This window comes from Hippoglossus stenolepis, chromosome 18, assembly GCF_022539355.2.
Source record: "Hippoglossus stenolepis isolate QCI-W04-F060 chromosome 18, HSTE1.2, whole genome shotgun sequence".
Lineage (NCBI taxonomy): Eukaryota > Metazoa > Chordata > Actinopteri > Pleuronectiformes > Pleuronectidae > Hippoglossus > Hippoglossus stenolepis.
This window is the reverse complement of record NC_061500.1, coordinates 16,476,772-16,619,201: the sequence shown is the minus strand read 5'-3', so window position 1 is coordinate 16,619,201 and position 142,430 is coordinate 16,476,772. Positions and strand designations below refer to the sequence as shown.

The window sequence follows — 142,430 nt, the reverse complement described above, 5'->3', positions numbered from 1 at the left end:
GGATGCAGCCCACATGTAGCACCACAGATCTCCTGCAGAAACACAAGCTGAGTGAGAAGTGAGTGAAGATATAATCTGAATGTTTACATTCTGTGAACCAAACCAAAGCCCCCTCCCCTCTGGGTAACACCCACCAACATCTGGCATGTGCATTCAGTAGGAAAACACGATTTAATAGCTGTGTCTCAAATCAGGGGCTGCATCCTTCAGAAGCTGCATTTGAAGACCCGTTGTGTCACAGCAGCACGACTAGGCTGTCCCATTTCAAAGGCTCCTTCAAATGCGTCCTTCCATCCCCAAGAAACGAAAGGTCCAACGGGTGGATCCTTCCCGGCCCAAATATATCCCAGGATTCATTTTGCTTCAGCGACGAACCAATTATCAGAACCGAAATGGTGCTGCAAGCAACAAGTGGTCTTGTCGCGCTTCAAATCATTCGAATAACTAACGGTATACTTGTCAAAAAAAACAAGGGGTATTAAAACTTCCTCGCCATCTCTAACTTCAGCTCTGTTGCTTGGAAACAACAATAGGGTGCGGGGCTGGCTGGTGACACTAATCACAGATATCCTCTGTAGACCCGACAATCTCATTTCGGTTTATGCGGCCCACTAACACTGCCTCTATTGTGGGCTACATAGACCTTCTGAAGGATGCAGCCCACAAATTGAGACACAGCTGCTGTCTCCCGCTCAGGACAGTGATGGAAACATGACACCCGGGTGGTTTTGCTTCTTTTAAGGGTGTTTAATGAGGCCAACAAACCCGTCTGAGACGTCTGTGGCTCTTTGCAAATTCCAACCACAAATTCAATCTGTCTCCATTCAAGCAGAGCTCAGACATTTTTCAGTCGGAGTTGAGTTTGAAGAGGACGAAGCAAAATAAACAAAATGTCATAGTTAGTGGCCTGCATGACCGGAAAAAAAGACAAGAGGCAAATTGATATTGGGAGAAAAGTGAATTGCCTTTGATGCGGGTTTACCCATGTTTAGAAAAACTTCCACCCCTTAAAATACTTGCTCGTCTTGGTGTTAAAAGGGGACAACTGTGTTGACTATATTACAAATTCACTTTGCAGGTGATGTTAAACCTTTGAGATTCAGCGAACGCCATAGCGGCACAGCTCGATCAGACTTTAATTCAGCGGGGCTCTGAACATTACTCTTACTGCTGCGAATTTTGAAGCTTTCAGGGGGGGGTGGGGTTGACAGTTGAAGAATAGGATTACTTTCAAGAGTGAAGTGCGAGGCAGTGTGTAGAGAGTTCTGTCAGCTTCCTCTAGTCAAAGTGCATACTGTAGTGCCTCAGGGCGATCGGTGCGGGGCTGATGGCTGCGACGTGCGGTGGCAAATGGAAGAAGATCACAGGCTCATTTGGAAAGCATCTATGTGCCCTCCAGTTATCTGCTTTTGCGCGGCGCTATGAGATTTGAACGATGTCAAAGTGAGGAAAGTTGTGTTATTAGTAGCGGGTTGTGGGAATGAGCCTGAGCTGAAAGCAGAGCAGATAAGAGGCTAGAGAGGCTTACCATGACAAGAGAACACACAAGGTGATGTGCATAATGTGATAATAGCTTATATAGAAAAAGGGTATTACCAGTATTAAACTGTGGGAGAAAAATTGCCATCAGTTGAAGACAAAGCTTATAAATATAAAACTCACAACTAACTACCCAAGGCATGGTCCTTCATTCAGAACCATTTGAACATGATTAGTCCCGAGCTGTGTTTAAGTCACTGTTGGACCTTCTGGTCTCAAAAATACACCTGAACCATAAATGCTGTTTATTGTCTTCTGGAAACTATAGGTTCTATTTCCACATGCACATTGAAACAATTACCTCAATTTGTGATGTGTTATTGAACAGGGATGCTGCTATTCCAGCTGTACAGTGCATATATTTGACAGATATTCATTAGGAATGTAACTATAATTTTGTACAATTGCCATTTTTATCACTATTTGTTAAGTAACAGTAAACAATGTGTTTTTGTCAAAGTCTTGAAGGGACTGACGTGCAGTTTTTGACCACTAGTAGCGCTATGGAGCATAATTTGTATCTAAGATTTGGTCCTGGTTTTATTTTGATCATGTACTAGGACACACATGCACATAAAGAAATTTACACAAAAGCTTTTGTTTTCATGCAATTTTGCTGGTTGACAATTGGTGCAATAGAATGAATGAACGCAACAAGCTGACATACATGGACGTAAACAATTCATGGTATAAAATATTTTTAAAATAATTTTTTGTACATGTTGAGAGAGGAAGGAGTTGCATTGATCCAGTAGGCTGCTGTTTGCTTCGTATCATGTTCTGAAGTGTGTAATAATAATGATGGTCTTAGTCAAGTAATTGGTACTCTCTTTTTTGTGCTCTGCAGTGGTACTTGTGCATGCTTCCCCTGATTATGTCGGTGTGCTAAGCAACTCATTCTTTAAACAGAGTTCATATTGTTAAGTTCTGCACATGCAACATGTTTTGAAAGCATTCTTAATGACCTATATGGCGAGCTCGGAAAATATCCAGCCTCAGTCTATACAGAGCAGTGAAAAATATTTTAAATTTGATGATGTTTGCAGTGAATTAACTAATCTGATTGCAATGAACAGATGTGGTTATTATCAGCCCAAGATCTGTGTGTACATACACAACAAATTTCCTGAGGCGATGAAATTATGAATGTGTATGAATGCGATTAAATAGTAGCTTGTATTTGTGTACATAGACAGATAATTGTAATATGTCATAAACTGTATATCACAATTCATATTTTTCGCTTGTTACATACATATTACTTATTTTTGAAAAAAAGGACAAACTGTACAGCCAGTGTGATGTTGTTGCTTGTTTGTGAATTGGGAATACAGATTTTCAGTGTGCTAATAAAAAATTTAAAATGAGCAGTTTCAAGAAAGAATTTTGTGACAATCTCTTAGAAATCATTATTCTTACATCGCAGTAATGCTACAGAGAGGTTTGTGTGTGTGTGTGTGTGTGTGTGTGTGTGCGTATTTTCAAGACTTAATAGGGTGGTGCTAGTCAAGTGGTTAAGGAGTTTATCTTATTGGCATACATGCCATAAGCAGTTGGTTGGACCATTTACTGACCATCACTCCCCTTCTCTCTACCCATGGTTCATTTCTCTCTCCACTATCACTGTCAAAAATAAAAGCAAAATGCCAAACATGAAAAAGGCTGAGTAATGTCCTAAAAAAGCTGGGCACTGTTGTGTTTGACAAATGTTTCTTAAAGAAGAGGAAACAGATCATGAGTTTCTACAGCAGCATGTCGGTGTCTCTGGGACTGGGCCTTAAAATACTGTTCTCACATTCATTGTATAGTGAACAACTTTGTCATTGATGCATTTGTGGACAACAATGAAGCTCTCCAAGCTGTAATTGGGTTTGGTTTCCCTGGCAATACCTGTTACTAGAATCAGCTCGGTTATGAATGAAATTAAGAGTAGTGGTTGTTATTCCAGAAAAGTAGCAGTTACCCAGCAGCCCTATGTTAAACTCTTGTTTTGTTTTTTTGATTTTACTGCCTGTAATGTTACTACTGTAATTTATAAACAGGAAATAAAATCGTCCAACCTGAATTGTCCCTAGAATTAGGCACAAAATTCTAAAAGTTGAAAATGCTTTCAACACAGTTGAGAGAAAACTGAAAGAGAGAAAACTGAAGTATAACCTATTCAGTGTTGAGAGCATTTTAATTAATACAAACCCATGAAAACCATTTATATCTAGATGGCAGTTATTAACACAGTTGTGATTGTACAACCTTATACGTAATTAAGAAAATTAAGCAATTTTTATTGAGTCCACTGGGGAAGAACTTGCAAATGGTTAAATATAAGTAAAATGTGACGCATGATGAGAAAATAAAAAATGACCCCACTTGTGAAATATAGAATCAAAGTTGGTGTTGACATTAGCTTATTAGCTAGCGTTGATAGCAGAGCAATAAGATCAAATGTGACCACCTGGATTACTGGGACTGGATAAATGTGGACGACACTAACTGTGTTAACTGTGTCCTGTGGGTAAAAAGAAAATGGATTGTCTTCTCAACAGATTAAAGAAACCTTCTGGACACACTAATCTCCGAAAGCCATTAGTGCGTCTACTTCAGCAATATCTCTATCTGTGGTCTTCCATTAGGTTTACGTGACATTAAATGTGGGATTTTCATCACGAACACATACGTGCCACTGGGAGAGCCCTTGCCCATTAGCTCCCCCGCACTAAGGACATTGTTAATCTCCAAACATCTGTGAGGAGCTTTTACTTCTGAGACTCTTCACACTTCATTAAACGTTAAGAAACGTATGTCAATACTGTAAATTGATTAGGTTTTGTTTTTCATGATCTTATTATACCTAGGGAACTGCAGAAAATGGACTTTGACTGAGCAAGATGATGGACACTTTATATTGAATTGGAATCACTTAGACATGTTGATGAGTGATATTCTCATGAGCCTTCTGGTGATTGATATGGGATTTGAATTGTAGATATACAGGGAACTAATGGGTTGCAATCCAGATACAAATATTGTCACCGAGGAAAACAAAGACTGTGTTATTGTTTATTTGAGTTATCGTTGTTACTTTGGCAACGACCACTCTTTCTGAGGTCCAAGCTAAAACTGAATTTGAAGACTGATTGTGTCCTGGCGGCGCGGCTAGGCTGTCCCTTTTCGGAGGCTCCTTCAAATGCTCCATCCTGAGCAATGGATTCTCCAATGGGTGAATCCTACTCAGGTCAACATTTCGCAGGATTCATTATCGCGCCAGTGACGAAGCTAATGAGCTAGCTATACAGGCAGCTGGGCTGTAGTACGTGCAGTAGCTCAAAGTTGGTAGCGATGCTGGGACAAGGTAGTGACGCAAATCTTCTGTATACTGTCTATTTCGGTTTGGCCTTTGCGTAGACTTCCAAAGGATGCAACCCTACATTAGGACATAGCTTAAGAGCCTAGATAGCCATACTACTGACCCTGTTAGACTGCACTTATTGTGCTGCAACCTAAATGCTGATATCCACATGCTAACGAAGAGTTCTAAGATGCTGACACTTAGCACTTTTCATGTTCGCTATCTAATTTTAGTGTTAGCATACTAACATTAACTAGTTAGCAGTAAAAAAAGGACAGTGAAGGAAAAGTATAGACAAAATATTTTGACCAGATGGCCCTAGTTTAAATCATCCTAAAGCCTGGTGCGCACAAGAGGATTTTCAACCCTTGTCCTGTCATGTGGGAGACCACAGACAGATTAAACCTATTTCAATTGTATAAGCTTCAGAAAGCACAAACTAGATGATTTGGCCTGAATGTAACATCTCACACTTGCTTGTTTGTAGGAAACGTTTTTGGAGCGGCGATTCCAGAGCAAACAACTTTTAGGTGCATCACCGCTACCTGCTGAACTGGAACCGGAAGGTGCAAATCGGCTCTAAAATTGGCACGATTATCTTCAAATGTGCAGCAGCATTAAGAGGAACATGACATTTTTAACAAAATTTCAGGGAAACTTATCCAACATCTGAGTCATTGCATTTAGAACCAAAAACATGAGAGAAAGTCAGGTTATCATCAGCTATTTAACATGGTTATTGATAATGTTCACTCGCTGGTGATTCAATGAATTTCATAGCATTCTGTTATCGATTGTATCCTGTGAGGACCTTGCAAAGACTTGTTGGACTTTTTGAACTCCTTTGGTTGACCTGATATGTTTCAGTTGGTTTTATTATGTATGGGACTTTTAGCTTGGTCCTCTTGTTTTTTTTCTTCTTTACTTCCTGTCATTGTGTGGTTTCCCACTTTTGCCCAATTACCTCCCCTGTGTATTTAGTCTCCGTGCTCCTCAGTCTTCGATGTCATTTCGTCTTTGTTTGGATTAGTTCTGTTTATTCCTGCCCATGTTTTGCTGGTCTACATTTTGGAGTTTTCAAAAACCAAGACTGCTTACCTCATGGTAGAGGTTAGAAAAAGAGGTTGACCAAAGTTACATTGTTGTGAGCAGGCAAAACCTTACTAGTGGTAAACTCAAGGATGCTCTGACCTCCAGACTTCAGAGTCAGCTGTCAGACAGCGCTGCAGTACTGATCAAAATGTCATCAGTAAAATCTCAGCTGTCATTTCCCCCATGTTTATCAAATCTCTGGCAGTAGACTAACACTTATTGTGTTTATTTGGGTGTCAACTTTCCTGCGTCAGTGAACTCTAGAGCGACAGGATGATATATGGTGAATCTTCCACAACAGAAGGTACTTTTTAGTCTGTATAACAAACAAATAAGCACACATATCTATTAAAGTTCATAAATAACAGAAAACTATTAGGTCTAAATACCAATTTGCAGGTTTGTATTCGTTTTTGGTGATAACACAGTGTGTACTTAAAATATATACTCTCAACACTGACCAAATCACTTTTGACGTATGTGCTGTATAAATACGTGCAAGGTTATGACTTTTGTACTGCCATTGCCCTTTACTGTTATCATGATATTCTGATAAGCATATTGTTTATAGTTTAAGTTTTATATGCTTTTAAAAGTGAATCAAATAATGCTTAGATACTGAATGTATAGCTTCAATGAGTTTCCTTTGTCAGCTGTACACATCTGTCCACCTGTCGGGGCCATAACCTTAACTTCCTATGATACATTCAGCCATAGTAATGACAAAGACTGACTTTGAACTGTACTTCAAGGACACGTACAGTACACAGCCCTGCCCACAGATGCCCTTTTCTGGTCTCTGATTACCTATACCACACTCAACTGCATTTTTCAACCCAGTCACTTCTGAAAATACAGCAGTCTGAGGCTCCTATATGACCTTTTGCTTTTCCAGCTCATATGGTTGACTCTAGATGGCTGTCCCCCCAACATAAAACTGTGGCAGGTCTCTCTCTTACATGCTCTGTAAAGGCCTTTTCTTGGGACCTTGTGAAACAAATACATCTAAAACAGTTCAAACTTTTGGAGAACAAGGCAATAATGTTGTGAGAAGAAAGTCATGTTACAGTCAGAATAGTCCCAATGAGTAAAAAACAATAACAATTAAGAAAAAAAAGAATTTGGGACGTTTAGGGAGTTTCACTCCTCCTTGATCCAAAATCTTGAACCAATCACATTATTTCTTGGGAAAACTATGGAAACTCTTTGAATATCACGCAGATGTAACCAACGATAAGCTCACAGTCGACAAAACATTTCCTCCTCCACAAAAGACACAATTTCCTCCACGTCTGTGTGGTTCTTTCTTCAGGATAGACTCAGTTCCTTTCTCAATCTTGTCAAAGTCCTGACACTTATATTAGTGTGGGGCTAAAAGATAAAGTATTTTATTATTTGTAAAACTTGATAAAACGATGACCTTACTCGTGTGTTGCCCTAACCCAGGCTTACAATACCCTAAATTGATTAGATTCCAGAGGAGGGATATGTGTCTGTGTGAGTTTAATGAGCAGCCTGAGGACGGTGTGTTTGTTTTGAAACATTGTGTCCCCTAGTGGTCAATTATACTTCCTGCTTTAAAGGAATAGTTCAACATTTGGGAAATATGCACACTGGTGAGATTTAGATGAGAAGATCATTTTGCTAAGCTGATCCTCTCCTACCCCTTCTCCCATTGTTAAATGGAAATTGACTTGTACCAAACATATATAACATTCCTTCCAGTTGGCAGTATTTGTTGTGAATAACAGATAAAATCCAATGGGACTGTGACCTTTGCGTTTCTCAGTACAAACTCTTAACTTTGCCTCTTGTAATTCATCACTAATTACTTGCAGAAAATAAGCTCACGTACTGTTGAAATAGGAGAGGAACCCTGGGATTTCATTTTGAAGTCCTCCTCAGAACACCTCCAACGTGACTTTGCTGTATGTTCTTGCAGACATGGTGTCACTTCTCCTCGAAAGCTATAGCACATGAATCTGCGAAGGCATCTGTGTTTTCAATATGTCACACAGTCAATCTATCATGATTGGATGGTCGCCATGCAGACTCGCTGACGCAAATTGAAAGCCTTCAGTATGTAGCCAGGTGGGCACAGATTGGCTGTGACATTGCCACAGATGGGCCCTTGTGTCACATGATGTAAAAAGCGATTATACGCTGGAGGCTATGATTGACACGTATGAGAGAGATGATTATCAAAATGTAGGGGTATACCCATTGTCTGTATGAGGACACACTGAGAGGTTTCTAGAACTGAGGTCTTTCATAGGCCTGTGTATAAATCCCTTTATTCAACTATATGCAAAAAGTACAAAGTACACAGTGGTCACATAATGGTGGAAATAATAATTGGTGATAACTCCATTGTCAAAACACTTGTATTTTGTCAATCATTTGTGGAAACAGTGCCTTGTGTCACAGCCCCGAATAACTATTCATCAAACTGCAAAACTAAAGACGTTTTGACTTTGGATAAAATAAAAATCCGCTTAATTCATATGCTCATTTTGTCAATAATCATAATCATAATGTATTGTTTCATTCAAGCCTCTTCTTTCTTAAAATAAAAACACATTATTTGGAGCAGTATGATTAGCCTTTTTCATTTTGTTGATATTCATCAGGGGTCTGAAGACATACAACAATCCTTTTCTATGTATCTTCATTATCTGCTGCCATTTCCTATTAATCTCTGTTTATCTATTAATACATGATAAATACTGTATGTTAGATTGACGAATTAGTTGATTCCATAATTCAGTCATGATCACTTGAGAGTTGCTGTTAAAAATTACTTTTGCACTTTTTCGTCAGTCACTTAATTGAAGTATCTCATCGTTCACCCACAGATAATTAATTATTATCATTTAGTTGGTACTTCAACACATTTTTAGGGGCACTTCTTATTTGATTAATAATTATGGACCCAGGTTTTGGTGTGATCTTTTATATATTCATGTCAAATACTTGCAGCATTAAATAAATACAGAATATAAAATAATTAAATATTTGTAATTACAACACCTGGGTTTAGATATTGATGCAAAGTAACACAGATACGAAAGCATGCGTCTCAAACACTTGTAGTGAGTAGAATTATAAGTACACAGCTCTCTTGCACCACCTATTGGCTCATTATTGAAAATACAGGCTCATAAGTGAATAATGCTGACTCTCACAGAAGCTCCTGCATGAATATAGACGTTTAGATGATTATATACGAGATTAACAAATGATATATTCAAACTAAACCTGCAAGAACACATGATTTTATTCATCATCTGATAAACACATCCACCCTTCTCTGGTTTATAAAAGTGCTGCATCAACAGTAATCACAAACCAGAGGGACTTTTTGGTAAAATTTATTTCCCAAGTGTTGAAGTGATACATGTTTGCAGGGATTGTCTTAACAACGACGTCTTCTGTCCTCCCCAACTAGGAGAGTAAATGAAAAGCAATAGAGTTTTGAATTTCTCTTCACAGACTGTACAATATGTGAATATACTGTAGCACAAGGGATACAAATGTTCAACTTGAGTACCCTTGATTAGACCCAAACTGACTCCACCGAGCATCAGAAGCAGACAAAAGGCGTACTATCAAGTCTCTTTGTCCTCATACGTCCACTGTGTGTTTATTATAATTATTTAATCAAAGATGTGTCATCTCTAATCACATTCAGAGATTTTTAAACACACTCGCAGTGTTCGTTTGTTCTCATTGTCGTTAAAAAGACCTTCCCGTGCTGCGGTTCTTCAGCGGGGGCTGCTCTGGAGGATCTCGGTTTCAGGAGAGATACAAATCATGCTCCAAGACATATGAAGGCTTTTCATACAATCAAATATACCGATTAAAAACAGTCAGTGAAACTGGTGTTTTACATAATATCTGCAGAAGCAATCACAGGGACTAAGGCAGATAAAATGGAAATCATAATTACTGTAAAATACTAGCTAAATTAAAGGAACAGCACTAAGTGCAGCAAGACTTGGTTGAGTGGCATGAGTCATCTTAATGAAAAAAGCATTATTCCACAAGTGGCTCTCTTCGAGTGGCCCCTTCGGTTTTATTTTCAAAGACCTTTATTTTGCTTAGAAAATGAGGAAACCAATGAAAAGGGATGTGGCAGTGAACAGACATGAAGAAGAATACAAAACATGGACCTTTTGAGGCCTTTCAGTTCACCCTTCATCCTTTGTGGTGTTATCCTCTAGATCCTCATCACTGTCTAAATCACTGTGGAGCCTTTTGGCCATTGTATTTCTGCTTCTCTCCTCCTTAGTGCCCTTCTTTAGCTGGACTGGTAGTGGTTTCCCTGGTGATCACAAGAGAAAACACAATTACTTTAATGCTAAACCATTACCAGTGTTTGTTGGTTTGTTTTGTAGCAAGATTACACAAAAACTACTGGACGGATTATCACAAAGAAAAGAAATTGGGGGTGTGGATCCAGATCAGGGGGCAGATGCACGATCACTAATGCACTAGTCACATTTTCGCCGACTGGTGCAGGGGTCGATCTGAATATACCTGTTTGGAATGGTCTGTTTGCTTGTCTTGTGGTGATGCTGATTGGTTAAAGTTACCTGCACTAATGGAAGCACGTCACAGAACCGGGAGAAAGAGATGTTCACCAGTTTTTTCAAAGTTCGGTGAAGCTCGACTCAGTACTTCAGAACCCAGAAGTTGTCGTCACAAACACGCTGTTGTCGAATTAAGCAACCGTCACTTATGTTGATGAGTCCCAGTCACCACTGGTCGTCTGTTTATTCAAAGTTTATTGTCCAAATCGCACCAAACTTGACACGGCACTTCCCCGGGGACTTAACAATACACGAGTGAAGCCGATAAGATGAACGCTTCTTGAGATATAAGTTCCACATGCAGGCAGAGGACACTTCCAGATATGAAATGCCTTTCACACATGCACAACCCAGAGGGAGGTCTGAAAGCATCTAGACAGACAGAATTATTTAATAGATTTCCCAGGGAATAATTGATGGATCTTGGTCTGGCATGTTCAGGAACTGATTTCTAGGAGTGGCATTCTAGTTTTCAAATGTTCCACTAATCCCAAACATCAGGTTATTAAACAATCAGTTTCAAGATTTAACAAGATAAATGTTTATCCTCATTGTCTTTTCACTTCCATTGGGTCACTAGGTGTGTTCCTCCCCCTCATGTATGTGTTTCACGTCTCACCTGCTGATGGAACAAACTGGTCTTCAGCTCTGCCGCCATTATCACTGTGACTGGTGCTAACCGTCTCTTTCTGCTCCTCGTCTGTGACAATTCTCTGTCTCGCGCTCTCGAAAACGGACTTAATAACAATTGAATCCTCATAGATCTGCAGTGGCAAACACACACACACACACACACACACACACACACACACACACACACACACACACACACACACACACAGGTAATCAGAGTCGCATCGAGATCCAAACCCTTGCACGTTAACAATAGAGCAGAATTGTTGCTTTCAAATGAAAGAATTCCTCTGGGTTCACCTGAGATCCTTCCAGGTTATAAGTCTGAGCATTGTGACACAGGAGGAAAAGATCCTTCTCCAGATCCCCCACACTTCTGTACTTGTGATTGCGCACACGTTCCTGTGAAGCAGAGGGTCAGTATCAAATCTTAACGCGGCCATTGCAACAAAGCTGCGTTGACACGCCGTTACTTACAGTGAGGTATTAGAAGGTAAAATCAAATATAATTTACATCCCAAAATACAAGCCTGGGAGAGGTTGCACACAGGTAACTCCTATGAACTGAGTGTCCCATCATCAAGGATATTTCAGGAAATATCATTGTGAGTGTAAAAGTTCAGATGAGATTTATAATGTCTTTACACGTATTAGCTTAGCTTAGCAGAAAGAATGGAAGCAGGGGTAACTGCTAGCCTGCCTCTGTCTGCGGGGGAAAAAAACTCTTCTAGCAGCAAGTCTAAAACTCAGTAATTACAATGTGTGATCGGATTTCAAATCATCTGTTCTCCGCTGAAGGAGAACAGGTTAAAGGGGACCTCGTATGCTAATATCCAGCTCTATGTTTTTATTCTGCCGGAGTAGCTTTGCATGATTCACAGTTCGGAAAAACGAATTATTTATCTCAAACTGCCTGTAATGGATCCTCTCAGCTGAACGTCTGACTGAAATGAGGCCAAACATCTGTACATGTTCGAGCACGAATCCAATCAGGAAATGAGAGTGGTCAGCACGAACATCCACAGCAGCAGCAACAGCAGGACGTCTCTGTTCGGTAAATATTACAAACATTTCCTGCTTATTGAGCGATATAACTGTGGATTCATTCTTTCAATCTTTATCTGTATACAAACATTTGTATATATATGCTCCTGTAAATAGTTGAACATTGGGGCGTGGATACCCGACCCGAGTTGGACAGGGTTCGGACAAAACTTTTGACATGATATTCAGGTTTGAGTTACATTGCATGGGCTACCTACTTGATGTTTTATGCTGCACATGCCTGTAATCGGGGGAAGATTGGGCTCAGGTGGGGTTTGGACATAAAAAACAGAATGCCTGTCTGGTTCTGGTTTGGCAAATGTTTTGTCTCGTGCACAGTCGGGCTTGGACAGAATATTGGGGCCCGAGCTGCGCTCTTTTTTACATTTGGTAATACAGAAAAAAATACAGGCCAAAGTGGAAAATGTCTGCTCAGAGCTAAAATCAGGAAATACAAAAACTAATGTTACTAATTATTCTGCGGTCGGCAAATGACTGTGTAGTAAACCTGCTGTTTGACATTTGTATGTTTCAGTACATGTAATGCCTATAAAACACTTCCAGTTAGATGGTTTGTGGAGATCGAGCTGTACGTGGATCTGAGGACCATGTTGAGAAATTCACGATGAGCTGACATCAGCTTGAAGCAGGAGCAGAAATAACTGTTTGTAAATGTTGTTTTTCAGAGCGGTGGAATGCCTGAGCGATTAACAGTCAATCATCATGTGAGACTTTGTCCACTTTGGACGTCTGACACTGTAACTGTACTGAAAATAAGGCATAACAGTCCCCTTTAAATTCCACTTATTACTTCAATTTTTGACAAGAAACCACCTCACCCACCTGTTACATTCATTATTTCACTGGTTTCCAGTAAGATGCCAGGGAGTTGATGATTTAATCTATTTTTTAATCTTCTAAAGAGTTTTTCTTTAACCCTCTGATCCCAGACGTGCATCTCAAGTTTTCTGCAGCCTGTTACATGAAGCCTCATTCGTATTTGTAACTTCGCTCTGACTGATTTAACAGGAGTAGGTTATGCCACTTACCACAAATGGGCTCCACTCCAAACCTGATATGATGCTACCAAGTACAGAGGGACAGATTCGCTTTATTTTTGTGTTTGTCATTCAAATGTGTTGGCTGGGAAGCTGCTGTTGTCTGTGTGTCATACTTTATTTTTACTCCTTCTGTCAGTAAGTGAAGCCACAGTCTTATTTTCAGCCGTACTAACAGCTCGGTTCTCGAGCCAATGTTGGTCTGAAAACTTCTCAAGTATCACATGGGTTGTTGTGAAATTTCATTATTATTACATTCATGGTTTCCTGTGGATGAAGAAGACCAAGTGATTCCAGAGGACTTTTGTGATCCCTCCACTTTTTCTGTTCCTTTTCCATGAGGTTGATGTAATGTAATATTAGCATTCTAACAAATGTCATGTGCCTCAATCCACAAAAAAAAATCTTTTTAATTTTGGACGCAAGTCTTGTAACTTGAACTTTTCACCTCTGGCACATTTTTCACTAATAGTTGTGTATAATTGTTTAAATTCAAACTGTTAATCTCAGACAACGTTAAGAGTTTGGATAAGTCAAATAAAATACGTAAAAATGAAAAATAAATCAAGGTCTCAGTGCTAACAATACTCCCAAGGTGTTTCAAACTGATACACATAAGACATGTATTTTATATATTTGGCTAGCCTGGCTGGACCAATCAGAAGGTTCACGTTTATTTGCTCTTGCAAATGTGTCTGCCCACCTTTCCCATTCAGACCAGCCACTCACAACCATATATCTATAATAATGCACATTTGAAAAGTTTGTTAACAAAGAAGATGGCTGGCCCTGATGTGAATCTGCTATCGCGACAGCATTAAACAAACTGTTATTTCAGATAATCGTCTGTTTACATGTTTCTGGCACTCTGTGCTACATCACATGTCTCATCACAGTGATTGGTTGAAGTTCGGTTCGCTCGCCGTTGATAATACTACTGGGAAATTGAAAATGAACAGAGAGGTTCTAAAGTCACCCAGTAATGTCCATTGGTTTGGCCATGCTAGGGTACTGTTTAACATCCCACTGTACCTAAGCACTATTTGTATCTTTCTATTTGTATCAACTACTCTTAACAATAAGACGCACTGGAATATCGGATACAGACATTTTGTATTTATCTGTTGGAGTTTCATCTCACAGTATTTGCGTTGAACGCAGCAGCAGAGATTATGTGAGTTCTGAGGATATTCCCCAACACGTACCCTGATCCTTCTGAAGTCCACAGGCTTCCGGATCAGCTCGTAGTACTCAGGTGCCTCCTTCCGGGAGGGAAGCTGCACAAAGCCTTTACTGATCTGCCGACCCAACCTGGAAGCACAAAGTAATACATCACTCAATCTGGTTTTATCAAGAGACTGATTTAGGGATTATGTCAGTATATATAGTTGAGATTATCCCGAAGTGGCCATGGTTGCTCACAATTTCTTTTAGGCCAAGGTCATGACTTGTCTTATTATGATTTGGAGTTTTAAAATATCCCAATGTCATGATGTATATTTTCTAGTTTTAAGGTTGTTTATATGCAGATAATGATTTAATCACATTGTTATCTGTAGTGATCAAATTCTGTTTTCACTTGAAGTGGTTTTATATATTCTTGTCCCTAGATAACTGCATAGTGTGCTGTACAAACAATATTTAAATTATGATTATGTTGGCACAGCAAAAAAAGTTAAAGTTACACTCAATCTTGAGCTCAGCACTTGAAGTGAGGTGATGTTCGAACAGCCACTGCAACAGCTAGACAATGAAATAGATGCCTGCTCTGTTTTTTGAAGATACGGTGTTTACATTATCTATAGGCACAACAAGCTAATATACATTCACCAGTAGGAGGAGGAACAGGAAGTATATGTGTGTGTGTTCAGACAGAAGATGAGGTGAGTTTCAGAGACATGACCACACAAGCTGAATCAGTTTCAACTTCAACTTGAACAAAAATGTGTGTGCAGCCACCAGCTCTATGAATGTAACATTACTTCATTGATGTGCAGAGGAAGATTGTGTAGGTTCTGTCAAATCAGTCAGAAGCAGAACTAAGCACACACACACGCACACACACACACACACACACACACACACACACACACACACACACACACACACGCACACACACACACACACACACACACACACACACACAGGTAATCAGATGTGACCATTGGTAGCTACAGCTCACAGCAAACATCTGATGTTACGGTGGACGTTTAGTTCAAATCAACCTTCCTGCTGTCACATTAGTGTGAATGACTTAAGTCAAAAATAAATGTATTTAAATTTCTTTTTTGGAAATGTCTGTGTCTTTTCTGCCCCTCTAGAGGGTCCCTCGTGTTTTAGGTGGGTGGATAAGTAGTTTTTTACCTTTTGGGGCCATTTCTTATAACTTCAACTTCTCTGTTCAGCACACCGCTGTCTTCATGATACACCAAACGGATGTCCTTATATAGAGAATTAGAGGGGGTGCAGTATGCTAATTGCAGGCAGCGGTCACGCGCCTGTCTATTAAGAATGATTCTGATTCACAAACATGCGCAACTTGCTGAGAACAGAATTGGCTGGTGTGCACGTGTCATGAATCTGTTGGGCGTTTTCTTTTTTCTGATTTAAAATGGTGAACATTATTCGTTAGATAGAAACAAAAAATTTAAGTCATAGTGTAATATAACTTGTTTTGTTGCAATTAAAGAACCCACATGAGTATTAAAACTTAAATTTTCTTCTGTGTTTTATGGCCATAAAATAGTCTAATAATAATTATTATTTGTTTGTGTGTGTATATTAGCCATATTCACACAGACATTCATACAGCGCTTCCATATGCAGCCCTTTTTCTTGGGCGTTCAGTGTCTTGCCCAAGGACACTATGGCATGTGGAGTTGAGGACAGGGATCAAACCACCAACCCTTTGGTTAGTGGATGACCTACTCTGCCTCCTGAGCCACAGCCGCCCAATGAATACATGTTTATAAGAAATAGTCTGTTGTCTCCACGTGAGATCGTTATTGACTTTGTTTGGAAATTATGAGAAACAAGGACTGAAGAATCTTTCTGTGAGCACGACTTTGTAAAGATTTCTGTAAAAGCAAAGCAGGTTCTTTCCTCAGTGAAACTGACAGTTGTTATAGTTGGGTGTTAGTGCCATGAAACACTCCACAGATTATCAATCACTCACCCGTCCTTGTAGTTGATCACCATATCGACCAGCGTGTTCAGTGTTCTGGTGAGCTCAGGTGGATTCGGAGGCAGTTTCTCTGCTGGTGGGCGCCCTCGCTTCCTTTTCACCTTCTCGCCGGTTTCCTGCGCGGCCTGCAGCACTCTCTCCCCATGGTGATCACCTTTACGCTTCTTTAGGCTGATGTCCTCTTCCATGTTCTCCAGCGAACCGTTCTCTCCTGCCTCAGGCTGCAGGAAGAGGGAGCGATGGGTGGGGGACATCTAACAAACTCAAAGAAACTTACAGAGTAAGGTGGGTGAAACGTTGTATCGGATATAGAGAAAACATGCATATAATGTACAGACAAAAGCCTGTAATGTTCTCCCTCTGTAGCTCAGGTCATACTTCAGCTTTACAAGGACAACAGTTGAGGAATGGGAGAAAAGAAGAACTGTGACGGAATTCTAATAAAACTTCTATTTCTGTTCATTTGAACTCTTTTCATGTTCCGGACACAGTGTCTGTTTTCAAAGACAGAAACCTGAAGCATCTTACACACCAAGCTTTAGGATCCAAGTTTAAAACCTCTCAAATTACAGCGTGATTATCATCAGTCAGAATTATTAAAGTGTGTGGTTCTGTATTCACATGAAAGAGGGTTTATTTATTCATTACAATTCTGTGCTGTGTCTGCAAATTTAGGACAGATTATTTTATCTGGAGGCTTTGATGTCAGATGATTATCAAGGGGAGGAACATTGTTGTTGTTTTTTAAACGCACAATGGATGTGAATAAATTTGAAAGAGCCATGTTCTGAGTCTAAAAGTGCGAACAATGCAATATGTATTAATTCCTGCACATTTTCCTCGCGTGCACTTGCCTCCGTGCACTAATATGAGAGTGGAAACATGATTTTAGGAGCGTGGATTTCAGCGAGGGTGCCCGCTGCATCCTGTGATATCTTCGACCATTTCATCATCGCTCCTTTTCAAAAAAAAAAAAATATCTGCAGCAACCACAGTGTATTCCACAAAGGCAATTAGAGGCCGGAAATATGAGTATGCATGCAGCGAGAGCAGCATCCGAGGAAAAGAGGGAGCAGATAGCGGAGGCATGCTGTCCAATCCGAACAGAATATTGATGCATCAATCACACACACACACACACACACACACACACACACACACACACACACACACACACACACACACACACACACACACACACACACACACACACACACACACACACACACACACACAGCAGCAGCAGCAGCAGCTTTCTCATCCTATAACAGAGCATGCACTTGTGAACATGCATGTCTCAAGGACAAGAGATTAAACGGATCCTGAAATTTGAGATTGTGCACACACTGAGGAAAACACATTAATCGCAAATGCCATCGCTCCAGAAACATGCGTGCCTGCACACTTCCCACCAACCAGAGAGAAGACATGGCAGAGCACAGAGTTTAGAGGACACAACACAACAACACTGGAGAGGCAACAATGGAAATCCTGCTCATCATCGCTCGGCTCAAATGGAGGCTTTGAGAGCCCCGCTGCTCCCTCTCTGAAGGGGCTGCAGAGGAATACTGGAGGGATAGAGGGTAATCCTCCAAGATGTATGACACAGCTGAGAGCTGCCTGATTGACTGTGATGTGTGTGTGTGTGAGGAAGGAAGGGTGTCACTTGTGTGTGCGTGCGTGTGTGTGTGTGTGTGCATGTGATGCTCCATGCCTGTGCTATATCTCCTATAACAAGCCTGCCTCTTCCCTGACTAATCTGGCAAAGATTCCCTCTCATCTGTTACAACACACACCTACACACTCCCTCTCGACCCCCCCCTGCTCACACACACACACACACACACACACACACACACACACACACACACACACACACACACACACACACACTAGACAACCCACTCTCTTCCCCTGCACACGCGCTCACACGCACACGCTTCATCCGTCTCTTCCCATGCGATGTAGCCCGGCTGAACGCGGAGCCCGGGCAGGAGACAGGCGGGCGGACATGGATGGAGGGAGGCGCGGATGAGGCTTTTTACCTGAGCGCGGTCTGCGGGCGGGCTCCCAGGATCGGCTGCGGCGGCGGGGGAGAGAATTAGCAAACCAGCATAGCGGCGAGCTGCGAGCCTCTTCATCAGCTGATCACTCAGGAGCGAGAGCCCAGACGGGGGGAGAATAGAAGCGCTATGTTTTCATATACAAATCAATGGGCTGGGGGGGAAACACGAGCGCCGTGCCCATCTCCTGTCTGCAGCTCCCCGACGTCTTTTTCCTGACTCTGGAAGGCCCCGAGCTGCTCTCCCTCTGCATGTTTTTAATATCGACTGTTGCCAGACGGCTTTTTTTTTTTCCTCCCCTCCTCTTCCTACCCCTTGCTGTTAAAGTTATCGGGTCCATTTTTTTTTTAATAATCTACCCTATCATGATCTTTTATTTAATTCCTGCATAGCATTTTCAAAAGCCCCCCACCACCACCCCTTCATCCCTCCACTGCATGTCAACCCATGCAGGAGGGATGTTGGAAACATGACTCCAGCCTGCAGCAGCAGCAGCAGCAGCAGCACTCACGGTTCCTCACGGAGCACGTTTGCATGTGCAGCCCCTCCACCCACCCACCCACCCAGAATTCCAGCATGGTGATTAATGCATAAATATTCACTCAGATTTCACTTGATGCTGCCAAGAAGAAACAAAAAGAATATATCCGTGCAACACTGAGCTGTAACAGTTGCTGTAAAAACAGTGGACTTTTCTTTTTTTTTTATAGTTTGGACTCATTTTCCCGACACATCTGGTTTCTGTAAATCAGTTTAAGTGGAGTTTTTTCTTTCTCCCTAGCATGTGGTGCAAAATGCTTCTGGGGGGGAAAAGCACACAATGTTAGAACTCGCACAACAGTTAAGTTAAGTGATGGCCGACACAAGAAAACAGGGTTGAAGGAAAAGTTGTTCTTCAAATGTAAGGTCAAACTCATATTGATGTAGAGGACTGTGCTTTTGTGAGATGCACAAACTTCTATAAAACCGAGGGACCTTGAGCTGCCCGGACTGGAATTGAACTACAGTGTCACAAACAGATAACTCCACTATGGCCCTATATAGTCTCCTTGAATTCAAGCAAACTGCACCAAATTGAAAACACTTTAAATCAAAAGCCTCCATCCGCTAAACATCCATCCATCATTCATTCTACTTTGAGGGTCACAGGGGCAGTTGGAGCCAATCCCAGCTGATATTGGGCGAGGTCGATGAATTACTCTTAGAAATCAGTGAAAATGCCTCTCTTGAGATGTCAAAGGAATGGACACAAAAATTATTGGATCCGCATCTACATGTAATGTGTTTAGTATGTTGCTTACAAACTGACTGGGATAAAAACATATTCCCCTCAGTGGAGGTAATCACGATACACATGGTTTTAACGGGCAATCCACAACAGTGCCATGCAGTTAAGACAATCCCCCGCTGCTGGTCAGGGCCATTTCTCATACTTAACTCAAATGAATGTATTTCTTACTCTTACAGCTTGACTGTTGCTCAACTCAGCTGCTTACAACAAACACTTTAAATACACTTTTATGAAAGAGTTTGAAGGTTACAACCTCCAAAAACATTGCTTCGAGTATTTCTCTATCCTTTTGAATATTATTATGATATTGTGGCGACCCTGTCCAGTCAGCCTAATTGTGGTGTTATCTCACTGCTGAGATATTGTGCATGTTAATAAAGTACGAGCCAGTCTACTACTATAACTAAGTCTGATCATTCATTCATATCATTGCTGGTCCCACTCTGTCAAACATTTTCTTTTTTATAAATACTCTGTGTTGTTACACCTCTCTATTTGGGTTAGACACTGACTTTTTCTGGCCTGGACAGCAGACTGCCATCCCTCACTCTCTCTGAAGTTTCTACATTCTTTTCCAGTAAAAAATATTTATTATTATTATTATTATTTTCATTTCTCTAGTTGAGGGTAAAGGACAGAGGATGTCACCACCTTGTTAATCCCTATGTGTGTGATTTGTGAATAAAGGCTTTGTAAATAACTACAATTAAAAACAAATTTAAATCAACACGATTGCCCTGATGTATGCTGTAACCAATGAATTCAGCTCTGATATTAGTTGTCGACTGTAACACAGGTGAGCTGGATAGTTGTACTGTGTAAGGCCGAGTTTTAAAGCACATGTTGCGGAGCTCAGAAATCAGGAAGCCATTGGACTCTGATGCCTTCTTTAGTGTTGATGACTCAATATGTAGAGCATTTAATCTGCATGAGATCATCATTGCTCATTTATCACACCTTCACAGGTGCATTCTTTATTTAAAAAATAAAACGAAAAACAGTTGTTCTTTTAGTGAACATGGCTTGTGAAAGTCTTTTCTGATAAGTTGTGAGGTGCAGAGGAGTTCCGGCTTCGACAACAGACTATAGATAATAGCAGTAAAACAGAGGTATCATTCCTGCGCTATTTTCTCAAGGAGCACTCGTTCAAAACCGCTGCCCGTTGCCATGGCAACAGCAAAAATGTTGATGCTGGACCTTGTATATCATTGCATTTTATTGCCGTTGCTGGGAAATGACTCACAAAGTGCTCTCAGTCGCACATGCACAGGCTCGCAGTAATGGGACACCTTGTCACATTTGGTGTGTGTGTGTGTGTGTGTGTGGGGGGGGCAAAGTACGACTGCATAATTTTATTCATCCACCCTGTCTTTTTATGGAAGCTGTACTTCTTCCTTTCTGCACACCGACATCACTTTTAAAAGCTTTGCAGATACAAATCACGTGAGCACGACGCAATGTCTTTTTCACCAATTTAAAAGAAATATTTCTAATACTGTTATTTTTGCAAAAAACTAACTTGATGTTCAAAAACATGGGCCATGTCCTATTCTGGGATTTCTTATAATTTATAGCTTGTCACATATTTATTCACCATCAGTGTTCTTATGTAAAATTAAGCAACGGCAACTCTCTTAGTTGCAGGGCTGATGCAGAATTCAATTATTGTCCCACATTCATTGCAAACAAACCCTAAGCCCAAACTACCAGGGCACAAGTCACTCTGATGTTTGACTGATTATTCAAAGCTGATATTCAGTTTTAATTTGCACTGGTCCAAAAATGGAGGGAGACGTTTGAGATTTGCATGTTGGGTCATTTATAGCAGGCTTCTGAAAACATGTGGAATATTTAAAGCCTTTTATAAAACAAAATTTAAACAGTAAAACAAAGAGAACAGAGAGCTGGGTGTCGGGGGATATAGAAAGAAGAAAAAAGGACCCACAAAAGCTTCTGCACTTATCAGAGAGTGTACCTTTTGTTTTACTTGATTTGTGGCCAGCAGTAGAGAGGAACCTTTTTGATGTAGGTTCCTTAAACATTGTCTCAAAAGCCAGAGCTGGTTGCATTAATTGTTTCATGCATTACATTACATTTAATTTAGCTGATGCTTTTATCCAAAGCGACGTCCAATAAGTGCATTCAACCATGAGGGTTTTTTTTCTTAATCCAAGGTGTAGTCGGAAGAGATGTGTCTTTAGCCTGCGGCAGAAGATGTGTAGACTTTCTGCTGTCCTGATGTCAATGGGAGCTCGTTCCCCCATTTAGGAGCCAGGACAGCAAACAATGTTCAACCCTTAATTACGCCTTTGGTGAGTCATGTGTAAACATTTTATTATCGTAATAGATAAATACTGTTAATTCATAAGTCATGAACTACTGCACAGGATTTTAAGTTTACAAATAAAAATTTAATTCAAATGGAAAGAAAGGTTACAGTCAGGTGATGAGAAGACGCGTCATTCACAGACGAGAAGAAGTTCCGCTGTCCAGCTTTCATCAAAACAGCATTTTAATGTCAACGCCATTTGAAGGAGGAGTTCAACTTTTTACTTATTATTTCAATATGTTTTTTCAGTCCCTTCCTGAGTAAGAAAAAAAGATTAATAGCTCTCTCACATCTGTTCGTTAAATATGAAGCTGCAGCCGCCAGGTAAGATCCTTAGCTTAGTATAAAAGAATGGAGGGAAAGAGCTAGCTTGACTGTGTTCAAAGCAAGTGGCAACCCATCGTGACGTTAACATTGGTTTGTGTAATCTGCAGTTTTGAAGCCTCAAGTTTGGCATTTCATTTTCATTTGGTGAGAAAGCAAATGAGAATATTTCCCAATGTGCTGAAATAATCCTTTGCACATAATCAACAATGTATTGCATGAATTTCATCAAAAGTTCCTGCTGCAGTCGCAAGTAATAACATGACATTTTTTGATTGGAAAAATATCAAAGTTTCACATGTTTAAATTATTCATAATGCATCATGAATCTTCTATTAACACAGTACAGAAATAGCAAGGCATTAGTTGATAGATACAAATAAATCTATTCCATTACAATAAAAATATGGACATACAGAGTTCCTTTACTTACTATGTAGCTATTTTTTCAAATCAACTTATTGTATCTTAAGTATCTTAAAATATTTGAAATATAAATACTATTTGCCAAAAAAAGTGTGAATTACAACGAATAAAGAATACATTTGAAGTAACGCATATAACAAAATAACTGCAGGTTCAAACATTGAATGTTATATATTATTAATACAAACCAATATACTCTGCTATGCATATATTAGCTGCTGCGGATTTGTAATATAATAACACTAAGCCACATTTTTCAAATGCTATGGAATACCGGACCCTGGAGAACGACTAGTATCCTGTCAACTGGTAAATTACGATGTTAAAGAATCTGTCTGACAGAGGTTAAAACTGACACTGTTAAAATCCTCACGTTTGTTGTGAGAGCTCTGATTCTGAATCGCCTCATGAATGTGACTCTCATGAAGAATCTGAATTTCAGCCATCGCATTATTCAAAATGATGTCTGCCACCAGGGGAGGAGAGAGACTTTCCACTGTGATGAGCGGCGGCCTGTTAAGACACAAACACACAGTAAAAAGTTCAGCAACCTGAATATATAGCCCACTTAGTTTAAGTGCTGTGAAAATGCCACATACCCCCGTCTGTCCTCTGGAGAAGTTGGCATGAGCATAAAGCAGCACTGCAATGTCATGGTGTCCGGCGTCCAGTGCGATGGACAGGGCTGTGCTTTCATCCTGAAAACATAAAATCATACAAATTACAAGAGGGTTTCCAGTTTATTGTACATTTGCAGGGGACAAGTGCATATTTTTATATTTAATGAAGCTTCTCTGTTTTCCTGACATACTTTAAATTCTTTATCAAAATGTTTACTGTCTGTGTTTGTAATTCAGAGTGAGTTGTGGCAGTGAGTCACATACACCGTCGGTCAGGGTGGCGTCGCAGTCTGCCTGGGCCAGCAGGAGTTTCACGATGTCAGCGTGGCCATGCTCGCTCGCACACATCAGCGCGGTGGAGCCCTCGTCATCCTGGAGATTGACCTCCGCCCCCTGTGCCAGGAGGGCCTGCACCACGCCCATTCTGCCGTGGCTCACAGCCAGCATGAGAGCTGTCTGACCGGCCTGGACGGCAGACGGCAGGGGTCAAACGCAGCACGCAAAGGTTAATGATGCTGAGTCGACACATCTCCAACATTTCAAATTCTAATTAATTGTCTGTGTGACCTCAGGTCTCTTTGTCAGTGGATCAGGCGAAGCTGAGAAGTTTCTACTATATAGGCAAGCATATATACATGATGAAAAATAAATTATTAATGAGTGAATGATTAGGAGCTTTTTGTAAATCGTTTGTCAGATAAAAAAAATTATACAACTAACTTCTAAAGGAATTATTAGAAAGTTATGGACCTGTAAAAGAACTTGTACAGGTCCATAACTAGTGTCACAATATGCTAATGTATTCACAGAAATGTACAAATAAACAAAAAAACTTTCGATAACCACACTTAATGGCTGCAAGATTGATTTTTCTATTACGTGAGAATAGAAATAACAGACATACTGGACATAATAGGTGAGACAAATCAAGACAGAGTGTGACACAGGGGGTGATGGGACATATATACATATTTTATACATGCATATATACATACATACACAAGCATTCAAAATTGAAATTCAAAGAAAGTAGTAAAATCAAGTAAAAGTTTTTTACTGTGATTTCCCTTATGTCTTTTTTCTCATGCAGGAACAGAGATATAACCCCATAGCTGACATACGCAGATCTGACATACACATGTAATAATCCAAAAGAAACAAACCTCCTCTTATAGTAAGAAGGAATCAGCAACAAGTTTGGTAGACATCATTTCGGTAAACAAAAGTGCAAACAGGAAGTCACATCCACCACCTGAGGACAGACTGACTCACCTGGCTGGCCCTGGCGTTGACGTCTCCCTTTGTGAAGAGCTGCTCCACAACCCTCATGTCCTCCGCAGTCTCCACAGCTGCGAGCGCCGCCAGCATGATGGGCGTGTAGCCGGCTTTGTTCTGCTGATTCACGTTGCACACCTCTGTGGGGATGGTGCCCAGTTGGTCCCAGCGGACAACACAAGAGAGGGAAGGAGAGGATTTGAAGGAATGATATCATTTGTGTGGCTCATATCCAGCGACACTGACTGTTCTGAGTTTTACTATGGTGAAAACCCCTGGTGAGAAATAACCGTTTTCTTTTTAAAAATAGAATGGATCTACATTAAAGGTCACACATAAATGAGGCGTACACGCAGACATAGAAACCATGGAAGCACTCTAGACGCTTTAAAGCAGCACTATGTAAGTTTTGCTGAGCACCAGAAGACTCCCTTCAACAGGAGCGGGAGCTGGAGGCCTCAGGTTCCCAACATTCCACCAAACCGAACCGCTCACTCAAGTCTTTAACCAAACCTCAGTGCAATCCTGGCGTCAGTGCAATCCTCTGTACATAGCCTATCACAGAATTGAAGGGAGTGCTCATAAAATTGTCATTGCCGTGGACTAACATAATCAGCTGATCTCAGGGGCCCCCTCTCAGCTTGGGGGCCCAGGCAAGTGCTCACTTTTTGCCTACCCTGTTGCAACGCCCCTGCTTAAACAAAAACATGCCGAGTGGTGTATATTACCCATCATCCCTGGTGTCCATAGCTCCATAAATAACTGAGCTTTCATTCCCGCTGTGCAATTAAAAGTTCTCAAAAGCATGTATTTCGAGAGTGCTTGAGTTTCACATAATTGCTAACACACACACTCTCAGTGCATAATCAGAAGCATCACACTTCAAACCTTCAGGGTTCTCTTTTTTTTCTTATCCTCAGACATAGACAGTTAGACAGACAGTTACTGAAATAAAAAAATACATTCTTGATACAGTATTTGAATATGTTCTTTGTTTATTTTTGATTTTATGTTATATTTCACCTGTCCTCAGTCGATCCACAGAGAGAAAACCCCCTCAAGCAGTAGCAACGCTTTTAGACAAACGACAGAGACGATATTTCCCCCATTCTTCATAATCACTGCTCTCTGAACTTCTGTCCCCTTATACTCCACTGGAGAAAATGTTCAAACACTCCATGATGATTCATCAAATGTGAATAGTGCGGAAACATGCGCTGCCGCAGCTGTCTGGGACGTATGGGGATCGATAAAGAATTTTAAGAGCTGCTTCATGAGCAAGACCACAAAGCATGTGGTTCCTTTTAAACCCTTTTGATAGAAAAAGAAAACATCTCACTTGGTTGGTTTCGCAAACGTCAATAAACTCGTTCTATTCACTCTGCTGTTATACGAGGCCAGGGTTTCATTTGAGCAATAGTTATTCATTTACCGTTTAATTGTATGTAGTGCATTATACTCTACTGCTTTCATATTGTCCTTGGAAGTTTAGTCAAAATAGTTTGACCTCATGATCCACAGAGTAACTCTTTGTTGGCCTATCTGCCTCGAAGTGGCTATTGAGAAGCATAGTAATGCTGAACCAGGATGCTTATTCATATAAACCTGTGTATCCTTGCTTCTTTCTCTGCTGTGTAATCATCATCCAGTACTTTACTCAAAAGCACAGTAGTTGTTCAAGTTTCTAAAATGCATACCAGCAGGATAAGTTTCTCTTAACCCTTCTTTGGTTATGCAAAGAGAGAAAACTGTGGAGAAACAGAATAAATTCTCACAGTGAGGAGCGACAGACAAAAACTAAAAAGTAAGGAACTTTGTTAGAATACACGATGACCCGAGTTGCACCGTACCTGCATCCAGCAGTCTCTTGACAATGCCAAAGTTGGAGTGAGACACGCTGTAGTGCAGAGCTGTGTTTCCATTGCCGTCGACCATATTAGCAATGTACTGCAATACCGCAGGCGAAATGACCCGGAACGCTGACAAGTAGTCTGCCACAGCATCGGGAGCAGCCGACTTGTGGCTGGACGCAGAGAACCACTCCTGCTGGAGCGTTTGTAGGCAGTTATGCTGCAAGGGACAGAATAAAAAACTCAAATATGGGTATACTTTTTCATGCATCCTCATAAATGCCTTGCAAGATGCAGCCATAACTCACAGTGTGTGGAGCAATTTCGACTTTGAATCGATGGGAATATCTTTTACAGGGATGAGAGCGACAGAACACAGACGAAGAGCGTCGTAAAGAAACAAATAACTGTAACGCTATAAACTCCCTTTGAAAATCTACAAAACAACATCATAAAGGAAGAGGCTTAAGAATCTGTTTTTCCTTCCACTGGCAAAAACTTTGTAACATGTTGAGTGTTTTCCATTTCAAGTTACATCATAGGATTTATCTTGACTGTTGAACTTCCTGTAGCTGAATATGAAAGTGAGGCGTCTCTTTCACTGTGAAATATCATTGTTTCTAAGTTCAAGCAAAATGCCACACATTCCTGTGCTATTTGTTTCCAATGCCGAACTCCTTTCTTTCTGAATGACAGAACTTGAACACACCCTGTCCCGGCATCTCCCCACGCACGCTCAATCTGTTATATACCATTAAATGTGGTAAACACACACACACACACACACAAATGTTTGTACTTCTATCTTCGTGAAGACACTCATTGACATAATACATTCCTTAGCCAATTACCCTAACATTAACTATCCAAACTAAATGCCTAACCCTAAACCTTACCCTAACTCTTACCTAATTATAACTCTAAAACCAAACCTTAACCCTCAAACAGCCCATTGAAAAAGTGAAGACAGGTCAAAATGTACTCATTCTGTAATAATAATAATAATTTGTATAGCGCTTTTAAAAGGTACTCGAAGGCACTTAACGTGGTAAAAACAGTGACGGTAAAAACAATAACAATAATGTATCATTATAGCAGTTAAAAGACAGTAATTTTACATTAAAAACAATTATAATACATAAATAGATCATAGATTAAAAGCAGATTTAAAAAGGTGAGTTTTGTAGGGTCTATGCTTAAAATGGTCCTCACAAAGATATAAGTACAGGAACCCCCCCCCCCACACACACACACACAAACACACACACGTACACAAACACATACACACACACACTAACACACACACACACAAACACACACACACACACACATCAATATCAATACATCTCACTCTGAATATAGAGAACAAAACATACCAATTCCCTGCTGGGTAAAGCTGTGGCATCACTCAGGTGCATCTTTAAGGCTTGACAAGCAGAAAAAATCTTTTCACTTAACTTGCACCTAAAATAAATAAAATGCCACATATTACACAGTGTCAGTTCCCACGAGAGAAGACAACCCAAATGTTACACTCACACAGTAAAATATTAAGATGCATTGAGGCTTTTTTAAAGCAGGAATCTTATTCAACTGAGAGGCTTTGGCTTTAAAGACTCTGACATTACCTCTGTTGTGTGAGCGACTTTGACGCTTTCACCCCCTTGTTGGAGCCTCCTTTGCCCTTTCTTGCTTGGGTTGCACCTTGAAAGGGTTCCCTTAACTTTTTGTTTCCTCTCTTGTCCCCTTCCTCGGAGTTTCCCTTCTCACTGACCGGGAGCTCGTAAGACGACATGGGGTCCAATCTAAGGGCAAAAAGCAAGAGTTAATACACAGAGAAAATATCTATTGTATCACATCCAAGTGTTAAGCAGTAAAATATTAGTTTAGACGTCAGATACTAACCCTGTTGTCACCCTCATGAACTTCATGCTCCTCCTGTTACTGCTACAGCCTGGTTCTCCATTCTGTTTCTTTATCACAGGCCGCTGCACGCCAGGGTTAGCTGACCTGTCTAGAAATAATGATGAAACCACTGCATCTGAAGCTTAACATAGACAACTCCTAACCCCTGCAGTTTGTTTTATTAAATGCACACATACACATATGCATACATATACAACAGATATAAAGATTTAAGGAGAACGTTTCCTGACACCAGTTCCTCCTACAAACCCATTCAATTTTAGACTCCCAGCCACAAACTGCTATGTGGAGTGAACTGCCTTCCCAAACCAGATATCATTCCAAACATTGCAAGTGTATCCCTCAGAAAGTCAAACCTGCCAAGCCAAAGGCAGCCACTTCCTTTCAACCTAACACAAGTATAAACTGGGCCTCAGGAGTGGTCTGGAAAATGAATATTTTTAACATAAACTAAAGTTTTGCAGGGAGTTTTTGTATCCTCCGAATGTTGACTGTATTTCTAATGAAGATTATCATATCACATTGCCACACACACGTGTTTACCTTGCAGGGCCGAGGATGACTGTTGCTCCAACAGCTGTATCATTCTTTTCACCTCAGACTCAGTACCGCTCTGTTGGCAGGTTTCTGGGATGGTTTTTTCACATTTAGAAGAGTGGACTGAAAGTTGAGATGGAGACTGGTACTCTCTGCTGACTGTGGAGGAAAGAGGACGTTGGTAACATTTTTCAAGAGTACCAATATGACGTTACAGCATCTTACATAAGAATAATCAAGCATCAAAGGTACCAAGTGGAGTTTTTGACAACTGTTGGTTCTATGGAGCTTTATTTTAGTTTCTATTGTATTTGCAAGCACAAAGATTTTCTAATTTGGGTTAGTGTTAAGCAAGATGACTGATGTACATTGGTTTCATGCTATTGGTGTATGAGGGAAGACATTTCTTCAGGATACACACAATGATTTTTGGTGAGATACAACACAAGTGTTTGTTCATAAGAAAACTCCACAGGGTATCTTTAGAAGCAAATCCCTGCAGGGTTACCTGGTGGCTGAGAATCTAAATGATGGACTTCTGTTTCTCCTTGTGCTGCAGCTTTGTTGTTCCCGGACCACCTGGAGCTGTCATTTCCTCGACCACTGTACTGCTTTGAACAGTCCTCTGTGAGCAGGTTCCCATGCTCCCCGAGGAGCTTCTGCATCTTTTCTATGTAGTGGTTAAGCTCAGGGTCCCACTGGGACTGCGCAGATTGCTGGAAACTCTGGGCAGGTGTACTGCGTGAAGCTGAAAAATCCCGTATCCTCCCCTCTCCTACACCGATACTTCTTGTCTTCATAGGGTCAGGCAGATGAGATGGTCCAGAGGCCATATTTCGGGTTTTCAGTCCTACCAGGAAATTCTCATTAATGTTTGTGAACCCAACACCAGTGTCTCTGGTCATTTTGAGAGCATTTCCTACCAGATTTGCAGTTCCGACACCAATGGTACGGGTCTCTGGGGTGCACTTGATGTCTGTGACCCGGTTCCCTACAGACACAGCCCTTGTAAGAGTCGGAGTGGTGTTGGTGTGCTTGTCTTGGGTACTGAGGAGAGTATTAGTGCTGGAGTCTGTGCTGAAGGTATGTCTGGTGTTGGTAAAGCGAGACACTGAGCTGGATACAGTGTTGGTACGCTGTGAAGCTGTCAGCGGTGATGCCATGATTCCCAGTTCAGCTCTTCTGATTGGATCTGTGGCCATACCTTCAGAAACCAGTTCCTTTGGTTCACAGATGATCACATCAACAGAACAGTCCCCACTAGCCACTGAACGATACTGAGTCTTTCCTTCCTTTAACCCCACAATCTCCATTGGTTTCTCTGTGTTGGTTTCTGCATCACACATCTTAATCTCCGTCAAAACTCCCTGTGTGTTTGTTAAAACCTGAATCCCTACGCCCTTTTCTTTGGTCTCAACTCGCTCTCTGACCTCCCAGTGGCTCATGGGTACATCTGGTCCTGTGCAAACATTCCTCAGCTCCGGTCCACAACATGATACCCCCACACTCTTTACCTCTGTTGCCTCCCCCGTGCTGGTGTCCCGTACCTCTGTGTGATTACCCACTCCCTGGCTTGTGGTGTGAGGCCTCGCTTCGATGCCTGTGCTCACAGTGGATGGCTTTGCAAGACATGCTTTGTCAGCTCTGCTCCTAGCTCCTGCCGCCTGAAGCTCCAGTTTCAGCCGACTCATCTCTGTCTGGAGGGCTGATTCTTTCAACTCTGCTTCCAAGTAAGAAATTCTCTCCTTCAGGGCACCAATTAATAGTTGTTGGGCATCAAGCTCTGCTTCCCTTACACTGTAAATTCCAAGATTAACTTCAGACACCTCTGTTGCAATGGATCTGGTCTCTACCTGATTTGTGTACACACATTTGTTTTCTTTTAAAGGTTTAGGCAACGTGACGTCTTCATCAATTCCAACTAGGTCTGTCTTTTCATGAGCAGAGGTATGGCCTTGTCCTAGCCTAGCTTGCACATTTCCACCCTTGAGGCTTCTTTCCAGTGCCTGCATCTCTTTAGTCAGCTTCCTGAATTCACTTAGGTTGGTTGGGTCACTCTGCACTGTGTGTCCCTCTTCTGTATGCACCTTGTTCTCAATATCAGACCTTTCCATGCTATCAGCTCTCCTCCAGATCCCATCGTTCATGTCCTCATTGTCACTCTGGTTCTTGAGCTGAGAGACGAGTTGCCTCTTTTCCTCCTGAAGGACTGATATTTTTACCTGGAGGATAGGGATGATTTTCACCTGCTCTTCCAATTCCTTCAGCCTCTGCAGAGCTACCACCATCTGGTCACGGACAAGCTGCAGGTGCATGGAGCCGGGACTCGGAACTGGAGTTGTTCTACCAGAGCTCTGTGGGCTAAATTTCAGGCTCCCTGTGCTGCCTCTGGTGCCAAGAGATGAGCTAAGGTGAACATTCACATCACTCCCTGTGCCAGTAGACTTGTTTCCACTGTTGTTCTGATTATATGCCACTAGGCCAGTGAAGGGGGAGAGTGAGCCAGGGGAGCTTACCCCTCCAAAGCTGGCCAGTCGTCGCCGAGGTTGGGGCTGAGGTGGAGGCTGAGGTGGAGGCTGGCTGGTCACCTCCTGCTCCAGGTGCTTGTGGGTCTCCATAATAGGTCTTTTTAGAGATCTTACAGTAGGTTGAGGCTTTGACTCAGTAAGTATTTGAGACTTTTCTAGTCCCTCATTCCTTGTCAGCTTATTGTCCAAGGAGGAACCATGTGGAGGAGGAAGTGGTGGTCGACCTCTCGTTGTGGCAGACAAACCCAATTGTCTTGTATTATCTGTGCTTGATGATGTGAAGGATTCTTCAGAATACCCCTGACTGGATGAAACGCCACTCTGCGTTTTTTCTGCATTATTGACAGCCGCTCTGGGCCGCCTCTTAAGGCTTAGCCGCTTAATGATGGTGCAGTTTTGGAAACTGTCCACAAACTTGAGGTTTCCCACGTCCGACTGATGAATGTAATCAATCCCAAAGTAGTTAGGAACACACTCTTCAGTGCTTTGACCTATTAGAATAGTGATAGATTATTTTTAAAAAATAGTCCAAACACAGGGCTAGAGAGAAGAAAATCTAAAATACACGCTTTGTGGAAATGTCTCCAAATGTCTCTCTGAATGCATGTAATAAAAACACAAGTTATCATTACTTTTACGAAATTTTAAACTATAAAATTAGACATCAAATTCACAACACTATTTATATTGATCATTTTATCTTCATAATAACTGCAACATGCCATGCTATATACTTGATATCATTACAGTTTTTTTCCCTTACCTCAGTGTTACACGCTCATCAATGAGCCATCTATTTGAGTCTAAAGTCTTTTTCGTCTGTCACCTCGAAATTCGTTTTCTGACTACAATCTCTTTCTCTCTGTCCAACAAGAAGAGGAGGGACGGAGGAGGACTTTCCAATCGTGTAGACAGTCTGTTTTCAGTAGTCACTTCTCTGCAAATGGTATGTCTCTACATAGACTGAACCCACTCTATAATTACTTTGCAACTCTCCCTCTAAATGCCCAGCCATACTCTTGGCAGGTTTTCTCAACCACAGACCATCTTCCAAGTATTTCCGCCAGTGAATAAACAAAAAGTAAGAGTAGATCTTACACATTTATGAAACACTTGACACAATAAATATTGTAATTCATAAACAGGTATAACTGTACTCGTATGGCTGGAGTCAAACAATATAAGTTGATGGAGGCACTCCCTTCTTGGCAATGTTAAGTTTTAATTTACATTTCAATCACTGAATAAGAGACTAAATACATTTTGTGAATCACACAACACAAAATGTACAATTTATGTTAAAATGATTACCAATTTCAGAAATTAAGTTATTGTAATAGTAGACATTGTAGTTACCTGACACAGTTCTCAAGATGTAACGGCCTTGATCCATGAATACGTTTCAAAAGGAGCCAATTAAAGAGCAACCCCTGTACATCCAGTTAACTGAACAGATATGGAAATAAAACGTAAATGCTTCCCATCTTGATTATTAGCTTTTCTGTGTAAGGTATGATGATACCTTACACAGAAAAGCTCTCTCTCTCTCTCTCTCTCTCTCTCTCTCTCTCTCTCTCTCTCGGTCCAGGTTCAGCAGTCTATATACTAACCTTGCAGTGCTTACACAAAGGAAATGCTATACCAGGCCATTAGATCTTATGGTTAATTCTGCAAAAGTCACAGCGGGCAAAAGCCTATAAGCATCAGCGCACAACAGTGAGTCACATCATTGCATTGCCATATCACTTTCTCATCAGTAAGCACCTTCTGTTTTCAGCATGCAGAGGTTTTATCTCGCAAATAATGCACATAGGCTCCAGTTCTGTCTTATTCAGCACTTGTGAACAAACCCTAACAAAGCCTCAGTTACAGAATGTAATGTAATGTTATGTTATTTTATTTTATTTTATTTTATTTTATGTAATGTTATGTTATGTTATGTTATGTTATGTTATGTTATGCTATAATATGCTATGCTATGCTATAATATGCTATGTTATTTCATGCTATGCTATGGTATGCTGTGTTATGCTGTGTTATGCTGTGTTATGCTATGCTATGCTATGCTATGCTATGCTATGCTATGCTATGCTATGCTATGTCATGTTGTGTTATGATATGTTATGTCATGTTATGTTATTTCATGCTATGTTATGACATGCTATCATAAGATATGCTATGTTATGGTATACTATGGTAAGCAATGCTAAGCAATGTCATGCTTTTCAATTATGAGTAACATAATTTTGATATGTAGGCTATAAAATAAAAGTTACACACTGATCATTAATAATATGTTAGAGGTGTATATACCTACCGTATATTCTGCCCACTATGTAACATTAAGTGTAAGTTTTATGTGCTTATATGTATGTAAACATTTATTGTATATAAAATAAATTCTCATTGTGCATTAAAATCAGACATAACCCAGCCCCCACTCTGACACTCATCTAGATTCTGTGTGAACAAGTGGCCATGACATCAGCAAACTGTCTTTAGAGTCAGCCACAGTGACCCGTGTAGTGTATTTCTGCTGCTGTCAGATTAACGTTACAGTGACATTTAAATAAAAAAAATGTGGAACAAACAGAAACCATTTGAATGGGTTAGAAAGACGAGCATGAAAATATAAAAAACCTATTCAAAAAGCAACTCACATATCCTCATTCAATCATTCTGTCACTAACTTGCACAGTAGTGACAGCAGACGGACCCCTGGGGGCCATTGCATGTGTTCCCTCTAATGCCCCAGTTAGAATAGCACATAACAGAATACAGTTTGCGTCTTTTATTTCTCTGCATCTACCAATAGCCTGGGATAAGATAGGATTTACATGAACTTGGTTATCATCTATATCAGATTATTAAGAAATGTAACATATAATTTTTAACTAATTGCATGTAAGGAAAAACATAACCTTTGATCAGTCGGAAGAAACATTGTTGGATTACTGGATTTGGCCCAGAGGCTGTTACCAGTCCATACTGGCTGTTTTTCACTGAGCAATAAAGATCCTGGAAAATACTCTTTATGTTGGTCAGCTCAACTTTAGCTAAATATGTCAGGTTGTCATCATCAGGAGAATCCCATTGTGATGCAGGTCTGGGGCTGTTGTTCTTAATTAAGACTATAAATACTAATAAATAATAAATATTGTATAAATACAGATAAGTGGCAAGATTTTGTTTTCAACACTTCCTTCTAAAATTCAAAATATGATTAAAGTAAAACAAAAACCTGGTAGTAACTGATAAACAAATGCAACTATAACAGAGGTCCACAAGTAGGCGCTGTTTTATCTAAAAGGGTCATGAGCTGAAATTACTTTGTGGGAGTTTTAAGAATTCGCCTGATTATGATTTAACTTGTAAGATACAACGAAGCAAGGAATCGCTCTCACATGTAAATAAAATGTCTCTTTTCTATATTTGTATTTATATCTTCGTTTGCATTTTGAGTTTATTATTTGCTGTTTTACTTTGAAGCTTCTTTTCCTTTACTTCCTATCTTTGTCTGGTTTCCCTCCTTCTTGATTGTCAGCACCTGAATCGATGTGTCACACCTGAGTTCTGGTGTCTTGCCTCCTTTATGCTCCTGGATTTCCTGGCACTTCAGTTTTGCTGGTTTGTCTCTTGTTTTTTTCATTGTGTTTCAGTTTTTGCTCCCTGTGTTCCTGGATTGTTTCCTTTTACTTCTTGTTGTTGTTTGAGTTTGTACTTTTACTTTGCGTGTTTGAATTTATTTCCACACATTATGGGCTTCCTGTTTTGAGTCTGAACAAAAACCCGAGACCTTCACAATCAGGCAATGCTAACTTCTTTAGATTGTTATAATGCAATTTCAAAATGCTGTCATCATCAAGGCTCATCCTCATCTGGTAAAAACATTGAATTACCATTACTCGTAACACAAACATCATGATCATATGTCTCACATTTAGTGGTGTTCCATATTTTTACTCTTATATAAATGATCACCTACAAGTTTAAACTTAGGTTCTTATTTATATAGTTTTCGAAGAATACTTGACATACCCTATTTTGATCGACATCCCCATTTGTCAACTGCTCACTGAGGGCCTCACATTTTTATAGACAAAAAGTATATCTACGAATAAATGAACAGTATGTTTTAGGTTTTATTAAGTTTGAGCGACCAGAGATTCCACAGCTTATGTTAATATTCATTTGACGTATTGTATTTTCCATATTGAACCTTGTACAGCGATGTCCTGAGGTAACTGATGGACAGGTCATTCCCACATGACAAACTGTTACACAATTCTGTGTTGATCGAACAGGCTGAGGATTTAAAATTCATTTTAAGAGAATATGATTATATCATCTGTTATATTAATCTACCTTATAAGAGTTTAAGTCTATTAGACGTCAGTTCAGCACCATGTGCTGTTGCAGTTGCCTGGTGATTAGACACCATGGTTTGAAAGCCTCTCTTCATATATGGGCAGGTCACATTTATTGAGATTTAAATAAAACATTTATAAAAGTATTCAGTTTTTTAAATAAATAAAACCCAAGGACTAAATATTCTACACTCTTTAGTCACCCCTTGATTAGCTCACCGCTCTCTGACATCCTGATGGAAGGAGGGAAATATACTAACAAGATAACTATAGATGCAGTTTACACGCTGATGTGATGTATTTATTGTACAGCAGGTTTATTGTTTGACAAACCCTCTTAAAATTGATAATAGAGGCTAATGATCTAAAATCTCTCTATGTTTTCTTAATTCCAGGCTGGCCTCTCGAGGACCCTCAATATGAACAAAGCCAAGACGGCTTGACAGATCAATTAAAAGTCACAAAGCACCCAGGCCTCATGCAGCAGGAGATGGTGGACAACTACAACATGTTCAGGTGACAAAGAAGTCAAAAAATGTCTCACAGTAGATTATTCAGTTGGGAAACGTCCCAACAGTAATTTGTAGAAAAGAGAAAGTTTATCTTTCTTACTTTTCAAACCTTCTGTTTAGGACTGTGAAACACCACTCCATGAAGTCCAGGAGCTGTCAACATGATGTATGGAAGCTGCTCCAGGTCAGTCAGGTGATGAATAATCCACAACAAAATACTGATGATCTTAAAACAGTTACAGCATAAAAACTATATGATATTTGTCTATTGTCTCTGAAGCTTAAACAATTTTATGACTTGTCATAGGACATATTTTATTTTGTGAATGAAATTTTCTCAATAAACGTCCTAGGGCATTTTTATACAAAAAAAGAGCTGATCAAACATCACTGACAATTTGCTAAAGTCCCAGGATTAAAACAAAAGGGATCATGGTTTTATGGTTTTAACTCTGACACTGTGAAACAAACTCCTCCTCAACATCAGATCAGCAGAGTGAGTGAGCTCAGTTTAAAAAGCAGTTACAAAACTATTCTGTATAGATTAAAGTTTAATTTTTATATTCAAGTGTTTACTATTATTTCATTCTTCTTTCATCTGCACCTTGTAACTCTGGTTTTGAAAGTGCTATAGAAACAAAGTTTATTTTTATTTAAATAACAAAACTCTAAACATAAATTTTCCCCCAGTGACGTATGAGCTACACCTTTCTAGAGCTGAGTGATACTACATGTTTTTTTCATTATTACCCTGTAGGTATTTGTAGGATGTTACTGGACCTAACCTGCTCTAATGCTGCGGTTCCAGTTACAAGCAGCAGGAAGTGCCACCCTCCTTGGAATTGAGTCTTTTCCTGCACCTCCTTTATATCCAGCAGCTTGTAAGTTGCACAGTGACATCATGTGGACACAGTGGAGAAATGCATTTTACACATTTGTCACACCAGAGCAAGATTATCCAAATACTCATTCAGAGTTTCGAGCAGCAGTTGCAGAAGCATTTTAACTGCACTTGTACCATTTACCATAAACAACCATGAGTAGAGGAGCGTGTGTGTGTAAGCATCACACACATGACCTCATAGTAGTGGCTGTTTTCATTCCTGGTGGCTTGCTCAAAGTTCAAAGTTCATCTTCCGCCTCATGTTGTGAAACGGGTCATGCAGGTTTACAGTGTGTTGTAAGTCCACTCACTTCACGAGCCATGTCAGGTCTTTTTTCCCTTATCATGTTTGTGTCCCACACGGAGCCAGACGGGAGCAAACGGATTACATGCACACACACTGCAGAGACACAGTAGCTCAGAGACAACACTCGGCACCGCTCCGCCTGGATGTTTATCACAAACACTGATTTATCAGCACATGTGATATTAAAGGGATTATATAAAACCAGGATAGAGAAGGACAATGAGCCCCATTACTTGGACTTTGCCCAGGATCACGCAGGGAAGGCATGTTTTTAACAGTTAACAGTGCTGAGTGCTACATCCTTCATGTTCAGTACAAGCTGTGCACACACTTTGCAAAAGAAAAACAAAAAACATTTTGAGTGAAGGAAGTTATTTTACAAGGAAATGGTGTTTATTGTTACTAAACCAATTAAGTAAATCTCAGAATTGTTTGGCCCTAATGGAGGATTATCTACCTACTAACCTACTCCATCTGTATGTGGAATGTGCAAAAAAGGTTTATCTAATAGGCTTACCACTTTTTAACGTGCCCAGGGAAGTGCACTGTCAAATTTGTTGCGATTTGGACACACAATATGTTTAATATAAATACAAACTTGAAGAGGTGACCAGAGCTCTGTAGAAGTCAGTGTGTGTGTGGGGGGCAGGGCAGTGAGCCTCCAGTCTGTGGACCAAGTTGAACATGTCTTCTGCGTCTTTAGATAAACTACAGTAGTGGTCTGCAACTGGCTGTTTGCGGCAAATTACATATGTCCCGTCAGATTATTTTGATAATCTGATTATTTTTATTTCACCATATTAAACTGACATAGACATTCATGGGAGTCACGGTGCTGATCTCCGTCATGGCAACAATATTCACAATCACTTCCTCTATACTAATTTATCTTCAAAAAAAAAGCACAAAATTAATTTTGTTGATCCAATGCTTTATTTTGAGCTGAATTACAGAGCTTTTATTTATTTTTATGAAGTGTGTCCATTGCTTAACAGACCTGAAATAGCCAACACGCAATGTATCAACAAATTATAGTAAATAATTCAACTTATATACAAACCACTCGCGAACAGAAATAAAATAAATTCTGTTTCATTTTATGAAAAACATTGACTATAAAATCTTGGTAGCAGGTAGGATAAACACAGTTTTCTAATTTCACTCTGCACCATAGACTGTGTATAAAAAGCTCTGGACTTCAGAATTATTCCTTGTCATTAGTGAGTCCTCCTTAAACAGTTCTACGATACTCACTTATGTCCAGGCTTTTTATACACAGTCTATGGTGCATTAACACAAGTCAAGAGAACAGAACATTTCAAACAGGCAGGTTTACAACAGGCACTGCACTAGAATAAGAAAACAGGGATAAGGCTACAGGCGAATCATGCAGTGCTGCGTTGCAAACCATGAACACGGTGCTCCAAGAGTCAAGTGTGATGGTTGAGACTGATTGCTGTTTCAACTCTAACATCACACCATTTTTCTACCTCTGCCAAGGATGTTGTGTTTTCACCCCTGTCTGTTTGTTTGTTAGCAAGATTACATGAAACTTGATGCAAGTGTGTGGTATGGGTCAGGGAAGAGCCCATGCCATTTTGATGTGGATCTGCATTAAGGGCCTGATCCAGGAATGTTTTTTTTCAATTTCTTTAACATTACGCGATGGAGTCTCTTTCAAAAATAAGAATTCATGGATCTTGATGAAAAATCAGGCACATTTAAGGAACTGACATCTGTGCGTGTGTAAAATTTGGTGCAGCTTGATAGAATCTAAGCTGACTGTTGGGCCTTGGCAGAGGTATGCACCCAACTGAGTGCCATTCAAATGATTAATAGTGATTTTTTAATTCTAAACTTTGCTTACAACTTATATTTAGCATAGTTTAAAGTGCAGACTGAGTCAGACTACAGGTTAACACAAGAAATGTCCACTATCTTTGAACTTTGCTCTCGTAGTAGCAGAAGCGATCAAACCATTCCCCAGACTGGGAGAACAGAGGCTTGTGATTGGTTGGAAGAGCTGCACACCCCTGCCCCTGCCCCTATCTCTGTTCCACGGTCTACTTTTTAACTTGGGGGCAATGCTCACCTGTTTCACTTGAGGCATTAGGTCCCGGTCCCCACGCCTGACAGCAAAATGTCTGACAAGGGAGTCTTCGATACCAACGTGCTGACCCTCACCAGGTTTGTTCTGGAGCAGGGCAGGAAGGCACAGGGAACCGGGGAGTTCACCAACCTGCTCAACTCCATCTGCACGGCCGTCAAAGCCATCTCCACCGCTGTCAGGAAGGCCGGGATCGCTAACCTGTGAGTAGTGTTTCATTTCAAATGTGGCAATGAAAACAAAACAGTGTATCTGACTATGAAGCTGAGTGAAATGAATGAGGGAAAACTATGCACTGATGTCCCTGTGACTGTGACACTTTAACTTCCCGTGACAAATAACAGGCTAACTGTACTTTGGACAATCCAGTTCTAGTGTTTAACGTATTGCGTATCTCTCCCCTGGTGCTTTTTTTATATATCTTATTTTGTTTCCTTTTTTTAAATTTATACTTGCACAAATACACCACAGCAAATTCCTTGTATGTGTAAACCTACTCGGCAATAAAACCTGATTCTGATGATTTGCACAATATTAAACCTTTACAAATTGATTTTACTTAATGATTTTCATTTTAACATTTCTTTGTTTCCCGTTCTATTCTATGTCAAGACATTTCTTTTTCTTACATTTAAATGTGTGTAAAGTAGGACATGTAGCATGTAGTCTGGAGTAGTACATGAGAACCAGTTTTGACTGAGGCCCTGGCCAAAGGTAAACTCTGCACATGTTGTGCATTATCCCCCAGGGCAGAGGTCGTCAAGATAAAGGGCTTTTCAGACCTTCCTCACAGTGTGGACAAAAAATCAATTAACACACGTAAGAGGACAGTTGGTACATGGATTTTTCATCACACTACCTTAACTGTGTTTTAGATTGGCTTAGAAATCCATAGCTTTAACTTCAAAGCTTTAAAATCTTTAATCTTGGTATCTTTCCTACCCTGGAAGATATGGGATCGCTGGAAGCACCAATGTGACGGGGGACCAGGTGAAGAAGCTGGACATCCTGTCCAATGACCTGGTCATCAACATGATCAAGTCCTCCTTCTCCTCCTGTGTGCTCGTGTCGGAGGAAGATGAGAAGGCCATCATCGTGGACCCAGACAACCGAGTATGTGCATCTGTACAGTTTACACATGCATGGCTGTTCTCTTTCTTTATGGAGAGTTTTATTTTGACAGTATTATGACACTTTATTATTTTTCTCATCCGACAGGGAAAATACATTGTGTGCTTCGATCCACTGGATGGTTCCTCAAACATTGACTGTCTTGTTTCTATTGGAACAATCTTTGCTATCTACAAAAAGGTAAGTAATGATCCTGCATGTTGAATCCATAAAGTTATTAAATCAGCCTATTGTTACCAAGGAGGTAACTTCTTTACTCATATCTTTGCCTGTTAATGTGTCAGCAAATCTAATCAAAAGGGTTAGCACACATTGATTCATACAGTGCATTGTTGTGCAGCATTTTCTCTATCACACATCACTCACACTGCCGGCAAAGCCATCAGGGGCAATTTGGGGTTCAGTATCTTGCCCAAGGACACTTCGGCAAGCGGAATGGGGGAGACTGGAGTTGAACCTCTGGCTACTTGACGACACATTTTCACCTTTAGTGAAATATCTCGCCAACTGTCATGCCCCCTACAGGATGAATTCCAATAACTTTCATTGCTTTACTTTCCTTAAACGTCTAAAATGTCTTTCCCTGGGGTGATATTTTCCACATCTTGTTCCGTAGACCACGGACGATGAGCCTTGTGAGAATGATGCTTTGCAACCTGGAAGAAACATCGTTGCTGCAGGTTATGCTCTGTATGGCAGTGCCACCATGATGGTCCTCTCCACTGGACAGGGAGTCAACTGCTTCATGCTCGACCCCGTAAGATGGCGTCCAAGACGTTACCATTACCTGATTTATATGCTGTATACATAAACTTGTTGTTGCTGTGATCACTTTTGATGATGTGACATTTCCCTGCAGGCAATCGGTGAGTTCATCTTGGTGGATCGAGATGTGAAGATCAAGAAAAAGGGAAAGATCTACAGCTTGAATGAGGGATATGCGCAGCACTTTTATCCAGATGTGACCGAGTACCTGCAAAAGAAGAAATACCCAGAGGTACTGGCAATAAATTAACTGTTTGTCATTCTGATTTAAAAAAAGGACACATGTGAAACTGGCTTCCAGTAGCCATCTTTATTGAATTGGGTAAATGTTGACCATCACGAAACTGACTAATAAATTCTCCACAACCTGTTTTCCAGGATGGTTCTGCTGCATATGGCAGTCGATATGTTGGGTCAATGGTAGCTGATGTTCATCGTACTCTGGTTTACGGAGGAATCTTTTTATACCCTGCTAATGTCAAAAGTCCAAAGGGCAAGGTGAGCAGAAAGAGCTTCTAAAAAAGTCAATCACATGATCTGTGTTAAGTCGCTGTAAAATGCACGTTATTTGATATATATACGTTCATATCAAGTCTGTCTGCTCCTCGTTTTTCAGCTGAGACTTCTGTACGAATGCAACCCCATGGCCTTCATCATGGAGCAGGCAGGAGGCATGGCCACCACAGGATCCATGAACGTTCTGGACATCCAGCCCACCAATATCCACCAGCGGGTCCCTGTGGTCCTCGGATCCCCTGATGATGTGCAGGAATATATTTCCATTTACAAGAAGCATAACAAATGAGGTACTCAGATCTGCTAAGTGTAAAACTAACGCACAAGACAGAATAATATCAGTGTAAATTGGCAAACTGTCTTGGTTAATAAGTTATGTTTTCCTCTTTGAACCCAGCAGGCAGAGTCTGGAGCTTACAAGATTCCATCAGGACATTTCTTTCTACTCATTCCCTCGCTGCACTGATGAAGGAACGTGGAGCCTCAATGGACCTATGAACACCTCACACTGTCGTCAATGCAAACACTTATTTAAATAAACACAAATTAAACGATTCTCATGTTCTTCACTGAGTTTCCAAAGTTGAATATTTATGTGTGTATTGAGGATTATGTCTCTATGTTAGAATATTTGTTTTATTACATACCACAAATACTGTTGGTTGGTATAACTTTCACTAATTAGAAAGTGCAAGTGACTGTAGGTGTGTAGGCTCCTGTGATATCCTCTCTCAGTGAAGAGCGCCCCCTGCTGCCACAAAGACTTTTGTGATGTGCAGGGTCGTCGTTGTTACAGATTGGACAGAATTAAAAACGTTAATTTTGTATGATACAATGGAGGACATTAATAGTGTGTTTATTCCATAGACTCCCTATAAAGATAGATGACAGCTCATAACATGACAGCTCCTCAAAAGCAAAGTCAACACGTCTTGGTCGCCACCAGGGGGCCGGTTGCAGTATAGGTCAAAACCCTGCCTCCTCTGCGTTTGAGGAAGGGACATGGGCCAAACTAAAAAAGTCAGAATATTTAAAATAAATTGTAAAAAGTCCACAGACTATCCTGAGGAGCAGATCTAAGAACACAGCAGGAAATCCTTTGCAGAATTCACTGTGAGCATGTGGGTGTGTTGATGTTTCTAACATGAGACAGATGCAAAAATGAAAAAAACTAAACAAAAAGAATACAAATATCTCAGGATGAAAAAGTGGTGCCATACACATAGAGGACACAAATCTTTAGAGGACAAGAGCCGACATATCCCCAAATCACTCAAGTCCAAAAGAGTTCCATCACGAAAAAGGTTTTTACTCTTTGGTTATTGGATGGATTAAACAAGCAAGAAATATGATAATGTCTTTTATCTTGCATGTTTAAACTGTACAATAACCAAGAGTAACACAAAAGTGAGCTGTCAGAATTTGGACAGAGCCCGGTTAGGTTTCCAGTCTTTATCCACAACTAAGCTAACCTGTTTCTGGCTCCAGCTTCATATTTAATGGACATATATATATATATAAAAGAGGTATTGAGTTTTTTGATTTGACTGTATGCAAGAGAGAATATTATATCTCTCAGAATATTGAACCGTTCATCTGTCTTTGTTGGAACTTGTTGTCCATTTGCAGCTTTCATTTCTCTCAGACTCTGTGTTGACAGATCTGATGGTTTCTAGTATCAGCAGGAAACCCTGACAGGCCTCAGCGGTGGCAGAAAAGTTTCTGCTCTGCCTCTGCGCTAATGAGCCGAAGAAAGTCACTGAGAAAAACCAAAAGATCCAGCCGTGAGCTTGCACACTAGCCTCATTCAATCAATCAAGTTTATTTAGGAAAGCAGTCATTATGGTGCGTAGAACAACAACGTCTGCAAAGACCAGTGTGTGTATCTCTCCCAATATGGTCCTGTAGCTTCCAGCAAAGGAAAACAATAGATCAGAAGTCTGATTGGAAGCTGAATCAGATTTTAATAATGTTGAAACACAATAATAACAACCCAGCTGTGTTGCTCACTGGCTGTGTCACTTGGAAACTTGGCAGCGTGGAGCCGAATGGAATTTTTATTGCTTTTTTACTCACATCTTGGCAATTTAAAGCCTCTTAATGTCAGAATATTGTAAGTCATATGAAAGTTAAATCATGTGAACTGAAAGCAGATGTTTGATCAGACATGGAAGGCTTGGTCGAGTTTGAAAGGAGTCCTTTGTATATATAGCAAACGCAAAATAACTTGTGTTGCTCTAGTGTGCTGGATGGAATCCATATTGTCTGGTGTTCACTGAAAACTGAACCACTTTCCTTTTTTTTTATGTGTGTTTGTCAGTGTCAGCACTCAAGGGTCCCGGTGCCCATGAGACTCACAAACACTTACACATTACAGGCGCGCATGTTTATTTCGATTCTGTTCAGACTGTGTATGATTATAGGTTACTGAGTCAATATTTAGATTGTGCAGGAAAAGCAAAACCCAGCCTGTTTATTTGCCCCCTGCTACTGTGTGTGGTGACTGTGCTTGTGCTGCGTGTACATGCGTTTACTCGTGTCTAAAGGATGGAAGAAGAAAAAAAGACGAGATGACGTATCTCAATTTGAATTGGTCTTACTGTAGGAATAACTATTTAAAACTAGAATGGAACTCAGTAGTGCACATACCTCTGCCAAGGCTCAACAGTCACTTATGAAACCACAGTTAACGGTTGAATAAATGTCCGATCTCGCAATCATTCTGAAATTCCTGGTTCCTCCCCCAGATTCATCTTTAATTTCTTTTGGTCATGACCCGGCCTTCCACAAAATTTAATGGAAATTGTCTGAGTAGTTTTTCGAACATGAATGCAGTTAATATAACAGAGGTAATACGGTGGAAACTATAAGGGCCATTGTTGAGTGTGTTAGGCTGCACTTTATTCTTTGCCATACTTTTCAGGATGGGCATTTCTTTGTTCTGTTTTTCTATCCGCGTCACTTTCTGTCTATTAAATTGTCCTATGTACAACAGAGGCTTGAGACAATGGCAGTATAATTTAGGCAGATAATTGTGAATGTGGATTCATAACATGATGAAATATACCAGATCCTTGTCTCTCTGTTATTTAATTGTGTTTATGTAGCCCTGTCTTATCCTTTTTTTCCTTCTAACAATGACTGGTCAGTACCAGTTGTTTCCTGCTGTCGCCCTTCACCGTGTGTCTGATATCCACCCCATGTCCTGACAGGCTCTGTTTACATTACACTCTGATGAAGAGTGTTATTGCTGTGTGTCTGTGGTGTGTCTTTGCGGTTGACAGGTTACTCAGTCAACAACCGCCTTGTCCTTGTCAGCCCATCTCAGTGTTTCAGACGCTAGACTTAAAAGAAGATCCCAAAAGGCAACAGGTCTTGATCCTCTTCATGCGCATCCAGAAATGCAGGAAGAAAAATTAAATATCCTGAAACTAAAGTAAAGGATGGCTAAATCAGTTGGCTCATTATTTTGGTCCGAACTGAAATGTTCTGATTCACCTCAAGGTCCAAGTCGATATAAAAATTGGCCCACAAAGCCCCACATCCCATTCCCACCGGCTCACAGTGGTGGAACATGTTGATGGATTTTTATGAAATCTGGATCAGACATTCGTGGTCCCCAGAGGAACACTCATACAAACTTTAAAATGGGGAGCTTTTTCTTCAGCACTATAACGTTTTGGTCTCAACAAATGGACTGTTATAAAAAAATTGGTAAAGAAATTATGTCCCCCTCATTCTCTCTTCATCCACTTTTCCTCTGGTGCCACCATTAGGTTAAAAATGTAATGTATCCACTTTGGTGTGTTGGTATGGTTTGGTCGCTGCAAAACAAATTGCCTTTGCTCTTAGTTGTAATTTTGCTAACATGCTAAATAATAGGATGGTAAACATGGTTGCTGAACATTTAAAAAATATATATATATCTTAACATGCTGATGGTATCATTTAAGACAAAGCAGCAAAATGGTGTTTTACAGTCGCTTTTCTTTATTAGACAGCAGACAGTAGAGAGTGGACAGGAAACGAGGGGAGAAACCTTCGGATGTCGCAGTTCGTCTTAACCAGGGCCACCAGGGCACCAATAAACATCTTATTCTCTGGTGGTCCATCTCCATCTTGTACCAAGTGAAGGAAGATATATACGCACGGCTGGACCTGGAGGAGCTGGCACACCATATTTGGTTAGATTTATACGAGCTGTTTCTGTTGCGGCCTCTGAATCTACAGTGATCTCATCCTCTGTCAAGACTGATACATGATTTAGTAGTCGGGGGGGTGTCCTTGATCTGAAACAGAACACAGGAATAAGTTAATTGTAATGAGCACAATTCACGAAAAAAAAGGAAAGGTCTGTAAAACAGCTGATTGTGTGACTGTGGTAAACTGTAGTTCACAAGCAAAAGGTGGACAACTGTTTAGCCATCGACTTCCACAAAAAACAAGACTCTCTGTCTGGCGACCTCAGTAACCTCTATCACCAGCCTTCATATGTGAACTGCACATCTCTTGTTTAAATGATAAGTTCCTCTCAGCGCAGTGACAGTACGCAGACCCGGAGAGCCTCTGTTTAAATTAAACATAAACTCTGTATGCCAGACCACCCTGATGCACCCAGGAGTTCACTCCAAACTCTGTCTCAACCCCTTTCCAAGAAGGATGATTTCCCTCGGTAGTGTTACACACCACAACACCGCAAAAATCCCAAATTCAACCTGACATCTGATTGACTGTTGTAGCATTTGAAAACCCTTTTGTCTTAGACGGGGGGGATTTTAGTAAAGTCTGATGACATCAACTTGGAATGGAAAAAAAAAACATTACTCAAGTTTAGATGAAGAAGAAGTACAATATGTTACACAAAGTTACGTTACTAGGCAAGATTGATGTTTGCAGTGCGCTGAGCTGGTCCTGTAACTTCCTCTAATAGCAGATTTGAAATGTCTCTGGGTTCATGTATGTGTCTGTGCTCTCATTATGTCTAACTATGGTGGATCTAGAATTTTTCAAAGGCCAAAACGAGGCCTCAGTTTACACAGAGGGGCCAATTATATGTCCAACATCCATTAACAATTCCTGATTCAGTAATGTGAACATTTAGGTCATTCCTCGTCTAGTGTTTAGCTCTATAGAATTTAGCTTCGGATATATTTTGGAAATCGTTTATTTTTCAAGCACATTCTGTACTTTAGAAAGCTTAGAAAATTAAAATATATCTTAACAAACTGTTATTTTTACTGTTAGTATCGTTTGTAGGTGACTATTTTCTTTCAGAATATTGACAGGACGGGGGCACTGTTAGGGCCAATCAGATTTCAGATGGAGCCAGTGCCCCCCTGTCCCCACCCCAGGATCTGCCCCTGGTACTTAGCACCTTTATCGTTTCTCTCTTCTCTCTCTCTCTCTCTCTCTCTCTCTCTCTCTCTCTCTCTCTCTCTCTCTCTCTCTCTCTCTCTCTCTCTCTCTCTCTCTTTATTTGTTGTGGTTAAAATTCAGTCTTTTTGTGGTCTGTATGCATAGAAATGGGAAAACGTCCCCTCAGATGATCTTGATTTATTCTATGGTGTCATGGATGGGGAAAGTTGGACCAGACCACCGCTGCTGCCGCGCCTTACAGAGGGTGGTGTGTTTGGATTAAAAGCATGCATGTGGTTACTGTTATTGAAGACAGTCTCATCCCAGCTCTGACCGCCAGAAGAGAGTCACTATGTCTTTTGCTTGTAGCATATGTGTATAGTAACGTTTAGCAACAACGACTGTAACCACCAAAAATTGAGGCCTTTTCAGCCACCATAAAAAAAATACAATATAGGATTTTTTGGAGTATGTCTTCATTTGTATTTTTTGCACGAGGGATTTGTCACCCCTTCCGTGTACCCATCTTCCCTAACCCACAGTTCTGCAGTCGTTGGCAACTTGGGCCTCTTTCAAGAGTCAGCCATGCAGACGGATTCATTTTTAAGTGGCATGTATGAGTAATTTAAGTAAATTTAGGGCATTCATCTGTTTTCTAGTTCTCAGAAATCACTCTTAGCCAGTGGCGAATTAAAGTTGGTCATGGCCCCCTAGGCTACTCTTTTTGCGGGGCCCCCTTACTCGTTACGCTTTCCCAGAAAAACACTGCAATTTAGTAGCAGCGCTAGAAATATTACACAGCCCCAAAGCACTGAGGTGCACTGAGATACACACACAAATTGTTGAAGCCAGAGCTGCCAAAAGCTTTAAGGTTACTAAACCAACAGGTGCAACATAACAGACTGGCAAAAGCGACTCTCCTGGATGACTCTGAATCGGCAGAAACTTGACTAAATGCTCTTTGATGGAACCATCAGGTGAAACAAACCATGTGATGATTGTTAGCTGGTCAGTCTGTGTGTTGAATTGAAAAGTACTTTGCCACTTTTATCTGGCTCATTATCTCTGTGAGGACTCGCTCCCATCAGTTCAATAAATGTTATGTTGTCGATGAGAGGTGTGATGGTTGTCCCTCGCCAGCGTTGCCATATTTTTCTATATGCGCTTTCAAGAAAGGATCAAACTCTCTGATAATGTCCAGCACTCCCATGAAGTTCCCATTATCAGATTGGCCTAAAATGTCACCGTGTCCCCTGAAAGGCAATCCTCACTCCCCTAAAAACTTCACCACCGCAACCGCCCTCTTCAAAACTTTAGTCCAGTATTCACATTCACTGTCAAATTGTGTTTTTAGTTCCGGATCTACACTACCGGCATCAGCACAGTGCATACATTTTGCAGTTAAGAGAGTTTGGTGAATCCAACTTGGATCATTTATGAACTTTAGGACAAAAAAAACGAAAATGTTCTTTCATGAGGACAGAAAGAGACACATGTTTATCACCTTTATCAACTGTGCATCAGCAACAGCAAAATGCCATGAATCAGTCCACATGATTCACATGTCTTGTCTGACGTTCTATGAAAACCACGACTCAGAGAGCATCTTCAACTCCGCTCTAACGCTGTGATTACTTGGGTAAATGTCAGGGAAGCATTGGGTCATGTCTCATCTTCTGTCTCCTGTAACAACAGCTACGCTTTAAAGACTGAGCTCGTGTGTCCCACATTGGCCGGACGCCAGAGGGTCTGAATTACAGGATGTACCATTGAAATGTGAAAACTAGCAGCCTCATATCATGCTTCTGCAACTTATACTGTGGGACTGTATGTGTGTATGTGCATGCAGAGTATTATTCCCACAGTAATAAGCAGCCACTTAGCCTAGCTTAGCTTAGCACGGAAGGCTATGATGGAAGGTAAAGAACAGTCTCTCTATTTAGCACAGTTCAAGGCCCATTCACCCCTTTGCCCTACCACTTGCCCCTACCCCTTCATTTTGCTTGTAGTGTTGCCCCATTTCTCTATGTGATGTAGGGGTAGTGGCCATTTAGCCCTTTAAATACCCCTTCAACCGAAGTGTATTCAGAACGCCCCTAAAAAATGCTTTACAAACGGAGGAAGCAAATTAACCACTGCGGGTAAAATGCTCATGAATGCAAGTATGAAAACTTGCTGAATAACCCTGACATTTTTACTTAAACCCAGCGATATATCTTATTTTAATCCAGTAGCAAATGATAATGTAATTAATTTGCTTGTGTTTCAGGAAAATGGATATTCACGCTGTCAGAACAAGCCTGTAAACAGTCTGAGTGAGAGTAATGAGTAAGGTTTGTTACTCCCGTGACCCGTAGTGTGTAGAGTGTGTATTGATCAATAGATTAATCTGTTCCGTCTGTCCTGCAGTTGTCAGATGTGTCACTGTTATAATGTTGGTTGATAACGGTTATTAATGTGAAAAAGTTGATATTGTTTGTCACTGTAATAACGTTGGTTGACTGCTGATGATCCTAGGGAAGATTTTCTAGCCCTCTCCCTTGTGGCTCCCTCCCAGTGAAGGGCACTACATATCTATGGGTAGGGCCAAGGGGGAGGATTTTGGACAGGGCCTAATTAAAAAAAAACGAATTCACACTATATCTCATCTGATTAGCCTAAACAAAACCTGAAGAGTAAAATGTTCCTTTTCTTTTCATTCTCTTCCTCTCTGGTGTCTTCTAAAGCCTGAAATCATAAACAATGACGTCTCTGTGCGGAGGTCGTGGTGGCATTTGTGTTTTCCTGAGCAGCTATTTCCTCTTGGAGAGATTCGGGATCACTGTTTGAAGAGGAGAGGTCACATTTCAAACAAAAACTAAACCTCCTGTCTGTCCCAGAGTTGTGTTTTCGTCTGTAGCGGTGCACGATTCCTTCTTTAGACACAGATACTCAGTGGTATCACCTCAGGGGGCGTCGCTTCATTGTCCTCCCCTGCTTTGTACTGAAGGGAAATGACTCTATTATCTTATCCTTACCTGACCAGTGTAATAGAGTACCTCTATACTGAAGGCCTTTGCAACCCTGGGAGGTCTTCATTGTTCCTTATAACTCAGATTTTACTGCAGGTGTCATTAGTCTACCACAGCACCCAATATCAGTTACCCTCATCTGTGATGGCAAAACCAGCGTCTACCTCTCTGTCTGGACTGAGGCCTCCTCTTCCAATCCTTTTAACAGCCCCATCTGCTTTCCTATGAAACCTTATGTGAAACGGTGCATCTTTTCGTAACGTTATGCAGCTTTACTCCCTGTCTTAGTATCTGTTCCATCAAATAAACCAAAGGAATCGGAAAGTCTTATTAATGGGAAACCAGTAACAACTGTCTATCGGCTCAACCTCTCATCATACCGTGTTCTAAACTTTTTTTGCTTAGACGATTAAAACTTTGAGTACTTTCAGCTAATTTACAGCCGGAGTGACCCATGTTTGAACCTGTGGCTCTCTAATCCTCTGTGAGAGCAAAGTCAAATCCTTTTCCTGCTGTGGTGTGTGGCTTCCACCAGAGAGATGCACATAGTCTCAGAACATGTGGGGCCATCCCAAAACATCTCTGGTGTGACAAAGTTATGGAGCGCTTGCTTGCTTTGAAGACTGAGTGTGTCACAGGCCCTGTTCGGATATGATATTACATCCATCCTGAGAGAGCCAATCACAAGTGGCCAGCGTTAGGTTTCTCTGTTTACACTTTACATTAAAATGCGTCCTGAATGTGTCTCCTGTAACCTCTTGTGATTGGATCTCAATTCCACAGCTCTATATGCAAATAAGACCGTTGTTTGTAATCACTAAGACCAATAGTCTTATGTTTATGTGTGTCTGTTTGCGAGAAAGAGACAGATAGAGAGAAAGTGGAGGCAGGAGGGACTGAATGAATGAATACCCATAGCTAGGAAGACATATTTTACCAATTTAAGAAAAGTCATCATGTGGTGCTCAGTGTTGATATTGTAGCTACAAATAAAGGAAAATATGGACACTGAGAAAAGTAAAATTCTGTTTACACTGCAGCGGGTTTTAAGACGTCAACTGAGTAGTTGGTACTTTGCATGTGGTCCAGGCTAATATTTGTGTTCGCACAGTGAAAAGAATGTAGCTACATGTGTCCCTGACAACCTCCCAATGTGGTCTGAGTGATCAGATCCTAGGATCCTTCAGTCAAGCGATGGAAACACAAATTTAGGCCTCGTGATGGCAGAGGGAGAAAAAGTCAGGGAAGTCACCACAAGTCAGGATTCATGGTCTGGGAACCAAGAACGTTAGTATAAAACGTTGTGCCAATTCTTCTTGTCAATGTTGAAATATTTAATCACATAAATGAACACTTTTACCTGCGGGAAATACTCGATGAAAGGTCAGGAGATGAACTACATCATTAAGATTCATCCCCTGGGGATCATGCATCTGAACCAAATTCCATCGCAAGAGATTTAATAGTAAATGTGATATATTTCACTGAAAAACTAAAACCTCCACCTCATGGGGGCATTTAAGGAAAAACAAGGACACCATAGTAATTAAGCTTTATCATCTGGGGATCATGAATACAAATGTGACAATCCACCCAGTAGTTGTTGACTTATCGACCAACATTATGCCACAAGCGTAAATGACCTTTATCCAGTTGATCCGTACTGTTTGATATATCAGTGTTGTTGACTCGATAAATAATAATGGCACTTATATTCATAGTCATGTTAAAGTAAAATTCTTGTTTTCACTAAAGGATTCTTCTATTGTCTGAAAAGAATGGAGAAACACATGAAAAACAGTCATCTGAGAAGTTTCCATTGGCCACAAAGAAATACAAACGTAGGCAGAAAAACATTTGGCAACTTTTGAATATTGACTGCTCCCCCCCTCCTCTGTGTGTGTGTGTGTGTGTGTGTGTGTGTGTGTGTGTGTGTGTGTGTGTGTGTGTGTGTGTGTGTGTGTGTGTGTGTGTGTGTGTGTGTGTGTGTGTGTGTCTGGGCTTGGAAGCACTTGAATACAAAGTTCAGTGAATTGTTCTGGCAGGGCAGCTCGTGTGTAACGACTTCTGACAGCAGTGGAGACAAACTGAAGAGCATGTCTGTCTCTGCACGAGTATTTACAAATACACTCTCGGGAACCACATTCCATTTCTGGAAACTCTATTACATTGGTGAAAGTCGCAATGAACAGCCGCACGAACAGGATGCATATCTGAACGTAAACCCTTTTGAAATTACGACAAGACTGTAAAGGAAACTGTAAAGGCCTCATATTTGCCCCTAGTACAGGCTGAGACATTTGGTATAAAAGGAAAAAAATGCAAGTGATGTATTAGAGTAATTTAAGAGGTCCAGTAAGGGGGGAGAGCAGCTGCCTGCTCCATCATACAGAGCTGCTGGCTCCACTGAATCTGGCCGTTGTTTTTATCTGGCTGACGTCCAGCACTGATGGGATTTTGGTTCTGCTATGCATTATGAAAAGCCCAAATTAAGTGTGGCCAGGGTTTGTGCTTTAGTTTGTCCTCAGTTGTTGAAAAGAAAGCTTTGTACAGACTTGTGTTTCACTGTAATTTTACCGAAAGAAACCCAGACTCTAAGCAAAAAGTACAAAATATGTAGACACAGCAGCCTTATTTATACATATCTCTCTGTTGAGTACTGTCTTTGGTCTCGGCTGACGTCAGCTTCTTTGTAGTTAATGGGGACCATTGACCAGTTCCCCATTTGGGCTTTCTCTACCCACCACTTTGATGTTGCTCTAAATTGAGTCTGCAGTCAGCCTGTTGCTCTGGTATGCCAGCTGTATGAGAGGGAGTGAGGTGGGTGTTTGGTTTGTTTGGCTAAGAAACTCTTCGGCACTTGTCCCGACTCTTCTCTAATCTCTCTAATTGGAATCGGGGGCGTCCGAGGGTCCCCCCCGAGAGCCGCCAGCTCTTTGTTGGGTCATAGCGCGGTGATGTGCCGGGGTCGGGAGAACCAAGTGGTTTTCTTTCTTGGTTCTGTAGCCCTCAAATGATCCATTCTGTGTCCTTCCCTGCTGGCCTCATGCTCGATGTTTGTTTACACGGCGTGCCTGTGATTGCAGTTGCTATTCACACTTCTTTTTCTTGTTAAGTGTTATTGTTGAGAAATAGGAAATACCCTAAACCAAAAGGTAAAGCACTTGGTCATTTTCACACCACAGCTTGCTCACACTTGTAAAAAAAATACCAAACGTGTTAGTGTGAAGGCCTCTGGTACTTTCCCAGCTCCCTATGTGGAGACGATGGCTCTTTCAGCTGGCATGCCTTTATTGGTGTGTGTTAATGTGCCTGTGCAGCGTCGATACGTATGTTGTAGCAGAGCTGGAAGACTTGTTATGTTTCATGGGGGGAAAGTTTTAAAACAGGAGCTCTGCGTGTGTTATAACAGCTGCTGTTGCTCCCTGCAGACAGGAAGACCACACAATCAAGGATTTTATACATACAATTATTACAACCAAAAAATGTAAGAATCACACCACAGTAGTTGAACTATGTTGTGAATCAAAATTTATGATACAGAGAATATAACTCTGAAAAAAAAAACGGATTTTCTCCAGTCCAGAACAGTTTTTGGATAATTTGGACTAGAGCTGGGAGATATGTCCCAAAACGAGTCAGTCGATATCATTATAATAATCATGATAAATGTCACTGACTTTTACTGCTGAGTGAAGGCTGTGGTTTTAAACTCTTTACGAGCAGAGAATGACAAACACAAATCTGAGATAGCTCAATATTGGACCTCCTCACTCTTCTCATACGATGCAGAAGCATTATACCAAATGGTCTATATATTGGACTTTATATAGCTATTGATTAAAACTATATTGTGATAATTATTAATTGGCATAGGGTATAATCTGTTAGTTAGTTTTCTTTTTATTCTATATTATACTTTTACATGTTCTCTTGTCTGCCTCATTCTGACTATCTGCTGCTGTAAGAAGTGAATCTCCGCGGTGTTTGATCACTAAAGTTTATCTTATCTCTTATCTTACTGTTTTATTGCACTGTCTTACTTTGGACCTCATAAATTATTTGGGCTGTTTTTCAAGTCTAGGCCTACTAATAGATATCAGAATTTTCAAATGTGTTATCCCATAAAACCATAATAAGCCAATAAACCACATTGACATTTCAAGCGTTTTTTGCATTGAGGAAATAAAAAAGTAAGGCAGCAGAAATCTCCCTGTTTTCTAACTTTATTTACAAATGTGTGTAAATAATGATGTCATTCAGATACATAAGTAAAACAGTACATACAATATGTCAAATGATTATATTTAATATAATACAAAGGAGATAAAAGAAAAGTAAAATGGGAAACACTTTCTTATAGCTCATTGAAAAGTTCATTGGACATTTGGACAGTTTTGTTACTTTTTTAGTGTCTATACATTTTCTATAGTCTTGATATTTTCTTTAAATTCGCTTATAAATCCTGTGAATTTGTTTACCATCTGCATTCATGGATGTAAGAATCATGAAGTTTATAATGACGTCAGTGTTATAATTCTCATCTTTAAAATGTGTAATAATAATTTGAACAGTCAAAAATAGATTCACACAATATACAATCCTTCAATCCAGTCTGGAAAGTAATTGAATGGATACGATGGTAAAATGATTACGTCAACGATTCTGTATCATCGTTTAAAATGTTACATTTGTTTTCAGTATCAATAAAATTTGGAGAGATATAGATTAGTTGGATATTTATTGGGTTCAACTTTGATGTGCACTTCTTATGTGTAATCTTATTGGCTAACCTACAGAACTATAGCCTCTGCCAGTTCAATAGACTGTCCCCAAAAGCTTTTCTAATTCTACTATCACTAAATACATATTTTGATTGTTGCATTTAGTGTTTAGGACATCAACACCACTCATCATCAGGAGCCACTCTATTCTACTTGATGGGGATAAACCATCAGGAGGAAATCTCAGTAGCTTGCGTCACTGGCCTCGTGTGACGAGCGAATCACAACAGTGTGACGAACCAATGGGACGTGGTGGTTGCAGTAATCATCCCATCACTACGCAGCCCTCATCACAAAGCGGCGGGGCTCAGGGTAAGGAGGAGGAGGAGGAGGAGTGCAGCAGGGAGCGGATGAGTGACTTCGGGACACTTCTGGAGGACTTACAAGTCGTTGCGTCTTTTTTTGCGGACATGTTGAAGTTTGGAACAAGTTTGCTCGTCTTTGTGGTTTCTTAACGACACATAGACGACCTGAAGCGAGCGGACCTGAACATGACCGGCTCCGTGCAGCCCTCCTCGATGAGCTGCTGCTCACTTTGTGGCGCCTCGGTCGCTCCGAGCCACCAACTGAGACATGATAACAATCCAGGAGAAACGCGGTTTTTACGCAGCGTCGTGGAGTTACAGAAGTCCATATGAAGTTGGACCGTGTTGATATTCATTCTTCCTGGAAATGGCAGGTCGTGCCATTTTGATGGAGCGGGCAGCGGTGTTGATCTGCAGCGTGTTCATCCTGACCGTCGGTCTCTGTGTCGGATCTCCCAGCCACAGCCGCCGGCTGGTCTGCTGGAAAGCCATCCTCAAATGCCACGGAGAGCCGGAGTGCCATTACGCGTATGACCAGTACCTCTACGCCTGCGCTTCTGTCCTCAACGGGCAGCGCAAGAAGTGCCCCAGCCACTGCATATCCTCCCTGATCCAGCTCAACCTCACCCAGAGCGGTCCGGCTCTGGAGGACTGCGACTGCGCCCTGGACCCGGTGTGCCGGGGCACCAAGCAAGCCATCGAGCCGTGCCTGCCCCGGACCAGCACCCTGGGCTGCACCGAGGCCCGGCGGCAGTGCGAGACGGACCCGGCCTGCAGCTCCGCCATGAGGGACTATTTATTTCACTGTCGGAAACTTTTCGGAGGGGAGAGGTGCACGGACGGCTGCCGCAGGGTGATCGCCAACATGCGCTCCATATCCAAGGCGCAGCAGCTGGACACATGCGTGTGCGACGGCGCGGAGAGGAACATCTGCGAGTACATAAAGGTCAGCATGGAAACTTTCTGCTACGACCCCGACGACAGGTTCGCGGGAAGCGGCTTCTCGGACACTGAGGACGATTCAGAGGACGATTACACGGACCAGGGGGATTATCAATATGTGGAAAACTCCGGCGACTCCACACCGTGTCGGAGTGTGCTGCGAGTCCTGACCACCATCTTGGTTTTAACCACATTATTGTGAAAAGCTGCTGCCATCCATCCAGGGCAACTATACAGTCAGTGGTGTTGTTCTTCGTGAAGTCAACTCACCTCTCTGGCATCTGCTTTGTTGGAACCAGACACTTTTGTCAATAAACTTAAAACAAGGTTGTTCAATTCTACATATCTGCTCAAATTTATATAATTCAAGACATTTGCTGTTTTAAATGTCAGAATCATGCAAGATGACAGTTTGTGGGTTATAGCACAAGAAGCCTTGTTGTATTATCAGCTGCAAATTCAAAAATGTTAGTCATCTTGTAAAGTTGGAGGAGCCTATTTTTGTATGTAGTCAATATAAGGATATATTGTACAGTATATTGTGTAAAATTATTTTTGGTCAAAAGTGTTTGTATATGTGATTTAAGATTTGCACTGTAGGCGAAGAGCCGAGTCCCAGCCTTACTGCATTATAACCACAGAGGGAGGGGGAAATGATTTGTGTAAAAGTGCCTAAAAGTCTTAATGTTGGTTTTTTATTCACCATTAAGTGACCGGCTGTGAAAGCAGCTCTCTCCACAACCCATTCATTAAATAACCAAAGGTGACGTGCAGCCAGTAAAACCCTGTGGATATCTTCCATCTGGATAAAAGAAGCTCTTGAGGGGCATTGACTTGACCTTGTAAACATTGGTGTTTGCAGAAGGTATTATCTGTTTGTTCCTGGAAACTGTTCAAACGTGAGAGAAAGGTATAAACTCCTCCTCTCGGGGATTTGCAGCCCAAATGGAGCCCAGAAGCTTTTGGTAACTTTCTTTATCTTCACCCTGTGTGTCTGTTAGAAGTCGTCACTCAGACACACTGAGAAAAAAGAAGACGCCTGTGTTCTTGTGAGCTGAGATGTTATGTGGCCCATTATGAAGACACTCCTCTGAATGTACGTGCACATTAAATAAATACATTTTAAAATCATTTAAAACTTTTAATCTGTCTTGATTCCTTTTTAAAAATCCAAACTTCACCGTTTTGGGTTAATGTCAGTTCATTTACACACACTTTAGTGTTTGATGTGTTTAGCTACTTCTTAAAATAATTATTTACCATGTGTCATTGAAACTCCAGCAATTTCAGAGCCTTTTTGTATCTGTTCCATGTGTGCCAGTGTGCATGTTAAACATCTGGCAAGAGTCCTTAACCACAATGACTTGTTGGCTACATCCATCAAATATGTTTTCATTTTAAAACAGCAATTTAAATCTTCTCATCAAGTATTCTCATCCACATGAGCGTCATAGCTCTGCAGAAAATCCCCGTCCATATTAACCCACCTATATCATGGGACCAATCATGTAGACTAGATATGTGCGTAAACAGGAAGCAGATTGCCTATACTCTGCAGTTGGTTGCTTGGTTACAGAAAATATTGCAAAATGAGAAACAACAAAATGAAAAGTAAGATGAGGGATTCATTTTCTCGGACTGACGATTGGGTGGAACCGAAACTGACAGTGTGTGTTTACAAAAAATGTTATTCATTCCAATAAGAACTAATCAGAGAGTGAATGTGGGTGACTGAGTCATCGCTGTAAAATGTAGTAGCGTGGATGTAGCCTTTGAGTCACAGTTCCTCTGATATTCTTGGTTGGTCGATTTACCGACATTACCTAAGTGCTCGTACTACTCAGAACAGGTAATAGTCCTCGGGGCAACTCAAAATCCAATGTTACCCACTTGAAATGTTATAATTCACCAGATTAAGGGCTCAGTAGGTTCACCGTGGCTGTTATAATATGTTTGGTTATTCCAACAAGCAGTACAGGCCTTGCTTAGTGGTGACAGCGTGTGGTTGTCAAGAAAAATCAACTGTTACACATTTCATTGAGGTTTTTGTAACACTTGTATGATTTGTAACAGCAGTGATACTGTAGGGAACATGTGTTTATTTACATGTTATGAGTCAGTCGGCTCTAACCAAAAAAAAAAACAGCACAAAAAATGGTGTCCACTCCTTCATTTGTGATAATGGGTCTTGAAAGCATTGATGGCAGCCATATTGCTTTTCAAGGCAAAGCGATGGGCCCTCCAGCCCATTGATTGGAAGAGAAGTCGAGTGGCACCTCTATTATGGAGATGCAAAACACACAATGGTGCTGCGGCACAATGTGGGGGCACTTCATTCACACTGTTCCTCTGTCCCCCTCTTCAGGGAGTGGGGGAGTGCGGGAGGAGGCGGCCGTCCACGAGGAGGACGGAGTTATGTGAGAAAGTTCAGGTTTATTGCTTCGTCTCATATTCTCTCCACAACTTTCATTTGTGCAACATGGTAGCTCTTTGGTATCTGTATGTCTAGTCGTGTTATCGTCTCCCTGAGGCTGTCAGGATAACTCACTGCATCGTAGTTTGGCTTTCGGTTTTGACTTGACTCTGAAAAACCAACAGGCTTAAAAAGAACGACCCCGAATAATAAATCCTACGATGACAGTGAATGTTAGAAAAACCGACAAACGAAGTGATGTGATGAAGCCATTTCTGGGCCCTTTGTTGTGAGAAGCAAAATAGCCTGCCACTGTCCCTTTAAGAGAGAAGGCCTCTGCTCCAGCCATTAATAATTGTAATGCCTTTTTATTATTGTTAGGGATAATGAAGGGATGAGAGTCATATGGGGGCCCCAGACCATACTTTACCCTGAAATGTTTTCAATTAAGTTTTGGCACCAGAGAAAAAAAGGAATGTTGTGTGTTTTTTTCATGCTGAAATAGAAAAGAGACAACTGGGGCTTTTGGTGCCGGGACTAGAAGCTCATTAAAATTGCCTCATCATAACTCACTCTGTTGCTGGGCCGACCTCCCCTCTGTCACGCCTGAATCCTCCGTCCTCGGCTGTGACTTAAACTTTAGACAATATAAAATCAGACCAGTGATGTTCTCACTTAAATATTTTTTAATTAACTACTGGTGTAAAGTAACAAACTTAATCACCGTCTTAAGCTCAACATAAATGTTTGGGGTGCAAAATTATCTTGTCAGACACTGCTCCTCAGTTCTATTGGCATCACAGGCAACAAAATAACTCCCTTCCTCTCAAAGTCCCAGTGGAACGTTGCAAGACATTTTTAAAACAGCTCGGCCACCAGACCGACTTATTCTTGGTGAGGACATTTGGAAACTCCCGCTCCTGATATATAGAGAACTGCTTCTAATTCAGTTCTGCTCATGTGAACCCAAAGAGACGTGCAGGGTGAACAGAGAGGACACAGTTAGATTTACAGGATGGAAGCAAACAAATTTTCTCCACAACCTGATATATATATATATATATATACTGACATACAGCTTAGAGAAACATGTAACTCGGTCAGAAGGCCACATTCATCCAAACAGCAGAATAGTAATGTCTTAAATTATGCCGATGTTGTGATGTGTGATCTTAGCTTTTGATTTCTCTAGCTGCACTCATTCCGAAAGCTAAAACAATCAACTGATTTATCTATTTTACCATCATTGATGTTTCTTTGAGTTATTGTCAAGGAAATATCAAATCTTTGCTGATCCCGTTTTTCTAAGGCCACATCCACATTACTACGTTTTCTTTTGAAAACGCATGAACTCTTTAGAGTTGCTAAAACAGAAGAGCATTTTCTGTTTTTATTTTATAGATGAAATGGTCAGTCCACTTATCGAAAAAAAACTACCTGAAAAAACATTTGACAATAATTTTGTTGCAGCTCTACTATATCTTAATTGGGCAAATGCACCTGTTGGCAGCAGTAAAGGAGAACTTTACCATATATTTGGATCTGTGTCATTCATTAAAACTTAATGCCTTAAAGTGATAGTATATAACAAGACTAAAAACATAATAACACTGAATTTAACTTTCTTTTTTCTTTCCAAAATGTTCCTTGCTCATGTTAAGTGAAGTGCTTCTCTGACGCGGTAGTAAAAGAGGAGTCACATAAAGTCCAAAAAATGCCAAAATATCTATAGTCATTTTTTTTTACTTTACATTTATGTCTATAGGTATAAACTAATATTATCTATCCACCCAGCTGCTTGCCTCATCACACCAAATGAGGCTGTTGCAGCAAAACATCCAAGTGTAAAATTCAGTCAGGGTGTCTTTTGTTGCTGATACATTTTTCTTTTCTTTTCTAAAGGGAGGATTGTGTTACTACTGTTTTCAAAAGCTAAATAGTTCCTTATCACATCACTAGATTGGGTGTCCACAGTTCAGGTTTGACTATAAGTAAACAAACTTGAGCAAGAGCAAAGTGCAATGTATGAACCCCAGAGACTCACAATAATTGGAAGGTTGGGGGTTGGATTTGAAGTGGGTATTTGTATCCCCAGCTTTAGAGAGGTGGGAAAGGTGGAGGAGGGGCTGATTTATGATTGGGGGTTAATGGGGGAAGGGTCTGGTTTGGGAGAAGGGCTGCGCTGGGCCTGAATGTCAGGGATTTCAAGGCTGTCTGATTAATGATGCAAAGAGGGGAATACTTAATCGGCCAATCAGAGCAGGTTCTCTCTATCTGCAAAGCCTGGACAGCGATTGTCCTTTAGTGGCCTCCTCTGTTTCCCCCCTGCAGGCCAACCAAAGAGCAGTGGTGCACAGTTTTCATGGAGTGAGAGGCGAGGAGGAGGAGGAGGAGGAGGAGAAGGAGGACACAAAACATAGCTGACGAGGGGCATAACTTCATTTCCACGGTGCTGGGACAGCTGTGTGGAGTAATCTGCCGTGGCAGCCCTCTGAAACTTCAATGCCTTTAGTGACCCGGGGAAGTGGGGAGGGGGCAGCTCCTACTGTGAGCAGGCATTTAGTAGTGCGAAGGGGCTCCTTTCACACCCTTCTAAGGGCTTTTGTTAACAAAAATATCCCTTACCTCTTCCTCGCTGAAAGCAGGGACTATATGTTTATGAGATGAGGCGACAATGGGCTGCACTTTGAAAGCAAACGCAGTTTCCTACAGACTGTGAGAAACAAGTCTCAAAGTGAGGAATTCTGGGACTTAAGTTATTACTCAGTGGAATGAACTGCATTTTCTCTATTTATGTTTCTCGTAACGTGCTTCATTAAAGTGTGAATAGCTTATCTTTTAATACTTTGAAGGCAGAAACAAATAAAGATGAAGTAATGTGCAATCTAGGTTGGTTCTACTAAGCACATATAGGGTAAAATATTTATTTTGGATTGTAGATTTTCAAATTGATTTAGGCTGAAATGGAAAATGTGCTCTCTCTGTGCTACTATTTAAATTAGAACCTGTTATATGCCAGCATCTTGAGTTTCAGGCAGATTTAGCCTTCAAATCTCCCCTTGTTCCTCAGTTGAGTGTGAGCTAATATTAGTAAAAAGACAATCAGGCAGTCAATCGATGAAGAGGGGTTCATTATTTCGCGCTAACTGTTCCGTTGAAGGCTGGAGGAAGAACAAAACATTTTAGGCTAAGATAATGGCCCGAGCCTGGGTTTCTTTCTGGAGTGAATGGGGTCTCCCCAGAGCTCAATAAGGTTCCAAAGTTTTACTCCATTATGCTGACATCCCAAAGGCCAGGGGCCACCACCCCCAGTGGTTACTTCTCAAGCATGCATTTATCACCCCCCACAACACACACACATGCATCTGTAGGACTTCAACTCCACGCTATTTAAGAGGTGTTGTTCCCAGAAAACTTGCTGAAAGAGGAATAAGTGATAAATGAATCAGAATGACCAAAACTGATGAGGTCATTTTAAACTATTGTTTATTGAAAATAGTTAATTTAACAAAGCCCAACTCAATGCTACACACTATACAAAGACCCTACATTTCAGTCCTGGCGCGCTATATGTTACTATCCTCTCAGTCTTTCTTTTAATAAAGTCTGTTGAGGATTTTTTAAATCCATCCACTCATCCATACTGCTTATCCTACAGGGTTGGGGGTGTGGGCAAATCCAGCAGACTTTGGTGAAAGGCGGGGGGATTTTATTTTATATTAAAGATCACAAAGAATTCATAGTCTCATATAACATAGGTAAAATGTCACATTTTTTATATCATGGACATTTCCTCTTTAGTCCCAAATACTGTGCCAGGCTGTAGTAGTAGTAGTAGTAAACTGGCTGCTGGGTCACTTACTGCTGTTTACTTTACGGGGCCTCCTCTGACACAAGGATCTGCAGTCATGCCTGCAGTGTTGGTGCTAAATGACTGAGTCTAAGTCCGAGAGCAAACACAAAATCAAAGGCTATTAAGCTGAGCAAATATGCCAGGCAGCCTTTTTGCCCATTGTGATGGCAAATCAATGAGCATTAGAGCAAATACCCAGTGGTAAGTATTCTTACCAGTAATGATTAGAAGAGGTTAGACACACTTCTACAAAAAGAGAAGAAATCAATATGACAAGAAAGAAAAGATCAAGTGGGTTGTAGCACAGGACGAGGATGAACAGCCCTTTGGAGACCCGTCTTTAAAGCTGCTTTCAGACCAGCACTAAGGTCCAGAACTTTTCCTGAAACCTTTAAGTGTGAATCAGTGGCTGCAGACACACACAATGTCTGAGTGAGCCCATGTAAGAATAGCAGGAGATTATCTGGAGATTTCACCACGAGCAAGTGGGCGTGTTGATGACGATTCCAACACACGACTGACGCAGAAGTGAACCCCAAAAGAAACCAAATAATTCAGAATGACAAATACCCATCATACCAATCTACATGCAACCATTACATGTAGAAGAGGCAAAGACGTCAACTTGGAAAGACAATTAGATTAAAAGACACTTTCTTGTTGTGAACGCGTCTGACTCAGACTCTCTCCTGCTGTGTTTTTCATAGGTGAAAGAAAAACCAATTTTCCGGAGTTCACGTCTGAAAATGAAAAGTGTTGTAATGGCAGCGTGACAGCGAGCCGTCATGCAAATTAATATGATGCATTATTTATGATGAATCAGGAATAATTAACTTTAGCAATATTTCCTACTTTGCCTTCTCTTTTCAAAAGCCTATGTATTATTTACAATGTGTGCTGCCATGTTACACGGCCCATTCACCAGTAGAGGGAGCACAAAGTTCTACAGAAAGCAACAATCTGCATATTATATATTATTATTTTCAATGTCTGAGTTCCAGACTTCCAAAAGTGTGTTTCTGTTCCCATATTTCACCAGATACACCATATATTCAAACTGTTGTCGCATTTATGAGTAACATGTGTTTTAACACACGTACATGTGTGAAGGAGCTTTCAGCAACACCCAACAAAGGGAAACAGATAAACTGTCTTCATATAATGTGATCTTTATGTCGAGTTTACGTCTAACACCTTAATCTCTGATCTCTGTCCTCCAGTTATCCACTTCTCCCTCCACCCAGTCGGCGTCTGCTCATCTGGTTCTTGTTTGCACGGCACAGCCAGATGGAATGTGTCTGTGCTTTTAAAGATGAGTTATTAGCCCATTAATACACACTGCAGCCTGCACCATGTTCAGAGAGCTGCAGCTGAAAGACACACAGTTTTCTTTCTGTCCAGGTTACTGTGGAGTGTAAAAGCCAGCGCTGAATCTTGAATGAAAAAGAGAAATTGCTCTTAAATTAATTTATTGTATTATTATTGAGCCATGAAGTTGCTAAATATACTGAAGTGGGAAGAGCTTAAATGACACAGGAACTGAAATCAGCACTTTTATTAAATTTGTGTCATTTGTACTAAAAACAGACAGCTTGTGTTTTTAAGTTGACTGGATCATCTAGTTTGATTGTTTTTTCAAACCAATCCACGTGTGAACATATTTACAACTTATATTGTATACTGAAACTTCACATTCAAATCACAAAAGAACATGAACCCTATCTACAAATAACAAAAACAGCATTATATGAACTGCATTATCTATTAACAACCTCAAGGCGGTACTGTTCTCCAAATTCTCCTTAGAGAGAGAGTGTGTGTGTGTGTGTGTGTGTGTGTGTGTGAGTGAGTGAGTGAGTGAGTGAGTGAGTGAGTGAGTATGTGTGTGTGTGTGTGTGTGTGTGTGTGTGTGTGTGTGTGTGTGTGTGTGTGTGTTGCTGTACTTATATGTGTGTGGGGTCCATTTTCAGGATAGACCCTACAGAGTGAGGAGATTTTGCAAAGTGAAGATATTTTGTGTGAGGTTTAAGACTTGATTTTAGGGTTAGAGTTGTGTGTGTGTGTGTGTGTGTGTGTGTGTGTGTGTGTGTTTTAGAGATAGTGAGAAACTGATCATCTTTCTGTTCAGCAGAATTCGTCACTGTTGGTGTCGCCCCTGCACACAGCTCCCACGAGCCCGTCTGTGTTGCAGCCGCGGGTCCTGGCGCGTTTCCCTCCGTTACAACTGGACCAGGCCAACCAGCACGACCAGTTACCTTCCTGATTAACAGTTGGTCTCGTACCTGCAAAAACATTTTCCAAATCAACTCAGAAGAAGAAAAAGCTTTATGAGTGGCCTTGTTGGTATGTTGGCACACTGAATGCTTTGATTTATCCTCTTCTTACCTGGGTGTTGAGCTTTATCGCCCTTGAAATTCTGGCAGCTCATGCCCTCAAACAGGTGAGGGCACAGACACATGCACTTTCCATCGAGCAGAGCGAGGGTACCTCCGTTATGGCAGGGCTTACACTTGCACACGTTATACTCTGCTACATACTCTGCTGTGGCCTGCTTCAGGTTTGCTATCCTGGAGTTAGCACCAGGCATTTCCAATGGGATCAACATGTAGATGGGCTCTGGCTGCCAAAAACAACAGAATATGGGCTTTAGTTCACTTGCCATTACACTGTGACAGAAAAAAAACATATTACATCAACACAAAATTGTATGATTTTAATAAGACTTAAGGCGTTTTCAGCCATGAACTCCGGAGAATTGGTTCACTAGAAGCTCTGTGAAGCACAGGTTTGAGCTAAATGCTAATACCATGCAGATTTCCTATAATTTTGACCATGTATTTAGAAGAAAAGTTTTTACCTCAATGAGGAAAAGTGAGTCAACCCAGAGCTTTACAAATGATCTCTGAGCAGGACATGACTATCTGAATTCAATGTTATGGAATTCTTAGCTGTTGGGAAATTTCAATAAAAACCTAATATATGAGTTTCATCAAAGTCATTACGATCCATCCTCTGGAAACCAAGAATACGTGTTTCCCTCTGGACCAAAGCGGTGGACAGACACAACATTGTCATCATTGCGTGACAGTTTGCCGATCAACGGTTCCTACCTCACTGTTGAGCAGCGCTGGGGCCTCAGCGACGGTCCGTGCCCAGTTCTGATACGTAGCGAGGTCCATCACCCCATCCTGGTTTAATTTAGCTCTCATAGTGACTGCACTTTCTAGAGTGCCTCCTTTGACTGATGTCATCACCTTGTCCACCACTGCTTTTCCATGAATACTTCCTGTGTGCCAGGAGCAGAGCAACTTTTAGTGACTTGGAACTATTGATACATTTGTGTAAAACTGTACATAAACTCGTCACAGTGTCTGTGTCCTCTTAGGAAAGTAGATTTTTACAAGTCTTTCTTCTAACCAGCGTACCAAAGTTATAAAATTCCATCTTTGTGTTTCTCCTGACAGATATTTTTTGCTGGGTCAGGGTTAGGGTCTATCATGGGACACAGCAAAAGCTTCGGCGAGATAAAACCAAAGTACCAAACCCTACACACAGTCATCTACATTATACCCATAACATTTTTCCAACTCAGACACTATTGAAGCCTTGCATTAATCTTGTTTCAACTTTACAACAGGGCCTGTGGATTTCATAGGGTTATTTTGCTAAGGCATTGTTTCATACCAATGTGGACAGGAGGAATGATTACGAGATTTTTTTTTTACAGTGTACATATGGTCTGCAAGTATTGTACTAAAACAGGCTTGAAAATCCTATGCTGTAATCCAGCGTGTAATCGTGAGGAACAGGGGAAGCAGACCTTCTTCTTTCTTAGTCACGTCATCACACTTGTCTCTGTTAACGTTTCCTTTTGTATCTTCTCCAAAATCTGCTGAGATGCCTATTTTGACGCACTCTTGAATCGTTCTCTCCGTCAGATCTGCAAGGATTCAAAAAAGTAAAGACGAGCACTTATCACATTTTTATCACTTTATCAAGTTTCACTACATAAAAATGAGCTGAGGATTTGAAAACACGCTTACTTTTTGCCTTGATGGTGTCCTGGTTGAGGACATAGATCAACTCGTATTCGCCGCCAGACCTCCCGTTTTTTGTGTAGTGGGTTCCGTAGTCTTCCATGAAGGCAAAGTAAATACCCTTCTCATACTCCAAGGGTAAAGACTCGACGTGCGCAAGGAATTCATCGGCCACTTTGAAGTCACGAGAGCGCAGCCTGTAGGTGCTCAGCTGTACTCGGCCTTTCACCCGCATGAAGCTCTTGTTCTGAGCGTGTAGGACAGAGTTATTCATGAATAAAGCATTGTGTCCTTCTCTAGTTTGGTTAATGGTGCTGAACTGCTATAAACTGCTCTGTGAATTATTTCATTTACCTTAATGGTGCTGTACTCTGTGACCTCCTTTATCATAGTTTTCTTCTCGTAGTTGTAATCTAACTTCACCTTGGTGGATTGCGATTTGGACATGGACTCCTCACTCGCACTGAATTTGAAGGAAAGTCCAGCATCCAATTTCACCGTCATCTCTTTCAGTATTTCCCTCAGAAGGCTGTGTGTGTCTTCGTAGATTTCCCTAGAAACAGTCTCCTCAGCCAGAGTCTGGAAAAACAGTTTTAGAACCATCACTGCCATTATATTCATCACCATTTAAAGCACATAGATGTAGTTAATACATCCTCATAGGAAAAATAGTTGCGGCTCACCTGATAGTCCAGCACACCAACATTCCATGGAAGCCTGTCATACTGCTGAGTGTTTGGATTCCTCACTACTTGACATCTTCCGTTGAAGTTGTCATTGTTGAAGGGGTTCATACGAGGATCTGCACCCAAGATGTTGATTCTGGATTATGGACAGAACAGCCACTTTCAGACAGTGAGGAGTTTGAGGAGCACACATTCTTCTACTTGTACTCAAAGGAATAGTTTGAATTTTTACCTCCGCTAAGGAAGTTATGTTTTCACCCCTGTCTGCTTTTTTTTAAGCAAGATTATGCAAAAACTATTTGTCAGATTACCATTAAAATGTGTGGATGTGGTATAGGTCAGGAAAGAACCCATACAATTGTGGTACAGATCCAGATCAGAGATTTTTTCACATTGTTTTTCAACATTTTCCTTGATATGTCTTAATAATTAATGGATCTCAATGAAAAAGTAACTCATGTTAAGGGGACAAATATTTATGATTATGTACAATTTGTTGCCAATCAGAATAAAAATCTGGATCTCATGTATTGAATGTGGTCTCATAATGGGACTGTTGGAGATATGAACTCCACCGAGTTCCAATCTAGTAGAGAAATGAATATATCTTCTTTTATTAACTGATTCTTGCTAGATCCTAAATAACAATAACTCGCTCTTACCCGTATCCTGCAGTTCTGCCTTGCTCATTGTTTTCAACGACTCTCGTCCCACATGGTTTGCGAACAGGATCACAGTCCTCATCTGATCCATCCTCACAGTCATAGTCTCCATTGCACATTAGTCTCTTGTTAATGCAAGGACCTGTTGAGATGAGATCAGATGGGGGTTAAATTGATGCGGTCTAATATAACAAAGAGAGATCTACTGTAGGTAGAGTACAAGTACCTGTCTCACACTGGAACTCTGAGTCCAAGCACTGAGGGGGCGGTGGTCGAGCACATTTAGTATCTGTTGTACATTGCTCCCTGTCCCCGAGTGAACCCTGGCACGACTCACCTCCGAACTGGCCAAACACTTCGACGGTTCGAGAACGTCTCTGTGGCGTTGAGAGAAGAATGGTTTGAAATATGAAGGGTCATTGACAAACTGTATAACAGATGTTGTAAACGTTGATTTTATGCATTTCCTATTTTTGATCATTGTTACAGGTTTTGTACAAAGGGCCCAGAGAAAACACTATGGGTTGGTTTTTCTTTAGCTTCTCGTCCAGACAGTGAGGGGAATCTTGCTGGCAGAAGGACTGAAGTATTTTCTGAAGATGGATGACGTCTTAAGCAAAGTATTTATTCTCAATTCCAGATGTATCAGGGAGACCAGGCTGATGAGGTGGACAGAAAGTTAACAAGTTCATAGTTGTATTGCCACGACCAAATCTGACCTGTCCATGCCACGGTGGCCAGACTGGCTACATACCATTAGGCTTTAAGTGGAGCTACTCTATTGGACCAATTAAACCAAATAAACCATTATTGTGTCTTCTCTATCCGTCTCCAAGGAAGTCAGAGTGCCCTCTCACAGGAATATTATTATTTATAGCCTACTTTCATTCAGTTGTTATGTATCTAGCTTATTAACCCAACCTTGGATCCTACGAATACTGCAATAGAGAACAGGGGACTCAGTATTATAACATAAATATGAGGTGGCTTTAGATAACCTTCCTTTAACTTTACTCTATGCTCTGTCATCCTCGGTTAGAGAGGCCCAAAGATAAGACATACTATGTGAAAGGGAAGAAAACTCTAATATTTAAATACAATTTTATTAAAAATCAAGATTCAAATATAATTTAACCTCATCAAATAACCTCTGGTGTTACTTACTTTTCTCTAGATTTAGCTTCTGCCTTATTTATGTGGCATAACATACAGAAATACTAAGCTATTAAAACCTTAACATTTATTTATTTGTGTTGTTATACTTGACCAGGTTTCCCTTGTCAAAGAGATATTTCTACTCCAATGGCACTAACCTGGTTGAATAAAGGCTAGTAAATAAATAAATAAATATAAATATTTTTCGGGGTTAGGGTTAACCCCTAACCTGTTTGTTACATACTCGCTGGTAGACTTCTCTTATTACACTAAGTTCAGACTTGAGTTTTGCAATCACTGGCATCAAAAGTGTTTCAAATGATCTCACCCTGGTTTTTGTGCACGGATCACATGCACTCCACTGTGACCAGATACCCCATCTACAATTCACTGCTGGTGGATCAGGAAGCTCCACTGCCCTGAAATACACACATGAGATACAAAGAACTAAGATCCACAGTTTGATTAAAAAACAACATCCTCATATGTCTCATATGTTCAGGCTCAAACGAAGCAGGACATATACATACATTCCTTCTCCAAGAAGTGCCAGAGTCAGACACAGGCCACAGAAGCCCAGCTGGAGGGCGACCTCAGTCCTCATGATGAACCTTTGAAAAGATAAATGGTGTTGAGCGTCTGTTCTCTTTTAAGCTGCTGCTCTGTCAATGATTATCCAACTGTCGAAGGACCACGCTGTTGTCTGGAAAGTCAATAGTTTGGATTTCAGCCACAGTGACATTGAGTCAGTGTTTGGAAGTTCAGTGTTTGTTTGAAGTAAAACGTTTTGCTCATCCAGCCTCTATGTTTTGTTTTTCACAGCGAAGCCTCTTCATAAACTTAATATTACGTAAAAGTGATGATTCATCTGTTATCATTGACCCTGCAAGTTTTTTTAATTTAGATTTATCTGCAGGAAAAAAAGATTTTTTTATTATTAATTACACTGTTTAATACTGTTATACTTCCATGAGTAACACACAAGTGAATTCAGTTTGTTCAAGTTAAAGTTATATTAACACGATTTCTAACCTTAATTTAGAAAAACCCAAACTTGTTTTTTGTGTTAAAGTACTTTTATTAAGTTGGTAATACATTCATCCAAACTAAACTGAGATTACCAATAACTAATAAAACCTATTCACTTTATCTTCTCCCTAATCATTAGCACTATTGCAAAAAACTTGGACATAAACTACTGAAACTCTTAAAACAAATTAAGACACTGAAACCACAATTTTTTTTTACCATTTTGAGGGCATATTACAAATAAATATAATAGACTGGATTTCTAGTTTTCTTATTTAATACTAAATCTATTTTGATCAACTTGATAATACATTTTGACAGTATAGATAATAATTATTTGAATTTGTTTTAAAAGGCTTCAACTTGAGTGGGATATAAGTCAGTTTGAAGAAGTTTGATCAATGGTACTTGCAATCTTTGGCAGTAAATATCATGGTAAATATTATTGGAGTTTTTGGAAAGTATTATTTGAGTATTATATAGTTTTATGTGTGATATTTGTATGCATTCAGTCCTCCTCAGAGTCAGGGGAAGTTGGAAAGCATCCCAGCATACACAGGGTGAAAGGCAGGGAGACGATTGTCACACAAAAGCTGACAAAACATTTGGGGTTCCTTTTAATTCATACACACAGTTCATACACAGAGCCAAAGCTCATGTATTGTTTGAGTGTTTTAAGTTCAAGAACACTTGTCTTGATTGCAGACACTTTGTTCATTTCTGTGTTCCCCAGATGATGCAATTATTTTGGCTGGTTTATCGCACAGCAGAGCAAATATTTGCAGGAAAGGGAGTTTTTGACTGTTGTAATACATTGACAAGATTTGTCCATGGTGCATTAAGGTCATCATCAGAAGTTGGGAAAGTGAATGGCAGGACTGTCAGAACTCAACCTGGTACTTAACGGATCTATCTGCCAACATTAATGATAATAAAGAAACTGTAACGTGCAGGAAAGGGGTTTTGGACACTGATTAGAAAAGCACGTACTGAAGTGCTATGCTTTGTCCACAAGATGGCAACATTGAACAGACCATTAGTATTAGTGTTTCGTGTCCACGTCTTCCAGTCTCACACTATTTATGTATCTTGAATGAAGCAAAACACAGACACAGAGACTATAATTACTACATGTAGTGGACTGCGTGTTTGCACTAATGCGGTTCTGTACCAGGTCAAACACACTTTTCTTATGTAAATATATCAAAACAAGCCTTGAGTCATTTACAGGAAGTTTTAAACTGTTGCACCTAATGATCTGTCATGTGATCTCGGAGGGTGTTGCTGAGTCTGCACTAGTTGGTTCTTCAAAAGGAAGGAGTGCAGTGTGTGTGTAAATGACAAAAAAAAGGGAAAGGACGACTTCTCAGCATAGGCATTACTGGATTTAAATGTAGTCAGGATTTTTTTTAAGGTTATGATCAAACTAGCTAATTGTTCATGTTCAGGTGAGTCCTGATTCGTGGATACAGAACCGCAGCAGCGTGGACAGGCCGACAAATGTCGGCTTTTATCCATCTGAGAGAGTGTGAAGCTGAGAATACTCTTGACCCGTATTTTCTGCTGACTTAAATAAACACAGTTGGACTATTCCCTGATGTCTCCAAAGTCAATGTGGGGCCTGCCCTGTCCTCTTTCTTTCGCTCTATCTGCGAGCAGAAATGGGGTAGTTCTGGGGGCTATGTGGTCATGGCCCGCTGGAGGGGCACAAATATGTGCTGAAGTCACCACTTTTAAGAGGTTCTGCAGTTTCCTCCCAGCTTTCTCAGGAAACCAGAGGGTAGGTAAGGTGCTTGGCCAATATTTCTCCTGACTAGAAAGACTTCCTGTTTTTTGGGGGGAGGATGGGGGTGGTTGGAACTGTGTGGAAACACTCACAGAGCCTCTTTTTTTTACTGTAATTTACAGACTACATCCCAACGAATCTTGTCAGAATATGATGACGTTGCTTCCTGCGCCGCCACTCGCGCTCCTGCTTCATGCTGTATTTTTAGACTGAATCGGACAAGAGCCGTGATGGCAGCTGAGAGTTAAAAAAACAGAGAGGATAAAAATCTAAGACTACCTCAATTATGGACTGGAGATAAGTGGCTATCTTAGGTTCTGGCTGTGGTGGCAGCTGGTTCCAGGAATCACGCCCCAAATGCTTTATGTTTGGATTGTGTCCTTCCTGTCATAAACGAGGGAAAGGACACTTCCCATTAGATTGTCTCCGTCAGCATTCTGTCATAATAATAAGTCCTCTCATGTGCCATCTGTAATCTGACTCTTGATGAAGGGAGTCCCAAACTTCTCCCCGTCCTCCCAGAATCCACACTCAAATCCGTACTCAAATTCCACATGAGTAAGTACAACATGTCCGACATGTCCTCCTGTGTCCACATGTGCAGTTTGGCTGGAAGTTGCGCGGATCTAGACGATGAATCACATTCAGAAGAACAAGGAACCAGGGGACCTTAACGTCATCGGACAGTCATGCAACGGAGCAGAGATACCCATCGCTGAAAGGAAGATTTTAACATTCTCCAAATCTGACTAATAGAAAACACATTTTGTTATTGTCATTAGTATATGAAGGCCACTGCTCACACCGAATGATACATATATGATGAATAAACACATGTGAAACAACTGAATTTCCAAAGAACACCATAAAAGGCTATGTAAAAGATAGTTCCCTTGGTGGGTGATTGTAGGGGAAAACAGATTCTCTCATCTTGTGAATTATCTGGTTTCTGTGGGGCTCATCTCCAACAAAACCAGCCTCTGTCAGCAGAACGCAGGATACAAAGCCAGGAAGAACGTCCTTCCTCTGTCCCAATCCCTCTCGTTTCTTAACTCTCATCCCACAACACACTGTTCATCTCTTTAACAATCACACATTAAGGGTTTTTGTTTGCCCAAAGAAAATCATCACTTTGCCGTCTCTGAGGTGCCAGAACTATGTGAATATGACGAGGGTCTGGGTTGAAGATGGGATTGTTACATGTGGCCGCTGTCAAGTTGTGGCTGGCCGGCTCTGTGACGGTTTCAGTTCTACGGCATCAACAGGTTGACATATGGTGGCAGAGATGTCGTCTGTGAAATAAAAACATTCATGCTCATTTCTTATAATTTTTGGTTAAATACTAAGAGGTACAGAGCTTGTGAGATGAGTTTGAAGAAATACTGCAGGCTGAGTCAGTAGCTTCCTTTGAATCCAAGCTCAAAACGTACATTTATCCTACCGCCTCCCATGATTTAACCTAATTATGGTTTAATGTGTTGTGTGTTGGGAGGTCATGCTTAAATTTCTGTCTCACGTTTAGTGTTTTTATTTGTTTTTTAAAATATTTTGTATGTATTTTTACTTGTGTGTTTTTATTTGAAATGCATTGTATCCCTTTTTTTATTTAAGTGCTCTATAAATAAAGATATTATTACTGTATCATTATTGTTGTTTTTATTATTATAGATACACATACATATATATGTATAACAATAAATAAAATCCTAAATCTGAGTATATGAGAAGAAGAAGTTAAGGCCTTATATCTTTTTGTCTTATGAAGGATTCTGTTGCTCCTCACGATGTCAGTAATAATATACACACATTTCATTAATTGAACAAAACACACCACAACATCAGCTGGCATCTTGGGATTAAGTTAGCATTAGTCATTTTAAAGTCCTCTGTAATTCATTGCGATACACGCACATTTAGAGAAGTGAAACCAGTTCACAGGAAGAGGCCTCATTGACATCACTACTCATGTCGGGGCACATCTCAGTGTTTATGTTTACTCTAGCTTTTACATACGGGTCTTGTGTGTGTCCTTTTGTATTTTCTGTCGATAAAGCGTGCCAACCCCTGCTAACACAAACCACACACTTCATCTCATCATTATCCTGAATAAACATCCATTGGTGCTTCAGCAAACGCGACACAAAACACTTCCTGTGTGACCTGAGGATTTTTCCTCCTGGGAAAGTCATTATTAAACGGCACCTGGTGTTTAGAACAGCAAATATAAAAACTGTCATTACATGGCCCATTCATTTCATGGCGTGGTAAATGGTAAAATGGACGTTTATATAGAGGAAGTTGATGACCCATTTTCAGCCATCAGTTGACTGTAGCAGGACGAGTTCGCGGCAGAGGAAATGTAGAGCCTGCTCTTTCAAAAAGAGATGTGTCAGCAAAAGGGGAGCTTTCCTCCCTCGCTTAGGTTCTTCTGTCCCCTCACTCCTACATTTCATTTAAAGATACTTGTTGAACTCCATGTTTAGCTGTTACCCTTGTTTTAGTTTTCCAATTTGAATGTCACCCAGTGCTGTGGAGGAGGAAGGATATAGTCATAGATTTACATTTATTACTGAGAGAAGAAAATTTGGCTACGCTCATTGAGCAACAAAGGGTCTTTGCTTCATCTGAGTCAAGCCCATTTTCTACCTTCTGCTGCTTTCACAAACGACAACCACATGTTTCAAATGAAGTCTCATATTTCATTTTAAATAAAAGTTATACTGAAAGATATTTTGTTTCAAAAAACAATAACAATGAAAGCGGACGACTTTCACCTTATACTCCCATTTGGCTGGGGAGAAGGGACTTGATTAATTGAAAATTAAAGCTGCAGTAAATAATTTTTTGGCCAATTGAGAGCAGCAGTGACAAAATGGAAACATAACATTGACATATTTCAAATGAATGATGAATAACCACTCTGAATTAGGCCTCCACCAATATGAGGGAAATATGTATCTGGCTTACTGTTTTCTAACTAATCTTCGTATTGCCAAAAATCAACTATTCTATTCAGACCCAGCCCACCACTAATATGTTTGATTACCAAACTTCATAACAAGCAAATTCTACTGGAGAAATAAAACACCCAAACTCAAATTGATCACATTGGCACATGGCAAACACAAAACGGAAGGAGATCGGGCCCACACTGCCACACTGTCACCCGGCCCACATACCACAGGGAGTGATGGCACTTGGGCGGTCCGCTCCTGTTTGCCAGATCTGGGCCGCAAGTAAGCCAAAGCAATACCGCATGTCAACCACAAAGGTGCCAAAGGTGGCCCAGATTTGTTTTGTGCTATTTGGGCCATCCTCCATTTACCACATGGCCCACATGCTTGCCAAAAAAGCAGAGGTTACAGTTACAGCACTTAAGTAACAGTTACAGCACTTAAGTACATTTTTCAGGTATTTAAACTTTACATGAGTATATATTTTTTATTATGTAGGGAGTTTACTCCCTGTCATTATTTAAATTAAGAATACTTCATTAAGTGACATGAGTCTCAGTTTGCTATGCATAGATACATCAATAAAACCTTTATGTAAAGAGGTTAAGTACTTAGGATTACTTAAAGGATCATTTACACCACGTTTAGGAGATTTAGGCTAAACACATGGTGTGAATTTCGAGTCGGGGCTTCCGGACACTTGGATGACACCACAGGACCAACCGTTTTTTTTCTGTGTTTTTTTTTCATTTGAAGAATTGGTCGCCATTTACTTCAATTGTATTGGATTTGGCTGCAACTCTGTTCACACCTAAAACTCCCAAAAGTGTTTTTTGGACTCAAACACTTCACCCAACCCTCCATCGGCACAGTGGGGAGTAGCTAATGAGCGAATTTTCATTTTTGGGTGAACCATCCCTTTAGGGCTAACATTCATTTTGCACAAGAACACCACTTCATTACCTGAAGTGGCCCACGTCTCCAGTGACAAGTCAACAATTGCAAATCTTACATCACCCAATGGATTCATCCAAACCAAAGGAACAGCTCCTGGCCACCAAAGAAAAAAATCATTCTGTGGTGTGTGTGTGTGTGTGTGTGTGTGTGTGTGTGTGTGATGTAGAGGATAGAGAACAGACCACTATTGTCAAAGAGTTGTGCTGTATGTTTTTTTGGAATTGTTCATGACCCACTTAAATTCAGCCGGACTGGTGATGTTTTCTTCCACGTGAAGAGACCGCCCCTCTCCCAGTGGAAATGTGCGGACTGTGAGTTGGCTGTGTGCGTCAGGGAGTGAAGGGGTTAACCCGGGCAGCTCTCAGCAGCAGTCTCTGCTTTCTGTCCGCTGCATTGAGCGGAAAACATCTGACTCCGGCTTCGTTTTTCCCGAAGCTGGCTTTGATTCGTTTTTTTTGTTGTTGCTCATTTCGCACCGGGGGCCGCGGAGGCATCACGGGAACCACACACAAAATAAAGCCACAGCAGCGAGTCCCACGGACGGACGAGCAGGATTCCACCATCCCTCCTCTGCGCGCATTCACACAGGTACCGTGTTTGCGTTGTGTTTTCCATCCGTGCGTAAAGTTAAGATTCATTCGCGTTGCGCGTGCGAGATCCGCAGTGAAACTCGCACGTAAGTTTGAGAAAAGTGGAGTTTCAGCCTCGAAACCAACTTCACCGCGGCGCATCATTCAAACTTTATTCGCTGTTTCTGTCTCATTTGTGACTCAGCTCTCTGCAGAAATAACAAACAATTTCCAGTGAGTTTGCCATTTGAAATCACCGCTTCTGCCAAATAACGTTTTTTCCCCCTTTTTTAAATCTTCTTACACTTGTGATTTCAAGTGAGTTTTGAATTGTGCATCTGCTGCTGTTCCAGTTGTGTTCAGTGTGAAAGTGTTGGCATGCTCTCTGTTCACAGTGGGCCTGTGGTATTTCACCATCTCATTCACTTGCAGACTGAGTCATTCCCTGATTTCCTCCAGATGTGCACTAGTTTACGTTTCCTGACGGCCCTGGATTGTGACATTTCTGCCTCTTGCTCTGCAGCCATTCTGCTGACAAATACGAATTCACGCTTGTTCCTGTGCCTTTTTTAGAGTTTCTTTCTTTTTTCTGACACTGACTGGATGCTGTCAAACAAACAAACCTTAATGCGGGAGCTGGGACGGCCTCTTGTTAAAATGTAACCCTTTTAACTAAAATCTGCAATGAAGTGCTGACGCTTTGCCATTTTTATTAGCCCTTTTTCCTCCAGTGAGGGGGACTCTGACACCACGGCGGTGACTGGACGAGTGCAGTCATGTGTCCTGATTGTGTAAATGGAGCATCAACAAGTGTTTAGGGTCTTGTTTTTTCCTGCTTGCTTGCACAGCAAAAAAAAAAACCAGCATCAGAGCCTGGCAGGGATTTAAATGTCACCATGGGGATCTTGCCCTGAGATTACACTGCTTCCCTCCTTCACTTCAAAACTGGCACCGGAAGATAAAATTAAGCTTTTATTGTTTTACAACTCAGCTGTACAGTAGCTCTTGTGATGCAATCCTCTTAAAAACAGCGATTTAAAAAAAAAAAAAAAAAGGTGATTTCTCGATTACAACAAACATTTCAAGACACATTATCTCTTCAGCCTTGGTTTTGAATTTACAGTTCCTGCATACTTGTATACTCCTAGTATGCAACCTAACTGGGACGCACTCGGTGACCTGAAAGTTCACACGTGTTATCTCATCCTGTTCAGCTCTCATTTCCTTTATAGCTCAAATTAATTTCCTGCTGGATTCATTCCATCATGACCAACCACTGTGTTTTTGACAGTTGTTCTGTCTTTAGAGGAAAACAATCCAGAATTTGCACGATCACACAGGTGCATTTGCACTTTCTCATGATTCCACGTCACCATTGTGCCCAGTACAATGAGAGCTCTAAGGCGGCTTGATAAGTACAACATTATGAGTAAATGATCGTTCCCAAGGCTCCAATTTCTGTTTATAGTTAGCTGGACATCACGGGATCTCTTGCTTTGCTAGCGTAAGATTAACCTCAGGTAATTGCTCAACCTTTGCCCACTGACAACCTTTGGTCTCGTCCTACAGTACTCCCAGCCTCATTCCACCGGTAGTTGAGCCAGTGTAGCCGGTGGATGTGGTGCTAAAGGTATGTACGTCCCACATAGTGCACTGGTTGTGCAGAGCAGGACTCGTTTTGTGGCTTGTTTTGGTCGGACTGAATTTGTGTGATTGTCAGCATTTTATTGTGATGGTTTAATTTATGAAGTGAGCAAATGGTGACAATGAAGTATCAATATTGTTGGTTTTATCGCAGCTGGGAAGAAGTAGGTGAATCTGTGACAGTGCCTCGACTTTCCTGCACATACTTTTGTGGCCGTCACTTAAATTGATGATATTATTGTGGATGTGCAGATACATTTGATTAGCAAGTTGCTTGTTCGAGCCACAGCTTGCACAGCTCACTGGATTTTTACGGGGTAATGCATCACATGATGTGGCAGGATGATTGCAAAATGTGTTTTCCTTTGTTCATCCCTCGCATCTACAGTGATACTGACTTATTCCATGTAAGATAAATAAAAAGTTCAGTGATGTGATTCATGTACATTTATGAGGAGGTCACCGTATTTCGGGAAGTTTGCTCCTTTTACGAGGCTGAACAACTTGCACAGCTTGTATAAAGCTGGGTTAAAGTGTGGGTTTTCTGTGCTTGTGTCCACATGAGGCCATGATGTTTTATTGGTCATGAGTTCTGTTATGCTTCTCCCTCTGAAGGATGTTTCTGTGGTTGTAAATGTTTACTGTGGATTATTAAAGGAATATGATTGTGAGAAAATTAGCTGCACATCACAAACAAAGTATTTTAATTATAGTTATTTACAGTCCAACACCAGGAATTATTGCGTATTAACCACGCGTATTCTCCTTTTTCTTCCACACTTCACACACTGTCCCCACTTCACTTTTTTTCTCCTCCAGACAAATAAAAAAGAGAAGCATGTGTGGGTGTTGAGAGTCATCTGCTCCCTTTGACCTTGCTGCCCCTGAACGCCTCTGTCTGCTCTACCTCGCCTGACCGTCCACTCGTCCAGTGAGACTCACTCCCCGCCATGTCAGCAGAGGTGGCGAACAGCGTGCCCATCCCTGCCGATGCCGGCGCCACCTCCCCATCCGCAGGCTCGACCTCCAACACTCCGCCGGCCTCCCCTGCAACGGCCGCATCCAAGGTCCCGTTCAAGAGAGAGAAGAAGAAAGGTGAATGGTGAAAGAAAACACGCTCATGATCATACCTTCTTCTATTTTAAACTAAGATCCGACACAAATCCTACTTGTCTTGATTTTTTTCTTTTTTACAGTTCCAGAGAAGACCGATGAGTACCTGCTGGGCAGGTTTCAAGGGGATGGCGTGAGGTACAAGGCCAAACTGATCGGCATCGATGACATCCCAGAGGCCCGGGGAGACAAGATGTGCCAGGACTCCATGATGAAACTTAAGGTGCAGCCTGAGACCTGAGACATTGATCTACTAGCTTTTAGATTCTTAAGAGTATGAGGAGAATGTTTATTTAAAGGTGGTGTCTGTGATGTTTTCAGTTAATCGTGGCATCTGTTTGGAGGGTATCATCGTCAATTAGAAAAACATGCACATGTGCTACTGTTACCTGCATTTGAAAAATGTGTCATGGCTTCTTAGGCACTGTTTTCTTCAAATTTTGGCTGATTCAATTCCACGCCTGCTTTCCACATTTACACCATGATTGCTGATGATGTGTGCTTCCTGCAGAGGGCGACACTGTGCAGGAACTTACAGCACTTCAAATCTTCTCATGCTTGGTTTGCTTATAAGTGTTTTAAAAACCCTTTTTATTCCAGGGCATGGCAGTAGCTGCACGGTCCCAGGGTAAACACAAACAGAGGATCTGGATCAACATTTCCATGTCGGGAATAAAGATCATTGATGAGAAGTCAGGGGTGAGTCTGACCGTTTCCCTCCATGTCTCCCAGATCCTCCACTGGAGATCGTGAGATTTTATTTGCAGTGCTTAAAAGTCCTGCCACAAGTTATGCATAAAAGCTAATATATAAAGTGAAACCTTAACAAAATTATCAGCAATGTTCTGTGCTGCCATGCAAGATAAAATAAAGAGTATTCATTCAGTGATAGAACTGTGGTGCTTCAAATTAGCATTCATCTGTATTTTCAACACTATTTATACAGATAAAACCAATTGAGTTAAAGCCACACATCATGCTACACAACACCTAGTAGTAGCATTGTCCAGCTTGTCTGATAGGAGACGCTTAGTTAGTCTCACTGACCTCATGGCTGCGTCTCAATATGACCAACTCTTGTCGGATTTATTTGTATAGCACAAGTTCTAACTATATGCCTGTATAAAAAGTTAGTAATTCAGAAATCAAATTAGCGTTTGATTATTACACACAAAGTATCTGTCAAGTCAACGATGGTGTAAACCTGCAGTTAGTTCTTCTAGGAGTTATTATGCTAAGACAAATATTCCCAGGACATGCATCCGATTCTGTTATTCCTACAGTACAGAGGTTCACGTACAAAGACTCAGACAGGGGGCACAGTCCTGATACTATGTCCTCACACAGGTGATTGAACAAGAGCAAGTGGTGAACAAGATCTCCTTCATCGCCAGAGATGTGACGGACAACAGGGCGTTTGGATATGTGTGTGGTGCCGAGGGACAGCATCAGTTCTTCGCCATCAAGACTGGACAACAGGTAACACTCAGTGACAAACACACAGCCGACAAACTCTGCTGACCTGGGACACTGCAACACCCCTCTGACAGGACTCTTCTGATTATTATAAAAAAAGGTCGGGGGAAGGAAGAAGGAAAAATGGGAGGAAACGCAAGAGGGGAAAAGGAAAAGGAAACAAAGGGGGGAAAAAACAGCACCTACGCCTATGCACAAACTTAGGCACACACACATAAATGAATTCTACAAAACGAAATTCCCTCTCTTACTCACACGAATGTAATGCTTTCCTCCCTTAACAGGCGACCAGAGCTCGGTAGTAGTCAGTGGGGGTGGGACAGTGACTGAGCAACTGGGTCAAACTTAGAATTTGTTTTAATTTCACCATATTTGACTGAGACACAGACGGACTGACCTGCAACTGGCAACAACAATCACGAAATCACAAAATTGTGAACTTGTGTCTAAAGAAGTTGTTTAACAGACCTCTAAAATAACCGACAAGTAATGTAGGAAAAAAATAACAGCCCACCACAAAAACAACAAAAAGTGATTCTATAATGTTGAACTGTTTTGAGAAGGACTCACCATAGTTTCTCCATATACAAAAAACAACACAATATCATGTTTTCCCACTCCGTCACAGGCGTTTCACTCTGTGCTGTCTGTTATTTTCAACCACAACAGGCAGAGCCGCTGGTGATTGACCTCAAAGATCTCTTCCAGGTCATCTTCAACATCAGGAAGAAGGAGGCAGAGGCCTCACAGAAGGTGAGCGGCTCGGGAGCTTTTCACTTCAAACTGGAAAAAGTTGCTTTTTTTCCTTTTTCAAGAGTTGGACAGTGAGAACATTTTCTTTCTGAAAAGCTTTTATGTGTTCATGTGGGAGGACTGACAGGAAACACTGTATATACCTCAACACTGCCTCTCTGTGCTCTCTCAGGGAATCACATCTTCCCATGAGACGACATGAATGACACACGGCTCAGGAAATTAAGAAAAGTACAATCATTAACAGTCTACTTGTGTTTACAGGGTGAAAATGGCTCTGCGGTAGTTGAGGTAAGCATTTGGAAGCACTTGGTTTTCTTCAAATAGTTTCTCTCTCCCTTAATTCAACCCTCATTTTGTCTCTGTTTTGTTTCAGAATGGAAATGATGCCTTGTTAAATATGGATAGTCAAGTAAAAACTACCCAAGTAAGAGTTCCTGCTCTGTTTTAAAGCCCAGCATGGAGTAACATATCACTGTTATGGTGGTTTTAGTAGCTGGATAAATACAGTATGTTTCTGTTTCTTTTTTGACATCCAGCCAGTGGAGCAGCTTGTCCTTTTTGGAGCCATGTCAACCCCCCCAGACATCCAGGCTCCAAATGTAAGTGTGGTGCCACAGTGTCAAATGTCCCCTTTATCCACCGCGTAGTGGAATTATACTTAGTCAGTGTTGTGTGGCTGTGTATTTACAGTCTTGTACTTACTGTGTGTTCTTTTAACACATCTGAATCATTACAATAGGCTTTTTATCCAGTGTTTTCTCTATAGCAAGAGTTTTTGGCAAGCAGAAAATAAGTAATAATATTGATACAGTAAGTGCAATGGTAGAAATCTGTTTTGCTACGTGCTCCACTGAATAACCTCAGCAGATCATTCTTTTGTGTGTGTCTGTGTGTGTGTGTGTGTGTGTGTAAACTCAATTCTTAAAAGATCTAAGTTTTGTGTTAAACATAATTTTTATGTATAAATTGTCAATTTTAGGATTAGGGCAAACAACTCTCTTAAGAATTGAGTTTATTCTTCATGTTTACCAATCTCATTGTTGTTCATCAAACCTTTTAAAGCTGCTACAAGTTGAATTGAAAGCTGTTTTCAGACATGAACTCTGGAGAAGGTCTGCCAAAAAGGGCTCTGGACTTTCTCCGGAGTTCAGTGTTTGTCTGAAAGCAGCTTAAAACTGAATATGTTTGTTGAATTTGGTGACCCCCTCAGGTCAATACTGGTATTGCTTTTTCAGCACTGTTGTGACAGCGCTCTGGCTTGAGTTTTAAAGGGATAGTTCAGTTGTTAAATAGCACACGTGGCCCAGTTTTCTTTTTTGCAGAGGTGTTAAAATTACTCGCATCCTTTAAGTATACTATTTACTTCAATTGTATTGGATTTGGCTGCAATGGTATTTTGTGGACTCAAACACTTCACCCACCCCTCTATTGGCATAGTGGTGATTTAAATTTTTGGGTGAACTATCCCTTTTAAGGTCAAGTTGCTAGTGCTGACTACCTTGCTGTTTTCGACAGTATTCGGTCACTTCATTTTCCAAGTTGGAAGAAAGTAAATTCCATTCCATCAATTTCAATTTAAAACTTGTATGAAATATTCAGGTAGCAGGTTTAAATCTCCACATCCTCTCACACCATGTGATTCGCTTTTCATTGTGTTAACACATATGTTTACCTCTTTTTTGCAGACATGATTTATAAATCCTTTTTTTTCTCTCCCACTGTCCCTCACATGTTAACCAGGACTCAAATGATATTCTCTTGCTGGACTTTTCCGCTGAAGTTGACAGCAATCAGAATTGCATAAAGGGAAGCCCCTTTGTAACGTCCTATGATCCTGACCATGGGCTGTCGTCCCAGACAGAGAATCCCTTTTCCTCCACATTTGGTTATTTCCCAACTCCAGACAGTGACCCTTTCAAAGACGACCCCCTCTCTAAATCACCTGATAATCCCCAGGTGTTCCTCTCCAGCCGTCACCTAAACGGCACTGCTGGCGGCACTAGTCAGACAATTATTAACGGTCCTTCGAATGGAAACTCTGAACACCTTAGTCAGCAGATGAATGGGTTAACCAGCAAGAATATGATCCTTGCTCTCAGTAACGGACAGTGGCCACTAGGGGGCAAAATATCTCAAGGCAGCACTACTACCATGATGGACGGAAATGACTCTGGAGTCCTCTCGACCAAAAACCCCTTTTTTGACTCATCTTCGAACACTTTGCCCGTCACTAATGGCGTTACTCCTCACCCGCAACCCCCTGTGACTCATAGCAAGGACTCAGTTGTCATAAGCCCGCCTCCGCAGAGCTCTAAGGCCGGACGAGGTCGACGGAGTGGAAAGGTGAAATTCCGTAGATGAAGTATAGCTGCATGTGCGATGCCTGAAAATGGAGTGTCTGTACTTTTTTTTTTCCAGAGAACAATAATAATAGTTGCTAACATCTCTCACTGAGCATTTGGGTGATGCACTGGTGTCAGACAGGACGTGTTATGCTGGAGAATGCATTGGGTTTCCATAAGATGCAAGGCCTGTAATTTTGACCTGCGGTTAGGGGACTCGTTGTTTGGATCCGTTCTGTCTTCATGCATGCTCAGGTTGTCACGTGCTTCTCTAACTGGCTTTGGTGAATGACACTTTAACTTTGAATCAACTTCTCTCTGTTTCCTCTGCTCACAATCACTTTTCTAACATTCATGCTACAGTGAAAAAAGCACTGGTGAGTGAAAAAGCATGCATTTGTATCAGTTTTCAGGTAGATAGTATCTATTTCTGACATGTACATATTTATAGTAAAGTATTTGTTACTGTGGTTTATGAGTAACCATGTATATTTGCCATGTTGCTTCATATTTGTGTTGTATTTTATGGGACTAGTCTGCATCCAGTGACCTGTTTGGAGCAGAGCTGTTTGCTGCTCCTGCTCCATCTGAGGGTTCATCTGCCCCAAGTGACTTTTTCAGCAGTGCACCTGCCAACTCCGCTCCCTCCTCCTTAGCTGCCCTGGGTAACACACAAGAGGGCAACTTATGCAAATTTATTTCCCAGGCTTTATTTTTCATTCCCCCTTAATTTCTATATTCGGTTCTTTCCTCATTCAGGGAATCTTCATCTAAGTCCTCCAGCTATCACAAGCATCCCTGCTGCAGGCATGTGGGGAGCCCCCACTGCAGCGCCCTCCATGTTCCCCATGCCAGGAGTGACCGCTCCAGGCCCTCTGCCTAACTTCCCACAGCCGTCGGCCTTCGGTGGTCTACCCATACCACCCACAGCCTGGGGCCAGCCGGTGCCATCTCAGTTTGGCGTCCCGCCCCACGCCTGGGGCCAGCCTCCACCACCTGGCCAACTCGGAGCTCCAGGTTGGGGTCAGCCTGCAATGACCAATCCTTTCCACGCAGGCCAGTTCGCGGCGATGGGCGAGCAGCAAGGTCCGTCGCGCCCCCCTCCCAGGCCCCCGGTAAAAGAGGCCCCTCCAAAGGTAGAGAACAGCGCCTTCACAGCTTTGGACCCTCTCGGAGATAAAGAGAAGAAGTGTGGAAAGGACATGTTCAAGGACTTCCAGATTGCCAAGCCTCCAGCCATCCCAGCGAGGAAAGGGGAGCTCGGGACCAACTCTGCTCCGGCCCCCATCAGCAGTGAGCCAGGGTCTTTCGATCAATACTTTTCCAATAAAGTGGGCCTGGTTCAGGATGTTGCAGATCATGATGACTTTGATATCCATCAAATGTCAGCAGTTAATGGTAAACCAGCGGCATAATACATGGAGATCAACTTTACGAGTTGGTGTTTGAATGACCCTGAGATTTGTCTCTAATTTTGTCCTCTGTTGTAATGTGTTTGCTCAGATTTCCCCAAACCTGCTCCTGCTCCTGCTGCAGCTCCAGCTCCAAGCTTTAACGCTGGCCTCCTCGATGCCTTCTCCTCTGCCTCCATCTCAAATAACTCCGCACCAGCCCAGGGACAAGGCCTCAATCAGGACATGTTCGATGAAGCATTTGGGTCTCCAAACCCGAGTCTGTTCGGAGGGCCGCCTGTAACTATGGTACGGAGATATACACGTAGAAACATATTTACACCATAACAAGCAGCTTGCAGTAATTATGTTTTCATGTGTCATGTTTAATTCATCTTACAGCAGACTGCCACTGTTGGTCAGACATCTGGTTCAACAGCTGCTTTTGGGGATCCCTTTGGAAACCCCTTTGCTTGACCTCAACTTTATTCCCAGGTAAGTGTTTTCTTAACTTCATATCTCACTTCATCTGCTTTAGTTGCTGACAATTTTCACAGTTTTCCTTTCTTTTCTTACAGAGGATTAAATGGAAAACGGAGATCTTCACGTCCCACCTTTGGGACAATCTGCCCGAGACAATCCAACAAACTCTTTTCCCTGATGTTTCATGTCTGTCCAATCAGTAGTGCCCTTATTTTTGAAGACCACTGATCTGAGAAGTAAATGTTGTGTCATGATCTGCTGAAGATAGAAACAAGGTGTGTGTGTGTGTGTGTGTGTGTGTGTGTGTGTGTGTGTGTGTGTGTGTGTGTGTGTGTGTGTGTGTGTGTGTGTGTGTGTGTGTGTGTGTGTGTGTGTGTGTGTGTGTGTGTGTGTGTGTGTGTGTGTGTGTGTGTGTGTGTGTGTGAAAATATATGTCAAAAGAGGCTCACTGCTGAAGCTGTGTGTATTAAAGAAATAAAAATAATTCAACCATGATGCTGTAAAGTGTTGACAACTTCATTGTCTTCCTCAGATTGAGAGTGATTCAGCTGCTAAGTGCCGTCCACTTGGGCTTCAGCTATCAGGCAGATATACTATTTAATGATGGCCAAAGATGTTACGCCCCTACATGGTATCAGCAAGTGTAATGTAAGCGACAATGTAAAACAATTTGCAAATTTGAATCCAATTTATATTAAAAGTGCAGAAATGTGTCAAGCACATTCATATACAATTGAAATGAGGACCTGGAATGAACTAAATACATGAAACTTGGCATGATTACTGGAAATGATGTGTGTTAGGGTCCCAGAAATATTAGATCAATTGGTCAGATGGTGCCGTAAATAAGGATCCAACATTTTAATTTTTTAAATGGCTATGTCCCTCTCCCTGTCTGATTGACTTGAAATTTGACACATAAATCCAGCTCAATGTTCTGTACAAAAAAGCTTCTTGGACAATAACAGTCCTCTAATAATCCAAATATCATCGAAAAGGCAAGGCTTGAAAATTGTTGGACATGACTTATTACCATTTGTGCAACAAATCTTGGTATCTGCAGGCTTTGGTTGGGAATACGCCTTTTCAATTCAAGGATTGAAGGATTTTTGTTTGTCACATGCACAGATAGGCAAGGTAAAAAATGCTGTGACATGTGGGGGTTGCTCTGTTTCTGTTTCTGTATGGCCATATCAAGGGATCAACAATAAAAAGATTAAATAGATAAATAAGATTAGAAAATAAAATAGCATAAAGGATAAATCGTGCAAGGGAATATGTATATATCTATGTCAGTAAATGAGGATAAACCTTTTACATACAAAGATCCAATGTGATCTTCTCATTAAATGTTATGGATTATCACCAAAACTGCCCAATCCACATTAATTACACTCAACTCTATGAAAACACTTACATGCATGTTTTATTTTTTTCTAAGTATGCTTGTTATTATTTCCATAAGAAATACACCAAACTGAACCAAAGCAGATATGGTAAAGTGTACCAACAACAGAACAAGCAAACAAATAACCTAACATTATTCATACATAACGATTGAACAAAAAATGTAACAATACAAATAAGAATAAAATACAAAATCAAACTGAATTATTTAAAGGTTGCTCCATAACATTCAGGAAACAGTATTTTGCCATAAATCCCACCAATTCAATCCAAACACATGCTCGAAGATTCATCAAGGTAACACTAATCTGTGGTCGTTTTCCTGGAATGTAAAAAAGAACGGTTCCCAGATTGCCAATAAGACATCCGGGTTATTATCTATCTTAGAAATGAAACGTTGATAGAAAGTTGTGTCTGTGAGGAGGTTGAGCCATTCTTTATAATTTGGAGGTTCACTCTTCTTCCAGTGGCCTGCTGAACAGTGGTTATGGCAACTTTCAGCCACTTCAGATATTTACACTGCGTGCATAGTTGATTTATCATTAATAATTTCATATATTTAAGTAAATGTTGCTGCTAATACTCCTGTTATTTTTTCCGTCACAGTAATATTATGCCTACATTATCAATGTCTTGACACCCTTTTGACAAAGTTTGACATGGTTGAGGTCAGTGGATGAGGAGGAATACATCCAAGTGTAAGACATGCAAAAAACAAGACATTTCCTGTTGCCACCAGGGGGCGCTGTGATCTTAAGTCATGATTTCTGTGTAGATGTCATCAGGCCGGGACTCTTGTCTTACATGTCTAGTTTGGACTCGATTGGACCATGGCGTGGCGTCAAAGTTTGATTACACGCCATCAAAACACGAGGTTGTGTATCTCAGACATACACAACCTCGTGTTTTGATGGCGTGTAATCAAACTTTGGCGTCACGCTATGGTCACACCGTGTGACAAAAACACGAAATTCGAGGTAGTTTATATCTCCATCTTGTTGAGATGACATTCATCTCAATATGAAGTTGATCTGATGAAAGCCCTGGGACAAGTTCGTCAAAGTAAAAATGTGGAAAATGTGGAAAATGGTCCACTAAATCCAAAATGGCGGGCTTCCTGTTGCGTTTTTCACAATGCACCTCTAGACTTTTTTGTGCGTCTGGTCATGATACACAGGTGTCCCGATTTTTGTGAAGATCGGTGAAAGCTAACTGAGGGGCTTTTCCTTTAGATGGCGCTGTTGAGCCGTTTTGCCACGCCCATTTCCAATTACTCCAGAATTCAAACACTTTTTAGGGTTTTGAATTTCCTGCAAACTTTGGTGAGAATTTGAGTATGTCTCTAGGCCCTGAAAAAGCCCCAAGAGGGAAATAAAAATCCTTCGAAATACAATAGGGCCTCCCACCGTTCGGTTAAATATCTAAATATTGATCTGACGTAACGCTCCTTTAGACAGTGAGGACCAGTCTTGCTCATGAACTGAGTAATCTTGCCTCATGAGGCTCTTTACAGCCAACCTGACTACATTTCCCATAACCCCTTTCACCCACGACTGTAGCGCGTCATATAATTAAACATGGCGCAGGGATGTGTGCATGAAGTCCGTTGTTTGTCACTCTGCGATCAATGAAAGCGCATTTCTCGCCGCGGAGGACATATTGCGGAGCTGCTCCGTTATCGTAAGTAACACGACACATGTAGACGTGGTAAAGAGGTGAACATGGCCGCCTCAGCTGTCTCCACGTTGCCACGAGCTCAGTGTGACTGTGGACTCGCAGCAGCAGCAGCAGCTCGGGTCGTGTGTGTGTGTGTGTGTGTGTGTGTGTTTGTTTGTACTTGTTGAGTTCGGAATGAGTCCGTCCACTGCGTCTCGCCCTCGTTAGAACGGACTGCGTCTCTTTGTTCAACTTGTGCTGATGTTTCCCTGCTGATTGTTTTCTGTGCAGCCGGAGGTGACGGCTGTCAGCGTCTCCCGTCCTGTCACAGGTCTGCACTGCGTAACGTAAATAACGTATTCTGGGCTGGGGCGCCACGCATGTAACGTTTCTGTGATGTAGACACTAACGTCACAATCATAGGGTGAAAACTTCTGTAGCAAAAACTACTGTGTGTGTGAGTGAGTTAGTTATCAGGTCGATTTTGGACCATTAAACATCATTGTGAGGACATTCTGTCTGGTCCTCCAAAATTGAGGCTTAAGACTTGGTTTTAGGGTTAGAATTAGTCATTTAGTTGTGACGTTTAAAGGGATAGTTCCCCCCCCCCCAAATTAAAATTCACTGAGTATCTACTCAGCACTATGCCGATGGAGGGGTGGGTGAAGTTTAAGTGACTTTTGAATGCGGCATGGTTGTTGGTGCCAGACGGGCTGGTCTGAGTATTTCAAAAACTGCTGATCTACTGGGATTTTCACGCACAACCATCTCTGGGGTTTACAGAGAATGGTCCGAAAAAGAGAAAATATCCAGTGAGCGGCGGTTGTGTGGACGAAAAATGCCTTGTTGATGTCAGAGGTCAGAGGAGAATGGGTAGAGTGGTTCGAGATGATAGAAAGGCAACAATAACTCAAATAACCACTCGTTACAACCAAGGTATGCAGAATACCATCTCTGAACGCACAACACGTCGAACCTTGAAGCAGATGGGCTACAGCAGCAGACGACCACACCGGGTGCCACTCCTGTCACCTAAGAACAGAAAACTGAGGCTACAATTCGCACAGGCTCACCAAAATTGGACAATAGAATATTGGAAAAACGTTGCCTGGTCTGATGAGTCTCGATTTCAGCTGCGACATTCAGGTGGTAGGGTCAGAATTTGGCGTAAACAACATAAAAGCATGGATCCGTCCTGCCTTGTATCAACGGTTCAGGCTGGTGGTGGTGTAATGGTGTGGGGGATATTTTCTTGGCACACTTTGGGCCCCTTAGTACCAATTGAGCATTGTTTAAACGCCACGCCTTGTTGAATCTATGCTACGAAGAATTAAGGCAGTTCTGAAGGCAAAAGGGGGTCCAACCCGGTACTAGCAAGGTGTACCTAATAAAGTGGCTGGTGAGTGTATATGTCTGATCTACTGAGTGGGCCACATGGCTCTCATAGTGCTGCCATACAAGCCATTGGCCACTCAGATTTACCTTGAGCCTCAGCGTACCCTCAAGTTCGGCCTGTATCATTGATTACAAGGCCAAAACACCTGATGACACTAAGGTGCACAACTGAAGTCAAGTCACTAACATCTGCTGGTGGCCGCTAACACCTGCTAACATCTATTGGTACACTGTAAAAAAAAAAAACATAGAATTTCCCCAATAAATATATTCCTTGGCGGAGGTTAATATCTATGACAAATTTGGAAATTCAGGATGATTTCGATTCTTATTCATCATCCAGTAAACTGCAAATGGCTGTAAACACACTGAGTCCTGTAGCAGATTGTCTGGCCCCCACAGAGTCCATGTTCTCAACATTATGTCTCTGTGGTTTTTACATGAAGACAGCGAGGGCCTTAATCCACAGAAGAACTGTGGCAACGCCTCTAAGAGGCTTAAAACAACTTGCCTGACGATTACCTTGAAAAACCGCCAGTGTAACTATAGTATTCTGGCTGGGGCGCCACACATGTAACGTTTCTGTGTTGTAGAAACTAACGTCATAATCACAGGGTGAAAACGTCTTTTGCAAAAAAAGTGTGTGTGTGTGTGTGTGTGTGTGTGTGTGTGTGTGTGTGTGTGTGTGTGTGTGTGTGTGTGTGTGTGTGTGTGTGTGTGTGTGTGTGTGTGTGTGTTGTGTGTGTGTGTGTTGATTTTATATCATTAATACCGTCAGGGCACATAATTGGTGCTGCTATGAAGAAAACAGGTTGACACTCTTAATGATGACCTGATTGAGTTCTTTCACTGTCTATCATACATGTATATAGTTATTTGACTTGTAGAAATGATGGTACAATAACTGCGACTAATTCTAATCTGGACACTGCATTTGCCATTTCCTGGAAGTTATACAAATAGTAACCAGAAAAAATATTCACATTTATGCAGAAGTGAATATTTAAATGAGGAGAATTTAGAATTACTTTTGAAAACCCTTCACGACAGTAAATTAGTCATTAATGGCAAAATAGTGAGAGCGACTTGTACTTCAGGACATTGTTTTTACTTTTGGAATACTAATGGGGCTTTTTTATTTTTAGGTCAAAATGTTTCGTCGATCAAGGTTTAGTATTCGGCCTAATGTCGGTACGGCAGGCAGAACAGCAGCAACACCTCAGGAAGCACCTTCATCAAACCAGGAGTCCAGTGAGACCCCCAAAGACATCAGTGAGAGCAGCACTCCCATCGCTGTGACAGATATCAAATCTGACGTGACCCCATCTGAAAAAACAACAGCCCCTGGGTGAGTAAAATACATTAAAGGACTTCTGAATGACATTACTCACGTTCTGTATAACTAAAACAATTTATCTCACTACTGTTTAGGGATGGCAATGACCAAAATGTGGAAGGGGCCAGCTCCTCGGCTGCAGTCCAGAGAAGGAAGCGGTTTTCTGTCAAGCCCAAAGTGGCTCCTGGCCGCCCCTCCAACCTCGCTCGGACATCGAGGACCCTCGCCAAGGCAGATGCTGAAACTCCCGCTGAAACCCCCGGCTCAGACCTTGAAAAGCCATCAACATCCATCCAGACTGGGACAACGGCCACCCCTCAAGGACTCCAGTCCCCGAGGCGAAGAAGGCGTTCGGAGGAGAGCAAGCAGCCCAAAGTGCAGCCTAAACCAACCCCTGACTCCTCTGAGTCTTCAGCTGTCCTTCTCCCTGAGGATTCACTAGAACAAACCGATCAGCCCACAGACAGTGGCCAGCAATTGGAAAGCAAGTCAGGCAGCCAAGTTGAAGAAGTTCCTCCCAGACCACCTGATAAAGTGCTCTTCTCTATACCAGACAGAGAAGCAGTAGAGTTATCTGAGAGGGCCAAGTCTCTAGTGTCATCTAAGAGTGGACGTTCATTGTCCCCATCAGCGCTCTCTTTGAGTAGACTCCTGAATGACCCATCCGATCTACAGAGGCTCGCCAAGGCCCAAAAACTTAGAGAGTTACTCAGACAGGAGAAGCACAAAGAAAAGGTGAGTTGTTCTTTACTTATCCTCACTCTCAGTTGAACAAAAATGGTTTCAATATATATTGTTTGTTGCAGAAACTCAAGAAAATGAAGCCGCATGTAAAGGAATATACTTTAGATCCCACCAAAATGACCATGAGGGACCTTATCCATTATCTACCGCTGTCCAACCCCATGACGTAGGTCTCTTCAGTGTCTCTATAGTTTATTTTTTTTATTTTATATACCTCCAGATAAAATATTTTCTGTTGATTATTTGGAAAAATAACATTTGTGGCTCATCCTATGTGAATATAATTTGCTATTTTTCCAGATCGAGTGTAGAAGACATAACTCAGGAAAATGAGACTGTGCTCCCACCCTCACCAGCAAGAGAACCGTAAGGATATCTCATCCTCTTATAAATACCTTTCATTTTATGTTTTCTTGATATTGTACTTATTGGGCAGCAAAATGAGTGTTGGCTTCTTTCTGGCTTTCCCTGTTTATATCTAACAATCAAACATGAGTTGTTCTTTAGACGAATATAGCAGAAAGATGGCTGAACACAGTTATTAGTCCTTGAAAATTTGATGTGGCATTGAGGATGAATATTCCGGGTTCCCAGCCCAAATAACATACAGTTTGTTTCAATGATTGCAGAAGCAGCACTAGCTTTCAAAAAACAAATTTCAATATGTATTAATTTACTGCACATCTCATGGAGATAAGCCCTGGATAAAATACTGAAATTATCTAGAGGGGCTGTATGTGTGAACATAAATGTCCAACTTAGAGGCTCCAGAAATACTCCGCAGTTTTTCCTGCCAGTCACAAAATAAAACAAGATAATGTCTGAACTGTGAGCCCACATAAGAAAACAGCAGGATATTTTCTGGAGGAGTGGATGTGAGTGGATGTGTTGAGGACGTTTCTAACACGTGAAATACTGAAACATACAAAAACAAACAAAAGAGCCATACACATGGAAGTCACCAACAAAGACATCAACTTGCAAAGAGGATGAGATTCGAGAGGTTTTGATAATATAGGCCGACGCCGGTGTTGATGGGCTGTAAACAAACTCATGTGATCTCCGCCGCAGAATTTATACATTATGACCTGCCTCCTGCATGCTGCACCACCCCTCGCCTGAATACTCTGTGGTGCTGTGAATGCGTCCGATAGGAGAATCTCCTGCTGCGTTCTTTATTTATGATAAGCAATCTCTGGACAAAGTCCTGACCCTATTGTCCAGACATCTTTAGCAGTTCATGTCTGAAAACGTCCTAAATGATTGACTGAAAGACAGAATAGTCTGGATTATTTTAGTCAATTCCCAGTACAGGTTGCTTGTACATTTGTAAAGCCAGACCTATCAGTGCTGTGTCAGTGCTTGAGAATGGTGTGGCTGCACCCATTATCTTTCTGCTTTAAGAGCAAAATATGGCCAGGCTTGTTTGTATTTCTTTGTATTTCTTTAAACCAATCACAGAATGCCATTTGAGACCTGAGGCCAATGGTCTTGCACACCAAACCCCTTCCTTCTCTCTGATGTTTATAATTCATCGCCTGCAGGTCTCCGGAGAAAGTGCCGGAACCCGAAGCTCCCCCTGAACTGCCGAGCACGATGGAGGATGAAGAGGAGATGGCAGAGGAAGAGGATGACTCACTCATGGTTCCTCAGGTCAAAGTAGCAGAGGATGGCTCTCTCATCATTGATGAAGAGAGGTCGGTGCATTCTTTCATATTTATTGACTTGTCTTTTCTTTGTTTTTGTTGGTGAAAGGTTGTACACACTTCAGTTCATTATCTTGATAACTAAAAATGCATCCAAACTGTCCTCGTAGATGTGAATTGTCTCCTTAATGTAAACATAATTGTAATATTAGAGATGATGGAACCAATTGTCTGTTTAATAATATCCTCTCTACCTGCATCTCAGCTTGACGGTGGAAGTCCAGCGAGCAAAAGGACCAAACCCAGCACAGGATCGAGATCCCATCTTTGAGCGTGGCTCCACGACAACGTACTCAAGCTTCAGGAGAAGCAGCTATTCAAAACCCTGGTCCAGTGAAGGTTGACATAAATAATAATATTAAAGATCCAGAATTACAATACCTTTTTATAACAAAGCTTTTTCTCTGATGCCTTGTTCATTTGTTTTTAATTAGTTGAATATTTTGTTTTCAACAGAGACAGACATGTTCTACCTGGCAGTCAGTATGGTGGGGACAGACTTTTCCATGATTTGTCAACTGTTTCCTCACAGAGCTCGATCAGAGATAAAGGTCAGTGATGTTTACTATGACCAGGCTATGACTACATACATACATATATTTGTATAGTAGGACGAAGAAGACGATTCTCACTGCTTCAGTAAATTCATTAAAACTATTTAAACTGTATTTAAACTTCCAGAACAAATTCAAAAAGGAGGAGCGAGAGAATTCCTGGAGGATTGACAAAGCGTTTAGTAAGTATTCACTAGCACTTAGCTGGTTAATATGCCATTAAATGAATGGCCCCTGTGTGTATTTAGATGCAATATTTACTGCCAATTGTTTTGTAGAAGAGAGACGCAAGCTGGATATTGAGTATTTTTCTAAGCTTCTCGAGAAAATTTTGGAGGTTCAGAAAAACAGGAAGAAACTCAAGTCACTCGTTAAGAAGAACTCCCCCAAGAAGTCAAAGAGAAAGGCAAAGGGTATTTATCTTGTCGTTTTTTTTATTTATTTATTTTTTTACCATGTTTTATGCTCAGGGTTGTGGATTACAGTCTGGAGTACAGCATCGTTCTCATTCCCTCTACAGGCAAAAAAGCTGCAAGCACGCTGAGTGATGTGGAGGAAGAAAATGAGAACGATGCCAATGAAGTTCCCAATCTGGAGGATGAGGCGGAGGGAGAGAAGGAGAACGAGAATCTCTGTAATGAAGGAGGAACCCCTGTTTCCAAGCCTAAGAAACAACGCAAAAGAAAGGCTAAACAGGCAGCTGTGAACGAGGAAGCAAATGATAAGAAAAAGAAAACTGGTGAAAAGAGCAATGAACAAGGTACAGTAGCGTTTAGTTATTTCAGGAAAATGTTCACGATTTCTAGATAACCTGGTGGAATTAAATAGTAAATATTGCTTTGTAGATCCACGGGAGCTGCCATTGAGTTTGACCTAATTGGTTTAACAAGATTTCTAGAAATGTAATACATCAGGCTCAGTTCATTTTTGTTATTCAGGGTATGTTATCAATGTAAGATCAAGGTTTTTCAAGATCAAACTTTTGAGTTACAGAAGAATGTAAAGAAACTACAGCATGGAGCAGTTATTTATTCTACCTTTAGAGGAAATTATACCATCCAGTTTGTTTGTATCTGATTCCAGAGCAGAGTCAACTGACATTTCTCTTTTACACCAAAATTATCGGGTACTTGCAGTTTTTTTTTTTAAATGCAAGTAAAACCTAAAAAATTATTGACTAATTTTCCTTTGTCAGCAGATGAGTTTGTCTTTTAGTTTTTTCTGAGACTGAGCAGCTCCCTCATGTCGCTGTTTTGCCAAATTGGTGCTTTCACTTGGGTTCCTCATTTCCATCACTGTCAATCAGAGCAGATAAAAACCTCTGTCTAGTGCAGAGTAATTTGACCCGTGATTGAATGCCAATTTACTTTTGTTGACCTTGCAAAAATGGACATCTTGGTTGTCAATAAAAATGCCCCATCCACGCAATTTGTGACCATGTTATTCCTGTTTCTCCATGTGTGCTTTCACATTGTTTTCGGCTTCTTGCTACTTAATTTTGATCTGCTTTAATGCTCAGGTGAGGCCTGCATACCTGAAGACCCTGAAGCTGCTCTTGCCGAAGACCAAACAACTCCAGACATGTAAGTAAACTGTAAAAATGTTCCCTAAGTAAAGTATGTTTATGTATTTTAAGTTTGAATTTAAATACATTGTTTTGTCCGAATAATTAGGTCTGAAAAGACTGAGAACGTGAATGTATCCAAGGACACAGCAATCAAGCCTGCTAAACTTTCCCGAGGCAGAGCACCAAAACCGCTGCTGCCTTTGGGACGAAAGTGGAGTAAAAAGCTTCCACCAGACTCAACAAAGGCCAAAGATACTGCCTCAGATAAAGAAGACGAGAGTGTGACTGATGGAGCCTCGAAGGAGCAGGTTATTATCTCAGTTTCAGTTCACAGTCCTCACATTTTTCTACACATTTTTTCTTAACTGTATCTCACAGAAAGCTATGATAAACCTTCAGGTAAATCCAGATTCATCACCTTTAAGAGAGGATAATAAGAGGAAGTCAGACGATGCTGACATTTCCTCTGAAGAGGAGGATGTCACTGCTCCGCCTCCGAGACCTACCAGGTACAAAATACTTCATGTCTTAAAAGACACTCTCATTCAAAACTGTAACCAGAAATACTGACATTCCCAACCCTCAAAGAAACTACTATCTAATAAAATAATAGAGTATCAATATTAGAAAATTATACTTGTATACTGGTTTATAATTATTCTGACTGTGTTTTGTAGGTATGGAAGAGTGCCCAAGCCCACCAAGCTCCTGAATTACCCTGCCAAAGAAGAACCCACCTCTCCGTCCAATACCTCCCCTGCCTCACCAGTGATGTCTGCTGCATCTGCTGCCAAGCCTAAACCCAAATGCACAGCCAAGAGGGGACGATCCTCAAAGCAACAATCAGCCCAACAGTCCAAAAAGCCCAAACTAGTCACGCTCAGGACCTCTCGGTCAGAATTCAGCGATGATGATGATGATGATGAAAAGCAGCAGGATCAGGAAGAGATAGAGGAGGAGGAGTACCCTCTGTGTAGCCCCGGTGAGGACAGCACTGCCCCTGTGTTTGTGCCGGCCAGCCTGCGCTCCCCGCATCCTGTGATTTCAGAGGTGGAAGAGACTATGGAGGAGGTAGGTGAAACTGTTTCCCTTTCACAGACATCTTGGACAGCTCCCATTCATTTTTATTTAATTTGACATAATTCCTAAAACACGCATTTTTTGTATTGTTTCTTGCATCTGTGTTTCTTTGTGCATGGTTTTGCATTCCATAATTCACACCCTCCACTCTGACTCCCCCCATCCCACCCATAGCTTGATATTTTGGCCAATATGCCTGATGTGTTGGGCCTCTCCCAAGATGTACTGTGCCCTGATTCCTCATTCGACCTGGCACAAAATGACACAGGCACAGCTGAACCATGTGAACATCAGTTGGACCTGCTGGTTGTAAGTTTCTCATGTCTAAAATATATTACCACTGATATTAAATCATTAACCCCTGTTACACTTTTATATAATTTCACATTTTTTTTAGTTTTATCTATATTGATAAAATGCAATTTTACAGTGTTTTCAGTTTTAATGCATGTATTTGTTTGTGGCTGGATCACTATCATATTATGACTTATGACCTCATGTTAAAGTTTTGTTTTTGCACATTAAGAAACTGATTCTTCCAGCTTTGATATTTTATAATTTGCTGAGCTGGATGAACATATTGCATCATTTTTTGTCCGGATGTAATCACCTTTTATAGAAGGCTCATATAATGATCAATAATAATCACTATTTGTTGCAGGACGTTATAGATTTCCTCTCTTCAGAACACACAGAAGGTATGTTGAAGAGGTACTCTGACTAGTTGCCAGTGGATTACTCATCTTTTAGTTTTATTGCATTCATTTTTGCGGTGTCTTTTCTTTCAGTAACTGAAGACGAGAGCTACAATGAAGCTGCTCAAACTCTGTTGACCATTGGCAACCTGGCTCAACTCACAGCACAGAATCAAATAATCACAGAAGATCACACAACAGGTAAGAGACAGAGGCTACAAGATTTCTATGATTGGAACTGTTTTAGTTTTAGTTTTTTTTCATTACAGTAAATTTAACATGTGGTGTTATGTTAAAATGCAGGGACAACATCAGTCAGTGCAGAAGAAACTGAACAACACCTGGGAGATGCTGACCAATTGGAAAACTGTGAAATTCATATCATGTTTGGTCATGGAGACACAGAAACATCAGAAATTATTGCTACTGTGGAGCCACAACACGCCCCAATGGTTGAAACCAGTGATCAGTCGTGTGGTGGGCAGAAGACTGTGTCTTATACAGATTTTAGCCCTCAGTTAGAGTCAAGTCCAGAGAGTGCAAAGAAACACTCTCCACAGACCAGCAAAGGACGCTTGTCCAAGGTTAAACCCAAACCTAACTTAAACCGAGGCTCCAGGACTGAACAGCCCAAATCCCAACCAGATACATCAACAGAACAGACAGCTGGCGAGACCAACTCAGAAGCTTCCAACATTCAAGTCACTGAATCACCGTCAGCTCCTGAAGAAATAACCCCGAAGATACTAGAATATTCTCCAACATCATCAATAGATGACGATTCCTCTACTAAATTTAAACACACAGAAGAGCTGGGTGTCACTGGGGACAGGTCAGGTACAGCAGCATTAGACCAAAGTGCCTCAGAACACCAGAGTCACTGCTTTTCTGATGCCCAGTTTGAACCCAGTGGAGAACAAGCCAACAGAGACACGATGTCGGATCAAAAGCTGAGGTCTCATGCTGAAATAATTCAGAGTTTCTCAAGTAATTTAGCAACATCTGAAACATCAGATTCTGCTCCAGTTCACGAAGAGAGTCAACATTCTGCTGCTTTCGTCACACCTGTAGACGATGTACCTGTCAGTCAGAAAGAAAAGAGTGAGGCTGCATCTACTAGCCAGATCAAGAGAGGGCGATCTCAAAAAGTAAAACCCAAACCAGTCCTAGCACAGACAAGAACTGCTCGATCTAAACCTCAAACTACAAAAGCCACAGTAGAGAAAGACCCCAGCCCAACTCCAGTCCCCAAAGTCCATGAAAAAACAATAGAAGTTGAACCAGAAGCAACCAGCAGCACCTCTCCTGAATATCCAAGTCAGAGCACTGGTCCTGCTGCAGCTTTGATACCATCATTTGATTTAGGCTCTACCCATACACCCACAGAGGAGTTGTCTAATCGTGGATTGGATCAGAGTGTCTCACAAAACCAGATCCTCTCTGAACCCAGTAACAGAGACACAGGGTCAACATCTGGATCCACAGATGAAAAAATGGCAACTCGTGATGGAACAACTGAGAGTAGTGATAACCTGGTAACATCTGACTCAGCTGTCACAAAATCACAAGTTGGGCAAGACTCAGCTCCAGAGAGCAGTGACCATCCTGCTCCATCTGTTACACCTGTAGACAATGTACCTGTCAGTCAGAAAGAAGAGAGTGAAGCTGCATCTACTTGCCAGATCCAGAGAGGGCGATCCCAAAAAGTAAAACCCAAACCAAACCTAGCACAGACAACAAGAACTGCTCGATCTAAACCTCAAACCACAGAAGACTCCAGCCCAACTCCAGTCCCCAAAGTCGATGAAAAAACTAAAGTAGAATCAGAAGCAATCTGTGGCATCTCTCCTGAAATACCCAGTCACAGCACTGGTCCTGCTTCAGTCTTGATACCACTGTTTGATTTAGGCTCTACTCTTACACCCACACAGGAGCTGTCTACAACTGAAGAGAGAAGGACAGCTGATGCACTTGTTGTTCAAGTGTACTCACAAAACCAGAGCATTTCTGAAACCAGTTACATAGACACAGGGTCAACATCTGGATCCACAGATGAAAAAATGGCAGCTGGTGATGCAGCTTCAGTCCAAGAGAGCAGTGACCACCCTGCTTCATGTGTTACATCTGAAGATTTACCGGTCAGTCAGAAAGAAGAGAGGGAAGGGGCGTCGTCCTGCCAGATCAGGAGAGGGAGAGCTCAAAAAATCAAACCTAAACCAAACCTAGCACAGGCATCAAGAACCGCTCGGTCCAAACCTCAAACCACAAAAGACCCTGTCATGCATGTGCAGCTTGTGGAGACACCCTCCAGCCCAACTGTAAAGCCTCAATCCACTAAGAAGACAACAGCAGAGATGGAAGCTCCGCCAATTTGCAGCATCTCGCTTCCAATTCAAAGTACTGACACTTCTACGGTTTCTGTACCACCACTGGAATTATGCTCTACTCATAAACCCACAGAGGAATCATCTGCAACTATGGAACAACAGACAGAAGTTGGACTAAACTCAATCGTAAAAAGTTCCGAACAAAATGTACCTCATAGAAGACAACAGTTTTCCAAAGTCAAACCGAACATAGGATCATCCACCAAAACCACACGGATAAAACTGCAGCCAAAGACAATCAGTGAACCCTCAGTTATGGAGACCTCTTCAAATGTAACATCAGAACCATCACCTGTGGACAATTCACAAATTGAGGGGAAACTGATAGAGGAGGACTTAAAGCTCTTGACATCATCGCAGTGTCCGTTAAATACAGAACTCAGTTTGAAAAAATCTGCACCTGCAGAGTCGGAAAAGACAGAGGGTACATCCTCTGATGGTATTGGCATGGCAACATCATGCGTTGCTGAGAATCAGTCCTTGTTGCCAGACACAATCCCTGAAAGTGAAATCAGTGAAATGTCCACGTTTGAGAGGGAATCCACGGGGGACAAAATGTCAAATAATGACAGCGCGGAGGCTGGACCTGCTTCACAAGTCTCTGATCCAATTACGGCTTCAGAGTCTCAGTCTCCAGAAGGTGGCTCCACAGAGTCAAAAATATCGTCGGTTTTGGCAACGAATGTCTTCTCCATAACAACCGTCCATCCAACAGAGAGCTGCCCTGAGTCATGTCCAGAAAGTGACTCAGAAGTAAAAAGTCAAGATGCAGCCCGGCAATGTTCAGAAACAAGAGAAACTCCTCAAACATCAAATGACAGATCTCAATCTGCCTCAAGGTAAGATGTGAGTTTTATGTTCCTGATTCTATGAAAACGTTTTGTCCTTTTAATCTAAATACTACTTTTCGACTTGGAACATCATGTTATATATTTTAAGTAGAAAGTTATCTTGTAACTGTTTACTCCCACTTATAGAACTGACAGTTCACGGTTAGAACTCATAGACTATTCCAAGTCTCCAAAAAAAGGCTCTCAAAGTCGAAGAGGAAGGCTTATTAATCCCAGACCCAACCTGGGACGCAGCAGTCGGCCTCCACAACCCCAACAAGTCCGGTCCACAGCACAAGCACAAGCAGGTTTGAAACCCTAAAAGAAAAGTTTTCTTGTCTCCAATAACGGTGAGCAGATTTTTAGAATTACTGCCACTTATGGTTCTTCTATTTTCACAGATTCCGGTGCTCAATCAGAAAGTGTTGACGCTTCAGTTTCCCTCAACCCTGTGTCTGAACTCCGACCCGACATTCCAGATCCAGTAGAGGGAGCTGTTGAATCACATAGTCGCCAAGAGTCCTGCCCAAATGATGCTCAGTCCTTGCTGGGTTTGACACAATTTATTGATCAGGAGAGTGACTCCCATTCAAATGATGCTGTGTCCTCTACGGGTTGTGTGACACAAGCAGTGGACAATTTTTCTCAAGTAAGATATTAACCAATATGTGGCCCAGGAGGCGTATCATGTGGGATTACATGTATGATTGCCGTGTCTATTTGTATTGAAATGCCTGCTAAGCTTGTTTATATTGGCATTGTCCAGATATATAACATCATGCTAATAACTTCATTCTTATTGTATGATACAGATTCCTTACCATGCTTGTACTCTCTGCAGTTGACAATATATTACAGTGTTATGAATGCATTATTGTAGTTTAACAGCATCCACTGTTATATAAAGAATGGTGTTAAATGACATCCAACCACAGTTAGAGGCTGATTTATGCTGCCTTTACATATAAAAAGACATCTGTCTGTTTTAAACAATAAAAACGTCCCTGCCCTCATCGAGGTCCTCCATGCATCCTATGGACAAGATTACATAGAATACATCCACTAGAGGGCAGCGCAAGGTCACAAGTGTCTGACAACAACAAACATGGCAATGGTGGAAGAGGTTGTCGTCATGTATCTCCTAAGAAAGAGGCAAAATCATCTGTTGGTCCCTGTGTCCAGGAAAAGTAGCATCATATAGATTCCTGTAGTTTCTTACCAACTTACTTTCCTCAGAATATTCCATGTTGCTTGTGTCTCATGGTCGTCTTGCTTGAGCGATTGGCTTGACTGCCCCTCAGGATTTCCAGTGGTACTGCTCCGTTTCGTCTCAATCCATAAACCTACAGAAGACGTGCACAAAATGAACGCAGTGTACAGATAGAGGGCTACATCCGTTTCTGTTTACGTATCTAACAATAAGTCTTATAGTCTTAAGGATTTATCCTGAAATACTTTTCTCTGATTCCTTAAATCCTAGAACATGTCCACATTAGGCACAGAGGGGACCCAAAGTCATCCGTGTCTCACAATATTCCCAGACTGTAAGTCAATCATGGATCACATTCCACTCACATCAGATGATTTGTATTGTGCAGTGTGTACTCAGTATGGTGTTTGTGAAAACCTCTCTCCCTCTGCTCCTCAGTGACGTCTGAGCCAATGCCTCCAGGTTCAGATGTACCGTTTTTCATCCTCTCACTGAGTGAAATCCCAGTCTGCTCCTCAGGGGAGGTGATGGACAGTGCAGCAGGGCCCCTACCTTATCTTTTCGGTGGAGATGCACCAATACAGCAACAGAGGTTTGTGCATTCCTTTTATCAGCTTGCTAACCAGGCAGACTTGGAGCCTGTTTTGTAAAGTGTATGGTTCCTCAACCGTCCTTCACTTCTCTGCAGTGTTCCTGGAGAGAGTCTGGCACCAGAGGAAGACACATCTCTCTCTAATGTCCCTGTGTCCATGTCGCTGGAGGAGAGTAGTGAAATGGGCTTCCTCGGTGTAAAAGATGAAGGGCGGGACTCGGCTGTACATAAAGTGAGTGAAGCTGAAAGAAACTACTTGTGTAAAATGTCAATTGTTGTCTCACTTTTTTTTTTTTTTAACCCACACCAGGTCTCGGTCATGGAGAATCCAGAGGATCCACAGGGTAGAGTGATTTCATCATATATATCTTTTTTAACAAGTGGTTCATCTCATATTACTGATAGTTAATGTGGATCTTGTGTGTTTTTTCGAACAGAGACAGTCCAGCCCCCCACATTACCAGAAACTGTAGAGAATAATGCCAAGACTGAAACCCACCTTGCCAAGAAGAGGATATCAGGAACTGGAAGACGAGGTATGCAGGGGAAACACAAACTCATCATAAACTCATCACATGCACTCCAACTGGACACGTGTATTTCATCATGTACTTGTCTCTCTTCAAACCAGCCAAAGTGCAGGTGAAGCCCAATATTACAAAGAAGACACAAGCCAGTAAGACGGTTGCTGCGAACACCAACCAGGACTCAGGCCTTCCTGGGCCGTCCATGCAGGCAGAAGCCTCTGATGCAAAAACAACTGCAGGCAAGGTCGGTGTCACTGAGCCACAGAAGGGAAGTGGTGACCATGTAGACATAGGAAAGGAGACTCCGTCGGTTGGAAAGAGCCCAGAGGACAGAAGTCCAAGAGCACAAACTAAGACAAAGACCAGGGGGATGACCACTCGGGCAAGGTGAGGAAAAGACATTTAAAATACTTAAATTAAACAGAACTAAGGAGTCTGCCGCATGTGAGCAGCTTTGTAAGGCTGTAATTAAATGTTAACAGTAGCATGATAACACAAGATAACATGTCATTGACAATTGTTCATTCTTGATGTTTAACAGGTTATGTTCCAGGGGCGTAAATCAACAGTTTTTATCACAATATGATTTGATATAGATTCTTTGGACAATGTTATGATGTTTGCTGATAACACAAAATCTGCCACAATACAATTTGATTCCGTACGATTTAGGGGCCTGTGATTGTTATGGGACGATATTTCATGTCCATTTTACAAATTTAGTTACATTTATATCAACTCAAAAAAAGCCACTGAAATTTGATTTGAGTTCATATTTGACTTTAACTCCCTTTTTTAAATTAAAAACATGTCACCTATTTCCGAGCATTTCATTGCGTCTGTGTAAAGGGCCTTTCTGTCTTTTATTGTCTACCTCTGCATCTCCTCTTTTGTCTGTGGCTACGAAAGTGTGAATCAATGTTTGATTGTCTCCAGGAATTAGGTCATATATCACAGTATTGGCCAAAATTAGATGTCCTCATGGTGATGCTGGACAAAGAACAACCATCATGATAATTCGACATGACTGATGAGGATCATATTATTTAAATCTTTTCTAATTCTGACAGAAAATCCGATGATTTCCCTTCTTTCCTATCGGACGCGAACACCAGCGACCCTCCTCGTGGCAAAGCAGCTTCCAAGGGCCCTAAGGTCCAAACTCCACCCACAAGAAAACACTCCACCTCGACACCTGCAGCTTCAACCTTCACTGTCGCTCCCTCACCTGGTCACACAGAGCAGCCACAGAAACTCAGCTATTCAACCTCTTCTGCCACATCACCAGCACTGACCAGCCCCAGCACTTCTCAGTGTACAGCTGAGGTAAGGAGGGTTACAGGCTACAGAGCTGGATGGACAGTCCTCTTACTTCAGTGGAATTGTTACATTGATTACAGCTCATCGTTGTTCTTCTTTGTTGTAGGTTTCAGCTTCGCAGCAAAGTGACTGTGTGGAGAGCAGCGCTACAGAGGTGGAGCCCACCAGTGTGTCTCAGTACTTCCTAAGTGATATTTTTACTGAAGTGGAGTAGGGATAAAAGGTGGAGTGAGAGGAAGGACCTGCCAGCGGCTCTGCTTTTTCTTCATTTTTGTTGTGTACAGTTTTCTCTGTAAAGATTTATTTATAACTAAAAGGCTTTTCTTTTCCCTGTAGTGAAGTCAAGCTGAATTTACTATGTTTACAAAAACGTTTTCACTTTCACAAGCATTTTGAACGTATAAACAGTATACAATTGTATGTTTACAACATAGGCTGCATATAAAGGTTCATCTCCACGTCCTCCCACTTCACAAACAAAGCTAAAACAACCAAGATCTGAACGCCACCATCTTACGCAGACAGAAAAATGAGCACTTGGACATGCATCAGTGTGATCAGGACTACCTAAAATGACAGAAACCATCTTTTAGAAAAATCTATTGATGAGTACTTAAGCTGTGTTCAATTCAGGAGTTGCATCCTTTCGAGGACATGGTCTACGTGGCCCATGAAGATCGCCTCCTTGGGGGGCCACGAAGGCTGAACCGGGATGAGATGGTCTCGTCTACAGAGGATTTCGGTGCACCAGCCTGTCCCGCCCTTGCTTAGCAACAGAGCTTTAGTTGGACATGATGTGAAAGTGTCAATGTCCCTCTGTGTTTTAACACTTGAACTTGTTGTTGAACTTGTTGAGTTGAAACATGATACTCAAGCATTGGACGTCTGGGTGCCATTACCTTTCATGAAAAACATTTTGTCACCGAAGCCCAATGAATCCTGGGATAGTTTGGGCCGGGTATGATACACCCATTACAGCCTTTGTTTCTCTGGTGGAGGACGCATTTGTTGGCAGCATTTGAAGGAGCCTTCGAAGTGGGACAGTTCAAATGCAGCCTTGTAAGGATGCTGCCCCTGAGAGACACACTGTTTGACTTTTATTTTGGTCCATGACCCATCCATTAAAGAGGAGAAGGTGGGGGTTATGACCAATACTGCAGCCAGCCACCAGGTGGTGATCAAGACGCTTTGGCTTCACTTTTGGGGAGCTGCAGTGTCATCCATCTTTATTTACTGTCTATGGTAAACTTATTCAGTGTATATAATACTTGTGCTTGCCAAGATGTGTTGGTCACATTCATAGCAAACACAGGTAAATAACCAGTTTGACTGAAGGAGGCGGCAGCTTTTTCTCAACAATTCATTGTTTCGAGCCTCAAATTTCTTAATTTGTTTATTTACAGCTATAATAATGTAAATATTGTAGAATAACAAAGAGTTCTTTAAATGTTTCCCCATATTGCTTTCCAGACCACAACATGGGTGACACGACTGGATTAGTTGACAGTGTACAGTTGTACATTTAAACGCGCTACGCTTTTTTAATGTTTATGCGCATCTGTATTTTTGTGATCATTTTTAATAATTTATTTTAATCTCAACCAATTTTGTCTTTGTATTTGATACAAAAAAAGGATAGCTTAAAACTGTTATTTCATTTAGAAAACTCCAGACATTAGATACAGAATGCAATTGCATTAATATATTCTGCAAATTCACCCCATTCCGAGCAGAGGTAGTCAAACTTTATTAGTAATGGATAAGTATCTTTGTAATATTGTGTACATCAGTACAACACTGTGAGGTCCTTACACACAGCGTTCAAAGGGTGTTTCATACTTGAAACAAAACCCACCGCGTCCTTAACTGTTTCATTAAGAAATCGAAAGTAAAAGATGGATTTTTATAGCATCTGAATAAAACATATTCTTCCACCACCACTGGATTGAGCGTTTACTGTGACGTATGAGCAATATTAAGAAAATACTGCTCGTATATAATACTATTGTAGGCAGTATTGTATTTCTAATATGATGATCACTTTGACCTGTTAAGTATATGCTGCAGTTTTGGATACTGATGGGCAGCTGTGACCTGTTCTCATAGAAGTCACGGGGCTGACGTGAAAGGCCGGCGTCACTTAATGAATGGTTTAATGAGCCTGCTTTGAATGTTTACGTCACCGCTTATGTCCTGGTTGTGCACCACACGAGGGATTTACACTCTGAGGGTTCAAGCTATTGCACCATACAATAATCTAATCCAATTCACACCGTCACACCTCATGACCTCAGAAACCCTCAGACACCATCACTGTATATACCATAATCAAAATGTACTTTAATCTTTTACTGTTAAACTCCGTGTGAATCACTATATGTTTAACATTCACTGGTGCCAGTGATGGAGCTGCGGGACTGAGACACATTAAGGTTTGAGACTCCTCTAATCCCTCCTGCTGCAACCTCTTGTAGTGAGGCTTAAGACCGTTTTTGATCTGTGTGTTGAGTAACTAGCGGCTCCATCTGCAGGTCCACTCTTAACGCTTGTAGTCAGCTGTAGGATTAGTCAGTCCGCTCACTGCACCGCCTGCTGACTGTTTAGGGACTGGAGCCGACCTCTGAGGCACAGTGGAGAAGGAACATGAATGAAAACACTCAGGTCAGTGAAAAGAGATTTGCATTCCCCTGTTTTGTATTTCTGATTAATATGAGCATTTGGCTCCAGTATAGAAATGCATGGTTGCTTTTTTTTGGTGATGTCTGGAGTAAAACTCTAAATATCGACTAATTCTTTCAAGCTACCTGGTACATGTCAGGTAAATGATCTTTGCATTGATGTGATTGATTCCAATTCAATGAATTCTCTGTTTCTGTGGGAAAAAACTGTCTTGTTAATTTTTTGTGTGCATATTTCACAACAAATATGAACTTATTAATCTGAATTACTGTTAATTTCTACAATAAAGAAAAAAAATATAGAAATTAAATAAATTGAAGGTCAAAAGTAAAGTACTGGTTATTGGTAATAACAAATTCTTTGGGAACTTCATAAAGTCACAACACAGTATCGAGGCTTAAGCTCAGAATACTTCACTGAATTATGTAACAACCCTCTGATCCCTGAAGCTGAACTTCTCCTCACATGTGCTGTTTGGCTTGTTAATACATGGTAAACCCCAAAACACTGTCCAAGTTTATGGGATCCACAAACAAATAGCACACTATGTAATGGTATCCGCGGTGAAACAAATCTAAGAAACATTTGTGAGACATTCATGTGTTTATCACTTGAAAGTTTTCTTCCTAACTCTGCTAAGCAGCGTTGGGTCCCTTGAAAGGTGCAACATAAATTATTATTAATATTAAACCTTTATAGTCATCACACTTAAAGTGAAATGTTTTAGAGGCTTTTAACAGTTTGTTGACAAGAAATATTTCACTCATTTGGAAACATGCTACTGGACAGATTATCGACAAAGAAATTCCACACCCTCACGTGGACTTTGAAATCGTTTTTCCATCGCTCTGTTTTCAGTCTTGTTCACTTTAAATCGTTAGAAAGATAACGGTAGCCCCATCTCATTGATCTCTATCCAACTCTCCTGCTCTGACAGCTGGATTGTGTCCAGGGATTTAATGTGTTGCACTTATTCCACTCAGTTCCGAGTTCTCGTTATGGAACCACGCTGGCTCAGAATGTTCAAACCCACGTGCCAAACCATTCAGGAGCTGTCGACTTATTTACATCTGGACCAGAGTACTGGATCAACTGACGGTCACTGGCATCCCTATGGGGCTACACTGCTGTAGCCTGGGCTAGGAACGCAGTGTGTTCATGCTCCGACACCTTTACTGTTTGGGTCCTGAAGGCCTGATAATCCTCACTCAGCTTCCTGTTTAGTTACAATAATATCTTTTTCCAGGACAAAGAGTTGCTAAGGCACATTGAGAGGGAGGTGCGGATGCGGGAGGGTGCCAGTAAGCTGCTGGCCGCCTGTTCCCAAAGAGAGCAGGCCCTGGAGGCCTCGAAGAGCCTGCTCGCCTGCAACGCTCGCATCCTGGCCCTGCTCAGCCAACTGCAGGAGATGAGGAAAGCTCAAATCCTACGGGGAGCAGGACGCAGGTCAGATGGCGCAGAAAACTGTATGCATGGGTAAATACTGTGGATAATGGATTGGTGGGTGTAAAGGGATGTTATACAGGTAAGTGAGGGGATGTGGATATTGTTATGTCTGCTATCAGCCACTAGAGGGCAGACATTTGTTAAGGTTATAGATGTGAGGGTTTACCAAATGAATTAGCCTATAATTTACATGTAACATTACACGTGTGCATGCAGAATCCACACGTGTGTACGTGCGTAGTGAGACTAACTCCATGTTATTCCCCCTGACTGTGTGGATGGTTGATCAGTGATCTTTACCTGCAGGTCATCTGAAGACACAGTGCCGTGTACCGGAAAAGTAGCCCTGTCAGGTGAATGGGAGCAAAAGCATCTTCCCACATATGTACGAAAATAACTGATGTTCTTATCTCTTAACTACAATTTTCACTCTGCAGACCTTCGGGTCCCGCTCATGTGGAAAGACTCAGAGTACTTCAAAAACAAAGGAGGTGAGTCAGAACTCAGTGATGTGAATTTCTGAAATCAATTAAAATACTAGAATAGCACTCAGTGTTTCCCTCACCGCCCCAGGCCCAGCAGGCCCAGCAGGCCCAGCAGGCCCCTTATTAAAGCACATTTAAATTCAATAGGTTCAGATTTTTGTTTGGATCTGTACCATAATGCACTATTTATAATACTATAATAATAATGTCCGTTCCCTAAAGACGTCAGATTTTCTTCATTAAGACTCATCAACACTAAGAAATCAATATAAAAAAATATGGAAATATATATATATATCTCACAATGTAGAAGAAAGTTTTAAAAATTCCTGCATGTGCATCAAAATATCATTGGTTCTTCCCTGACCCGTACTAGTGTAGTGACGTTGAGGAACGATTTGATTCTTTTCAACGGCTCTTTGTTGTGAACGAAAGAACCAAGTCATACTTAAGAGACATTCTTTTTATATCAGTGTCCTCAAAATGAATCCACTGCCTTTACGTGAATATTCTCCGACAATTCACCTCCCAGAGGAGAGATTGCATTAAGCCCTCAAAAGTGAGGGAACTTGCTTTCTTGAATGTAAATGCCATAGATGATGGCATAAAGCTGTTTGAATGGTCGTGTAACAAGCCTCAGATGTGACACAAGTTGCTTAGTTTACACAAAGACAGAAACAATATCAGTGGGTGAAGGATAAACGCCCACTATCTGTACTAGCTGTTGGATAAATAATACATGTATGATATATTGTATTTGCTAGTAAAAGCATTATGGTGATATATGGTTAAAGGTGAATACAGTTTATACTTTATACATTTTTCTGTGACGAAAAAGAGATTGTTTTTCTATATCTCATATTTCAGGGCTGTTACAATTTATTTGTAACTTTATTTATTGTGTTATGTTATTGTTTTAGGCTATACTTGTTTTTTTTATTGTGCCAATAAAAGGTTTTCTAATAAAAAGTGTTGCATGAATTGCATTCAAGACAAGTTCATGACACATTTCATACCGAGGGTAAATTCAAAGTTAATTCCCTGACAAAGCAGAGGGACATATCACCTTGTGTAATGTTTGATTATTGACATGAGGTCTGGCAGTACCAGCATTTAAATGCTGCTGAACCACACATACAAGAAGAATATGTATTGGTGGGATATCTAGTTTGAATCGGATCCAAACCAATAAATCATCATTATATCCTAGTGGTTATTTTGCAAATAAACCTAGTGACCCCATCCCCTTGAAAAAAGAGAGAACGACAAAAGGATGGAGCCATAAAGTCCGGCTTCTTCCAAAGAGCAGTCGTTTCCATCGTTGACCTGTACAGCTTCCTTCCACTAAGTTTCCTGGTAATCCTTCCAGTAGTGTTTGTGCAATGTTGCTGACGAACAAACACTTCATGCAGACTGGTCCCTTAATACTATCACTATAATGCAAAGTCTCTTTTTCTGGACACCATGAAAGCTTTTTTAAAAATCTTTATCCACACCCTGACTTCCATGAATGAGTATTATTACAGCAAAGATCTTTTGGATCATTTCTCCACCTTGTCCTCTTCATCTTTGTTTGCAGAGCTGCATCGCTGTGCCGTGTTCTGCCTGCTTCAGTGTGGCACAGAGATCTATGACACCGGCCTGGTGATGGTGGACAGGACTTTAACTGACATCTGTTTCGAAGACACGATCGTATTGTATGTCACCTTCACTGGGAGCTTCTTAGAGTTTCAGACTTTTGACATGTGTTGCTGAAATGTCTCCCCTCGGCTCTCTGTGTTTGTGTGAGCAGCACTGAGGTGGATCCAGGCTTCCATATTCGCGTTGAGCTCTACAGCAGTTGTGTGGTGGAGGACTTCTCCCCCGGGGCTCTAGGACCCAGGAGAGTGACCCGTCTGGGGGGCTCTCTGGGATGCTCCTCTGGGAAGAAGATCCGTGCTGCGTTTGAGTCTGCAGCTGTTTGTGGGTCTGCTTCCAGTGGAGGAGACGTACGCCAGGGGTACTCGTCCCCGCCTTTATCCACTCATCTGTCTAAACTGTGAGGTTTGACAATTTCCCCTCAGACCCACATTAAAGAGGAATGTTAGATGGATGACTTTTACTCAGACAAAAAAATTGAATTAGATTTTTTCCCACTGCTTTCTGCCTGAAGGGGCCCAAAGTACAACCTGCTGGCTCACACAACACTGAGAATCGAACATGTGCAGGAGGGTTTCAAGACCCATGATTTGTCCTTAGCAGCAGCGGGTGAGTTATACATCCTCTCCTCTTCTCCTCCACTACTTAACTCTCCGCTTACTTTCTTGTCTCCTCTCTCCTTCTCATCTCCTCTCTTTTTTCTCTCCTCTGCACTTATTTTGTTTACTCCGTTGTTTCCTCTCCTTTAGCTCATCTCCCTCTCTTCTCCTCTCCTCTACTCCCCTCTCCTTTTTTCTTGTCTCCTCTTTTCTTCTCATCTCCTCTTTTTTGTCTCCTCTGCACTTAAATTACTGTTGTTTACTCAGTTTTTTCCACTCCTTTATTTCCTCTCGTTTAACTCATCTCCCTCTCTTCTCCTTTTTCTCTTCTCCAACCCTTTACGATTCTCTCCTTTTCTTATTTTCTTCTTGTCTCCTCTCACCTCCTCTAATCCTCTTATGTTCTCCCTTTTTTGTCTCTTATGCTCTCATCCTCTTGTGTTTTCTTCTACATTGTTTCCACTCCTCTCCTTTTTTCTTATTTTCCTGTCTTCTTTTACCCTCTTATCCTTTTTATCTACTCTGCTCAACCTTCATATGTTTTCTCCCACGTTGTTACCAATCATTTATCTCCTCTCCTCTCCTCTCCTCTCCTGGAAGTTAATCCTTAAATCTCTGTTCTTTTCCAGACGACAGTCCATACTGGTTACCTCTCTATGGAAATATGTGCTGCCGCTTGGTTGCTCAGCCTCTGTGCATGATTCAACCAGTCATAAGTGGTCAACTCGATGTTAAGGTGACAATATACATTTTCTTTATATTTTCCCACCTGCTGATGTTTTTCTCACACAGTCACAGTGTAACTTTTCTCCCCGCTCTCATTCAGCTTGGGGAGGACCTCGATTGCTGGGAAAACCTCTATGGCGTCCTCGGGGGACAAAGTCTCCTCTGCTATCAGAGTGATGAAGAGCTGGAGTCCGAGGAGAAGCCACTACTCGTGATCCCCATCAGAAAGGTTGGTTCTGAACGAGCAGCACCTCACACGATATCTCAAGAATGCCTCCAAAGATATTTATTCAAATTTGCTACAAACATTCAGTTGAAGTCAAATATGAACTGATAAGAATTTGATGCTCAAAGGTCAAATGTCAAGGTCACGGTGACATTGCAAACCCTTTTCTTTTTTTTACGCCTTGTGAAAGCATTATCTTAAGAACACCTCAAGAGAATCCTTTCAAAATGTCCACTTGGACTAATTAACTAACTAATTAACTGATTAGATTTGTATGGTCAAAGGTCAAGGTCACAGTGACCTCAGAAAACACCTTTTTGTCCTCTTGAACATGATGTCGCAATTTCTTCAAATTTTGACCAGCTCTCACTTGGACTCAAAGATGAACTGATTGGATTGGTCAAAGCTTATTGTATATTATTGCAAATGTAATATTACAGGAACACCTGAAGCAACTGAAACTGCTGGTTGGCTGAGGCATACAACTACAGAGCAGTTATTCTAGTGTAGTAAAATGTATTAATGCATTTTTATTTACTTTATTGTAAGTGTTTTTGTCAGTTGCTGATTTACTATGAGCTCCTGTTAAACTCTATTTTAAGCTGTTGGATTATCCGGTCTATAAATTTGTAAGCTGCTGATATCTGAATGGGCTGACTGTGTTACAGTGGCTACATGTAATGTCTTAGCTATGCGGATGAAACCACCACAACAACACTGACTCACTCCGATACTCACCCATGTTTGTGTTTTTTTATTTCTGCCAGGATACGCTTGTCTGTGCGTTGGAGAGAGATGCTGTTCATACCCAGAGAATATACATGACTACACAGTGTCAAGGAGAGGATGTATCCTACACACTGACCATGCACATACCTGAAGACACGCAGCGCTGGAACGAGGCCCTGTGGCAACACATCTACAACATAAGTGAGACCTGGTTGAACAACAACACAAATGTTTATTTTAGCTCCTGACAGAAACTTATACAGTCATGTTTCCACACGTACTGAAAACCTGATGTTCACACTGGGTCTTTCATCTGGGCAGGATTGAATTTTCCATGTAAACTGAGGTTGCTTTCTTTGACCTACTTTTCTTTATATGGTTTTAGGTGTGAGTTTAGGCAGCGGCCCAAGTAGTAATCTTTTGATTTGTCATCTTTAATTGGAGTAACTAGAATATGCTTTGACCTCATGCAAAGTGTTCTGACAAGCACAGAAAAACCTCGGCACCTTTGTAATACTGGAAAACACTCATATTTCGGCCAAGGTTACACAGCCGGGTGTTATTATAAATAGAAGCCAGCTGTAGCTTGGCTTTGTTCTTCATCTGCATTGAAATACATATGTACAGTTAAGTAGTTCACGCCTTCAGTTATCCACGTTGATCCACATTTGCACCCAAAGCACACAACACTTAACACTGCTGACACTTGTTCTGTTGCTGATTCATGACCTGAGTTGGCAGCAGTTTTCACTCAAATATGTGGGCAGGTTTTTGAGATTGCGGACGAAAGACAGACGGAAGAAAAACCGGACTGAAACCATAAACTCTTCACCAGTTATAAATAAATACGACTTTTTTATAGTCACCTCATAACTGATGGTCAGGAATTTGGATTCAACATTCTATATTAGAATGGAGCAGATTTTATGAAATGCTTTGCTTTGATTTGTGTTGCGTTAGTTGAGACGGCTTTTTTTGACTAACCACAGTGACATCCTGGATGCTTGTGAAAACCCTTGTTGACATGAGAGCGGTATCCGTGTTCACATCTAGCTCAAGACAAGCGAACAAGAGCCAAATACAAACACACACATTAAGACAAACCTGCTTCTGTATCCCTTGAGAAATACTTGGACATTAAAGTTGCCTCATAGCAAGTCTTTCACAATAAAACACTTTTAATTGTTTGCCTTGAATGTAGAATCGCTGCCAAAATTACAAAAACAGAGAACTTTTCTAACAACACACAAAGAGTGGGGAAAGCTTTTAAAACGTACCCCTTTAGAAGGGTTCGTAATAGAAATACAGATAGGGAACGAAGATAAGAAAACAATAAGTAAACTATATAACATATTTCTATCTATGAATCTACATTATTCCCTACAGATAAAGCAGAGATGGGAAGCGGAAATTAACAAGGTCATACCACAGAATACCTGGGAGGGGATGTGCACAGAGGCACACCTAGTTACAAATTCAAACACCTGGGGGGAATTTAAAGGGGACATAGCATGCCCATTTTACCACAAGTTGATATGGTTCCTTGGGGTCTTAATGAAATGTCTGTAACATACTTTGGTCAAAATACCACAAGGATCATTTAAAACAGCACCCTTTTTACCCTGTCTAAAACAGCCCTCCACAGAGTGACCTGTTTTGAGTGCCTGTTCCTTTAAATGCTAATGAGCCAGCTCCCCCCTCCCCCCTCTCCCCCCATGATTTTAAACGATATAAATTACATATTTTATATGATATAAATTATCAAATATGCATCCCATACTTTGTATTCCCCTTGTTGTCCTGGAGTTTTAATTTTCCCAATCACATAATTAAATGTCCCCCTCTGCCCACCCACTACAAGCACACAAGCAGACAGACAGAGAGAGAAAGAGAGGTGGGGGGGGGGCTATGAAGACCATCATTTACCCCCGAACCCCGACATTCAACGGGTACAACAAGCGGAGAAAGCAGAATCGCGGGCTGACCTTATATATACAGTCTATGGGGCTGACCAGCGCGGAGAAATGCACGTCCCGTGTGAACAGCCAGGCGGCTGCACGCTTGGGAACGGCGCTGCGCTGCCTCGCAGCGGCGCTTCCGCGTCCGGTGTACCCCGGCGTAACGAGTGGGGGGGCTCGGTGTGTTTGGCCGGTGTTACAGTAGTGCTGAACACTGCGGAAGTCCTCCACACTGCTGGCTGTGTGGCGCTGACACAAATTCCAGCTCACGCATGGGAGAGCGAGCGGTCGCGCCCGAGCAACTGCTGCAGCCTCCCAGTCCCAACGATCCAGACAAATGCCACATGTGAGTGAATCGCGGGCTGACCAGCGGAGAAATGCTCGTCCCGTGTGAACAGCCAGGCGGCTGCGCGCTTGGGAACGGCGCTGCGCTGCCTCGCAGCCTCGCTGCGTCCGGTGTAAACCCGGCGTGACGGGGGGTGGATGAGGTGGGGGGTGGGCCAAGACCATGTAGGGAGACTTCCAGTGCCTTGTTACGACACAAAACCCAGGAAGCTCAATAACAAAACGCGCGAGTGTTTTTTTCCCAGAGTTTTGGGGTTGGTAGACATGCCAGATACCCACATTAACCTGTAGAAGCACTAACAAAGTGGAATTTGCATGCTATGTCCCCTTTAAATGGAAAATAATGACCAGATTCTTCAGAACACCAGAAATAGTAGCCAAGATGGGCCCGACGCATTCCAACTTGTGTTGGCGGAACTGTGGAACACGTGCTGCCGATCACACACATATATTCTGGCTCTGCCATAAGTTAAATACATACTGGAGAGACGTCTTTGATGCCCTCAAAGAGATATTCCAGCAAGACATCCCACAAGACCCCACAGTAGCACTACTGGGAGCGATGCCTGAAGGCCTGGAAGGGAGAGCCAAAAAATACCTGCTAAACATACTACTCACAGCAGCATTGAAGTGTATAACCATCAGATGGTTAAAACCAGATCCCTCCACATACAATATATGGACCCAAAAAGTATGGGACATACATATTGTTTTGTTGTTGAAAACTAAATAAAAAACAAGTTAAAAAAACAACAATCTTACTCCACATGTTTCTAGATGCAATGTGCAACGAGTACCACATTATTACACAAGGCCTCAAATAACCCATACGTATATATGCATTCCGTAAATCTTAACCTAATTCGTCTTGGTCTTGAATCGTATAATTTAGAGGGTGTTTATCACGCAGTTTGCATGTGCTGCAGAATGTAACAAAGTGTAACTGCCGATTCTTGCAAGGCAACATTCTTTCATGTTGTGTGTGTGGTGCGGTGTGGAATGTCACAAAGAAAATATTTCTCCTCCCAGCTTCCCGAAATTATTATTATTATCTAGCACTTCCTCATCTGTTGTACACGAAACCAGAATTTAATTGTGTCTCTCTCTCTATCTGTCCACCCATGCGGTCTGTCTCTGTGCTGGTAAAAAGTTCACAGGCACCTGTGACACAGTCATGTGGAATTGCTATGAGGAAATCTCTGGAGTCAGTTTCTATGTTTTGCAGTATTAATTTACAGTATTTATAACCTGGCATAAGCTTACACACAATTTAAGATGTGTGACGTCCTGTCATGTGGCGGAGTAAAACCAACTCTACATAGAGGAAACTAAAGGTTAAAGGGGAGTGTGTGGCTTTTCGAAAAAATATAATTTTGACATTTCATCTAGAAACAATATTTCTTTGTGCTTTGTCTTGTTACAATCAGACATATCTACAGCATAAGGTAACATTTAGCGCTCTAGGCATCATTACACAATGTGTAATGATGATTCAGGTTTTTATAAACTTGGACACTGAACAACAAGCCTGTCATCGCCAGATTCATCACATTTTTGTGTCCCCTGGAAACTCGTCTGTTCTACAACCTTTGTCTGTTGAGTATTTGTAGCATACACTGATAAAGACATGAATTATGATGCAGATGTTAGTCTCACGCAAGTTTCGTTCATTGTCTAAGTGCAATTGCAAAGATTTCTATTTGCGCCACATACCACTAACCTGTTGACTGACGTATAATGTTGACTGACGCATGTTCCCACTCCCTTGCTGACCTGCGCTCACTTTACACATTAACAATTTTCACCGTCACTAATCAGAGGTTATTAGGATCTGAACAATATTGAAGTTTAGTTTGTGTTTGTGTGATTCGCTCTAGAGTTTATGAGGCATGTATTTAAACACGTTGAAAAAAAGTCCAACATTTGGCACGCACACAGTTCACCTGCCACACAAGACATGACATGGAGCACATAGCCAGGGCATCAGTGTTAAAGTGACCAGAAAGATCTGGATTCATGATACACACACACACACACACACACACACACACACACGCACACACCCACACACATACACACACCCTCCTGCAGACAGAAGTTCTTCCTGCAGACTAAGATGCAACGCTGTGTTTTAACATCATTGTTGCAGAAGAAGCGACGCCCCATTTATCCAGGAACATTAATATGAATTCAGCAGGTTTTTGATGAAGATCGGTTTGTGTGTGAGTGATTAGAAAAGAGCTGAGAAGCAGAGTCAGTTGTTGACCGGTGGAACCAGCTGGATACTGTAAAGGCTATAATCAGCTCTCACCACACACGCCTTAGTACATTCATGTGGAGAGCATCAAAATAATCAACAAAACATCACATTTGATTTGATTTGATTTAAAATTTGTCGGGGGGCGGGAGATGACTGATTGTTCGTACACTGCGTACAATCAATCATCCATCTGGCTGGCAGCCATTGCTGAATAGAACAAATTAATCTCTGTATTAGACGTGCAAGACTTTTAAGACTTTTTTATATGTTGTAAGGTAGTTTGTAACCTAAATTGTGCAGAAGACCTTCCCACCGGAGCTGGCATGGGTTAGGCTACCCATACTTACAGGATCCTATAGGAATTGGTATTTGGAGACACCCACCAATGGCTACGAAAGCAACTAAACAAAAAATACCCAAAGAGTCAGAGAGAGTGGGGGCAGAAGACGACTCACTAACAGACCACACGGCTAATGACCCTGGAATGGAAATGACAAAGAGGAAGACCAGCACAATTCAAGAAGCTAATACGACAAAAAATAACATTGGCAAAGGGCCTAAAAATACACCAAGGAAAGAAGAAGTGCTTGATCGAATCAGAGCAGGGATCACGCATTGATCAGTACTTTCTAAGAAGTCAATCAAGTCAGTGGAGTGAAGTCCAGCGACCAGACTCAACCCAAAGTTCGCAGGACATCAGTCCCCCTGTATCTGAGGAAGTTATCTCAAGCACAGAGGCAGTAACAAGAGCCTATAGAGCCCACTCAGCCAGGAAAACCAACAAGGGAGAAGAAACCTTTACAAAACAAACCAAAGGTAAACTGGCCTGGAGCATCAGAAAAAGCAAAATAGAAGGCCATAAAAGCAGATCTAAGCACTATCCTGGAAAAGATAAAGGGCACAGTTGAGACAAAACATGAAAGGATGGGTAACGTCATCTATAACTACGGAGCGGAACATTTTGTAATGACAGAGAAAGAACGGATAACACAACAATGGAAACCAAGTCCAGAAGGCAGCTGGAAATAGAATGCCTAGTACAAGAGAGGAGGCAGCTTAAAAAGCAGTGGAAGAAAGCATCAGAGGAACAGAAGGAGGGAATGAACATACTGCAGGAGAACATCAAGAACCGACTGACAACCGTAAGACAAGCAGAGCGCCTAAGAACAGCACGGAAAAGAAAAGAAAGAGCAAGAACACATTTTTTTAAAGACCCCTTCAAGTTCGTGAAATCTCTCTTCACCACAAATAAGGGAGGAACCCTGATGACCTCAAAGCAGGACCTAGAGGAGCACCTGGAAAGAACAAACTCTGACCCAAACAGGCATGATCCGATAGCTATTCTATCTAATATCCCACCCAGTGAGCAGCCAGAACACCAAATGGAGGTAAGCCTTGGGAAATGGAAAGAAGTGGAGAACACAGTGAGGGCATCATCAGCCCCAGGCCCAAACGGTGTCCAGTACAGGGTATACAAAAATGTTCCTGATGTTCCATGCTTCTTGTGGAAATTAATGAGAGTGGCATGGGTGAAGCAAACAATACCCAAAGCTTGGCGCTGAGCTGGAGGAGTACTGATACCAACAGAGGAGGAATCCTCAAACATCAGCCAATTTCAATCCATCAGTCTACTCAGTGTTTAGCGTCATAGTCCAAAAAGCTGGAATTCCAGGGTTCTCTGGATGTTAAGAACACTCTAGCATGTTCTGGCACAAAATCCAATCAGCCAAAAGTGAGAAGAGAGATCTACATGTCATCTTCCTTGATCTCACTAACGCATTTGGGTCAGTACCACATAGTGTCCTCTGGGCTGCTTTCGACTTCTTCAAAGTACCAGAGCCCATCACAAATTTGACTAAAGCCTACTTCAAAGAACTGCAATTCTGCTTCACAACAGAATTGTACTACTTTATGGCAGCGTCTCGGAGAGGGCATCATGGCTGGCTCCCCACTAGCGTTCACTATGGCGATAGAGGTGATTATTAGAGCTTCAAAATGGGTAGTAGGTGGCGACCGACAAAAGTCGGGGGTCTTATTAACACTGATCAGGGCCTACATGGACGACATTAGACAACCCTGACCACGATGCACCAGACAGTTGCTAGGGAAACTTGAAGACAACAGCTAATGGGCCAGAATGAGGATCAATCCATCAAAATCAAGAAGCATCTCAATAAGCAAAGGTAAGAGATCACACCATAGGTTCTACATTAATGGAGAACCCATTACAACAGATTCTGAGAAACCAATAAAAAGCCTTGGACGATGCCAGTCCATGCTTCCTCGCAAGCTAAAGCTCTGGTGCTTACAGTTTGGCCTTTTACCCCGACTGATGTGGCCACTTACAGTAGTTGACGTTCCTATCACAAAAGTTGAGAACATGGAGAAAACAATCAACTTCTATGTAAGAAAGTGGTTAGGAGTCCAAAGATGTCGGAGCAACATCGGCCTGTATGGACACGGCATTCTCGAGCTGCCTATCTCAAGTCTTGTAGAGGAGTTTAAATCCACCAAAACAAGGCTGGAGATGACCCTCTCAGAGTCCCGAGACAAATCTATAAGGGCTGTTGGACCATCATTGACAACAGGACGGAAATGGACACCAAAAGGTGCAACTCAACAAGCAAAAGCAGCACTCAAGCACACTGACATTGTGGGCCACGTTCAACAGGGAAGAGAAGGTTTGGGCCGAGGTCAGAGTAGACCCCTGTGGAACAAAGCAACTCCTTCAGAGCGGAGAAAATTGGTAGTCCTGGAAATCTGGCATCAGGAAGAGGCAGCAAGATGTGCGAAGGCTGTCACTCAAGCCAGACAGGGCCATTGGATGAAATGGGAAAGCATAGAGAAAAGAAAGATAGAAGGACCAGTGGGGAATGGAAGCAAGCAGGATTAGCTTCATGCTTAGAGCAACATATGACGTCCTTACCTCACCCAAAAACCTACAGCAGTGGCTGAACGAAGATCTACCTGCCCACTATGCTCAACTCCAGCTGCCCTCAGGCATATCCTCACTGGTTGTAAAATTAGTCTCTCCCAAGGTAGGTATACATGGAGACACAACCAGGTACTCAAATCCAAAGGACAACTTTTGTCCATGGGGGGGAACAGGGACAGAAAGGGCCTCCTCCACTGACCAGGAGTGGTCAGTTGGAGAAAGCTCGAGACCACCATTATCCTCCCAGGGTACTGTCAATTCTACTTCATGAAATTGACAGTACCCTGGGAGGATAATGTTGGTATTTGAGGCAGAGCAACGAGGCTGGAAAGCAAGAGTTTGCCCTGTGGAGGTTGACTGCAGGAGTTTCCTTGCAACATCAACCATCAGGTTGCTCAAAGATCTAGGGATCCATGGACAAGTCCTGCGCCAGACCATAAAGGAAACATCGCACACTGCAGAACGCTGCAGCCAATGGCTCTGGATCAGGAGGAAATATCCCAAATGGGCCCCAAGATGCTAGGTACATGCACCCAGGTCTGATCAACCTGTGGTGGGCCCGCCTTAGAAGAGTGTCTTGTGATTAAAAGGCCAAAACACCTGATGACACTAAGGTACACAACTGAAGATATGTCCCTAAAATACGCTGGTGGTCACTAACATCCGATTACATCAACTGGCGGTAGTCATTAATAAGTGCGGCAGAACGTACATTACCTATTCTCCATCTTGTCCTATGTTCAAAAAGGGAAAGTGTTTAGTTTAAAAAGGCATAGAGGTAATGGCATCTGATCTACTAAGTGGGCCACATGGCTCTCATAGTACTGCCTTACAAGCCGGTAGCCAGTCAGATTTATCTTTAGCTTCAGCGTCCTCTCAAGTTCGGCCTGTATCATTGATTACAAGCCCAAAACACTTGATGGTGCACAGTTACAGTATGTCCCTTACATCTACTGGTGGCCACTAACACCTGCTAACATCTACTAGTAGTTAGTAACCTGAATTGTGCAGAAGACCTTCAAACGTACAAGGGATATTTAACATCTTGTCCTATATTCTCAATAAGGTGTCCTCGGGTGTTAAGATCCCATGAAACAAAATTTATTGATACATTTCCTATTGGGTCTATTTAGAAAAATCAGATCAGGTTACAGAGCAACTATAACTAGTGTAAACAGGCCACTATACAGCATGTTACTTTATTTGGTTGTATTGTTTGTATCAGTCTGTTTGTCTGCAGTCGTGTTTTGTTTGTTTTAGCTTGCAGTGCCTCGATCTCTTAGGCTCTAAAGGTCTACGCAGTTGTTTTAGTTCGCCTTGCGCCATGATTAGAGAAACTATTTGTTTGACATCAGTTTCAGATGCTTCCCTGTTGTTAAGTTAACTGCATGGATAATTAAGTTTTACCGCACACACCTAAAACAATAATAAACCATGGGCTGTTTTCCGAATACCAAATATTTGTCTCGGGTGTTAAAAGGAGTGTTTGACTTTTTTTTAAATGAAAGAGACCGACTTAGAGACACACCCTCTGTGCCAAGGGTGTGTCTCTAAAGAACAAGTCCGTTAATGCTAAATGAATTAAATACTTTGCACCTTGGGGCTATTATTGTACATGTTTATACCTAAGTGAATTAAAGTAGATCCCTGATTAGGGAGTATTTTGGGGTCCAATGTTCTATAGTGCAATCATTTGTCTTTTTTAGAAAGTATTTCCAAAATTATTTTGTATTGTCTTTTGGTGTACATTCGAGGAAGTTGTTGGAGTGCTTCTTTGAATCTGTAATGACAGCAGTATCGTGAACAAGTGCTTGTCTGCTCACTTTTACTTTGGAGAGAAATGATGAAGTGCACTGATATTCAGGCCTTTACAAATGCACATTGACAAAAACGTGGGAGTTAATTCTTGCTATTTTAGTCCTTATCTGTATACATATCTTACCTTGCATGACAGTGAATACATTTCCCAGTACAAGAGAGTCAAGAAGTTGTTTCTGGTATGTATGGGAGCTTTATTTTGATTTGTTATCATCCCTTACACTGTTTTGATGATATGTTGGAATGTACAGCTGTCTGTGTGCACCACTTTTTCAGAGATCATAGTTTATCCTGTGAAGTTAAAGAAACTGCTCAAAGTTCCATCAGATTTTAAGGCTGCAGGGTTGCAAATTTTACTCAGACACCATTCCAAGGAAAACAGAAATAGTTATCCTCCAGCAAAAGGTAAATTTCAAAACGTGGAACAGTATGTAGTGATATGTTATGTAATATATCACCTCAATTGGTAATGTCACAGAATCTTGGGCTTTACTAAGTCTTGAGATTCGACCAGCTCGCAAATCATGTAAACACAATGTGACAGTTTAATGGAGTCAGACAGAAGCAGGTTGTAAATCAATTGCTGACAAAAGGTTTTTAAGTCCATGTGCTTTGAAATCACTGCTCATACTGTTTGTTGCAGGCCAGTGGAGGCAGTGTTGTCATCACCTCATGAAGATTGAAATGCCGATCCCCAGGAAATCCATCGCAGTGAGGCAGGGATCGCTATACCATGAAATAGGTAGTGTAACACAAGCAGAGTGACGCTTGACATATTCTCACACTGGCACCTCCCAGTGTGATGTCAATCAAACGAAGTCTTAAAGGCCTTTACCAGCAGTTCTGCCTGTCAAATTTTATTTGTGTTAAAGTTTCACATTCGCGTGAATCAACAATTAAACTGCATAAATAATGAATTCAGGGTGCAGTTACAGATTTTTTACATCTTGGCCTCAGTAGAAACGAGCTTTAAACGCAGGTTGTTGTTGATTAGACTCAAAGGAGTGTCCCATTAAATAGTGGCAGGCATACCAGTCCTTTCTCATCGCGGTTAGAATAATATCTACGCAGCTAACCTTGTGCTAACACTCACTGTTTGTCAACTTTGCAATATTTGGCATTGATAAAGGTCACATAACAATGTAGCATAACGACGGCATATTATAGGCTTCTATTGTTTGTGACCTTTATACAAAAACAAAAGTCAGAGAATTGCAAAATGCTTGCCAGTGAATATTTCTCATATTCATACTGACAGTAACGTGATTCATGCTAACTGATTCCAAAATCATGTAGAAATAAAAACAAACTAAAGGCTGCCACGAACAACATTAAAGTTTTGGACTCATGGAGCTAGAACTTAACTTGTCCATCAAAATGTCAGAATGTGAATTATCTTCAATACCATTGACTTACACCTGAACAACTCTTCACTATGCTAGTCGGACATTCTAATAAAACTTAAGAGGAAAATTTGTGCAGGCTTTGTCTTCCTCTGCAGAAAGCAGGAGTGATGTCTGGCATGAAAGTCGACGGACAGGTTTAAGCAAATCACAGGATCTAAAAGCGAGAAATGGCGCTGCTCAACAACGACCTGGGACAATAGGGCAGATGCTGCTGACGTTAATACATGTTGACAAAAACAAAGCTTAGCAAAGATAGCTTGAGAAATGAAAACTATCAGAAGGAAGAGACGGCACTCTATGCAGTAAATCAAGTGATGTTTCTCAGAATTCCCTATAATCAGTAATCAACTTTGACATTCCAGTCACAAAGGGGCATATTTGAGATACTCGATGTAGAGTTTGATATGATGTGTTTTACAATAAAATGAAGTGATTAAAATTCTTTTTTTTTTCTTTTCTTTTTTTTAAGTGACACCCTCGTCTCCCAGAGAGGGTCTCGTGGCTCCGGATTTATCTTTAGAGATCCGCACTTTGCTCTCTTCCTACTACAAGGAAAGGTGGGCTTTCTGTCACAGAGCACTTTTCTTTCAGCATACATACGTCAGCATCTGCCTGAATTTGACAGTATGATTTACATGCCATACCTCATCTGCTCATCATAACACACATAGTTGACTGTAATAACTTGTTTGTTGTGTCACTCCAACAAGGTTTGCATCACAACATCTACTGTGGAAATAGTGAGGTGTTGCCCTGAAAATAGCTCTAAAAGTGAAATATCATAACTGTAAACCATGCTGTCATTTTTTTAAATTGATCTACTTTTAGTTTTTCCTCTAGATGCCAGTAGTCTTCTTGACTGATCTCAATAGCCATCAATCGACTTCTCTTAATCACCCACAAGGATCCCTATTGGGCCCTCATCTATTTTGTCTGTACATGAATGATATAGATATAGAAGTTTGATTTGATTAGAGACTCAAATATATACTGACAACACTGTAATATACTGTATGTACAGAGAAACCAAGATTGTGTCTATCTTAACTAATGCAACAGCCCATATCACTCAATGGTTGCTGTCTACGACAACTTATGTCAAATGGCCACTCCCCGCAAGCTGTTTTGTTATTTAAACTGTAACTGGTTGTTGCTGCTTTGTTGAACCAGTAATTTTGCTGCCTATGTCTTTTCTCTGCATATGTCCCATGTTTTACAAGATGACTATTATTTCAAACTTGTTTCTTGATTCTAGGCTTCCAACTTTTCACAAGGACTACATGTAAAAAATACTATATTTATATAATATATATTATATATTGCCTTTTGGCAAATCATGCTGTATTTACAGATTTTAATGCGTACTGTCCCTGAGACAACTAAAGTGAACTAGAAGCAGTACAACTCTAATGCTTCTGGTTCTGAGGCATGGAAATAAATGCTGACCCTGCAACAGACAAAAAAAAAAGCCTATAGGAATTTAACTCTCCAGCACTCACAAAGGGTGTTTACCTTAGAATGCCATGAAGATTTTCCATTGCATGTTTTCCTGGATGCCATTCTACCTTGATACAGTGCATGTAGCTTCCTGGTGTTCAGCTGTCACAATCTGGCTCCTCCCAGCCGAGGTGTTTTGATCATACACGGAAGGAAAACAATTGTTTATTGCTAACACACAAATTAATTTAATTAAAGTTCTCAGTTGTGTTGAAATAACTTGTTAACTTTAAGTTAAGGCGATCTCCAAACTAATGAACGATTTTGTTTTTTAATGTAAAATAAATTAAGGTATTTGAACCATTTCAAAATACACTGTAGTCTTTTTTTATTGTGTCATTATTTAAGTTTACTGACACATACAGTACTGTGTATTTTGAAGGTTCTGATTATTGTTAAGTTTGTGTTCACTATTTCACAGGACCAAATGTCTCAACAAAGGTGTCAGCTATATACGAGATAAAAGATTAGAAATATCTGTTGAGATATCGCGTCTCATCAGTCTTACAGGATTTCATAATCGATATGAATTATTTTTCCATCTGTTAATTAGTAGTTGTATTAACTGATAATTGTTTTCCGAGAAATTGCCACACACAACAATGGGATTAGTGTGGGTGGTTAACTACTCATGATGAGCAGCTCTGAGTCATGCTTTATTAAATTGTAATTATATATTTGGGTAGATTGTCTTGTTGGGTCAGTTTATTCTTTATCATGGAAAGAGCAGCATAAGTCACACACTGTTCTTTCTTGTACCCATTGAGGTCCACAGGGACATGACTGTGCAGGTGACATCAGAGCTATGCAAGATAAATACCGCTTTGACTCAAAATACATAATGGTCCTATTATACAATGTGGGCTATGTCATCAAACATCAACTGATAATTTGACTTATTACAACGGCAAACACACAAGGTTACAAGGTTAAGTCGGTACATAAAGCACCTGGGTGTCAAATGCTACAGATATTGTTCAGGAGTGTGGTTGTTTGTGTACAGAGGAAGGCAGGAATTTGGTCAAAAGATGTCCGAGAGAACAGGTTGTGCTGGTGACTTGATATATATGAAGAAAAAAGCGAGGAAGTTGTCCGGGTCCAGCTTTTACAATGGTGGCTTTGTGTAACTTTGTGTGTGTGCGTGCATCTGTGTGTTTTTTTAAAAAAAACAATGTTACCAGTGACGTGCAGAAGTGTTGGACCCACGCTATCTACTGTAGGTCACGCCATTACACATGCTTCACCAGTCGTGAGTTAGTCTCAATGAAGGTATTACAACCCGTTTTCATAACATCAAATAAAAATGATTTAGTTGATGTGTTGACGTCCCATCCACTATCATGGAGGAGGCGGAGTTTATGACATAAACTGGAGCCATCCCCCAAAGGGTGATTAAGACTACAGATCAGAGGTTTCATTATGTAGAGCTGATAAAAAGAGCTTCACATTTTATCAGTGCCAAAGATGATACACACACACTTAGGGTTGGGTACCGAAATATGTTGCCAGTCACGCACCGGTTCTTACCCTGTGTTACCCGCCAGACCAAATCACAAGCCAGATTTCGGTGCCTGAGCCATGCACTGAAATAGTACCCTGCTTTCAGGCAACATAAGAATCACTACACATGTCTAGTTAACATGACACTTAACTCTGGTGGCAACACACTCGCTACATGGCTCCGGCTGCACGTAACATTAGCCTGCAGTTAGCTGGTAGCTCCCTCAAACGAGAGTTGAAAAGACAACAAAATGGCTGAAGTTAAACGTTTGAAAGTATGGCAGTATTTCACGTAAACATGACAACGGAACTAAAGTATAAATTTAGCACCAGTATGGGAAAATTTGAAATGAGAGTGCAGAATTCAGGATATTTTTGATTCTGAGAAGAGTAGTTTCTCTGTCAGAATGTGAATTCTCTTCAATACCATTGTCTGACAAAGCACGAGTGGAAAAGTTTCAACTAAAATTGTCATTTTAGTTCAATGAAAATTTTAAAAAACCTAGAGCACTCATCGCTAGATGAGGTAGAACCATAAAAATCCACAGTTTTTAAAGTGACCAATATTATATATATCAAAAAGCAGTTTGGTCAATAATTGTTAGCAATAATTAAAGCTGAAAAATATTTCACTCTTTATTTTAGAACTCGTGTGATGGCAACAGTCTCTTTTTCTACTGGACATTGAGTCGACTGTTTTTCCAGCGACACTCCACCCTTCTCCATTGTCTCATGGCTGTAAAGAACATCTGATGAGTCACTGCCAACTTTCTTACCCTCAGTGATCCGCAACCAGTTGACATAATCTCAGATGGCAACCCAGTGAGGCTTGAAATGTACTTTGCAGAGACGGTTTAAATAGAGTTTTGAAAATTACAATCAGCCCAGCAAAGCCACATGACTGGTATGAATGTGTTTGCCTCCACACCTTATCAAGGTGCTTTTCTGTTTCAATTTGTGAAATATATTTCCGTCTGCAGCAGGTGAATGAAACCAGTGCCAAGATGTTTTTACATCCTCGTTGCAGCGATCAGGAAAATACAGCTAATGTTTAGTGCGTAGTCTGGTTAGTAAAGGGACTATATCCTCATACCAGTAAATGCTGTGATAAGAAATTGGCAAACCTCACTGGGTGACCTTTTGTTTTGACGGATACATGCATGAATAGTTTCAAATGCCAGGGGGGGGTGATGTGTGCTGTGGTTTCCAACTAGAATTCTAATTGGGCAGGTGTGCGTGTGTGAGTGTTACCAATGCCATGTCCATGGCAAGACATTTTTATTGAAGACCACTTATTCCTGGAAGCCAGTTCGACAGTACTACATCCGATTGGAGGTCACTTCTCTGCTCTATATGCAAATAGTCCCATTCCTGAAATGATCCAATCACAAGCCGAAAGACGATCCCAAATATCCATGCAAGCTATATTCATTAACAAACATACGTCATCTCCCTTCACAAAGACAAATTATATGTTTATCAGTCCGACTGTAACAGACAATGTGTTTGTGTGAGTGTGTGTGACAGAGATATGGGCAAGGTAGGGCTGAGTGAATTAGTGTGCCGAACCCAGTTTAATAATAATCTAACATAGAGTTTGAAATTTGATTGAAATAGAAAGAAATATCAATACATGGGCTTCAATGTTGATACTGTGGCGGTGGCTACAAATAAAACAAAGCACGTGTGATGCTGAGCAGTGTAATAGGGACTCGATTCATTTAGAGATGAAACTGTGAAAATTTCATACCACGATTATTGCCAAAATGATCAAGGTTAACATTATTATCACAATATTGTTCAAAGAGTACTCATACACAAACTGAAGTAGGTTCACAAAGTACACTTCTGTCCTCAGGGTGCTTTAGAGCTGTCCACTTGTGACCATGATAATGTAAGACTTATGTGATACGTATTAAGCGCACCAATGTCTTTTTTTTGTACTTGTACTACAGTTTTCTCTGGTTTTATTCTTCACAGTTATTGATGACCCTACCACAGTTGCACTGGAGGAGTGAGAACCCGTTCTATGCGGTTACCATGCCGGGTCAAGGAAACGAGCATGGACATGATAAATGGTGCCATCTCTGAATCTGCAGGGGACGCATCCGAACTTACTGTGACATCAGATATGTTTCATTCCTCTTCCTCTCATCCATGAATCTTAACTGTTTATGAATGACAAGCGTGAGTCAGAAATCGGAACACAAAACTGATTGTATGTACATAGAAAAATCCAGAAAAATCTAACTGTACCACTCTCTGCTTATATAGACAATATACTAATAATGATTATATATATTGATGCAATAAGATTTCACCCACACCACATCCTCATGGTTTAAGAGTATGATTAAAAAAATGAACCCACTGTCACTCTCAAATTGATTGAGATAGATAAATCATTTATTTATTGAATACATATTTATTTAATGCTAAACAACTTTTGAATCCAAGCATGTAGTGTTTTCTCATGGTGTCACAGTCATTTTTCAACATTATGATGTAGTAACACATGTACAGTAAATTCTTAGTCAACATAAATCCATCTATTACCTTATTTGACAGCCAGTCGTTAATAATTACATGCTGAAAAGAACAGAAGCAGTTTGGCCTGCCCCCTCAGACTGTCCACCAGTGGATTCATGTCGACATGATGATGGACGGTGACCATCCATTGACTGTATAAAAAGATGGTGGAGCCGGTAGCCACCCCTCTGGATGCCATTCTACCTTGATACAGTGCATGTCGCTTCCTGGTGTTCAGCTGTCACAATCTGCCTCCTCCCAGCCGAGGTGTTTTGGTCATACACGGAAGGAAAAGAATTGTTTATTGCTAACACACAAATTAATTATGATTTTTCAAATTAAAGTTCTCAGTTGTGTTGATATAACTTGTTAACGTTAAGTTAAGGTGATCTCCAAACAAATGAACGATTTTGTTTTTTAATGTAAAATAAATTAAGGTATTTGAAACATTTCAAAATACACTGTAGTCATTTTTATTGTGTCATTATTTAAGTTTACTGACACATACAGTTTGTGTTATTTTTTTAACATTTATTAAGGTCTTGCTGTTTCTAATGATGTAAGAGATTTCCACATGGTTTCCTTTGCCATGGAATACAACATGTGAGTTGAAGCCTAAACTACAATGCAATAAAGAGCAAGAATTAACGTCACAAAGAAAAAGGGTTAACTACGTTCGTGATTAATTGGCTTAGTTACTATGTTTCCGTCGTAAAGTCCTATTCATGTGGCATGTATTTATAATTAAAGGTGGTCGCATGACGTAGTTTGTGAGAAATCTGTACACAACAATAACTCAGTACTGTTACAGATGGGGAGTGCCCTATTTCACGTTCATGTCACACCCTACAAATTCCACATATCCTGCTTTGAATCTGAGGGCGTGCTGATTATAGTAATTGACATAATAGATAATAGATGTCTGCGTATTTTAAGCTTCGAGCATGCAAGTAAGAAACACAAAAATTGATTACTGGAACACAACTGGTGTGTCTTTGTTCTACCTGATGGTTTACACACACAGTAACACAGTGCCCATGACATGTTGTTTAAGACAAGGAGCAGCAACTGTGAGATTTGAATATAGAAGTTCAAACGCAAACTGTCTCCATGATTATTTATAAACTGCGTAAACATGAAATGTGCCCCTCCTTAAGGAAACAAAATAAAGATGATTAATTGCACACGTCAAGCTATGAATGTTTATTGTTTACTGGGATGTGAAAGAAGTTCCATGAGCAACTTAAATGACATGGTTGTGTACTGTCTATACAAAAAGATTAATAAGATTGTGGAAATAACAAAAAGCCTGTATCTCTGGCTATCGTGGCAAAGGTTTCCACACCTCTCCCTGAATGTCGCATGAAACCATGAGGTTATCCTTGATTCACCCCTCTCGTGTTGGTGACATTGAGTTTTCGAGCAAAACCTTTCAAGAATGAACCAAGGTTAACTCAGTCATACTTGTTGAGCGCTGTTTGCCTTCTTGTTTCAGGTTGAACAAGACTGGGTACGCTCCACTTTCAATCAAAAAAATCTCCATCCAGAGAAGAGCATAAAAAAACGGCTACAAACATTCGAACAAGCATGCTGGGCCAGTAGGTGACAATTACATCGACATCAACTATGCATTAAATACCAAAGAAGAACGTTGTGGTCAAAAATCTCCCAAACATATGATGTAGAAAACCCTCAAAAGAAGAGAGATTGATAAGCTTGACTAAACAATCGTTTGACTGGATTAATCTAAAGAAGCCCACAGTAGAGTGATAACAGTAGGATCAACAAATGAGTCATGAGACATTTCATTTATTTATATATCTTAATTTATTTAAATTTACATTATTTGGATACAATGTATTATAGTCCAACAAGTAAGAAATGTCTGTACAAAATTAATACAAATAATAATAATAGAAACTGTGCATATTGTACATCAAATAAAGTTTCATCTCATATTGAATTATTCATTAAATGATCATTTTATGAATCCAAAGATAAGTCATTTTGAAACAGATAACTTGTGGTAAATGGAAAAGCAACATATGAGTCAGCTTAAATGTGATGTTGGAGTATCTGTGGCATAATCTAAACCGATCTTCATGATGAGCTCGAGATGATTTTCTTCAGCTTCATCACTTCTTCAGTGGTGAGGTGCAACAGAGAGCTGGAATTCACCATTAGCAAGGCTGAGGGCGCCATCTCTGACCTTCCTTTTCCCCCCTTGGGTGCGTCTTGGTACATGGACTTAGTAGTAAAGTCTTGCTGAACTGTGATGGGACTGGATTCGACTTTCCCTCGGATGTGGGTGGCGTGGGTCTCTTTGTCATAGGTGTCCCAGCATTGGGAGCCGTACGACGTACGACGTATATTATCCTGCTGGTCGACTGGGTAGACATCTCGGCTGGATGCGTTCTTCAAAATGCCAACTGAAGAATACAAAGGCTTGTAGCTGGTGATATGGTTTTGGCTCGTGCTATTTGTCTGGATGGTTGGTGCGGGGCTTGGTGCTGTCCTCCGCCTCAGCCTCAGATCCTCAGCAGCTGGGCTCCAGCGGTGGGGATCTGAGCGTAGGGAGAGATTGGTGGGGAGGGTGTCTGGATCTAAGCAGTTCCTCTCTCCTGATTGTGCCTCCAGTGTAGGAGGTGTCTGTAGCTGCTTAGCTCCATGAATCAAGGCTGAGGACCCACAAAGCCTGAACCAGCTGTGCAACATAGACAGCGGTATCTGAATTTCCATCTTGCCTCCGTTGTCTTGAGGGGGGCTGGGCCGAGCGTAGCTGAGATTAAGCCCCCCTACTTCTGGACTGCCCTCGCTCTCTTTTTTTGGCCGGATTGTATAGTCTGTTTCCGGACAGATAGGTTTTGGTGCCACAGCTGTGATGCCTTCATCTGTCGCCAGAGTAGGCTCAATTTTGGGGCTGTCTGTTAGAGCGTCGACATCAATGACATAGTCCTCCCCTTCTTTAACAGGATACGAGTACGGTGTGACATCTGCATCGCCATCTTGAGCCTCACATCCGTCGTTTCTCACCACCGGAGGGTAATGGGGTGCATACAGAGGTGAGGGTTGGTTCAAAAACTTTGGGTTCTTGCTGGATGAAGGTGGAGCGAAGGATGAGGCAGGGTTTCTGTTGGCCTCCTGGCTTTGGGCTTTGACACTCAGGTTCAGGGGCTCAGTCAGCCCGGACGAGGTCTTGTACTGTTCTGCCAGGAGGCGCAGGTGCTCCAGTGGCTTCTTGACCCTGTCTGTTGGATTTGGATGAGGTGGACAGAAAGGGAACTGTGGCTCGGGGGAAGGGGGACTCTGCGATGTCAACATGGGGGGGGACATCGGGACATACGGGGGCAGAACTGCACGGCTTGGGTGATAGTAGTGAGGGTAGTGGGGTGGCAGAGGGAAGATGTTCCCATGTGCATCTGACTGGAGCTGAGGAGCGCTCTGTGGAAAATTAAGTGTTCCATCAGTGGTCGTAGGAATAGTTTTGGGAATTATTTTTGGGCATTACAGTTATACTTCCTTGCCCAGCTTGAGTAGAGCCAGTACAACACAGACAGGAGAGTGATATCGAGATCTTTCTTACTCTTGGCACTTGGGCGAATGTATTGTTCAGTGCACTCATTTGTTCAATATACATTTTTGTTTGTGCTGGGCAACTTTGCTGTTATTTGAGGGAAAAAGTAGACCAACCTGTTGCAGCTGCACTGACAACAGTTTGCGTTTGGCTGGTCTCTGGCCGTCCTCGTCGTCTTTGTTGAAGTTGACATCATGCAAGAGTTTTGGCTGATGCTGAGGCAAGGCACTCATCACTATTCCTCTCTTGTGACATTCATATGTCAGAAGTAGCCTGAACACGGATCAAATGAAACAGTTAGAAAACAAACCACCAACACTCCACCTGATAGGTGTGTATACCCTTTGTTGCTCTCACTTTTCGTAGTGTCTACGAGTGCACGTGGCTGCGCTCGTGCTTCTGGGGTTTCCTCCAAGCCTGTTGTAAACTTGCTTCCACAGCTGCTGCGCAGTTACCTGAAGAAGTGCAGGGTACTATTAGTTTATAATTGGATAATTACCAATTATTCACTTGACATTTATTTAATTTTATTTAAATGGAATGACAAATGCCCCACCCCACAGCAGTTAAAGTCAAAGCATTGTTTCATGTCCTTGTACTTCCTTGGTATGATCAATATTAGTCATAGACATTTTCAAAGTAAGATTATTTAAACATATAAATACTATATATATATATATATATATGTATATATTTATTAAGTTAGCGAACATTCTCTCACATAACCTCCACATAGCATTGACTTTTACTATTCCTGAGAACGATGTAAGATGTATTAGTGCTACTATTAACTTTTGACAACAACCAAACAAATAAGAAAAACTTTTGTGTTGCTATCAAGTGTAAATTGCTTATACCAGTAAATCAAAAATATGTAATTACCTGGTGGTATCCTCCCAAGTCTTCGACAGTCTTGAACATCACAAACAAGTCAACTGAAAATTAACGAAAATATACAAAATCAAATACCCTTCATTTTTGAAAATGAAGTCTTGTGGAATCTGGACTGTTCTTTCAGGTGATCACTTAATTGTTTCTTTTGTGAAATGTCATAAAATATAAATGTAAAAACACCTATCAAGATTACACAGAGCCCATTTAAAATGTTTGTATGCTTTTTTTTGTATCTTTCTTGTAAAAACAGAGATTGCGCAGATTACATTGACATAAATCAAAGACATGCTATGATAATGTGATGCTAATATTTGAAAAGCTGAAATTATGGACTTTTCTTCTTTAAAGGTTTGTTTTGTAGCATGTATTGGCATCTAACAGTGAACTAGCATATTATCCATGGAGGCTCTCAAATAACTCAAATAATACGTTTGATTTGTCCGTTCTGGGCTACTGTAGAAACATGACAGAGTGCGTGAAAGACCTGCTCCCAATAAATAACTAAGTATAAAGGGCTCAATCTAAGGAAAACTAAGAAACTTTATAAAAATGTACCAAACTAAAACTTCTTATAATAGATATTTATTATGGATTAAATATTTGTAAGTACTTTGTTTGAAGCCCAGATGTGGGATCCTCTCTATCGGCGTGTCTCTCTTCCTCATGAAAATGTAGAGGTCTTTAAGAAACTGTTCCTCCTTGATCTCGTCCATCAGCGCTCTGGTTTTCTCTGTTTGTGCCATTTCCTTGTGTGCCTGAAAACACGTGAGCAGAACGAGGAAAAAGGTTAAACAACTCATCATCACGACAAATGTTTGATATCTTGGTATTTCAAAAATGAATCCTTTCATTTTTTGAACCAAACTGAGATGGCATGATTAGCGTTAGCGAATACACCGATAGCCATGCCATGACAATGCCTCAGTGTTTTCAGGTCCCATCATCTTTGACTGATGATTGTCAAACATGAAACATATATCAAACTCAACACACATTTGCACTGGCTTCACTGGTGTCAACCTCGTCCCTTAAAGCAACATACCATAAATATGAGTCTCAAAAATGAAGTGACGTCTATTCATCACTTCATTCTTTGTTTTCTATTGTTTCACAATAACGTCATGACTTCACAGTATACATCAGTTTATGTCAGTGTATATATATATATATACTGAATATGAAATAACTTCTTATTAAAAATGTCTCATTACAAAGGTTTCCGCTTATAATTTCAGAATTTTCAGTACTATCACATTACTTCCATTTAGTTATCATGTATTTCAGTGTTTACAAACAGGTGACTGCCATCACATTTATGCTTTTTCAACACATGAATACAGTGATGCAAATATATAAATAAAGCAAAAACTTTACTAACCTGATTTTGATGTTTTGCAAACTTACAGAGTAAGAGTTAGAGGTATAACTAGTGAAAGCAGCACATCGTCATAGAGCAACTGTGATATATGATACATGAAATATTGATCCTCACCTGTGTTTCCCTTGCGAGAATATGGATAGAATATATAATATCTTAGCCCCGGTGATCAGAGAACAAGCTACTGCATCGTACAGCTTGTGTGTTCCCTCCCGTGAATTTTTAAAGAAGTAGACGGAAAATCAATGCTGCCAGGTACTGATGCCGTTTCAGTCCCACACCCGTCCTCAGTGTCTGTGTGACAATGAAGCTCACAGGAGAGAGGGGGGGTGTTTACTCTAACGTCTTCCTGCTGAGATTTCTATCGTCAGACCGGTTCAACTTGCTCCTGAGCATGTGGCCCAAAAAAAAAAAATTAAAAAAAATAGATACACTGACACTGTCCACATAAATTGGCGCCATAAGGAGGAAACAGGTCGAAATGTGTGCCATGTTTTTTTAACAGGGCGGACACTATTATCTCAGGTTTCAATCATGACAGTTTCGACGTTTGTCTTAAGGTATTGATCGTGTTTGACCTGCTTTTAGGTCCTTTGCTTTATGTCAATCAAATGACACAGACTTTCTTTTTAATTGGTTAATCTCAATCACTCACACTGGAGGAGAGGAGAATCTCAGAAATGTGAGATTCGATTGGTCCAAATGACTGGGACACTGTGTATAGAACAATGAGGACAGCAAAGAACACAAAGCTGAACAACAGAAACAATTTCTGAAGGTTGTTTCACACTGCATATTGTATTCAGTGGTGCATTTGCCCTAAATAATTCAAACACAGCCTCACACTTCTGTTGTTAGCAATAGTATATAACTGTGAATGTTTCAGCTGAGATTTAGCCTCATTTCATCAGACCATTCATTCCCGGAGAGCGTTTGGGCCCTGATGGTGAACGCACTGTCTCTCCGAGTTTTCAGCGTAGAGTCATGAGGTGGCAGACCCTTGCCCGGAGATTGCAATCTGTGCAGAGCTAAACAGGGAATTAAAAGAATAACATGTTTAAATCAACCTTAAAACAAACTGAGAGCCGAAAAAGATAAAACAGGTGTGAAGTTAAAAACCTAGCTGATGTAATACCAGTATCAGGGCGCAGTGCACTTCACAAGAGCATGTGCATTGTGCCATGTGTTTTTAAACCAATTTTCAACACTATTTATTTTTGATTGAATTTCCTGAATTCCCAAGATGCAGGGGCCGAATCCAAGGGGGCACTGGCCCAAGCGGAATTCCACTGGTTCTTGAAGTGCCGCTGTCCTGTCAGTAGTATTTAAAAATAAATAAATGAACTAGTCACTTATTAAAAATACTAAAATAAATGTGACAATATGTTATTTTCTAAGATTTTTTGAAGTACACAATGTGCTTGAACAAGGAACAATTTTCTTATTCACTGAATATGTTCAGTGAATTGTGGCTTTGCTCAAAGCTATAAAGCTAACGGTTAACAAGGAATGACCTAAATGTGCAGGTCACTGAATAGGGAATTGTGCACGGATGGGATTGTAGACGTTTAATTGGCCCCTCTGTGTAAATCAAATCCTAGATCTGCCACTGGCGTGCTGCCCTTCTGTTTGAAAACCATTTTAAGAACACAGTTTGCAGTAAATGTATTTTTGTAAAGTAAAATAAAATATAATAATAATAATAAGGACAACAAAAATCCACAAGGAGAATGAATATTATAAAGCAGGAACTACTGCTGAATAATTTTGATTGCGCTTTGTCCTCTCTGAATGAATCAGCTTTTGCTGGAATGTGTTTTTGTTGGCCTAGGACATCTGTTTGTAATAAAGTCTGAGAAGCCCATCAACTGACAGTCTGCATTGTTCCTGCTTCATGTCGAAGGAGCTCGCTGGGTGTGGCTCTGCCCTATCAAAACAAAACATGGTGTAAGCTGTGTTCACTGCTACAGAACAAAAATTAAAACCTGACATGGCTACTAGAAGACAAAACGAATCGGCGAAAGTCAAAGCCCAATCCTCGTCGGCTTCGGATGACTGGAAGTCTATGTTGTGAAATCCTCCTGTTGTGGTGAAGCACACTATCAGATGTGTCACGTATTATTCCAGCTGATCACCAGCAATATACAAGCTGAAACTGACACATGGAAGTTTAATACTGATGCCTGTAGTTCATTTATACTTTTGCTTGGAAGAAAGTGTTTCTAGTGTCACTGCTTTCAAGGTAGCAATAGTAGTAATAGTTCAGCCGAATATAAAAGTAGATTAGGTTGGAAAAAGAAGTCCTGGTCAACCTTGTAAAAATAGGCAAGGCAGTTTTCTTTAAACATATTTCAATGTTTAATAGATTCAATGTGCTGCACAGGGACATGAAAAGCAACACACAGAGAAAATATTAAAAGACATTTAAACTCAAAAGGCATAATTCAATAGAATAAAAAGAAAAGGTAAATAAAAGAGATTTAAAAGAGCAGAATAAAGAGATTAAAAGGGGTAAAAGGAATAAAAAGGATAGATATGCATAACAATTTTTTAAGTAATTGAAATAATACAAAAGAATAGATAGAAATATGTAAATATATAATACAAAGATGATATGAACTTTGATTTTGATAATTAAAGACATTTGTGAATCTAAAAGCTGCAATGGATGGACATGGAAAAGTTAAAACTTGTGGAAAATAACCACTTGATTTTTTTAAACTCATGCTGACCCTGTGTTAACTTGCACATCACGAAACTTGAGCTATTGCTAGACTATTAAGAATCTGATTATCTTCAGATAATCAGAGAAATGTGGATTATGTCCCCCGTCACTGACACATAGTTTTGATGCTGAGATGGATCTCTTCATGGACTGTATGATCAGGAGCAACGATTACAGCGAGTTAAACCAGTTTCAATGTCTATATAGGAACCTGACTACTGTGAACCAATCCTTCTATATACTATATACAATATACAATGCCGCTTCCACTATAACGTAAAGCTCCATATTTTCTTTAGCCCTGTTTCAGGGTTCAGCCCTGTAGGCAGAGCAGAGGTGGGACCACATCAGGTTATATGTATTCATCGAGACATTAAAAAAGCCTCGTCAATACAATAACATAGTCTCAGTAAGAAGTTACCAGACCTTTGACGTACAACATACTCCCTCATTTGGTTTGTTTTTCCTCCCTTGTGAGATTTATTTTATTTGTATTTCTTTCTTTCATACAACAAAACCCATGAATGTAATACAACAAAAATATGCATGGGGTGCAGTAGAAAACAATGATAGTTTATAATAGCTTGACAACTACACCCAAATATAAAAAGTCATCTGAAATGCAAACATACAAAGTCCTCAACACAGGTTATATATTAGTATAAATTAAAATATCGGACATATGTTAGCATAACAGAAACATTGAAGAGGGGAGAATATATGCTATGAATACAATAAGAATTATAGAATTATATGTTGTGTTTTACGTTAGAAGAATCGGTCACCCTTTACTTAAATTGGATTTGGCTGCAATGCTGTTTACTCTTTGAAACTCCAAAAGTGTTCTGTGGACTCAAACACTTCACCCACCCCTCCATCGGCATAGTGGTGAGTAGATGAGTGATTTTTCATTTTTGGGTGAACTATCCCTTTAAGAGAGATTTAAAAGAGATTTTATATAAACTCTGTTGGCTCAGGCAGGTGAAAGGAGAATTACAGGAATCCAAGGCAGTGGATATGAAGGCATGATTTACAATCTAGTTTTTTTTCCTTTTAGATAGAAATATTTGATCTTTGAGAATTACCTGAGCTGCAAACACAAAAATCGACGTATTTATTTTATGTCTACGGTTGGTTTTGCTTTCTTTAGAATCCCTCTGCTCGGTGAGAAAAGAGCAGACCAGATCAAGCAGCCAAGCTCAGCTGTTGGATGAATGTGTTTTCTGAACGCCTCAGTGCCCAGCACCGAACCTGACTCATGTTCAACCAGAGGCCCTTGGTGCCTGTCGCCCCACCCAGGCAAAAAAAATAAAATAATCCCCAGCCGTCACAGAGGACCTCATGTGACACAGTACAGTAGTTCTTCAGGTGCGACTCACTCCCTCCTGGCAATGTTGGGTTACCTGTCTGTCAGCAGGAGGAGGACCTGAGCACTGGAGCATATATTCAGAGCTGGTATGAGCAGAATCCCTAAATAAAACACTCAGTCACATAAGAGGGGATGATCTTTGTTCATACTTTTAGTCCAATCAAAGTCTGATTATTATTTTATCCATAAGAAAACAGTGATTGTTATGATTAATATGTGGCCACACAAAGGGACGTCATTTTGATATTTCACCGGTAGCAGTAATAGCAGTCGCAGATGTCAACAACTGCTTTTTGCCTGGTTAGAATTCCAAGTCATTGGATATATATATATATAATCTAATATTGACAAGTAGAAATTCTGGTTAAGATATATAGGCTGCACTCCCTTATGATGAGTCACTTTATTCATTCTTCATTCTTCTATCAACAGTTAAATTCTTACCAGTAGATATTCAAAAAAGTTCTTAAAATATAAATGTATAGAATTTAAGATATCTCAAATTAAATTGAATTATTATCGAACATTGCATATAATGTATCTTCCAATTTGGGCAATTTATGCAAAGATAATTTCCAAAATGATTTATTGAAATGTCAGCATGACATTTGGATCTGCCATAAAATTTCCCAAAAGTCCAGAATAGTTTGTCAATAATGTGTAAATAAAAAATGAAATGGGAAATGACCTCTCCACATAATTTTTTTCAACATATGGAAATTCAAATGTAGACGTCTGCAAATATTTTTAGTGAAAAGGGAATTTTAAATCAAATATATTTGTAGATAACATTTTGACCAATACATAAACATTAAATATAATTATACACAATACGTGCATCACATTTTTATGTAGGATGCACAAACCTGTTCGTACTCAGAGGAACAGGAATTAGAAAGCACATAGGTAATTGTGAGGTATGTTATTTTTGACATTTTGCCAATTTTCATATAACACGTATATGGTTGGCCCTTAAAGAATCAGAAGAAAAAATACATGTACGAATTGTTTCTGTGTGCATGATTCAAATAATTTAAGACCATCTGACAACACAACACAGACACACAGACACTGATCCTGGCAAGTGCCAGCCTTAAAACCACCACGTGTCATGTTTGGGTATCACAATACACACCTTTACTGGGGACATTTTCTGGTTAAGACGAAATGTTCAATTGGACAAATTTATGAAAACAGTTCCTTCCCTTGTCTTTTTGCGTTTTAATGCAATTCACATCTATTGAGCAAAAACAGACCTTTAACAACTATCCAATCTTCCACATTTCCCACATACACAGATCACTCCAGTGAGACAATGTTTGTTGTTATAGAGAATAATTTCTGGTCTTAAAAGAAGAGTCATCAACACAACATCATAGGGACAAAACATTTGAAGGTATCTTGATGAATTGACATTTACAAGATGTCGCAAGTGGAGACCAAGTAGAGAGAGGGAGACCAACCTCAGTAGCACTTCCTTACATTGTTCTAGACACAGTGACATTGCTTACATATGTTGTATGTTCAGTTTAACAAACACTCCCACCACAGGCAAACGGCATGTGATCACCGCTGAAGTAATATAATTCGGTGTCACATTGTTGCACTGCTGACGTGTTTATAGAAGCCAACGACTGAAAATACTTTAATTGATCACTGGAGGAGACATTTTGTCTTGCCGCAGCAGGAAGAGAACAGGTATAGTTAATTACATTAACTGCAGCCTCCTCAGGCACACCAACGTATAATGTATCCTCCACTAATCATTATATTAGTTGCACCACCAGCTGGAGTCATTTAAATTTCACCTGCCCTTTTGACACACAGCCGTGACAAGCCTTTTCGTCCATTTACAATGGTAAATTATAACTATCTGTGTCCGTCATTGTCCCAGGCAACACCTTTAAATGTGTATGTGACCTGAAATGAATGAGATAATAAAAGAGTCATTTGTTTTTACAGGGCAGTCTATCAAGCAGAGGTTAAACAAACAGACTCAGCTCAGCATTAACAGTGGCTAAGAAAACAAATATATACTCGGGAGTAAGAGATCAAGCACTGATCAGAGTAAAGCAGATACATTTCAGAGATGTGCTTATTTAATTGTGCATCAGGCACTAGAGTAAATACGTTATTATATACTATAAATACAATATAATAAAATAAAATGTAACCTCGGTAATGCTCAGTTGGTCTTTGTTCTTCGCACATTTTAAAAGTCGGCCATGATGATAGAATAAAACAATTAAATACACACATCTCATCCTTAAACATGTAAAAAGTCATAAAGTGAAATTAAATTGAAGAAGTAGGTCAGTGTTTGTCATCATAGTCATTGTGTTGTATAGCTCTAGCCGCCTGACTGTGTAACACAGACAGACGAGACATATCCCTGAGAGGAATGCAGGCGTGCAGCTTAAAATGCAGACTGGGTGATGAACAGGTTACGTAATGACTGGAATACAATGACACGTCATGTACCGCTAGTCATTGCTGATGCTCGGATATCATACTCATTCAGATATAAACAGGTTGTATGCACACCTGGCTTCATACGTTTGGGCACATTGCGATGTCTTCTGAGAGGGTGTGGACGTTCACACTGGTGCAGTGGGCATTAAGAGTGCAGGTACACAAATTCAATCATCTCAGTGATGGATAAATGTGGGAGGATAAGAGGTTCCTGAGACACTGTTGACTGTTAGCAAGTTTTGCATTCCATGTGGGATTATGGTCAACGCTGGTGAACAACATGACATA

General features: G+C 41.0%; 9 protein-coding genes across 18 annotated transcripts; 5 read left to right on the top strand and 4 right to left on the bottom strand.

Annotated features, from left to right (window-relative positions):
* Positions 1-9,332: 9,332 nt before the first annotated feature.
* LOC118125354 (probable global transcription activator SNF2L2) lies at positions 9,333-18,945 on the bottom strand. Of its 2 annotated transcripts, none has more exons than XM_035183815.2 (6): positions 18,534-18,945; positions 16,480-16,709; positions 14,510-14,615; positions 11,503-11,604; positions 11,189-11,333; positions 9,333-10,301 (listed from the first exon to the last, which is right to left on the bottom strand). In XM_035183815.2, exons 1-6 carry the CDS (start codon positions 18,627-18,629, stop codon positions 10,168-10,170), a joined length of 813 nt encoding a protein of 270 aa, XP_035039706.1. In that variant the 5' UTR covers positions 18,630-18,945; the 3' UTR covers positions 9,333-10,167. The 2 variants fall into 2 exon arrangements, with proteins under 2 accessions (XP_035039706.1, XP_035039707.1); XM_035183816.2 differs by lacking the exon at positions 18,534-18,945 and adding an exon at positions 17,905-18,407.
* Positions 18,946-22,108: 3,163 nt separating this feature from the next.
* Positions 22,109-33,050, bottom strand: LOC118126057 (KN motif and ankyrin repeat domain-containing protein 1-like). The gene is made up of 11 exons (XM_035185214.2): positions 33,014-33,050; positions 29,638-32,148; positions 29,136-29,288; positions 28,572-28,680; positions 28,295-28,471; positions 28,043-28,130; positions 26,667-26,886; positions 24,814-24,956; positions 23,806-24,006; positions 23,521-23,619; positions 22,109-23,434 (listed from the first exon to the last, which is right to left on the bottom strand). The coding sequence occupies exons 1-11, from the start codon at positions 33,048-33,050 to the stop codon at positions 23,372-23,374; spliced, it is 3,801 nt and encodes a 1,266-aa protein (XP_035041105.1). The 3' UTR covers positions 22,109-23,371.
* Positions 33,051-35,195: 2,145 nt separating this feature from the next.
* Positions 35,196-42,800, top strand: fbp1b (fructose-1,6-bisphosphatase 1b). Of its 4 annotated transcripts, none has more exons than XM_035184766.2 (12): positions 35,196-35,284; positions 36,420-36,540; positions 36,657-36,720; positions 37,294-37,417; positions 39,833-40,036; positions 40,784-40,946; positions 41,052-41,144; positions 41,581-41,721; positions 41,824-41,961; positions 42,108-42,227; positions 42,346-42,535; positions 42,643-42,800. In XM_035184766.2, the coding sequence occupies exons 5-11, from the start codon at positions 39,867-39,869 to the stop codon at positions 42,532-42,534; spliced, it is 1,014 nt and encodes a 337-aa protein (XP_035040657.1). In that variant the 5' UTR covers positions 35,196-35,284; positions 36,420-36,540; positions 36,657-36,720; positions 37,294-37,417; positions 39,833-39,866; the 3' UTR covers position 42,535; positions 42,643-42,800. The 4 variants fall into 4 exon arrangements, with proteins under 4 accessions (XP_035040657.1, XP_035040659.1, XP_035040656.1 ...); XM_035184768.2 differs by having other exon boundaries at positions 36,657-36,729; positions 42,646-42,800; XM_035184765.2 differs by having other exon boundaries at positions 36,657-36,729.
* Positions 42,801-55,677: 12,877 nt separating this feature from the next.
* Positions 55,678-57,773, top strand: gas1b (growth arrest-specific 1b). Its single transcript, XM_035141549.2, has one exon. The coding sequence runs from the start codon at positions 56,068-56,070 to the stop codon at positions 56,842-56,844; it is 777 nt and encodes a 258-aa protein (XP_034997440.1). The 5' UTR covers positions 55,678-56,067; the 3' UTR covers positions 56,845-57,773.
* A 6,988-nt stretch (positions 57,774-64,761) lies between these two features.
* Positions 64,762-70,090, bottom strand: c9 (complement component 9). 2 transcript variants are annotated; one of them, XR_004698883.2, is made up of 12 exons: positions 69,979-70,090; positions 69,777-69,867; positions 68,520-68,670; positions 68,294-68,435; positions 67,629-67,767; positions 67,300-67,524; positions 66,952-67,192; positions 66,729-66,848; positions 66,019-66,194; positions 65,294-65,528; positions 64,961-65,190; positions 64,806-64,843 (listed from the first exon to the last, which is right to left on the bottom strand). XR_004698883.2 is itself a non-coding variant. In XM_035184716.2 (11 exons), the coding sequence occupies exons 1-11, from the start codon at positions 70,050-70,052 to the stop codon at positions 65,033-65,035; spliced, it is 1,752 nt and encodes a 583-aa protein (XP_035040607.1). In that variant the 5' UTR covers positions 70,053-70,090; the 3' UTR covers positions 64,762-65,032. The 2 variants fall into 2 exon arrangements, 1 of the variants encoding a protein (XP_035040607.1); XM_035184716.2 differs by having other exon boundaries at positions 64,762-65,190.
* A 6,344-nt stretch (positions 70,091-76,434) lies between these two features.
* Positions 76,435-86,443, top strand: dab2 (DAB adaptor protein 2). Of its 4 annotated transcripts, none has more exons than XM_035184713.2 (15): positions 76,435-76,762; positions 79,207-79,482; positions 79,584-79,723; positions 80,101-80,199; positions 80,848-80,979; positions 81,646-81,729; positions 81,994-82,020; positions 82,106-82,156; positions 82,269-82,331; positions 83,473-84,075; positions 84,610-84,739; positions 84,834-85,472; positions 85,578-85,774; positions 85,871-85,960; positions 86,044-86,443. In XM_035184713.2, exons 2-14 carry the CDS (start codon positions 79,338-79,340, stop codon positions 85,940-85,942), a joined length of 2,382 nt encoding a protein of 793 aa, XP_035040604.1. In that variant the 5' UTR covers positions 76,435-76,762; positions 79,207-79,337; the 3' UTR covers positions 85,943-85,960; positions 86,044-86,443. The 4 variants fall into 4 exon arrangements, with proteins under 4 accessions (XP_035040604.1, XP_035040602.1, XP_035040606.1 ...); XM_035184711.2 differs by having other exon boundaries at positions 76,436-76,762; positions 85,868-85,960; XM_035184712.2 differs by lacking the exon at positions 76,435-76,762 and adding an exon at positions 77,120-78,373 and having other exon boundaries at positions 85,868-85,960.
* Positions 86,444-88,902: 2,459 nt separating this feature from the next.
* On the top strand, positions 88,903-106,891 carry zgc:162472 (uncharacterized protein LOC553495 homolog). Its single transcript, XM_035184600.2, has 29 exons — positions 88,903-89,035; positions 91,552-91,754; positions 91,838-92,477; positions 92,549-92,652; positions 92,787-92,852; positions 94,031-94,183; positions 94,398-94,531; positions 94,649-94,743; positions 94,874-94,928; positions 95,025-95,159; positions 95,267-95,506; positions 96,266-96,329; positions 96,420-96,621; positions 96,713-96,822; positions 96,991-97,384; positions 97,568-97,702; positions 98,055-98,091; positions 98,182-98,289; positions 98,392-101,314; positions 101,453-101,613; positions 101,707-101,954; positions 102,786-102,849; positions 102,954-103,107; positions 103,204-103,339; positions 103,418-103,451; positions 103,545-103,643; positions 103,739-104,021; positions 104,705-104,960; positions 105,061-106,891. Exons 1-29 carry the CDS (start codon positions 88,952-88,954, stop codon positions 105,166-105,168), a joined length of 7,425 nt encoding a protein of 2,474 aa, XP_035040491.2. The 5' UTR covers positions 88,903-88,951; the 3' UTR covers positions 105,169-106,891.
* A 149-nt stretch (positions 106,892-107,040) lies between these two features.
* LOC118125704 (rhotekin) lies at positions 107,041-130,922 on the top strand. Of its 2 annotated transcripts, XM_035184597.2 has the most exons (13): positions 107,041-107,615; positions 108,880-109,079; positions 109,386-109,432; positions 109,517-109,570; positions 111,144-111,261; positions 111,357-111,602; positions 111,717-111,811; positions 112,431-112,537; positions 112,628-112,756; positions 113,521-113,683; positions 123,442-123,540; positions 124,674-124,761; positions 129,182-130,922. In XM_035184597.2, the coding sequence occupies exons 1-13, from the start codon at positions 107,598-107,600 to the stop codon at positions 129,186-129,188; spliced, it is 1,371 nt and encodes a 456-aa protein (XP_035040488.1). In that variant the 5' UTR covers positions 107,041-107,597; the 3' UTR covers positions 129,189-130,922. The 2 variants fall into 2 exon arrangements, with proteins under 2 accessions (XP_035040488.1, XP_035040490.1); XM_035184599.2 differs by lacking the exons at positions 123,442-123,540; positions 124,674-124,761.
* A 616-nt stretch (positions 130,923-131,538) lies between these two features.
* Positions 131,539-135,868, bottom strand: arid6 (AT-rich interaction domain 6). The gene is made up of 6 exons (XM_035183862.2): positions 135,691-135,868; positions 134,809-134,953; positions 134,187-134,239; positions 133,662-133,759; positions 133,421-133,577; positions 131,539-133,171 (listed from the first exon to the last, which is right to left on the bottom strand). The coding sequence occupies exons 2-6, from the start codon at positions 134,939-134,941 to the stop codon at positions 131,831-131,833; spliced, it is 1,782 nt and encodes a 593-aa protein (XP_035039753.1). The 5' UTR covers positions 134,942-134,953; positions 135,691-135,868; the 3' UTR covers positions 131,539-131,830.
* Between the last annotated feature and the right edge of the window lie 6,562 nt (positions 135,869-142,430).

Bases quoted from the DNA above. Each gene is read 5' to 3' on its own strand.
- LOC118125354 (XM_035183815.2), bottom strand. From the start codon at position 18,629: ATGAAGAGGCTCGCAGCTCGCCGCTATGCTGGTTTGCTAATTCTCTCC. The intron at 11,605-14,509 runs GTACGTGTTGGG...TCTGCTTCACAG, and splicing joins TGGACTTCAGAAGGATCAGG to GAACGTGTGCGCAATCACAA. The intron at 11,334-11,502 runs GTGAACCCAGAG...TTGCCACTGCAG, and splicing joins ATAACCTGGAAGGATCTCAG to ATCTATGAGGATTCAATTGT.
- LOC118126057 (XM_035185214.2), bottom strand. From the start codon at position 33,050: ATGGATCAAGGCCGTTACATCTTGAGAACTGTGTCAG. The intron at 32,149-33,013 runs GTAACTACAATG...CTATTCTAATAG, and splicing joins CATCTTGAGAACTGTGTCAG to GTCAAAGCACTGAAGAGTGT. The intron at 23,435-23,520 runs GTATGTGGCATT...GTGTCTTAACAG, and splicing joins TCTCCAGAGGACAGACGGGG to GCCGCCGCTCATCACAGTGG.
- fbp1b (XM_035184766.2), top strand. From the start codon at position 39,867: ATGTCTGACAAGGGAGTCTTCGATACCAACGTGCTGACCCTCACCAGG. The intron at 41,722-41,823 runs GTAAGATGGCGT...ATTTCCCTGCAG, and splicing joins ACTGCTTCATGCTCGACCCC to GCAATCGGTGAGTTCATCTT. The intron at 41,962-42,107 runs GTACTGGCAATA...CCTGTTTTCCAG, and splicing joins AAAAGAAGAAATACCCAGAG to GATGGTTCTGCTGCATATGG.
- gas1b (XM_035141549.2), top strand. From the start codon at position 56,068: ATGGCAGGTCGTGCCATTTTGATGGAGCGGGCAGCGGTGTTGATCTGC.
- c9 (XM_035184716.2), bottom strand. From the start codon at position 70,052: ATGAGGACTGAGGTCGCCCTCCAGCTGGGCTTCTGTGGCCTGTGTCTG. The intron at 66,849-66,951 runs GTAAGCGTGTTT...GAATCCTTGCAG, and splicing joins GGACACCATCAAGGCAAAAA to ATCTGACGGAGAGAACGATT. The intron at 65,529-66,018 runs GTAGGAACCGTT...TGTTTTTGGCAG, and splicing joins CAGCGCTGCTCAACAGTGAG to CCAGAGCCCATCTACATGTT.
- dab2 (XM_035184711.2), top strand. From the start codon at position 79,338: ATGTCAGCAGAGGTGGCGAACAGCGTGCCCATCCCTGCCGATGCCGGC. The intron at 79,483-79,583 runs GTGAATGGTGAA...TCTTTTTTACAG, and splicing joins CAAGAGAGAGAAGAAGAAAG to TTCCAGAGAAGACCGATGAG. The intron at 84,076-84,609 runs GTGAAATTCCGT...TTATGGGACTAG, and splicing joins GAGGTCGACGGAGTGGAAAG to TCTGCATCCAGTGACCTGTT.
- zgc:162472 (XM_035184600.2), top strand. From the start codon at position 88,952: ATGAAGTCCGTTGTTTGTCACTCTGCGATCAATGAAAGCGCATTTCTC. The intron at 92,478-92,548 runs GTGAGTTGTTCT...TGTTTGTTGCAG, and splicing joins AGGAGAAGCACAAAGAAAAG to AAACTCAAGAAAATGAAGCC. The intron at 96,823-96,990 runs GTACAAAATACT...TGTGTTTTGTAG, and splicing joins CCGCCTCCGAGACCTACCAG to GTATGGAAGAGTGCCCAAGC.
- LOC118125704 (XM_035184597.2), top strand. The intron at 109,080-109,385 runs GTCAGATGGCGC...CTTTACCTGCAG, and splicing joins CTACGGGGAGCAGGACGCAG to GTCATCTGAAGACACAGTGC. The intron at 113,684-123,441 runs GTGAGACCTGGT...TGTTTGTTGCAG, and splicing joins GCAACACATCTACAACATAA to GCCAGTGGAGGCAGTGTTGT.
- arid6 (XM_035183862.2), bottom strand. From the start codon at position 134,941: ATGGCACAAACAGAGAAAACCAGAGCGCTGATGGACGAGATCAAGGAG. The intron at 134,240-134,808 runs GTACTTACAAAT...GTTAATTTTCAG, and splicing joins ACATCTGGGCTTCAAACAAA to TTGACTTGTTTGTGATGTTC. The intron at 133,578-133,661 runs GTGAGAGCAACA...ATCCGTGTTCAG, and splicing joins ACTCGTAGACACTACGAAAA to GCTACTTCTGACATATGAAT.